At 48.3% G+C, this 144,179-nt stretch overlaps 1 protein-coding gene across 2 annotated transcripts; it reads left to right on the top strand.

The window, feature by feature from the left end:
• The first annotated feature begins 35,863 nt into the window (after positions 1-35,863).
• ST8SIA2 (ST8 alpha-N-acetyl-neuraminide alpha-2,8-sialyltransferase 2) lies at positions 35,864-112,698 on the top strand. Of its 2 annotated transcripts, XR_011250135.1 has the most exons (7): positions 35,864-40,309; positions 80,747-80,809; positions 83,031-83,159; positions 88,962-89,219; positions 92,773-93,066; positions 108,209-109,581; positions 110,425-112,698. XR_011250135.1 is itself a non-coding variant. In XM_069558679.1 (6 exons), the coding sequence occupies exons 1-6, from the start codon at positions 40,212-40,214 to the stop codon at positions 108,492-108,494; spliced, it is 1,128 nt and encodes a 375-aa protein (XP_069414780.1). In that variant the 5' UTR covers positions 35,864-40,211; the 3' UTR covers positions 108,495-112,698. The 2 variants fall into 2 exon arrangements, 1 of the variants encoding a protein (XP_069414780.1); XM_069558679.1 differs by having other exon boundaries at positions 108,209-112,698.
• Positions 112,699-144,179: the final 31,481 nt, after the last annotated feature.

Raw genomic sequence — 144,179 nt, 5'->3', positions numbered from 1 at the left:
GTTCTAACTATTGCTTCTTGACCTTCATACAAATTTCTCAGGAGGCAGGTAAGGTGGTCTGGTATTCACACCTCTTGAAGAATTTTCCACAGTTTGTTGTGATCCACAGTCAAAGGCTTTGGCATAGTCAATAAAGCAGAAGTAGATGTTTTTCTGGCATTCTCTTGCTTTTTTGATAATCCATAGGATGTTGGCAATTTGGTCTCTGGTTCTTCTGCCTTTTCTAAATCCAGCTTGAACATCTGGAAGTTCTCAGTTCATGTACTGTTGAAGCCTGGCTTGGAGAATTTTGAGCATTACTTTACTAGCATGTGCTGCTGCTGCTAAGTCACTTCAGTCGTGTCTGACTCTGCGTGACCCCATAGACAGGAGCCCACCAGGCTCCACTGTCCCTGAGATTCTCCAGGCAAGAACACTGGAGTGGGTTGCCATTGCCTTCTCTGTACTAGAGTGTGAGATGAGTGCAACTGTGTGGTAGTTTGAACATTCTTTGGCATTGCCTTTCTTTGGGATTGGAATGGAAACTACCTTTTATAGCTTATCCCTAAATTTATCTGATGGTTCTATTGAGTAGGCATCCCCTACTCAACTTGAGGGACAGTTCCTAAGGGCCCCACACCTATTTCTTCTCTTCTGATTATTCTCTCCTCACCTGAGTCTACAGAGTTGTTGTACAGTCTGTGTCTGGAGAAGAAACAGATGCTTGGCAAACGAACATCCTTCCAAAATTTTCCTGCCACCTCTGGGGCAGTGGCTTTTTAGCCTTTAAAGCCAAATATGTGATGTCTCTCCTGGGGTCATCACTTTGGGGTGAACCGGGCTTACATCTGACTGCTGGGGCTGAGGAGTGCAGAACTGGTGAGGAAGGGAGGAGAGAAAGCAAGCAGGATGTTTGGAGCAAGTGGAGAAATTTGGAGTGGAGAGGTACTCATCAGTTAAAACTCCAGAATTTTCTGTACCGCAAAAATACAAAAAATAAAACAAAACACAAACAAACAGGGGACTGCCTGGGTAATAATTTCAACAAACACCTCCTTCCTTTCCAGTAAAGAATCAAACCTCTTCCCAATATACCTACTATACCCACTGCCTTCAAGTCCACTGAGACATTGCCGTGGACTGTAGCAGTAGCACATAGGCATGGTGGCTGGAATTGCAACCCACCACGGACCCTGAGCATCACTGCTTGTTCTTGCTAAAGGCGCCAGGAGTGCAAGGCCCTGAGCGCTCTGACCTGGGTTACTTCCCAGCACAGTGCCTGCAGTCAGTAACCTGAAGGGATGAGGTAGCATCGCTCTCCCCAGACCCAGCTTCCTTCCCTTCCCGGTAAAAGGGACGAGTCCTCCAGGCACAAAGTGTAACATACTTCAGTGCCTGTGAAGCAGCCATTCAAGCCCACCTGTGGCACGTCCCCTTCCTTCCATGGGACTGCAGGTCACGGAGAACCAGTACAGACATGAAGCTCTGGCTACGGCTTTTGCTGAGTGATAAGGTCCTTTGTCTCTGACCCAGGAGTGTCATGCCTTCTGCCAGCATCCATGGAAACATGATATGTTAGCTTATAAGTAGTATAAAACCCCAGACCATTAGCAACTCTTTTCAGCGGTGGCCTTTCAATGCCTTGTCCCAAAGGGTACACAGATCACCTTGACCAGCATCTCTGCATCTCAGTGGGACCCTGCTAAGTGACATAAAGAAAGAGTGAAGCTGTTGATGATTTAAAAAAAAAAAAAAAGCCAGGGCGGAAATCTAGTGTCTACCCCCCACTGGCTGGGCTTGTCTGGCTTTCACACTTAACAACAAGGCACTATGATGGAGAGGGTGTTTGAGGGTGTCCTCCTGGCCCAGTCTGGCTGATCTAGGTGCCTTCTTGGTAGTTTTGGAAAGAGGGTATCTACCAATGCAGTCTGGCCTCTCAGCCTGCTGCTGGCAAATGCTTGCCATTCCCAGATTCCGAGCAGCCTTTCCAGACAAGATTTCAAACCTAATTAAGCTTAGCATTATCATTGTTTTTATCACATTAAGTTCCCGCCTGGCCCACAGCAGCAGAGACCACAAAGTCAGCCCTGCATCTTTAAACAGAAACAACAGATTTTGGTTCAATTAAAAATTCATTAAAATGCAAATGAGTTTGTAAATTTTTTTCCCTCCTTCTGATGATTCCTCAGCATGGTTTTTTAATCCTAGCTGGTGCTGAAGGAGAGGTGAACCCCTGGCTAGAAAGGAAAAGAGAGGGGGAGACAGAGCCCTGGACACTCACGGAGACGAAACGCTGCTTCCCCGAGAGCCGTACCCCTCTGCCCCCTGATTCCCCTCCGCCACCACTCTCCCCAGAGGGGACGAGTTTCGCGATTGCTCCCCAGCGCTAGTGTTTAGCTGATAAACCCCATCATTTTCCTGATCTCTATCTCACTGCATCTTAAGAGAAACTCCAGGATAAAATGAATAAGTAACCTTATCCACCTAAGGCTATGGTTTTTTCCAGTGGTCATGTATGGATGTGAGAGTTGGACTATAAAGAAAATTGAGCACTGAAGAATTGATGCTTTTGAACTGTAGTGTTAGAGAAGACTCTTGAGAGTCCCCTAGACTGCAAGGAGATCCAACCAGTGCATCCTAAAGGAGATCAGTCCTGCATTTTCATTGGAAGGACTGATGTTGAAGCTGAAACTCCAATACTTTGGCCACCTGATGTGAAGAGCTGACTCATTTGAAAAGACTCTGATGCTGGGAAAGATTGAGGGCAGGAGGAGAAGGGGACGACAGAGGATAAGATGGTTGGATAGCATCCCCGACTCAATGGACGTGGGTTCGGGTGGGCTCCGGGAGTTGGTGATGGACAGGGAGGCCTGGCGTGCTGCAGTTCATGGGGTAACAATGAGTCGGACACAACCGAGCAGCTGAACTGAACTTAGCTGAACTGAACTATCCACCTAAACCCCCCAGGGCTTCCCAGGTAGGGCTAGTGGTAAAGAACCCGCCTGCCAATGCAGGAGATGCTGGTTTGATCCCTGGTTCAGGAAGATCTCCTGGAGGAGGGCATGGCAACCCACTCCAGTATACTTGCCTGGAGAATCCCATGGACAGAGGAGTCTGGCAGGTGACATTCCAAGAGTTCCACAGAGTTGGACTGAAGCAACTTAGGACGCACCTACAGCCCCTAGCCATCCCATCATATTTTGATAATGTTTTTAGGGAGCTTTCTCCACTAACAGGACATTGAAATGTGACTAGGGGCTCCTGCAATAACTTAAAATGGTGATTAACCCCTCTCACGTGTTTGGCCAGGTAACCTCTTTGCCCAAATCCAACAAAACCACAGAGCCTACAGAAAGACATGTATGAACTAACAAAGTGTTTAGTGTATACAGGACCTGTAAGGCTTTGCCCTTACTCTCTGACCAGTCTACCTAGAAACCTTAGTAAGCTCCCTACTTTTATGGCTGGCATAGGAATGGGAAAACTGAGGAGCAGAGAGCTGGGGAGATACTTGCTATGATTTTTCCAGTAGTCATGTATGGATGTGAGAGTTGGACTATAAAGAAAGCTAAGCAGCCAAGAATTGATGCTTTTGAGCTGTGGTGTTGGAGAAGACTCTTGAGAGTCCCTTGGACAGCAAGGAGATCCAACCAGACTATCCGAAAGGAAATCAGTCCTGAATATTCATTGGAAGGATTGATGCTGAAGCTGAAACTCCAATACTTTGGCCACCTGATGCAAAGAACTGACTCATTGGAAAAGACCCTGATGCTGGGAAAGATTGAGGGCAGGAGGAGAAGGGGACGACAGAGGATGAGATGGTTGGATGGCATCACCAACTCAAGGGACATGAGTTTGAGCAAGCTTCAGGAATTGGTGATGGACAGGGAAGCCTGGTGTGCTGCAGTCCATGGGGTCACAAAATTGGACATGACTGAGTGACTGAACTGACTTGCCCAAAGTCACATTACTAGAAAGTAGTGGTCAAGACCTGAACCTGTATCCCTTGGATTCCAAAGCCAGTGTTCTTACCACATGAATTCCACAACTCTTTGTTTCCATGTTCACAGAGCTGCTCCAGCTTTTTGTTTCCACAATTGACCAGCTATTTCAACCACTGGATCCTAAAACAGCTTGGATGTATAGACTGATGCTAGCTTTTCAGAAAACGATGCCATGGTGCCTCAGACCCCAGGAGCAAAGCTGTCACGGTACTGCTGCCTGTGAGAAGCAGGCAGCTTCTGGAAGCTCATTAGACACCCCTAATTGCTGTGAACACATTCAGGAGGTATAGTAAATGCAACTTAATTGAGAACGAATTAACTTGTTATAGTTATCTCGTTACATGCCAATTAAATGTCTAGATATTCTTTTCTTCTCAGATAAAGGAATATAAAAAAGGAAAATCAGGGGTGAAACTGGATCTCCATTCAGGTACCAGGGCAGCAACAGGGGCCTTGGTCCTGCAGAAGGAGTCAAGCTCATTAACACTATGTTAAAGGAAGATGTTCAAAGGCGGTGGGCAGATCCTGACTTTCAGAAGAATTCTCCATTAAATCTGCTGTGAAATGGGATTTAGCCTCAAAGGCTCCAAAAGACAGGACCCGGCAAGGGCTGTTTCTCCCACCTGGCTTCTCTCTAGCTGTTTAAGGTTTGGGTTTCTTATCCCTTTGTTTGCTGACAATCTGCCCTTTTCTGTGAAAGGCCAAGGGGACTGTCCACGTAACCGTGTGCAGCTATCAAGAGCAGACTGCCAGGGCAGTGCTCGGCTGCAGCCCAGCTCTCATGTTATCATTCACTCTTAATCTGTTCTCAGCCACAATGTCGTTTAACCCTCTCCTCTGCTGAGTTTCCAGAGCTCAGAGTGTCCCCAGCCATGGGGGAGATAAGGGGTGCTTCTCTCGAGGAGCAGGAATGAAGGCAGAGCTGAAATAATAGATCCGTTCACGCCCCTTTACTTTCAGCCCTGATGTTTCTTGTTCAATTATGTCTGTTTAAATCACCGAGGAAAGCGAATCCTGTTTATTTCCATCAGAAACTCAAATCAATACCCAGTCCTGGCAGACAAGGGAGCTGGGTCCCCTTCTCACTGATTCGTAGCTGTTAGAACTTATGGGCCACCTTGCTGACAATGATTGGTATTACACAGGGAAAAGCCGTACCTGGCTTTCCATCTTCATGAAAGGCGGGCATGACTGCTTGGAAAAGCACTCCGGTTGACTTGCTCAACCTCTCCAGTTTGAGTACCCTCCCAGGTCTTTCTGGCTTCCTGTCTGACTGAAGCCAAACCCAACCACATTGTTCCTGGGACTTTAACATTCTTCTTTTGTCATAGCCACTGATTATCCTCTATTCTGGAAGCTGATGGTGCTAACATAACTCTCAGCATCCCAGAGAGAAGTCAGGATGCTGAGGGCCCATTCTCTAAGGGGAGCTATTTATGTGGTCTGCCCCCAGGCTGGACATCCAAACCCCTCTGTCCAGGTAGGTTTCTATAAAGAACCCATTGGGATTCCTTTGTCTGACCTTGGTGAAGACAGCAAAAGAATGGATGGAAAACTATGAGCCCACCTTGTAGAAAGAAAAATGATAAAGCACCTACTATACAGTCAGCATACAGCAAACTAAAGACACACAGTGAGATTCTGTAGGTTGTGGTTTAGGCACTAAGTTGTATCTGTCTCTTTTGTGACCTCATGGACTGTAGCCCGCCAGGCTCCTCTGTACCATGGGATTTCCCAGGCAAGAATACTGGAGTGGGTAGCCATTCCCTTCTCCAGGGGATCTTCCCAAACCAGGGGTGGAACCTGCGTCTCCTGCATTGGCAGGTGGATTCTTGACTACTGAGCCTCCAGGGAAGCCTGAGATTCTGAAAAGTGTTTATACTTTCTTCTCCCTACAAAACCAGTGCAACCCCTCTTTACCATCATTAAGAAGCCTGCCTGTCCTCTAATTTATCTGGGTGTTTTGAAGTTTATTTTAGCACCTAGGTTTGGCTACTTTGTTTCTGCCGAGTCTTCCTGTCTCACTTCAGCCTGTGCTGGGCCATGGCTTCTTTGCTTGCTTCTATTTGCAGAAAACATTCAATCTCTGCTTATGCATTTGTTCAAAGTTCACTTTAAGTACAGAGTATTTATCAGCTGGATTGCTCTGTGAAGCGCCTGCCGCCGGTTACTCATTTCGGGGAATGGCTTCCCTTCCCATTTCGCACCGCCCTGCAGCTTTCTGTGTGCGTTGCTGTCATTGGAGCGCTCCATTTTCCCTGGCCAGCTGCCTCTGTACTCAGCCAGCAACCTGATGACTGGGGGCATATTTCAAACCTCCTACTCCTTGCGGGTGGGGAAGGCAACAACTAGTTTGGGACTGACATTTAAAAGAGTTCTTGTATTGCTGGAGACATGGTTACTATGTTAAAATTCCCTAGAAGAAACCTGCGTCCTGATGAGGGGAAGGGGTGGTGGTGGTGGTGGTTAACCAAAGCTTCAGAGGATGGAGGTAGGGGTGGGGGCTACAATGTGGGTGGTTTCTGCCAGAGGTTGTCTCTCTCATCCGCAGCTGCCCTTTGGAGGCCCCTGGGGAGCGCTTGAAATTCTGACGCCTCTGTCCCACCCCAGAGATTCTGATTGAATTACTGGGGAGGAGGGAGCCTGAATCAAGGTTGTTTCCCAGGTATAACTGAGTACTGAGCTAGGCTAGAGGTTGGAGCCCAGTCAGAATATGCAAGAAAAACTCAGGGGAGAGCAATCTCAACTTCAAGTCCAAGGGACCTGATTGGCGTCCAGACTGGAAAGCCAAGAGTTCAAAGTGAGGCACGATGCGGGGAAGGGATAGTAGGGAGTCTGGGATTGATATGTACACACTGCTGTATTTAAAATGGATAACCACAGGGCCCCCTCCCAGACGAATTAAATAAAAGACTTCTGGGGTGGAGTATGCGAAAGGCAACACCTCTAAAACCTGCACTTAGGGTTGGGACACTTCCTTCAATAGGATGTCAGGTCCCCCCCAGCAGGGTGTGCAGGAGTTACAGCCCTCCATGCTTGGAATAAAACCTGAGAAATAGCTCCATGGCAATAGGATAATCAATTAATGATAGAGAAAATAACAAAAACAAAGCAAAGTACATTATGTGTTCACGTCAATCCTTCATATATTTGGACTCAGTTACCATGTTCTGCGAGCTTTCCTGGTGGCTCAGTGGTAAAGAGTCCGCCTGCCAATCCAGGAGACATGGGTTCGATCCCTGGATTTGGAAGGTCCCCTGGGGAAGAAAAGGGCAACCCACCCCAGTATTCTTGCCTGGGAAAGCCCGTGGACAGAGGAGCCTGGCGGTCTACCGTCGTGGGGTCACAAAGAGTTGGACACGACTTCGCAACTAAACAGCAACATCATTGTCATGTTCTGCACGGCCAGCTCCCAGCTCCTCTGAGCATCGCACTGACCCGCGCCCACGGGCCTGGCTGTCACCTCCAGTCGCCATCTGGTTTCCCTCTTTGATCACATTCTAGATATTTCAGATGTACTCCCACCCCCCCCCACCCCCCCACCCCCCCACCCCCCCACCCCCCCTCCCTTTACCATACGGACATTATAGCAGACTCCTGGACATTCCCAAACATACCGACTTCTTTCCCTCTTTCCAGCCTGGACTCCTGGGGCCACCACCACACCCTCAGGACAGGTGTCTACCTCACCAGCATCTTATCCCCACGCCCTGGGTTCTTTCTCTGATTGATGTCAGCACCATGCCCCCGTCTCCAAGCCTGGGTTTAGGGCAATCTCAGCCTGCTTTCAACAGAATCTATGCATCGCTCTCCCCTGACAAAAATAGGAGAAGAAATCCAGAAGATTTATTTCCTTCATACTCCAGGTTAAAAAATTGGAACAGCACAGTATGTGTATGCACCACGGGGCTCAGTTTAGACAAACTTACTGATTTAGGAGACTTATTTTCTCTTAAGGAGCTGTACAGTGGGTTAAAAAGTGTATGATCATAACTTTTGCATTCATTAGCATCGTTTCTATGCTGCCAAATGCATAATTCTGACTCCCAGTTCCCACTGAACTTATAAGCAAGAGGATTTATTTTATTGTTTCATTTTATTCATTGCTTTTTCTTCCCTCTCAGTACTTCCCTAGGGCTGTATCATGGGCAAAATTTCACCTGTGATCCGGTTACAGAGCTGGGAGCTGGGAATCGAGGTCCCAGTCTCTGGTTGGCTGGTACCTACACTTGGGTAGGATGATGTTTTTCTGGAGGGTTGTGGCCCCAGCCAAAATGATACTGGCCGGGACAAAGGAAGCCTGCTTTCTAGAAAAAGTCACACCGCTGATGCCAGTGTCTAAACCTTAGCCCCAAGGTATTGGGACCTCCTCCTTAATATTCTGATAGAAATTGAAATGAAATTTTAAAACTCTTGTTCCTTGGAAGGAAAGATATGACAAACCTAGACAATGTATTCCAAAGCAAAGACATCACCTTGCTGACAAAGGTATGTATAGCAAAGCTGTGATTTTCCCAGTAGTCATGTACAGATGTGAGAGTTGGTCCGTAAAGAAGGCTGAACGCTAAAAATTGATGCTTTCAAATTGTGATGCTGGAAAAGACTCTTGATAGCTCCTTAGATTGCAAGATCAAACGAGTCAATCCTAAAAGAAATCAGCCCTGAATATTCATTGGAAGGGCTGATGCTGAGGCTCCAATAGGTTGGCCACCTGAGGAGAAGGATCGACTCATTGGAAGAGACCCTGATCCTGGGAAAGATTGAAGACAAAAGGAGAAAGGGATGGAAGAGGATGAGATGGTTAGATAGCATCACCAGCTCAATGGATAGGAATCTGAGCAAACTCCAGGGAAGTAGTGGAGTACAGAGGAGCCTGATGCGCTGCAGTCCATAGCATTGCGAAGAGTTGGACACAACTTAGCAATTGAACAATAATAGTGACAAATTTGCCTGGTAGCTTGGACAGTGTGTTTTTCTTTTAAGATGACATCCCCAAATTCATAACTACTGCCAATCATGAGTAGGCAGTTCACAGAAGCAGCATACAAAAAGATATTCATTCTCACATACAATGAAATAATCTGCACTTAAAACAGCAAAATAAAAATTTTCACCTAGCAGTTGGCAAAGATCCACAAGTTTGATGCAACGCTGTATTGGCAGGTGTGGAGAACGTTTCGATGGGAGAGTATACTTGCATAGCTTTTGGCAATACCACCGCAAGGTAAAGTGTATATGATCCTTGATTTAGCAATTCTGCTCCTAGGACTCTCTCAGAACCACAGTGGCCCATGGAAACATTGCTGGAGAAAATTCCATGCTTATGCAGACTCGACTCACTAGATTCACCTCAAGTGTGGAGAAAAGGGAGCCTTCCTACACTGTTGTTGAGAATGCAGATTGGTGCAGCCACTATGGGAAACCGTACGGAAGTTCCTTAAAAAACTAAACATAGAGTCGCCATATGATCCCACAATCCCACTTCTGAGCATGTATCTGAAAAAGACAAAACCTCTTATTTGAAAAGATACAAGTACCCCAATGTTTATAGCAGCATTACTTACAATTGCCAGGATGTGGGAGCAAACCAAGTGGCCATCAACAAATGAATTGATAAAGATATAGATAGATAGATACAATGAAATATACATATATAGTATACAATGAAATACTACTCAACCATAAGAATGAAATAATGCCGTTTGCAGCAACATGGATGGGCCTCAAGATTACCATATGAGGTAAGACAGAGAAAGACAGAGATTGTATCTCCTATATGTGAACCTAAAAAATAATGTAAATGAAATTATTTACAAAACAGAAACAGATTCACAGATGTAGAAAACAAACTGGTGGTTACCAAAGGGGAAACGGGAGGGAGGGATAAATTAAGAGTTTGGGACTAACAGATACATACATATATAAGATGTATATAACAGATACATATACGCATATATATAAAGGAGAAAAACAATAAGGATTTACTGTATAGCACAGGGAGCTATATTCAGTGTCTTATAATAACCTATAGTGGAAACGACCAACACAATATTATAAATTAAATATAATTCAGTGAAAAATAAAAATTTAACCTCAGATCTGAAAATGTACCCCAAGCAGGCTTAACAATCCAACCACTCTTTCCTAGTGCAATGATGGCATCGTACAGGCCCCTCACTTCTTAAACCTCTGAATTCTTTCAGCTGGAGACCCTTCTTCTGTCTTCACGGAGAAAGAGATGCAGATACATACTGTTTCCCCAATCAAAAAACTGTGATCGGTCTACCATGGGCAGGGTGAGGAAGACAACATAGGCCCTGGCAACATCCTCAGAGGAAAATGGGCTCAAATGCCACATATCAGCATAAAACCTTGGTCAGCACAGTGAAAGTGAAGTCGCTCAGTCGTGTCCGACGCTTTGCAAGCCGTGGACTGTAGCCCACCAAGCTCCTCCATCTGTGGGATTCTCCAGGTAAGAGTACTGGAGTGGGTTGCCATTTCCTTCTCCAAAATTCAGGGTCTTCATCTTCATAACCAAGATCACGGCCATGGCCACGGAAGAGAGAGAGGAATCAATAATAACTCCCAGGTATTTGGCCTAAGCAATAGTACAGATGGTGGTACCATTAACTCAGGTAGCGAAGTTCAATGGTCCAAAGGTCAAAGGTTCTCCAAGTGGGCCGCTGGACCAGCAGCATGAGCATCGTCTCACTCCCACCCCCGACCTACTGAATCAGAAAGGCCGAATTGCTAGCTAGTGGGAAGCTGCTGTATGTCACAGGGAGCTCAACTCCGCGCTCTGTGATGACCTAGAGGGGGGAGATAGGGGGTGGGAGGAGGCTCAAGAGGAAGGGATAAATGTATACTGATCCACTCTGTTGTACAGCAGAAACTAAGGCAACATTGTAAAGCAATCGTACTCCAATAATTCTTTTTTAATCTTAATTAAAAAAAAAAAAAAAACAACTCTGTGATGGACCCACAAGTCTATTTTAACAAGATGTCCAGGTATTTCTGATGCATGTTAGTGTGTGAGGGCTGGTGATTCGGAGAACATACAAAAAATGAAAAAATGTAAGGTATTAAGCAGAAAAGGATGTAAGGTGGTTGGTACTTACAAAACCCTTGAAAGGGAGAAGGAACACAGATCTGGGAAGGGTGGTGTCCCTGGTAGCTCGGTTTACCTCCAGCTTACAGAGAGCCAGGAAGCTGTGGAAGTTCAGGAAACTTCTTGCAATCGTTTTAACTTCAGAAGTAGACGATTCACAGGAAAATGCTGGAGGCCACTGCAAAAACCTTTCATTTGCTAAAGTCCATGAGGAACAATTATTTGGTTTCTGCTTCTCCTCTTTCCTCCAAATCTCATACAAAGGCTTCCTGTTGGTGGAATCTAAACTGGAAACCCATTATCAGGGATTTGGGGAGATGGAGCTGCCAGATTCCCAGCCCCCGTGATGGGAGCAAAGCAAAAAGGGGAGGAAGATGTTGGGTTCCTCAGCAAGGTGGGGTAAAATAAGAATCTGTTGTAGATGCTGATGAGCCATCCAAAACTGGAGGCCGTTGTTGGTGAGGATGCTGAGAGTCACTTTAGCAGAATGGTGGGGCAGAGCATTTTGGGGAATTGGACGAAGAGAGAGAAAGCATAAAAGTAACAGAGACAGAGAATTGACAGCCCAGTCAAGGACATCTGCTATGAAAAGGGACAGAGAAATGGGCCACCAGCTTCTTGATTATTTACAAGAAGAAACTGAATTTCAGAGAGTTTATATGATTTGACCAAAGTCTCATACAGATGAGTGGTATTTAAACTTTGACCTCTGATGCTGACTGTCACTAAATCTTATGTTATTTTCCCTCGCCCAGACAGATCCTCCAATTTCTCAGGTTTTTTCCTCTGGGTTTGTTTTCCCATAGTTGCTGGAAAGAAACTAAATTCCCTACTTACTCGTCCAAGCCTCTTGTCAGGAGGTAACTTTTCTCATTAGAAAAGAAATCTTATTAGACAGAAGCAGGGATGAGGCCCCAGGCAGGTCTTCGCATCTTCAAAAGCAAAGGACTTCTACTAACTCACTCCCACAAGCACTTTCACAGATAGAGAACCTTCAAAGAGATAACGAGGAGAAGAAAGATAGACACTCCCTCCCTTTGCTTGTTTCAGGTTAATAAATCAGTATTTGTGCAAATGGATTGACTCTAATGGCCACATGAATCTAAGCCAGACTCAGATAAAAAGTCCCAAAATGAGTATACGTGGGAAAGTTAAAGCCAGGCAGGGTTGAGGTTATGGTCTACCTGTCACTCACCGTCTTCCCAAGGACATTCGATGGTATTACTTCCCAAGGCCTGGGCCATCCGGATGGCTGTGGGATCTGAATTCATTCTGTGTGGATGCCAAATGCCCTTTATGTAGGCCCAAGAGAGTCCAAGTGCCAGGGGTGGGTTCCACGAAGGTGTGAAAATTATCGACTGATCAACTGAATTTACCCCTTTCTAAGTAGATGTTTGGAATCGCGATCATGTATGCTACACTACACCCTAGAAATTATAATCAAATTGGTCAAAAAAATAAACCAGGAAAAGCTGATGTAAATGGAATCTCATCTTGAAATAAAAAATAAATGTTTTATTTTCTTTTTTATTAATTTAGTTAGAAAAATAATACATGAACATTGTAGGGGAATAAAATGAGGAATTACATTTTACCAGTGAGGTGGACATGGATGCTGGAGAAAGGGATTAAAAGTCCCAGTGAAGATTGAAGTCCAGAAGTTTCAACACATGTTTCAAGGAAGTCTCAGAAAAGATACCGTCTTCTAATGTCAGTGGTTGGAGAGTACCAGCAGCACTAACAAGTTCAGGGGTGGCTCTCTCCTGTAAGCCAGGGCTGGTGGTGGAGAGGCTGACACACAGCTAGGCACAACTGAGGGCAATGGGGATAAGGGGGCCCTGGGAAATAAAACCGGGTAGACACAGATATTGCGATGCCGACAGGGCTATTGCGATGCCGATAGGCTATTGCGATGCCGACAGGCTGTTGCGATGCCAACAGGCTATTGCAATGATGACACAGCTATTGCGATGCCGACAGGCTTTTGCAATGATGACAGGCTATTGCGATGATGACAGGCTATTGCGATGATGACACAGCTATTGGGATGATGACAGGGCTATTACAATGCCGACAGGGCTATTGCGATGCCGACAGGCTGTTGCGATGCCAACAGGCTATTGCGATGATGACACAGCTATTGCGATGCCGACAGGCTTTTGCAATGATGACAGGCTATTGCGATGATGACAGGCTATTGCGATGATGACACAGCTATTGGGATGATGACAGGGCTATTACAATGCCGACAGGGCTATTGCGATGCCGACAGGCTGTTGCGATGCCAACAGGCTATTGCGATGATGACACAGCTATTGCGATGCCGACAGGCTTTTGCAATGATGACAGGCTATTGCGATGATGACAGGCTATTGCGATGATGACACAGCTAGTGGGATGATGACAGGGCTATTACAATGCCGACAGGGCTATTACAATGCCGACAGGGCTATTGCGATGATGACACAGTTATTGTGAGGACGACAGGGCTGTTGCGATGATGACAGGGCTATTGCGATGACGACAGGGCTGTTGCGATGATGACAGGGCTATTGCGATGATGACAGGCTATTGTGATAGGAATGGCATCTAAGGGGACTAGACTCACAAAAAATTCCTGTTATGCAGACAACAGAATGGAATGTCACTAGAGGTGAGATGAATGGGCATCCAGCAATGGTCACTTCAGGCGTGTGCCACCAGAGGAAAGCAAGGACAGATGAGCAGGAGCTGAAGGCAGTCGCCCCAATAAAACAGCACACCCTCTTACCTGTAAGCTTGGTTTGAGCCAGTTTTCAGACTCAGACCAATCAACTGAAGAAGTGGTTTGCCTCCTCCTCCTCTCCTTCAGGAGGAAGGAGCCACCACCACCCTGGCAAATACACACAGTAATGACTCCCACAGTCCTTTCTCAAAGGGACCTACAGCCATTCTCTTGGGTAGCTATACACCAAGGGAGGGGGACAGTCAAACATCTGGATGACTGTTGGACACAAATCTGAGCTAACACTGATCTCAGAAACCTAAAGCATCACTACCCTTCCCTCTCTGTTAGAGTGGAGGGCACATGTGTTATTTGCTCGGTCGTGTCCTACTCTTTGCAACCACATGGACTGTAGCCCACCAGGCTCCTCTGTCCATGGGATTCTCCAGGTAAGAATACCAGAGTGGGTAGCCATTCCCTTCTCCAGGGGATCTTCCTGACTCAGGGGTCAAGCCTGGGTCTCCTGAATTGCAGGCAGATTCTTTACTATCTGAGCCACCAGGGAAGCCCAGAGGGGACATGGGGTCATGTAATAAGTGGAGTCCTGGCCAAGATCTGGCTTACACTGGATCCACTGCATCCATGGACCCACTTAGTGGTCACTTCTGGAGCTCTAAATGTACATTTGGGATTAATGTGTTTAGTAGTTGGTGCAACCCCCATACAGGAATCTTGACCAGTGGGGTGGGAACTATCATAAGAGGGAAGGCCAAGCGGAAGCCTAAGAACCGGATGCTTGTTTGGAGGTGATTGTCCACAATTATGGCATTTCTGCTCCTCTTCTGAGCCAAGCACCCTGCAAGACTGTTTCTATATCAGACAATCTTAGTAACTAGAAATAGTGTCTCCAAGATAGAGACCCTCAGTCATATTTCAGGATGATAAAATCTCTCTCCTCCCAGAAGATTTTATTACCTTCTAGAATAATAAGCTTAATCCATCTCTGAAGAGGAAGATGGATGTGTTAGCCAGAAGCCTCATATAGGATTTAGGGTCTCCTAAGCTCAGTGTTTGAGCATTCTTTGGCATTGCCTTTCTTTGGGATTGGAATGAAAACTGACTTTTCCAGTCTTGGGCCACTGCTGAGTTTTCCAAATTTGCTGGCCTATTGAGTGCAGCACTTTCACAGAACCATCTTTCAGGATTTGAAATAGCTCAACTGGAATTCCATCACCTCCACTAGCTTTGTTCATAGTGATGCTTTCTAAGGCCCACTTGACTTCACATTCTAGGATGTCTGGCTCTAGGTGAGTGATCAGTCATGTATGGATATGAGAGTTGGACTGTGAAGAAAGCTGAGTGCTGAAGAATTGATGCTTTTGAACTGTGGTGTTGGAGAAGACTCTTGAGAGTCCCTTGGACTGCAAGGAGATACAACCAGTCCATCGTAAAGGAGATCAGTCCTGGGATTTCTTTGGAAGGACTGATGCTAAAGCTGAAACTCCAGTACTTTGGCCACCTCATGCAAAGAGCTGACTTGTTGGAAGAGACTCTGATGCTGGGAGGAATTGGGGGCAGGAGGAGAAGGGGACGACAGAGGATGAGATGGCTGGATGGCATCACCGACTTGATGGACGTGAGTTTGAGTGAACTCCGGGAGTTGGTGATAGACAGGGAGGCCTGGCTTGCTGCAGTTCACGGGGTTGCAGAGTCGGACATGACTGAGCGACTGAACTGAACTGAAGCTCAGTGTTCATTGCCTATGACATAGACATGTGTGTGTAGCATCCACTAAGTCCACTCCTCATCACCCCATGGAGCTTGAGAATCCATGCAAACATTTTGTGCTACGACTTATAAATAGACTGTCTAAATACATTTTGCCCCATTGTCCTCTTACCAATCAAATGTATGGAAGTGCAGAACACAAACCTTATTAATTGGTTGCTTGGCCTGATACCCCCTCCCCCAGCTAAACAAGAGAACAAATCAAAAACATCCTGAAAAGGAGGGCAGGAATCGCTGCTACTGTTAAAGACCTAAAGCAGGAGTTGGTAAATTACAGCCCACATGCCAAATCTGGCCCACCAGTCTAAATAAAGTTTTATTGAAATACAGCCACTCACTTGTTTACATATTGTCGATGGCTGTCTTTGTACTACAGCAGCATAGTTGAGCAATTATAACAGAGACTGTATGGCCACAAAGCCTAAAATACTTACTATTTGGCCTTTTGCAGGAAAGGTTTGCTGACTCCTGATCTAAAGATGTCAGAGTATGCGATCTCCATAAATGACTCCGTCTGGTTTCCTGGAAGAAACCAGATGGATCCTGAAGCATGGCAATAAACCACCACAAACTCAACCAAGCAGTAGCCCCAGTTGCAGCTGTCATGCCAGAGGCATTGATTTTGTTAGTGGAAATTAACATGGCCTCAGGCACATGCTATGTCGCCATTGATTTGATAAATGAATTCCTTTATACTCCTACCAGAAAAGAGGATCTGAAACAGTTTGCACTCACATGGAACAGGCAATAATATGCATTCACAGCTTCGTCTCAGGGATGTATGAACCTACCCCCTCACACACAAAAGAGAACGTCCCATAGACCAGCACATTCAATCTTCCCTTGGCATTGATGATAGGTTGGGTTAGATAAAGAACTGGCTAGCACAGTGGATGCTTTGGTACGACACATATGCTCCTGAGGGTGAAAGGGAAAATCAGAGTTTGCCATATCGATACAAGTGTTAGGGGCATGCCAAGACATCTCCTCCCAAGCAAAAGGTAAACAACTGCATCTTACACCTCCTGCCATGGAGAAGGAAGGAAGCCCAGAGCCTGACAAAACACTGGTAGATTTTGTCAAGTTCCGGAAGCATCATGTTCCATGCTTTGCAGTAGTGTTCTAGCTCATAGACTGGATGAAATGAAGTACTGTGTATCTTGAGCAGAGACAGAGCCACGAAGGAGTCTGCAGCAAGTCCAGGGTGCAGAGCGAGCAGCCTTGACTCTTGTGTTGTGTGACCCAGCAGAATCTTTGTTATTGACTTGATGCTGGTGGTGGGCAAAGATGCTGTGTGAAGCAAATGGTAAAGAACAGGGCGATCACCACAAGGCCACAGCATCTGCAGTGGCGAAGGATAGACGTTTAGAAAACAGCCTCTGGTAGAGACGGAGCACCATGGAGCACCACGTGACCATGAATCCAGAATGTTCCATGATGGTCTTAGCCTGTCATCATGCCTGCAAGTTGGGCTGGCCCAGCAGCAGCCCGACACAAATGAGTGGGATGAGACTGAACAGCATTTAGCCCAAAGAATGCAAGCAGGCTGCATGAACAGATAGCCTCATGAATTCACCCTCAGCTCATCCAGTACAGGAGCCAGTATGACCAGCTGGAGGAAAAACCCGAGCTTGGTTTACAGATGGGTCGGTGCAACGGGCTGAATATGTATGTTCCCCCAGTTTCATACCCTGAAGTGCCCACCCTCAATGTGAGGATATTAGGAGAAGGGTCTTTGGGAGATGATGAGGTTTAGATTGGGTTCCCCGGTGTTTCAAACAGTAAAGAATCTGCCTGCAGTGCAGAGACCCAGGTTTGATCCCTGGGTCAGGAAGATCCCTTGGAGAAGGAAATAGCAACCCACTCCAGTGTTCTTGCCTGGAGAATCCCATGGACAGAGGAGTCTAGTAAGCTACAGTCCACGGGGTAGCAATGTTCATCTGCCGGCCCCAGAGACCACGCTGAGTGCTGATATAACAACATCCCTCAAAAATTACAACTGGCAGCTCAATCCTTCCATCCTGAAGAGCTAGAAATTCCTTGTAAGAATAGACATATTCCAATTATGGGTTTGACTTTCCTACCATAATTGAAGCTATGGCCTCAGTCTATCCAAGGACCTAATATGTTTGAGTCCTACCAACTTAATATGTCCCACCAACATGGACCTTACAGAACATTGTTATCATAGGGAACACATGAGCCATTGTTATTGTCACTGAGTCTTGTCCAACTCTTTGCAACCCAGTGGACTGTAGCCCACCAGGCTCCTCTGTCCAAGGATTTCCGAGGCAAGAATACTGAGGTGGGATGTCATTTCCTTCTTCAAGGAGTCTTCCCAATCTAGGGATCAACCCATGTCTCTTGCATTGCAGGCAGATTCTTTACCATCTGAACCACCAGGAAAGCCGTCATAGGAAACACATTCTGCAGCCAAGGAAGTGTAGAAGTTGGCCGACGTGGAACCACTTGGACATATCACATATGAAGCCCCTCAGGAGCTGCCAGCCTCATAGAGCGATGGAAGAGCTTTCTGAAGGCTCTGTTGAAGCGCCAACTTGAATGCAATACTCCATGAGGATGGGTGCTACACTCCAGGATGCAGTGACCCCATTGAGTTAAAGACCTTTGTACAGTATTGTCTGCCCAGTAGGAGTACTGCATAGGTCTAGGAGCCAAGAGGTAGAAACAGGAATGGCCGTATTTAACATCCCTCCCAGTGTCCCAGGGAAGAACACTGTGCTTCTCATCTCTCCAAAGCTGGATTTTCCAGAGCTACAGGTCCTGTTTGCCAGTGGGGGTACACTATTGCCAGAACCAAAGCAAGAGTCCCATTATACTAAAAGCTATGGCTGCTACCCGGTCTTGTCAAACTCTTTGGGTCCAGGGACCAGTGGGGAAGTGAGGGATCTGGATCTGGACAGCAGTACTTGTCCCTGAAACCCAGAAGACAGAGCTCCAGGTCTGTCTTTCGGTCCCTCCTGGCCAACTGTGAAGGTAAATAAATAAATGCAGCATCCCTGGGTATTTGAGCAGCTGAGCCCCTGAGACCAGCAGGAGTGTTTGCAGAGGGTGAGAGGAATCTAGGCGGGGTGGTGGTGCAGAGAACACGGAGCCCCCGGTGGGGACCCAAGACCAGCTGCTGTTCCTTGCTTCTCCCTTGGCTCTCCTAAGTTTCCCCCAGGAAGGTAGGAGCTCACGGGAATCTTGGGGAAGCTGCTGGAGAATGCGAATGAAGACGCGGCTCTGAGTGGCGCGAATAGCCGACTGCAGACACAGACGCCCACCGCAACGGCTGTGGAAGAAAGTCCTGCTCCCACGGGGCTGCCAGTGGGCAGCTCCCGGCTGTCAGCGCCGCAGGCTCGGCCTCAGCTGCAGGGTGACCTCGCCTGACGGCCTGCCCTTCCTAGGCGAACACATCTGACTGCCCACTGTGGGGAAGATAAATCTGGCCTTTTCCACCCAGTGGGGGTAACTCTGATGGGCAAGCATTCCCTGCGTGGTTGGGCAAGTGCTCCCTGCATGGTTGGGCAAGCGTTCCCTGAGTGGTTGGCCAAGCTTTGGGTAGGTCCCCATAGCAATCCCCCTCAGCCCAGCCTTGCTTTCCTTCCGTCTTCTCCGCGGTCCACGCAGGATGAGCTGCTCAAGAGGCCAGGAAGGAGGGCGTGCTATCCAGGGTGGGAGGTGCGGTCTGCAAGCTGTCTCTCCCTGCCAGCTCATCCCAGATTTGCGGGGGGAGTCAGAGGTCACGGCCTTCTTGGAGCAGCCTTCGTTCAGTGGCTGAGCAACAGCGCTACAGAGGTAGCCCTCCACAGAAGCTGCTCCACATTACCCTCCTATGAACAGTATTAATTCCCCGTATTTAGTATCTGTTAAGTGAGAAGGTGCTGACCCCTCCTCATTACACTGCACACATTCTGGGTTCTTTTCCAAACAATGATCTGAGTTTCACGTGGCTCCAGTTCTTAGCACAACCATTCTGACCCTATTCAAGACACATCTGATAGAAAATATTGGCTGCAAAGTTCCCCTCTGGGTGGATGAGTCTTTATCAGACCACATGGATGTTGATCCCTAACAAATACCTTGTAACCTAAGCTCTGTTTTAGTGCCTGCCCCCCGAGAACACAAATCGCAACAAACAAGAGGAAAATTAAGTGAATTTAAGTCACCCCAAGTCACACCCCCAGCATAAATAGAGACATAATGGTTCTGCCATAAGTATATGAAATCAGCCAAGTACACTGTAAAGTGTTAAGTCTCCCTTCTGTTTATTCAATGACAGTGGCAAAATCTCACATTTTTCATCAGAATAAAATATAAAAGGTTGTCAGGGTCACATCTAAGTGATTTGCAGCCCCCAAACATGTTAAGAATGCTATCTTTGTTATATTATGAAACATTTTTAATTAATCTCCATTCAATGGACTCCAGTTAACTAAAGGCCTTTATTCCTCTCTGTAAGTCATATGGCTGTGCGGAAGTCCTGCTCCTCCCGGTGGGCCTGCATACTTTCGTTCTCACGGACCATCAGCTCACCCTAGAGAACAGGTGTCCCGTAATACAGGGGTCCCTAGTCTCTGGGATCTACCACCTGATGATCTGAGGTGGAGCTGATGTACTAATAATAGAAATAAAGTGTCCAATAAATGCGATGCACTTGAATTATCCTGAAACCATCCCCTCCTTAGAAAACCTGTCTTCCACAAAACCAGTCCCGGCACCAAAAAGGTTGGGGACCGCTGCTAACCTGACTTCAATTATGTCACTAAATTGCCTTCCACAGAAGTTGCTCCAAATTACAGTGTATGGAATTAATTCCCTGTATTTAGTATCTGTTATGTGAGAAGGTACTGGCCCTTCCTCAATAAACTGCACACATTCTGGGTTATTTTCCAAACAACGATCTGAGTTTCACGTGGCTCCAGTTCTTAGATGACCCTGGAGTCAGGCACAGATCATACGTGTGTGAATCCAACTAGATGTTAAAACAACAGGCATGTTGAGGTTTGACAGAAAACAGCAAAATTCTGTAAAGCAACTATCCTTCAGTAAAAAATTAATTACTTAAAACAACAACAGCAGGCACTGGTAGAGCCTGTTGAGAGCTGAAAAGTCTGTGGCCCACTAAGGACATTTAGACTTTAAACACTTTTCTTCTGGCCCAAGAAAATATTTTTGTGACTCAGATTAAACATGGGCTGTGAGTTTATGATCCATGGTTTATACTTGAAAGATACTTGTTGAAAAATAATTATTGCCTCTGAATATGAAAAGAAGCATTCCCTAAGCAAAGCCAACTGCCTCATACAGCTGGCCCTACAGTCTTTACTCCAAAAATGTCAGATGAAATGGGCTGGCAGGAACTCCAAGATGGACAAAGGGCTCAAAAATTAATAAGCATTCTCTTCTTGGGAAGCAAAAGTAGGTGTCATATAAAGACATGAGTGAATGAGCAAATGGTGACTGCTTTTCTGTACTCCCTTCCTCCTTACCTGCTACAGGCATGGAGCTCTCTCACTTTCAGAGCCTGGGAGTGACGGCAGATGCATTTATAAATACACCCACACTTGTCGTGAATCTCAGCAGCTTCACTCCACATCCCTGGAGGACTGACTATAGGAATCCATTAAGTTAATGAGGGGTTGGGCGCAGCTATATCCATGCAACACGTGACAAGCAGCACCCCCTAATTGAATCAGGAACCTTCTGCAGAGACTCTGAGGGAAAAGTTCTGCTTTCCATTTCTTGAAAAGCAGAGCGCTGGGCACACAGCTGGGCATATAAGGGGAAGGTTTTACTAGGACCCAATGGCAGGTGTGTGAACTCTGAGGACACGAATACTGTATTCCCTTTTCCTCCTCCGTCAAGGAATCCGGTTTGCTGTTTCCCCTCCTTTTCTTTGGGGAGGGGAAGAGTTGTCAAGAGAAAGCCTCTGATTTCAGGTCTCATTGTATTGTCAGGGTATCTGGGGGATGTGGGGATAGTCCCCATTTTTGGCTTTTTTATTTAAAAAGCTAGCAAAGACATGTTTTCCTGTGGTTGTGCCCAAGTCAGGGAGAGGGTCAGGTGCTCACTGATTATTGATTTTCACTGAGGATGTAAGGTGTTGTTCCATTACCAATTTTTGTGTTATTTGATTCTTTGAAGAACTGCTCAAATTTAATTTCTTCGCCAGACCTAGAAGGGGCATTAAGAAAAGGACTCCTCTGAAGAAATAGCTCAGGATTTTCCAACCAGTTTTTGATGATCCATGTCCATCTCCCCTTGGTCCGTTTGCCTTGGAATACTGATTTCCAGAGATACTATTGTATCTACTTTTTCATCTCAATTTCAGTTCCATTGTTTCATTTGTTTGCTGGCTGCGCTGGGTCTTTGTTGCTACAAGGAGGCTTTCTCTGAGTGTGGTCAATGGGGGAGGGGACGGGGGGAGGGAACGGGGGCGGGGGGCTAAACTTCCCTGCCGTGCACAGGCTTCTCTTTGTAGTGGCTTCTCTCGCTGTGGGGCACAGGCTCTAGGTGCTGGTGCTCAGTAGTTGGGGGACAGGAGCTTAGTTGCCCCGGGGCATGCGGGATCCTAGTTGCCTGACCAGGGATTGAACCTGTGTCCTCTGTTTTGGCAGGTGGATTCTCAACTACTGGATCACCAGGGAAGTCCTGCAGTTAGCGCTGTGACTGAACCTAGCTACTGAGACAGCTCAGCAAGCAAGATGTAGGATTCTTGCTCCTTTGGGCGACTGTCTCCTGCTCGCTATATTCCTACGTTCCCATTCTCCCAGTTTCCCTCTTGGCTCTCCCAGGCCCTGGTACTGCCTCAGCTCAGAGATGCTGCTTCACTGGGCACCACTCCCCTGCAGTCTTGCATGTTCTTCAATCTTGAAGACTTGATGGTTTTGAGCTGCGGTGCTGGAGAAGACTCTTGAGAGTCCTTTGGACTGCAAGGAGATCCAACCAATCCATCCTAGAAGAAATCAGTCCTGAATATTCATTCATTGGAAGGACTGATGTTGAAGCTGAAACTCCAATACTTTGGCCACCTGATGTGAAGAACTTACTCATTTGAAAAGACCCTGATGCTGGGAAAGATTGAGGGCAGGAGGAGAAGGGAACGACAGAGGATGAGAGGGTTGGATGGCATCACCGACTCAATGGACATGAGTTTGAGTAAACTCTGGGAGTTGGCGATGGACAGGGAGGCCTGGCATGCTGCGGTTCATTGGGTCGCAAAGAATCGGATATGACTGAACGACTGAACTGAACTGAACCATCTTGCACAGTGCCACCTGGTGGTTGACAACAAAAGCCCAGAGGCCGGGGCACCTCATCAAATGAAAGGAAACAAAGCTTTGAGGACCATTGCATGAAAGAAATCAAATGACTGATAGAAAAAGATTCCTCCTTTTGTGGAATGGCCATAAATTCACGAAATTGTATGAATGCAGAGTAAGGATTGATTCTGCAGGGACTAGTTTACAAACATCAAAACTATATACCTATCCACATCTTTGAAAACACCTTTTATACTGTATTTTGTTAGTGAATGAGGGTGACTTTGGAGTGGTTAACCACTCTCTATGGAAGTCCTCTCTTTATAGGCTTCTGAAAGCAAAACTGTTAATGGTTTTCTATTATCTAGCAAATTATGATGAATCATCAATATTATTGACACTTAAGAGTTTATCCTTTCAAACAGCTGCAGTGACCTCAAAAAGAAAATTCCTGCTTCATACAAAGCATCTCCCTCTCACAATGGCTAGCTCAGTACTGTCGTCCTGGGTCCTGGCTGATATTTCGCCACGTGAAAGAAAAGAGAACTAAGTGGCAGTAAGCTTTTTAGCATTTATCTTTTTTTTCCCCACTTTAGCTGTGCTTTGGAAATAATTGAAAATGTTTGTCGGTGTGATTATAAAATTTCTCTATTTTAAAACATAGGTGCTGCTTAGTGATTTCTGCTTCATAGTTATTTGTGGTCAATGTCATTCTAGAAATGGAGGAAAAGAAGATCTTTAGCCACCAGCCTCATCTATCCCATTGATTTCCTCGCCCAACACAAGCCCCTAATGGAGCTTGAAATGAAGGCAGCTTTGCTTTTTTTCCTGCCTTTTTTGTTGGCACACCTCTGCTGCAGGCCAGCTGTGGTCTAAGCCTGGGGCACTCATTCTGCAAGAAGGCTATCTGCCCTTCCCAGTGCCTGACAAACAGAAGGTAAGGGGAAGGGGAGGGGAATGTCATTCCCTTGGCTAGGTCTGGAGCTGAACTACAGGGGGAAAAGCTTATAAAAGACACAGGAGCCAAGAAGTTACCAATTCAGGTAGAAAAGCAGGGTGACAGTGCTGGAATGTGGCGGTGGGAGGGCTGCTATGAAAGGCCAGAGGAACTCACTCGCGTCTGAAAAACTGCAAAATGAGACAGAGAGTCACAGATGTAGAAAATAAAATTTTGGTTACCAGGGGGTAAGGGAGGAACCCCATGAACAATATGAAAAGGCAAAATGATAGGATACTGAAAGAGGAACTCCCCAGGTGAGTAGGTGCCCAAAAAATAGAAAGTCAAGTAACAGGTAAATTTGGCCTTTTAATGCGGAATGAAGCAGGGCAGAGGCTAATAGAGTTTTGCCAAGAAAATGCACTGGTCATAGCAAACACCCTCTTCCAACAACACAAGAGAAGACTCTACACATGGACATCACCAGATGGTCATCACCAAAATCAGATTGATTATATTCTTTGCAGCCAAAGGTGGAGAAGCTCTATACAGTCAGCAAAAACAAGACTGGAAGCTGACTGTGGCTCAGATCATGAACTCCTTATTGCCAAATTCAGACTTAAATTGAAGAAAGTAGGGAAAACCACTAGACCATTCAGGTATGACTTAAATCAATCCCTTATGATTATACAGTGGAAGTGAGAAATAGATTCAAGGGCCTAGATCTGACAGATAGAGTGCCTGAAGAACTATGGAATGAGGTTCCTGACATTGTACAGGAGACAGGGATCAAGACCATCCCCATGGAAAAGAAATGCAAAAAAGCAAAATGGCTGTCTGGGGAGGGCTTACAAATAGCTGTGAAAAGAAGAGAAGTGAAAAGCAAAGGAGAAAAGGAAAGAGATAAGCATCTGAATGCAGAGTTCCAAAGAATAGCAAGGAGAGATAAGAAAGCCTTCTTCAGCGATCAATGCGAAGAAATTGAGGAAAACAACAGAATGGGAAAGACTCGAGATCTCTTCAAGAAAATTAGAGATACCAGGGGAACATTTCATGCAAAGATGGGCTCGATAAAGGACGGAAATGGTATGGACCTAACAGAAGCAGAAGATATTAAGACGAGGTGGCAACAATACACAGAAGAACAGGACAAAAAAGATCTTCACGACCCGGATAATCATGATGGTGTGATCACTCACCTAGAGCCAGACATCCTGAAATGTGAAGTCAAGTGGGCCTTAGAAAGCATCACTACGAACAAAGCTAATGGAGGTGATGGAATTCCAGTGGAGCTATTTCAAATCCTGAAAGATGATGCTGTGAAAGTGCTGCACTCAATATGCCATCAAATTTGGAAAACTCAGCAGTGGCCACAGGACTGGAAAAGGTCAGTTTTCATTCCAATCCCAAAGAAAAGCAATGCCAAAGAGTGCTCAAACTACCGCACAATGGCACTCATCTCACACTCTAGTAAAGTAATGCTCAAAATTCTCCAAGCCAGGCTTCAACAATACGTGAACCATGAACTTCCTGATGTTCAAGCTGGTTTGAGAAAAGGCAGAGGAACCAGAGATCAAATTGCCAACATCCGCTAGATCATCAAAAAAGCAAGAGAGTTCCAGAAAAACATCTATTTCTGCTTTATTGACTATGCCAATGTCTTTGACTGTGTGGATCACAATAAACTGTGGAAAATTCTGAGAGAGATGGGAATACCAGAGCACCTGACCTGCCTCTTGAGAAACCTATATGCAGGTCAGGAAGCAACAGTTAGAACTGGACATGGAACAACAGACTGGTTCCAAATAGGAAAAGGAGTATGTCAAGGCTGTATATTGTCACCGTGCTTATTTAACTTCTATGCAGAGTACATCATGAGAAACGCTGGGCTGGAAGAAGCACAAGCTGGAATCAAGATTGCCGGGAGAAATATCAATAACCGCAGATATGCAGATGACACCACCCTTATGGCAGAAAGTGAAGAGGAACTCAAAAGCCTCTTGATGAAAGTGAAAGAGGAGAGTGAAAAAGTTGGCTTAAAGCTCAACATTCAGAAAACGAAGATCATGGCATCTGGTCCCATCACTTCATGGTAAATAGATGGGGAAACAGTGGTAATAGTGTAGGTTTTTTGGGCTCCAAAATCACTGCAGATGGTGATTGCAGCCATGAAATTAAAAGACACTCCCTGGAAGGAAAGTTTTGACCAACCTAGATAGCACATTAAAAAGCAGAGATATTACTTTACCAACAAAGGTCCGTCTAGTCAAGGCTATGGTTTTTCCTGTGCTCATGTATGGATGTGGGAGTTGGACTGTGAAGAAGGCTGAGAGCCAAAGAATTGATGCTTTTGAACTGTGGTGTTGGAGAAGACTCTTGAGAGTCCCTTGGACTGCAAGGAGATACAACCAGTCCATCATAAAGGAGATCAGTCCTGGGATTTCTTTGGAAGGACTGATGCTAAAGCTGAAACTCCAGTACTTTGGCCACCTCATGCAAAGAGTTGACTTGTTGGAAGAGACTCTGATGCTGGGAGGGATTAGGGGCAGGAGGAAAAGGGGACGACAGAGGATGAGATGGCTGGATGGCATCACTGACTCTATGGATGTGAGTTTGAGTGAACTCGGGAGTTGGTGATGGACAGGGAGGCCTGGCGTGCTGCGATTCATGGTGTCAGAAAGAGTCGGACACGACTGAGCGACTGAACTGAACTGAAGGGAGGAAGGGATAAATTGGAAGATTGGCTTTGACAGATACACACTATTGTCTATAAAATAGATACCTAAGAAGGACCTACTGCATAGCACAGAGGACTCTACTCAGTTCTGTAACGGCCTCTATGGGAGAGGAATCTGAAAATAGAGTGGACATATGTATATGCATACGTATAGCTGAGTCACTTTGCTGTATAGCAGAAATAAATACAGCATCATAAATCAACTATACTCCAATAAAAATCATCTAGAAACACAAAGCAAGAATTACAAAACTCATCCCAAATGCCCCAAATGGGGATTATGCACACAAAGGAAAAGTGAAGGGGAAGGACATGTATAGAAGGTCTTCCCGAGTTCCCCAGCTGCCTTGGGACTCGCTCCCCTCCCTCCCCTCTCTCCTCTCCCTCTCCCTCCTTCCCTCCTCCCCTTCCTCCCCCTCCTCTCCTTCTGTCCTCCCCTTCCTCTTTCCTCCCCTCCCTCTCCCTCCTCCCCTTCCTCCCCTTCCTCTCCTTCTGTCCTCCCCTTCCTCTCTCCTCCCCTTCCTCGCCTCCCTCCCCTCCCTCCCCTCCCTCCCCTTCCTCTTTCCTCCCCTCCCTCCCCTCCCTCCCCTCCCTCCCCTCCCTCCCCTTCCTCTTTCCTCCCCTCCCTCCCCTCCCTCCCCTCCCTCTCCCTCTTCCTCTTCCTCCCCCTCCTCTCCTTCTGTCCTCCCCTTCCTCTTTCCTCCCCTTCCTCGCCTCCCTCCCCTCCCTCCCCTCCCTCCCCTTCCTATTTCCTCCTCTGTCTCCCCTTCCTCCCCTCCCTCCTCTCCCTCCCTCCCCTCCCGCCCCTCCTTCTCCCTCCCCTTCCTCTCCTTTCTCTCTCCTTCCCTTCCTCCTAGGCTCAGGAAGCAGGAGCCCCACAAACAGCTGAGTCAGTGACTGTGGCCGAGGACCTCATGGACCCTACCAGAGACAAAATAACCCACAACAGGCCCTTTGGATCTGAGATCCCAGTTTTTCCTTTTGGAAGAAAATTGAACGAGGAATTTTCCCTTCTTAATCTCTCCCAGACCCATGCACTGCTATATTGGGAAGACCATGCGGCATTTCTCCGACTTAGTGTGTGGGTAACTGAAGCGCTCGCTGAGGCGGCTGCTATGAGCCCAGTCTACTCTCAGTGATGTTAGGGGGCTGGGGGCTGGGGGCTTCTCCCAGGGCTGCTCGGAAAAGTTTAGGAAACGGCTTTCAGGCAGAAGAGTGACCCCACCCCGAGGAATTTCCAGAAACCCATGAATGGGCTATATTCCCCCACTGGCTTAAGATTACACCTGGGGTTCCGCTGCTGGACTTGTGCGTGCGTGTGTGTGTGTGTGTGTGTGTGTGTGTGTGTGTTAGTCACTCAGTCGTGTCTGACTCTCTACAACCCGATCGACTGTAGCCCGCCAGTCCCTCCTCTGTCCATGGAATTCTCCAGGCAAGAATACTGGAGTGGGTTCTCATTGCCTTCTCCAGGGGATGTTTCCAACCCAAGGTCAAAACCTGGATCTCCTGCATTGCAGGCAGATTCTTTACCATCTGAGCCACCTATCACCAGAAACATGTTGCTATAAAGGCAGGAACCTGCTACTCTCTATAATCCTTCTGAATTGTCAGAATTATGTCCCTCTCGGTAAACGTTTAGTCTAGGCTTCAATATATGTGGGATTGCAAAGTGCCATGAAGAATGTCTGTACCATAAATACACACAACTCTGCTTCGTGGTAGAGATCATCACAAACAATCATTCACCACATAAATGTTGAGCAGTAATAATGCCCTTTTAGAGTGTGGAAGAGTTTGAGACAATTTGGATTTAATAAATTTCTTTTAAAAAAAATGTCTGGGGAAATTTAAATTACTGCTTTCTTTTTCATATCAATAAATTTCCTCCTAGCAAAAAAATGGAAGCTATTTCAAAGTGTGTAGTCGTCACATAGGTGCATTTCAGATGAGGATTCTTCTCAAAGAGAGCAGTGCGCCACCGGATGCCCTGAAGACCTGGCCAAGAACTTTATTTGTGAAGATGGGAAAAGAAAGGATGCCTTTATGACCTCTGCGTTTCTTTCGCCCTCCACCCCTCATTTTAACAGATCAGCAGTACTGTTGCCAGCATCAGGCCATCCTCAGCAGAATCTGAGCAATGGTTGCAGGGAGGGGGCTTCCCAGGTGGCACTGATGGTAAGGAACCCGCCTGCCAACGCAGGAGACCGAAGAGACGCAGGTTTGTTCCCTGGGTCGGAAAGATCCCTGGAGGAGGGCAAGGCAACCCACTCCAGTATTCTTGCCTGGAGAATCCCATGGACGGAGGAGCTTGGCAGGCTATAGTCCATAGGGTCGAGAAGAGTTAGGCATAACTGAAGTGACTCAGCACGCACGCAGGCACAAGGCCAACGGGAAGTGGTCCCCTCGGCCCCTGGGAGTTACAAGATTTGTGGCACCCCCTCCTCTCCCTGCAAGTGGCTCTCTGAATCGCCCTTGTGCTCCAGAAGCTGCGGCTGGGCTGTGATACAAAACAATCAACAGAGAAGTCCAGGTTAAGGGATGATCAGGCAGAGAAGGCAATGGCACCCCACTCTAGTACTCTTGCCTGGAAAATCCCATGGATGGAGGAGCCTGGTAGCCTGCAGCCCATGGGGTCGCTAAAAGTCGGACACAACTGAGTGACTTCACTCTCGTTTCTCATTTTCATGCATTGGAGAAGGAAATGGCAACCCACTCCAGTGTTCTTGCCTGGAGAATCCCAGAGACGGGGGAGCCTGGCAGGCTGCCGTCTATGGGGTCGCACAGAGTCAGACATGACTGAAGCAACTTAGCAGCAGCAGCAGCAGCAGTGACATCAGGTGAGAGGACAGGAGTGAGAAGCGTCTCCAGGGCTCCCAGGATTAGTGGGGCAAGTTTTTGTAGGCTGTGCTTTCCTTCATTGGAAATTGCAACATGAATATTAGGTAGATGCTTGAAAAACATCAAAGAAAGACTGGAAATTATTTGCAAAACCAATTTTCTTTACTTAATATTTGTGTTTGTATTGGGTTATTGAGAAAGAATATTAAACTCTGGCAGGAAAAAAAAATTCAGTGCAGAGAAAATAGGCGCAACAAATTTTAATGACATTTTTCTTGATTATAGAGTCATTTATGATCATTGTAGAAAATTTATAAAACAGAAAAAATTATGTAGAAAAATACAAATCAACCTAAGTTTCACCATCCAGCGATAACCCCTCCTCACATGTTATATATATAGTCTTTCTTTTTTTGTATTATCCTAAGTGATAAATCAAAGTCCCTATGGGATGAGCACTTTAGGCCAGGAGTCCATGTACTTTAGATACATTATCTTAATTTGTTCTCACTGAAATTTGTGAGTTAAGTATTGCTATTTTCTTCATTTCATATTTAAGAGACTGAAACTTGAATTGAGATCACACAAAAAGGTGAGTTCTGAACAGTGATTCACTTTGCAATCAACTCTAAACCAGAACTCCTCAAAGTGTGGCCCATGGACCAGTGCCAGTATGTGGACTGTCTGTTACGCATCCCTGTCCAGACAAGTACAGAAAAGTAAAGACAAGCACTTAGTAACATCTGTAGCAATTTCATATTTGCAACATCAGGGGCTTCTCTGGATGAAGAGGTTTGGGGACCCGGGACACACACAGTGAGACATGGTGTGAACTGCATTCTAGTTACCCAGGAGGTCATGCACTGGTCTGCAATCAGTGAGAAATTCAAAATGAAATGAAATGAAAACCCTGGTCTTGCACCAAGAATACTTTGAGGAGCACTGCTCTAAACCACGTAAACCATGTTTTTAAATGCAGGTGTTATTATTTATTGTTCAGCTATGGAGAGCCAAATGGATCAGGAGGGCCACTGAAAACACAGTTTGTTCCTCACAGTTCCAAGAGGAGGGGCCACAACACACCCTGCAGGGCCACCGAGGGAGGCAACAGGGTCAGGCGGGAGGCAGAAGGCGTAGGAGGAAAACGTGGGCAAGAGTCGTTGTTGTGGTTTCCATGGAAAGGAACAGGTGAGGCAGGATAAGCACTTAGAATTCGCTGGTTTGCATAATTCCAGCCTCTCCAGGGTCAGGAAGAACTCAGATGTCAAAGTATTAAAATCAAAATATCTGCTTAAGACAAACAATTTGCGTTGCTGCCTTGGGTGATAACAATGAAATAAAGGTAGGAAAATTAGCTGCTAAGAGATAGAAAATGCAACAATATGAGACAGCTACAGAAACTCTCTGCTGCCCCCACACACATGGTCAGCAGCTTCTGGCAAGTCCTTGTTTCAGACAATCATTGAAGGCAGGCTGGATGAGGGCTTGGGTGCAAAGCTGGAGGTAGGAGAAAAAAGCCTGCCAAGGTCTTTTCCATCCCCGTTGCAGCAGAGCCTGCCCGTTGTCCCTCACATCTGTCCTTTCCTTCTCTCATGACACACTTCTCAGCTGAGCACACAGAAGGCCAGGATAAAGATTTGCTTCACGCTTCCCTTGCAGCTAGGTGTGGCCACATGACTGTATTCAGAAGAGAGTGGACAGTTGCAGAAGCCAGTTTTAGACAGACGCAGACAAACGTGGCCAGTTTTTAAAACTTTTTGTCCTTTTTTTTTTCCCTGTTGTTCTTCTTTAAAGGCGTAGTTTTATTTATTTATTTTTCTCCCACCATTTACTCTCTTTACTTCAGTAACCCAGAAAATATCCCCAGAGAAAAGCAGACCACAATATCCTAGAAATCAGTACTGACAGGGTGTACTCTCTTCCAGAAGTCCTGCCAGATTTGCTGCAAATCTTCACCTGTTCAGACCCACATTTTCAACTTTTTAAACTAATTTTTGTTGGAGTATAGTTGCTTTACAATGTTGCATTAGATACAGCAAAGTGAATCAGCTGCTCGTATACTATGTCCCCTTTTTTGGATTCTTCCCTGTTTAGGTCACCACAGAGCACTGAGGCGGGTTCCTTGTGCTGTACAGCAAGTTCTCACCAATTATCCATTTCACACATAATGTTAATAATGTACATATGTCAACCCCAGTCTCCCAGTTCCTCCCAGCACCCCTTTCCCCATCTTGGTATCCATACATTTGAAGAACTTTCTTTTTGTGTTCATCTCTTCCTCCACTTTATTGCCTGAAACCTGGGTGTGATGGATCATGAGGAAAGGGCCTCACTGTAGGGTGGGGGAGAGGAAAGGTGGGAGGACCCGAGTCCGTAAGAACCTCGGAGACTTTGTGGACAAACCAGCCCTGGCTATCTGCCTGGAGACTTACACATGAGAGAGGAGGGGCAGCGGGAACCTTGTTTTAAACAAGCCATTGGCATTTTGGGTTTACTGTTGTGTGCAGCTAAACTTCATCCAGACTCAGATATTCCCAAAAGCACTGGTCTCTTGATCCTTCTGAAACTTTCCCAATCTGCTTCATCAAGTCTGTCCTGGGGGGACTGCGAAGAGAAGGTGTCCAACCACGAAGAATACATTTGAGGAGAAGTGAAAGAGGACTTGGAGAAGGCGATGGCACCCCACTCCAGTACTCTTGCCTGGAAAATCCCATGGACAGAGGAGCCTAGTGGGCTGCAATCCATGAGATCGCTAAGAGTCAGGCACAACTGAGCGACTTCCCTTTCACTTTTCACTCTCATGCGTTGGAGAAGGAAAGGGCAACCCACTCTAGTGTTCTTGCCTGGAGAATCCCAGGGACTGGTGATCTGGTGGGCTTCCATCTATGGGGTCGCACAGAGTCGGACATGACTGAAGCGACTTAGCAGCAGCAGCAGCAGCAGAAGGGGACGCCTAATGGGATGCTGTACAAGAAACCCAGTTGGGGCCATGGGGCACTCCCCTTTAGCCAGGGCTTTGTGAGGAGATCTCAGCAGGTGGATATTACAATGAATGCTGCCACGGCTTTGGAGACTCTCATCTGCACTTCAGAACTGGTGTTTCACCAGCCTGCTCACCAGGTGGGTGTGACTGTGCAGCTTCCTGTTGCCACTGGTCACCGTATTGAGCTGGAAATTGCTGTTAAACAAGGCCATCATTAAACGCTGAAGTATATAAGGTGAAAGTCACTTAGATGTGTCCAAGTCTTTGCGACCCCATGGACTGTAAGCCACCAGGCTCCTCAGTCCATGGAATTCTCCAGGCAAGAATACTGGAGTGGGTTGCTATTGTCTTCTCCAGGGGATCTTCCTGACCCAGGGATTGAACCTGGGTCTCCCACATTGCAGGCAGATTCTTTATGACCTGAGCCACCAAGGAAGCTCCAAAAGTATATCAACTTGCATTAAATTAACTATATTAAAAACAAAGGCAATACATACTCGCAAGGCAGCACTTCCTAATTTTATTCTCCACCTTTTTCCTATGTTCTTGAGATTATTTCTTGTGTGGTCTCTACCTGATAGAAATACTACATCAACTCTTCTCAACCTTGCCTTCAGTGAGGTGATGGCTGTGGCTTGAGATTAGCCATGGCTGAGACAGGTATTGAGTTGGTTTCTGCTATGATGGATAACATGGGACCAGACGAGAAACAAAAATCCGTGGCCCGCGAGAATTTACAACCTCACTGAAATGTCATGAAAAACTACGTAGAATTGGTTACGTGCGGGAGAGCTAGCACTGAACTCAACTAGGAGACAGGGAGGCTGGATTCTGTTCCAGTTCTGAAATTAGCAGTGGGGCTGTGGTCAAGTCTCCTGGACTCTGGGTCCCAGGGTTTTCCAGCTGTAAATGGCCTTCTACTCAGGACTCCAAGCTGCACGAGATCAGAAACTGTGCCTACAGATCCCTACTACATCCCCAGGCAGAGGTCCAGACACATGGTGAGTGATGCAGTGATACTTGTTAGGTAAATAGACGGCCAGGCACTGCCTCTACCCGCTATTCCAGCTCTGAAAATATGCAGGCCCACGATCCAAACTGAGGCCAAGAGAAGTGACTCAAGACTGAAGGCCAGGGAGACTGACCCAGGCCAGTTTCCTGGACGACTCCAGGGGTGTCAGAGGTGAGAGGGCCACACCGGACTCTGAGCACAGAGAAAGCTGATTCTGTGACCTCGGTGATAATTTCGCTGAAGCACTGGTCAGAACAGAGAAAGGGCATTCTTTTGTTTTGACCCTGAGAAAATATTTTTAGCATGTGTGTCTGACAAAGGACTGTTCTCGTGGATGCCTTTATTCTTAATTGTATGATTTTTTTTTTTTGGTTAAACCTATTTTTATTGAAATAGTTGATTTACAAAGTTGTGTTAGTTTCAAATATACAGCAAAGTGAAGTCATCCTTTTGGTTTATCTTCTCCATCTGGTACCTGACTTCACGCTTTGGTTCAAAACCACCTTAATATTTTTGTGTATGTGTGTAATTTTACTAGAGCACTACTTAAAAACCAGAATAAAGATTTGTTTCACGCTTCCCTTGCAGCTAGGTGTGGCCACGTGACCATATTCAGAACAAAGTGGACAGATGCAGAAGCCAGTTTTAGACAGACGCAGACAGATGTGGCCAGTTTTAAAAACTTTCTTCTAGTCCTTTCTTTTCCCTGTTGTTTTTCTTTAAAAGAGTAGTGGCTACAAGAAGGGACACAGATTGAGGGCCAGGGGTGGCCGACTCAGGCCATAGTTGGCTTACAACGCTCTCTTAGTTTCCGGTGTACCACAAAGTGACTCGGTTATACACGGACTCATTCATTTTTAGATTCTTTTCTCATACAGGTTATCACCGAGTACTGAGTCGAGTTCTCTGTGCTACACAGCAGATCCTTATACATTATACATAGTAGTATATATTATATATAGTGTGTGTATATTCATCCCAAGCTCCTGATTTGCCCTCTTCCCACGTGTTTCCCTTTGGTAAACGTGTTTTTTTTTTTCTCAATATCATCAAGTCTATTTCTGTTTTGTAAATAAGTTCATTTGTATCATTTTCCAGAATTAGACTCCACACATGAGAAATATCATATATTTATCTTTCTCTGACTTACTTCACTTTAAGCATGACAATCTCTAGCTCCATCCATGTCACTGCAAGAGACATTCTTTCATTCTTTTTTATGATTGGGTAATATTCCATTGTATATATGCACCGTATTTTCTTTGGGTTTCCTACTGGTGCGAGTGTAAAGAACCCACATGCCAGGGCAGGAGACGGAAGAGATGTGGGTTGGATCCCTGAGTCAGGAAGATCCCCTGGAGGTGGGCACAGTCACCCAAACCATTTTCACCTGGAGAATCTCACGGACAGAGTAGCCTGGTGGGCTATGGTCCCTAGGGTGGCACGACTGAAGTGACTTAGCGCACGCACACACCGTATCCTCTTACCCGCTCCTCTGTGGATGCGCATTTACCCGCTCCTCTGTGGATGCGCATTTACCCGCTCCTCTGCGGATGCGCATTTACCCGCTCCTCTGTGGATGCGCATTTACCCGCTCCTCTGCAGATGGGCATGCACCCGCTCCTCCGCGGATGGGCATTTCAGTCGTTGCCATGTCTTAGTTGTCATGAATTCTGCTGTAGGGAACATCGGCGGGCACGTATCTTTTCAGATTCGGTTGTTAGTTTTATCTAGTTAGGAAATCATTTGCTTATTTCACAGGAACACATTGTCAAGAATTTAAGCCAGAGATGGTTTATGATAAGTAACTTTTATGATTCCTAGCCCCTAAATGTTTATAATATAATTTCAACATTTTTTCAGTAGTTGAATGGTTACAGATTTCTACACTGAAAGTCAGTCACCCAAAGCTTAAATGTTCCATTTCATTTTCTTCCAATATTAAAAGCTGCTAAAAATTCTGATACATGAGTTCTCTTGTCTTTCGTATAAGACAAAATCACCCTTAATACCATTTGAAGGATTAGAAAATTCCTAACAAAAATGAACCATTTCCCCACTTTCTGCTAGCATCTCCAGTTCCCTGGGGAGCAGTTCCCAAGGCCCTTGCAAGATCTCCTGCTGATAATCCCAGAAACAGTTAGAGCAATTGCCTGGACACATTTCCTTCCTTAGACTAATGTACAATGTTGCCATTTACAAAAGCCACAAGTGAAATGCAAATGTGCCCCCTTTCCTTTGTCTTGTTGTTGTGGTTGTGTGTGTGCACTCAGTGGTGTCCAACACTTTGTGAACCCACCGGACTATAGCCCGCCAGGCTCCTCTGTCTCGTCCATTGTCTGTTCTCACTATAATATTCCAGCTCTTTACACACACACACACACACACACACACACACACACACACACACACCCCTACCTCACTCTGCCTCAGGTATAGCTGTTCACAGCTTCTGCTTCAGAGATGACGAAGTCAGATCATTACCACCTGGCAGATTCTTTTTTTTTTTTTTTTCACTTTATTTTACTTTACAATACTGTATTGGTTTTGGCATACATTGACATGAATCCACCACGGCTGTACGTGAGCTCCCAAACATGAACCCCCCTCCCACCTCCCATCCCACATCATCCCTCCGGATCATCCCCGTGCACCAGCCCCAAGCATTCTGCATCCTGCATCGAACATAGACTGGCGATTCGTTTCTTACATGATAGTATACATGTTTTAATGCCACCTGGCAGATTCTTAACACTCTAAACTGCTTTCAGAGAGTTCAAAGCTGCTGGGTACCAGGTCGGAGTTTTGAATGGGAAAATCATCATATATCACTGAGTTATAAAAACAAGTTTGGACTGACTGAAAGGCCTACACTCTTCCATGTGGAAAGATGAAAATTGAGATTTATGATTATGGTGTTTCTACTGATGAAGAGTGTGCAGGGAGTGAAGATAAATTTGTTCCTTTTATCTTGACATCCCAGAACTAAGGGGATACGGCAAGACTCAAAGGCAATGCAGGCTTACAAATCCATTTAGTAATGCCCGGGTGCTAGAGGGGCCCTTGGCAATCATATCCCAGAAGTTGCTGAGGCTCAGGGGAGGTGGACTGAATTAAAAGTTCCTCTCTGCTGGGTGAATCATCATGGCAGTTTCACTCTTTTGAGCCTCAGATTCTTCAAATGTAGAAGGTAGGGACCCATGTGAAATGACTGCCAAGATTTCTGAGATCCTGAGAAGCAGTTCTGGGGAAAGTTTACATACATACCTTGCGGGGGGCGGGGGGGTGGGGAGGGTTAGTTAAATGTGTAAATGGTACTTGCAGTTTTGGATTTCCCTGAATTTCAGCTCTGGGTGCCAGGTCCCACTCCTGGTCCCCGAAAGGGGAGCCAAGCCCTTAGCCAGTGTCAGGATGAGAAGGAGCTGTCCCATGACTGGGTATAACTCTGTCCGACCCCTCTGGGACTCTGCTTCCTGCTTCTCTTTTCCTCCTGTTAAATATTCCTGGGGACCTGATGAGGTGCCTGAATAGCTAATAGATTTGATATGCATGAGTGGTCAGTCATTCAATCCCTTTGTGACCCCATGGACTGTAGGTCACCAGGCTCCTCTATCGATGGAATTTTCCAGACAAGAATACTGGAGTGGGTTGCCATTTCCTACTGCAGGGGATCTTCCCCACCCAGAGATCAAACCCCTGTCTCTTGCATTTTCTGCACTGGCAGGTGGATTCTTTACCTCTGGGCCTCCTGGGAAGCCCAAGAGACACTATTAATTTGAGCTAAAATGTTACTGGTTGGTAATGACTTTTGACTTGCTGCCACTCCCATAAACTCCTATATTTTAACCCAAACATTCAATGACTTAGCTTAAAGCCATGATTACTTTGGGAACTTCTAGTTTCTCCGACAAACCAAGGCAGGAAAAAGTAACGTGTAAACAGAGCGTTCAGAAAGAAAAGAGGCTAGCGCCAAGCATGTGCCCACTCACAGCTTACCCAGCACCAGCAGACTTGACAACTCCTATCCAATCATTCTTTCTCTTCCAGATCCCAGGAACACACTCAGTTTTCAGAGAGAGCTGCAAGGGGCAGTGAATGTACACAGATCACTGTAAAAGCAGCTGGTTCATGAGAATTCAAACCCAAGTGCTTAGGGACAGCATTCCAAGATCAACTATCATAAGGGTTCCCTGCAGCTCTCCGAGTGAAATCCCATCTCAATGACTCTCGGTGCAAACTCCCTGTTACAAAGCTAGTGCTACTTCCCAGCAGATATACTTGAAGAATGTTGCTCTGTGGGACTGGTTACAAGATTTCTCTATAAGAGAGCAGTGTTCAAACTGTCTGGCACCAAGAACCGGTTTTGTGGAAGACAGTTTTTCCAAGGACAGGGCAGCAGGGGTGGGGGGGGGGATGGTTTCAGGATGATTCAAGTGTATAACACTTATTATGTGCTTTATTTCTATTATTATTGCATCAGTTCCACCTCAGATCATCAGGCATTAGATCCCAGAGGCGGGGAACCCCTGCTATAAGGGATGGAACAGTTCACCAAGTTTCTGTTCCTCCTGGCCATTTATAATGACTCCTCAAGTGAGTCCAAAAAAGGAAGCTTCTGACGCTGGAATGGTAACACAGGTCACCTAATAGAAAATGAAAATAGACTGTCCTAGCAGTGCTTATAACAGTGACGTTTACCTGAACTGGGATGAATTAAGGATGGTAGCAACCTCTCCATGATGTTCAGCACAGTAAGAATGTAGTTGGTAGAGAAGCAGAGAGTAAAGGCCAGCCAGTTTCTTCTTGCTTTGGGGGGCGGGGGGGGGGAGGGGAAAGGGCTGATCCCATTGATCAATTGTAAGCCATTTAAGAGACCATAGCTATATTGAAGCTCACATCCCCTGTGTATGCGAACTAAGTTGCTTCAGTCATGTCTGACTCTCTATGACCCCATGGACTATAGCCGGCCAGACTCCTCTGTCCATGGGATTCTCCAGTAAGAATACTGGAGCGGGTCCCCATGCCCTTCTCCAAGGGATCTTCCCCACCCAGGGATGGATCCTGCCTCTCTCTGTAGTCTCCATTACTACAAATGTGCAGGTCTGTCTTCCTCCTGAACCGTGAACCACTAGAGGGCAGAAAACGTGTGCCTCTTTGTAGGCCATCTCTAGCTCCTAGCACAGAGCCTGGCACAGAGTAGGTGTTCAGTAAATATTGCCAGGTGATGGAGTGAATGGGGGAATGATTGAATCATGGAGCAGCATAGCAGTTGCCTCCCATCCTGCCTGCTCCTCTTCCAACATCCGAACCATTTATCTCAGAAAAAACAAGGTTAAATGATATCAAATGCAGCTCCTACACCCAAGGAGGCAGAAGGACTCAGCACAGCCAGTGCTTTGGAGGAGAAAATAAAGGTCAATTCGTACCACCCCAGGGCTCCTCCGAAGGGGCTCGCCGCAGTCACCTCTGCTCCAAGCCACTCTGGGACCTCGCTCCGTGTGGGGGAGCCGACCTGCCTCTCCCATTCATTCTCCAGTGCTTTCCAAAGAGGCCCTTGCATGTAACCTCCCTTTGCTAGCCAGCTGATCATTTCTGGGAAGTTTTCTGATTTCAGGATTGTTTACAATTAGCACAAGAAGAAGAAAAGTTGGGTAATTATCTAATTCCTGTAAAACTTAATGGGGCCCTTCCCACCCCAGGCTAATGGGTGATGCAAAATGTAATTTGAGTTACGCTGTCTAATGCTGGGGAAGTGTAAACTATTCAGCGGGAGAGGGGAGTATTAACCCTCGTGCGAGGCAAATTTTCTAGCAGACATTTAGATCAAGGTAGGATCCGCCCCCCACCCCGGGGGGTATTGATTTTGCCAGAAGAGGGCAAGAGCTGGGAAGATGAAACCCAGCTCAGAACTAGCACCCGGAGGGCCCAGGCAGGGTGAGCGCTGTGTCTGCCGCTGTGGACAGAGGAGCCACTCCGGCAGGACTCGGGCTTCTAGCCAAGGCTCCAATAAAGGAATTCAGCGAGCCCTCTCTGGACCCAGTCTCCTTGGGTCTGTCAATGGAGACCAAGAGGACCGCCTGGCGGGGCTGATCTCTCTCGGGGGTGGGGGACGAGCACCTCGCCCACAAATTGCAATCAGCGTCCCCGCCGAAGTTGGCCTGTCTCGGATGTCTTCTCCCCTCCCCTTCCCCCACCACCCCTCCTAATTCGTCAACTGCTGAAACATCTGCCTGGCTGAAACCAGCTCCTCGCCGCGCGTCGGGGGCTGTTCCCAGGTGTTGGTCTTTGTGTTGGAAAAACTTTGCGAGAAACCGAGGGCGCTGGACAAAGATTGAGAGAGGGAGGGCGTTTGCCAGGCGGCGGGGCACGCCGAGCGGTGCGCGCTCTTCCCTGGGGCTCCGCTTGGTGCCCGGACGCACACGGTGCCCTAAGCCCAGCCTCCCTAAGCGGGGAGTGGCTGGCTCCGGCCACATTCCAGCGCCCTCGGGAGCGAAAAGAAGGCAGGCGGGAGAAGCAAAGGCCGGAGGCTGGACACTAGAGTTGCCTAGAGTGGGAGGAGGAGAGCAGGGGCGCGGAGCGAAGCTGTCAAACTGCGCGCTGAGCCCCGCGCGGGGCGGGGGAAGGGAGGGGAGGGGAGTGGAGAGGAGGGGCGGACGCGAGCTGAGAGCGAGCGAGCGGGCTCGCCGCGCCTGAGCAACCCTTGTCTGCTGCCGCCGCCGCCGCTGGCCCGGACTCGCCCGGAGCGCAGCGTGTCTGCCCGGCTGCGCGCCGAGGCTCGGGCGCCTGCCGCTGCGCCCCCCAGCTCCAGCTCTTCTCGCCGGCCCTCGCGGGTCCCGGTGGGCGCGAACCCACCATGCAGCTGCAGTTCCGGAGCTGGATGCTGGCTGCGCTCACGCTGCTCGTGGTCTTCCTCATCTTCGCAGACATCTCGGAGATCGAAGAAGAAATCGGGTAAATAAATAGCTGCGCCGGGGCCCGTGCCGAGCCCGGGCGGGATTTCTTCCACACCCCTGCACTCCGTATCCACCCTTGCACCCGCTTTGTTTGCGCGCCGCGCCCCCCTATCGCTCGGCAGGAGAGGTGGGGAATGATTTGGACCCGGGGTGGCGGTGCCGGGGGCCCGGGACTGTCTGCGCAGCGGAGGGCGGGGGCGCGGCTGCCGCGGGAAGTGCCCGGGCCGGGAGGACTGGCAGCCTCCAGCTGGCCCGCGTAGGGAAGCAGACTCGCCCACCCTGCCTCCCTTCCTTGGCCTGTCCGCGCGCGTTGTCGTTGGGGTCGAGGAAGGGCCCGGGGGAGTGTCTGGGGCGGGCGGAGAGGCCGAGAGTGGAGGAGGTTGGAGTTTCTTTGTCTCCGGCTCGGCCGCTTTCTCGCCTTAGCAAAGTGGGCAGGGGGCGCACGGGGATCTCTGTGCTGGGGGAGGGGATCCCCGGGGCCAGGGCGCAGGGCGGGGGCTCTCCGCGGGCTCCCGGGAAGGCGAGGTTCCCCAGGACACCCAGATGGGCACACGCGCCTCCCGCCTGCCCGGGAGCCCAGCACCGGGGCGGGCCGGTAGCAGCGCGCAGGGGTTAGCTGACACCCTTCCCCACCCTCACCTGGTTTTGGACGTTCAGCTGATTCCGCCGCGCCCCCTGCTCCCTCGGGTTCTTCTGCTCCCTGGTCGCGGAGACGGAGACCTCTGGGCAAAGTCTGTACCGCCCCCCGCGTGTCCTGGCTGGGATTTGGGGCGGGGCGGGGGCGAGGGGTTCCCAGGCACACGGTCTAGCCCTCGCTTTTCTCCCATTCCCTGTAAGGGCGGGACCGCGAGCCCCAGTCCTGGCACAGGACTTCGAGGAGTGCGCACTCGCGGCGCGGGACGCACCCGCTGTGGGTCCCGGAGGCTGAGGCTCGCGCCCCGCCCCGCGGCCGCCCGCACGCTGGCCAGCCCTTTTCCACAAAGAACCTCCACCCCGTGGTGGGCAAGTGTGGGGAAGGGGCTATCCAGGGTTCTGAGAGGCCCTTTGGAGAGCCTCCTGGCCCAGGGCAGAGAGAAAGTGAGGTCGCAGAGTGGGCAGAAAGAGTGCCCTTCCTCCGTGGGGCTAGCTTCGGGCAGGCTCCCTCCCGCTGGTCCCGCGCCGCGCGCGCCCCTCCATTGTCCCGCTGGGTATTTCATTCACTCTCGGCGATAGTTGAGGGCCGGCTGCGCCCGACAGGTTCCTCCGAAGGGAAATGCCAGCCCTGGCCCAGAATGCCAAGGCACTAAGGTCTGAAACCCGGGCCGGGCTCCACTGCCTGTTCTCGCCTTTGCTCCTCGCCCCTGCCCGGGTTGGGAACCCCAGAATTTCTTCTGGGAACTCCACTGCTCTCTTCCTCTCCCTCCTCCTCCTCCTCGATTTCTCCAAGAGCTCAGAAAACTTTCACAAATACTGTTCACGTAATACACGACAGGCTCCCACGCGGAGATAAGAGAAACACTCCTTTCCGTAGCTGTTCGTCTCAAAACTGTGGATCGGCAAGGAAATCCGGCAGGACAAGTTTTGGGGTGACGGAGAACGCGGTGGGGAGGGCCTTCTCTCGGCTCCCCCCCCCCACCGACACACACACACACCCCCATTCTTCCCCAAGATGTGGGCTCTGCCTGGCCCAGGCCACTTGCTGACCTTGACCTGCGAGGGAAGGAACAGCGACTGCCCATTGTGCTAGGAGAACTTAAGAGCTGGGCGCTGTCAGGCCTTGCTCGCTTGTCCATCCACTGAACTTTTACCGAATTTTCTTCTAGAGGCCAGTGACTTTTTAATTTTTAAAACGCGATCAGGAAATTACTTTGCATATAATGCTCCGCTTTCCTGCCAAATACCTTGTAAACCCACTCCCCACCTTAGGTTTTTCAATAGGGTATCCAGAAATAAGCTCCAGCATGGGAGCTAAGAGGGGCATTTACCATATGCTTAAAAGCCAGGGCTCCTCTGCTGTGGGTGTGCTTCCTTAGATCTGTTTCACTGGGGCTGGGGAAGGGGCGCATTCCTGCTTGGGCCCACTGTGGGGAAAATTGTCAAACAAGTCAAATGTGTTACCTCCTGTGGCACTACCTGCCCCGCCCGGAAGCCCCGGTACCCCTGTCCTCAGGCTGACCCCTGGCTTCCTCCCCCTCAGCCCTCCTCCAGGGCCACCCCCAGTCTGTCCCACACATGGTTCACTCATCTGGAATCTGCCATGACTCGGGGGAGGAAGAACATGGAGCAGAGGACTGGAATCCAACCTTACAAGCCAAGTTGCAAGCTCAGTCACTTATTTAATCTTTGGGAGCACCCCAACTTTGGACAGCCAGTGGGGGCTCAGTGCAGTAAATCCTGTGGCACAGTAGCCAGTGAGGGGCGCCAGGCATCGACTCCTGTCTTCCTCAACCTATGCCCTGCCTTCCCGGGAGAGCCCCAATCCAACCTATGCCCTGCCTTCCCGGGAGAGCCGGAATCGAACTTCAGACCCTGGGGCTATGGCGCCAACCCTGCCTACCCTTCCCCAACTTTATGTTGACCTGTGCTCCGGAAGATTGCAAATCACCTGCCAGTGCTGGTCCCTGGGAGAAAATAGGGGTTCTGTTAAAGGATGACTGTTTCTGGAAGACAATAGTAGGACCCTGTGATCTGTTAAGAAGGAAGGAAGGGGAAAAAAATCTCTTTTTGGAGTAAATTTTCCAAGGATTAACAAATGAGAAGTAAAAGAGGAAAGACGATTTCATGTGTGTTATCTAGAGGAACAAAACTGAGGTACATTTTTGCTAAGCTCTTGATTCCTTTTAGTATTAAGCCTTTTGATGTGGTGTTCTCAGAAGTTCTGTCCTGCCCAAGGAATCGTCTAAGGGATTGCGAAGGGCACAGCTTTCTTCCAGGGGCTGCTTCCCTAGAGACACGTCTCTTGCTAAGTAATGATTTTCACAGTTCCATTTCTAACTTACTTGCTTGTGGAAGTGCCTCCCTGCAGTTGAATGGGAAAAGAAAATGTAAAAAGATTGGTTCTTTGCAAAGGTTTCAAAGAGTGAATTCAAATTCTCAATCAGAGATTGGGTGAAACTTTAGTAAAAGCTCCCATCAACTCATGCAGCACCCCCAAATTTTAGAGTCCACTGGACAAAGTCATAAGCCAAACTTTTTCTGATCATCCCCTGAGCTTTAGCCTTGAGTGTAACCTTCAAGAGAGAGTTGTGAGCATGGCTGTCCTGCCCACCATGGTGGGCTCAGAAGCTGACACAAAGAAGGCATTCAGTAAGCATCTGTTGGATAAATATCCCCCTGGGGTCTGGCCCAGTGATGGACATGCACGGCATCCTTAGGGAACTAACAACTCACAGTCTTGGAACAAGAAGGGCGTGCAGGGCTCCGCCTAAAAAACATCCTCTCTTTTTGTAATTGGGGTAAATTTGACCAGAGAAGTACCATCACTTATCCAAGATTACAACTGGCTGGTTAAGGACAGAGCAAGCCTGCTCGTTTGAGCTGGTCTCCTCACTTTTAAACCCATGCCCCAGTCCCCAAGTGAGTTCTCTAATCATAAAAGAATAACAGAACTCTAGACAAACAGGATGTGCACACATGCTAAGTTGCTTCAGTCGTGTCTGACTCTTTCCAACCCCAGATACTGTAGCCCACCCGGCTCCTCTGTCCATGGAGTTCTCCAGGCAAGAATACTGGAGTGGGTTGCCATGCCCTCCTCCAGGCGATCTTCCCGACCCAGGGATTGAACCCATGTCTCTTGATGTCTCCTGCGCTGGCAGGCGGGTTCTTTACCACTGGTGCCACCTGGGAAGCCCCAAAGAGGATGTAGCCAGTAGTAATAATAATAGAAAGCATGGCAATGGCAAAGATGAAGACAATGATGGTCATTAATGTTTATTGATTTATTGAGTGCTTGAAGCAAGAGCTATTCCAAGGTTTTGTAGATGTTAACACATGTCATCCTTGCGGAAACCCAGTGGTCCCCTACTAAGTGGCCCCAAGAGCTACTATTTGTTGAGCACAAATAGTGCCAGACACCATACTTACTGCTTTAAAGCACTAGTTCAGGGGACTTCCCTGTCGATTCAGTGGTTAAGACTCCGTGCTTCCACTGTAGAGGGTGAAGGTTTGATCCCTGGTTGGGGAACTAAGATCTCACATGCCCCCAGGATTATTTTTGGCATGATAAGATCAAAAACTAAGTTTAAAAAATGAAGTCAGTAAATGACTTTTAAAATAAATAAATGAAGCGCTAATTTACTCGGTCCTCACCACACTTCTTGGAACCAACTAGGTACTGTGGCTACCTTTAGGTCATCAGTAAAGACATTGAAGCTCTGAAAGACTGTATAACTCACTCATGATAAAGCCAGTGACCCTAATTCTATGAGAAGCCAAAGTCCCTGTCTTGATTGACACCCTAGACTGCCCTTTCTCTGAATTCTTTGCCCTCTGTAGTAGCATTACAGAATAGGTCTCAGATCTGGGCTTCCTGACTCATTCCCTTGTTTTCCAAAGGCCCAGTTTCCCTAAGGATGTGGTCTGACTTAGTAGTAACCACCCACACGCCAGCAGTTTAGAATGAGGGCAGGTGAGTGATGAAGACTGAGAAGGACTTGGGGCTCGTCTCCCAAAAGTGCCCCCGGTCCGGTCAGGTTCAGTGTGGCACTGTCCCCTGGTTAGCAGACAAGTCCGCTGGCCATGGGCTTGAGCCTCCCAGACTCTCGGGTGGGGCCTGGGACTAGAGCTTCTGAAGGAGGGAAAACTCCCATTCCATTGCAACTCTGATTCCAATGTCAGTTGAATGAACCTTCCTCACTTCTGCACACCATGCAATTGAGCATCCAGGCTCCTGGACTAGGGCTGACAGTAAAGATGCTTAACAACTGGTCCCTCTGGGGCTCCGCCCTCTTAGAACGGACATCTGATTGGTCAGAACTGATGCCGTCTAGAACATCATGGCCAGGGTCCTGGTGCACCCCAGGCAGACATCAGACGCTGTCTGGGAAGATAATGAATGAACCAGCTCTGATCATCAAACCCGTGAGCTGGCAACTACTGCCATCAGCCAAGGATGAGTGAGGTGCACCTTTTGGTGGATAAGTCCAGGTGGGGAATGAAAGGAAATGTCTTTGGACAGTTGCAGTCCAGGCACTCCGTAAGAAACACACATACCTGTACAAAACGAGGCAACGTTTTTTATTTTTTTAAAGCCCAATCTTCGCCCCAATCCTTGTGTACTTCGCTCAAGTATAAACATGATTGGAGGATAAAATAGGACAGAAAGAAAGTCTGGTTTTTAACTGACTTGCTCCAAGTCCTTCTTGCCAACTGTTCCTAGCATCAAATTTAAATTGTAAATAGATATCCTTCTTAGAAACCAATTCGCCACTCAGGGCCTCTTTCCCCTTGTAAAGCAGGGTTGCTAGGTTTTAAAATTGCTTAGGTTTTACAAATTGGGGACGTTGTAGATTACAAATTATAAATACTTCTCAGAGAGGATGGGATTCTATAAAGGCTCCCATTGCTTCTAGTGTGGCATACGAGATAATACGTGATCTGGCCCCTGCCTCTCTCCTCAGTCGCCCTGGGCTCCAGCCATTCTGCATTGCTCACAGTTCAGTGGAACGTACCGTGACTCAGGCAAGTGTGCCTTTGCACGCGCGCTTACTGCTTTCTGGAACAACCTTCTTGCACACACTGTTCTTCCTGACCCCACCCCATCCATCCTGCCTTCCTCTGACTCCTCCTTTAAGACTCAGAGCTAGTATCACCTCCTCTGCAAAGCATTACCGGACCCCAGACCTTCCTTGGACAGTCTGGTGTAGCTGATCCTCCTCTGTATACCCTTAGCATCCCAGTATCCTATGGAGATGGACTCATTGATTATGTTTTTCCCCCTTCTTATCACCGGCCCCTGGTGATAAGTATTGTCATTTGATTGCTAAGTCATGTCCAACTCTTTGCACCCCCCTGGACAGTAGCCCACCAGGCTCCTCTGCCCTTGAGATTCTCCAGGCAAGACTACTGGAGTGGGTTGCCATGCCCTCCTCCAGGGGATCTTCTCGACTCAGGGATCGAACCTGCATCTCATCGAACCTGCATCTCTTGCGTCTCCTGCATTGGCAGGCAGAGTCTTTACCACAGAGCCACCTGGTGATAAGTATATGGTTTAGTAAATAGAGCCCATAAAGTATTTTTAGAATGAACAAACTTGGGCCTCAGTTCAGTTCAGTTGCTCAGTCATGTCCAACTCTTTGCGACCCCATGGACTGTAGCCCACCAGGCTCCTCTGTTCATGGAATTCTCCAACCAAGAATACTGGAGTGGGTTGCCATGCCCTCCTCCAGGGGACTGTCCTGACCCAGGGGTCAAACCCACATCTCCTGCGCTGCAGGCAGAGTCTGCCATGAAGCCACCTGCCAATAAGTATATGGTTTAGTAAATGGAGCCCATAAAGTATTTTTGGAATGAACAAACTTGGGCCTCAGTTCAGAGTTGCTCAGTCATGTCCAACTCTTTGCAACCCCATGGACTGCAGCACACCAGGCTTTCCAGTCCATCACCAACTCCCAAAACTTGCTCAAACTCATGTCCATCCAGTCGGTGACTATCCAACCGTCTCCTCCTCTGTCGTCCCCTTCTCCTCCTGCCTTCAGTCTTTCTCAGCATCAGGGTCTTTTCCAATGAGTCAGTTCTTTGCATCACGTGGCCAAAATATTGGAGCTTCAGCTTCAGTATCGGTCCTTCCAATGGATATTTAGGACTGATTTCCTTTACGATTGACTGGTCTTGGGCCAAGCACATGGCAAATATAAGCATTCACCCTTCTGTTCCCAAAGGTCTGTGTGTGTTAGTTGCTCAGTTGTGTCTGACTCTTTGACACCCCATGGACTATAGCCCGCCAGGCTGCTCTATCCATGGAATTCTCCAGGCAAGAATATTGGAGTGGGTTGCTGTATCCTACTCCAGGGGATCTTCGCGACCCCAGGGATTGAATCTAGGTCTTCTGCATTGCAGACGAATTCTTTGCCATCTCAGCCACCAGGGAAGCTCTCCCCACCAAAGGTCTACACAATTGTAAAGCAGCTAAACACCCTCCACTTGCTCAGACAGCCCCTTGCTTTTCGCTACATGCGTATCCAACACTGAGGTTGCCGCCCAGTTGAGGGCTTTTGCCATCTCGGATGTTGGGGAGCAGGCCATGGGAATGAAAGGAACTTTCTAGTCTGTAAGAGAGGGGGACCCAGTGCTAAGGCTCCTGCTGCCAGTTCAGATAACAAAGCAAAGATGTGGAGCTCCACTTCCAAGACCCTGTCCAGTTCTTTTTCTCCAGAGAGCTCTTCCTAGCTCTGCCACTGCCTATAATGCCAGCGCCCCCACCATCCTCCTCTTGCCTGGAAAGGAAGTGCACGCTCTGCCCATCTTTATCACCTTAAGAGCCTCCACACTGGCAGTGAGAGTAGGCTTAACTTGAGGCCAGCTGTTTCCTTCCAAGGGCTGGTCCCCAGAAAGGATGCCGAACAGAAAGGATGTGCTGTGTGTTTGAAACGTTGAGGGAGAAAGAAATAAGAGGTCAGATGTGGACTGTAGGACACCAGGCTTCCCTGTCCCTCACCACCTCCTGGAGTTTGCCCAAGTTCATGGCCATTGATTGATATGCATCATCTCAAAGATTTTCTCTATGAAGCACCTTTAAGTGGTGTTTTGATAAACACTGGTCAAACCAGGGAATCATGATGGATCGGCCAAGACTTCTAAGCAGCTGCGAGGACCCTCAGTGGGGTTCAGGAGCCTGGCACCTTTCAGCTGCCTCAAGCAAAAATGACTTCATGAGGCAGGTGGAAGGATATAGTGAAGGGAGTTGGCGGGGGGGGGGGGGGTGCGGTGCCCTTCCCTGGTGAAGCAGTGGTTAGGTATCCCCCTGCCAATGCCGGGGATATGGGTTTGATCCCTGCTCAGGGAAGATCTCACATTCTGCGGGGCCAACTAAGCCCATGTGCCACAACTTTTGAAGTCTGTGCTCTGCAACCAGAGAAGCCGCTGCAATGAGAAGCCCATGCACCCCAACTAGAGAGTAGCCCAACTCGGCGCAACTAGAGAAAAGCCTGCACGGCACACAGCCAGTAAATAAATACAAAGAATAATAGGGATGGGCAGGAACATGAATGCCGGTGGGGGCGGAGGGAGGGGAGTTGGTCAGGAGGCAGCCTCCCACGAGGAGATGGGCACAGATCCATGTCTCCAGGAGAAGCCCCAGGGTGAGACCCTGGGGTGCCATGTGCAAGCAGGAAGCCATCCCCTGTGTCTGAGTGACTGCTGGTCTGGGGCTTGTCCTTAAAGTGTTGAGATTAGTCACTCTTCTGGGCGGCAGCTGGGCTGGTTTTAAATTCTCCCAGGTCTCCTGCAATTCGTCACTTGGCTAGGAAACTGCCCAGTGTCCTGACGGGACCTGTTTGTCCCAGCATTTTCTTAGCTTCAGCTGTCGCAGACTTTGCAGTGGCAAAGGGAACTGCTCCAGAGGTGTCTGTATTCCGTGGTGGCAGGGAGTGGCTCCTCCCGGACACTTCTAGCACTTGGAATCCTGGTTGGCTGCTGCTGGAAGCCCCGAGTCCCTGTGCGGGTGTGTGTTTGAGTTCCGAAATTGCTCTTTGAGAAAGAAGCTCTCTGCTCTTTCACAGAGTTCTCCAGCACTTGGCTATCATTACTGCAGGAGCACGGAGGCACACAGCTCTGGTTCCTGGTTCCCTTTCAAGGCTCAGGGCTACAGTTTCTCCTCGCCTCTTAGTTGATGGTGGGAGGCTGAAATGACCCTGAGGTCAGCGGTTCCCAATGCTGATCTGCAGATGGGTGGTGACACAGAAGGAAAGGAAAGAGAAAATAAGAGATACATTGTAGCCATGACAATTCTGTTAGTTTCACGTTTTCAACCTGTCTTTTTCTGAGAACTCTTCTATTTTCTGAGATGATTTTCTTTTGGGTGTTGATGTCCTTTCTTTCCTGAAAGAGGGTGATGGTAGATAGTAGTGTTACATTTTTCCTAAACTTAGCACCAACCTTTTTTTTTTTTTTGGTTGGGTGCAGTAGGGGATCTTAGTTCCCCACCCAGGGATCGAACACACGCCCCCTGTGCTGGAAACATGGTATCTTAACCGAGGGACCATCCCGGAAGTCCCTCAGCCCCAATTTTTTTGGAAATGTTATTGATGGCTGAAATCTATAGTCTGGGATCTGAGTTTACCTTGAAGAGTAAACAGAGGGCATTGCTTCTAGAAACAGGGGCTCACTCCTCACACATCTTTTCTCAGAGGAGGCTGATGGCAGCAAAGAATAACAACGGTCTTTTATTATTATTATTATATTTTGGCGTATCCGTTGTGTGCATATGACAGTCTAAGCACCTTAGCTCTGTTCGCACCTGAATATTCCCAACAGTCCTATAAGGTCCGTGTTGTTATTAGCTCTGTTAAACAGACGTGCAGCCTGAGGCACAGAACAGTTAAGCAACTTGACCAGAGTCACACAGCCAGTCAGTGGCAGAGCTGGGGTGTGCACCCAGGTTCCAGGAAATCAGAACGACCTATAACTGATGTATGAAGTGACATCCAATGAGGGAAATATGCATGCTCGTTCCCCCAAAGGATAAAGCTGGGACAGAGAGAGGTCTGCAGGAAAGAGAGAAGCCCAGGGAACAGCCACGCTCGAGGAGAGCTCCGGAGACAAGACGCTAGAGGCGGGGCTGTAATGGAATATGGCAGCCCAGGAGATGGAGGTGATTCAGGGTGGCCAGCTCCACGGCATCTTGTTTTGGATGGTGCTCCCCACGCCGCTTTCCCTCCTTCCCTCTCTCCCAGCCCCCTCCTTGCCCCCACCAGGTCTCATCAGAGTGGCTGTGGAGCATGTTTGTTTGATCAATTCACTATAGGAGACACACACACACACACACACACACACACAGATGGAAGAGAAAAAACAACACAAATGATTAAAGCCTGGAAGAACTTTTTTTCTGGGGAAAGACAGAAGGGCTAGGGTGGTCAGCTTCCTGGATCCTGGCAAGGAAGAAAGGAAGCAGGTGGGGAGGAGACTTCTGCAGGGAGGTTGTGGGGCCCAGGGAGCCTCTTTCCTAGGGGCTGATATTGTACTCGGAGCTGCCAAGTTGGTTCATCTATAGATGTACTTGGAGGCCCAGAGAGGGACCAAGTCTTGCTGAGGTCACACAGCCAGTGACAAGGAAATGAGGTGCCAACCAGCTTTGCCCAACTCCATCACATGCCTTTCGTAGTGACTTCTGTGTCCCAGAATCACCAGGCTGCCTGCGCCTGTTCCCCCTGCCTCCCGCCTCCCGCCCTGAGCCATTTCCTGTACCACAAAGACGGTTTGCAAAGGGAAACTGGAAACACTGGGACTTCAGCAAGGGCTCACGGCCGGTCAGATGAGCCTCCCGAACACCATGGCGACCCCGTACTTGGGTGCAGCACTTCAGCCCACGTTGAGAAGAGGCACACCCCCTTGGACAGTCCAGTGACGCGTGGGTGCTTGCCGTTAGGTTTCCCGTCTCCCGTTTCAAGCACAAGAATATTGGCTGCACTCGGAGGAGTGATCTGCAGGATTAATTCACATCTTCTTGCTTAGTAAATGCAGAGTGGGAGGCTAAGATACCTGGAGAAAATGAACTGGTAAACTGATCGGGCAGGTGACACGTTTACTCTTCTCCTATAAGCAGCAAGCTCTCCCCTACTGCACTCTGAGGCTCCTGAGGTTTGGGAGCTGACTCTTAGGTGGACTCTGCCTTATGTCCAAACTACACCCCAGTCCATAGGCTTTGTTTGAAGGAGAGGTAAAGAGAAGGGCGAGAGAGGAACCCGCAGTGGTGTGAGGGTCCTGGCTGGAGCTGGGAGCCTCTTCCACCGAAGCAGCAGAGCAGCAGCCCTCTGACAAGCAGCTCCTTAAAGAACAGCCAGCCTTGGGGATGGAGCCAGCCCAAGGTGTCACAGCCCCAGCCCCAGCCTACGGGTACCCAGGCCAAAGTTCTGCCCTCCAGCATCGTTAGAATATGACTCCCTCAGGTCTTCATTGTAAATCTCTCCCAGCTGCCAGCCTAGGACTTTCCTTTTCTCCCGGCTGTAAGAACTGGGGCTTCCCTGCCTGCAAGGCAGGAGGCCCGAGTTTGATCCCTGAGTCAGGAAGATCCCCTGGAGAAGGGAATAGCTACCCACTCCAGTTGTTCTTGCCTGGAGAATCCCATGGACAGAGGAGCCTGGTGGTCTACAGTCCAGGGGTTGTAAAGAGTCAACTGAGCGACTGACACCCACACAAGAACTGGCAAGTCTTCCCTACGAGCCAGACTCACTGTTCATGCTTTGAGACACTGGACCACACCTCTGGAGCCCCTGGGAGCTGCTATGGGAAGACTAAGGCACTGATCACTGATGCCATACTTATTACCTGTGTGACCTCAGGCAGGTGGCTTCACTTCTCTGAGCCTCGGTTTCCTAAACTTTCTAAAGGAGTTAATGGTATTCTATTCACAGTGTTCTGAGACATCAGTAAAATATAACTGATGGGAATGTGAAATGGTGCAGCTGCTGTGGAAAACAGTGGGGTGGTTCCTCATAAAATTAAAAATAGAATTACCATCTGACCCAGCAATTCCATGGCTGGGTACATACCGCAAAGAATCAAAACCAAGCATCTGAACAGGTATTTGTACATTTTTGTTTATAACACTATCATTTTCAGTAGCCAAAAAATGTCCATCAGTGGATGACTGGAGAAGCAAAATGTGGCATATACGTAAGAAAGGAATGTTGTTATTCAGTCACGAAGCCATGTCCACCTCTTTGCAACTTCATGAACTGTAGCACACCAAACTTCCCTGTCCTTCACTGTCTCTCTGAGTTTGCTCAGACTCATGTCCATCAAGTCGGTGATGCCATCCAGCCATCTCATCCTCTGTCATCCCCTTCTCATCTCTCTTTCAATCTTTCCCAGCATCAGGGTCTTTTCAAATGAGTCAGCTCTTCTCATCAGGTGGCCACAGTTTTGGAGCTCCAGCTTCAGCATCAGGCCTTCCAATGAATATTCAGGACTGATTTCCTTTAGAATTGACGTGATCTCCTTGCAGTCCAAGGGACTCTCAAGAGTCTTCTCCAGCACCACAGTTTGGAAGCAGCAATTCTTCGGCGCTCAGCCCTCTTTATGGTGCAGCTCTCACATCCATACATGACTACTAGAAAAACCATAGACTAGATGGACCTTGGTCAGCAAAGTGATGTCTCTGCTTTTTAATATGCTGTCTAGGCTTGTCATATCTTTTCTTCCATGGAGCAAGCGTCTTTTAATTCCATGGCTATTTAATTCATAACATAATGTCATACCAAAAAGCATAGTGGGGAAAGAGCAGAGGGAGAAGAAGAGGAAAGAACTGGTACTAAAATTAGCGAAACGTCAATGTGAACCATTACTTGGTTATGAGTATATTTGGATGCGCTTGCTAGAGGGGAAGGGCAAATTCCCAAGGCCTGGGATTTAGGACTGCGTATGTGCATGTAAGTGTATGTGCAAACATACACTTTTTGTGGACACTGTAAATACTCATTGGCCTGCCTTCCTGTCTAACTTTGGTGGAGGGACCCATATGGCCTAGTAAAAGTCCAAACTGCATGGAAGTCATGGAGTGGTGGGGAAGGGGAGCAGGGGGAAGGAAGGGGAGGCCAAGGGTGCAGACGACCCAGGTCACCCGCCCTCCCAGCCCAGGTTCCCAGAGGTCCTTTTCCTTACCACCTGTGTGTGAGAAGCTTTCGTCAGTGTCTGTGGCTCAGCGGTGAGTCTGAACAGAGAGACCCAGAATGCTCATCCCTAGAGATCTTCCTGCTGGGCTGGGGCTTGCTGAGAGGCAGCTGTCTGTCCCCTTTGAGGCTCAGGCCAGACAACGCCCATACGACCGCAGACCTGAGCTAGTGCTCCAGTTTCCAGGGGCACGAAGTGCCAGAGCTGGGGGCTGTTACAAACAGTGCTGGCCCCACCCTCGAGCTTCTGATTCAGCAGGTGAGGCCTGAGAACTGGCATCACTAACAAGTTGCAAGTGATGCTGATACCTTTGGCTCCTCCCTCCGGGAACCCCTACTGTGAGAACCATTGAGCCTTGTCAATCAAAGTGTTATTCTTGGCCCAGCAACAAGGGCCTCATCTGGGGGTTGGGTAGACAAGCAAAACCTCAGGCCTCACCCCGGAACCCACATCTGATTAAATTGAATCTGCATCGAACAAGACCCCAGGCAAATTGTATACACACTCCCTGCATTGGTGGGAATAATTGATCTCTTGGCCTTTCAGCAGAGCCCCAGCCCAAGGCAAAGACCTTGACCCGTCAAACCAGGGGAAAGTTGTCCGAGGATCCCTGTTGCCCATCAGAGTTGGCCTTCACCCTTAGATGGATGTCAGAAAAATCAATAGTGGTTATTATTACAGCCAGATGCCTGTGTGCACACCAGTTTTCATACGCTATTTCACACGTGTATTATAAAACCCTGGACAAGACTTCCCTGGTGGTTCAGAGGTTAAGACTCGAGCTTTCCATGCAGGGGGGCACAGGTATGATCCCTGGTTGAGAAACTCAGATCCCACCTGCCACATGGCAAGACCTAAAAAAGCATACACACATTAAAACCCTGGAAAGAAACCATTTTATGGATGAGTAAACTGAGACTTGCGTAAAGTAACTGCTTAATAAACACACACAAAAAAGAACTGAATTTCATCAAGGTCTAGCTGGTCGTTCCCAGAGTGCCAGTGTTTAGCCCTGTGGATTAACCTGCTTCTCTGTCTTTCCCCTCCCAAAGTGAGGGCCTGGCCATGAAGTAAGGCAAGGAGAAATCTTAAACAAGTGTTGAATTGACGTTTTAAGTGAGCTTAAGGAGGCTGCAATGCCTGTACCAGAATAACCATGATCCACGGCTGGGGCAAGTGATAGAAATTTCCAGAGAAAACTGCTCAGCCACCTGGCCTGTGTCATTAAGCCCTCTCATGCATTTGGCCTGATGTGATCATTCACACAGCTGACGGCCCCACTTCACAGTTGGCACGCGCAGTAACAGTTCCCTAGAGTTCTTGGGGTTCCTGAGTGGTTTTGGTGGCCTGCCCAGCCAGCAATCCAATTCCAAACTCCATTCTCAGTTATAAAAAGCAGAGGAATTGATGAGGGAGGCCTCTAGGGGTGATCGAAGGCCAGTAGAGGGGAGCCTTTTAAAACCAATCTGCTACTTCAGATAAAGACAGCCTCGAGACAGGCTGTAAGCCAGGACTTTAATTTTATTTATTTTTGCCGTTACCTTCTATTTAGGGCAAGGGATATTGGTATTCTATTTATGGCAGTGATATTAAGGGTTCCTTTGATGATAAACCCATTTATGTTTTTAAGTGAGTCAGCTTAAAGAAAATATTGTCAGTAGAGTGGGATCAGCGAAACACAGGGAGGTAGACCCCGAAATGACTGCAGTTGACGCCGTGACGCTGTGCTTGCTTGACTTCTCTTTGGGACCCTTATCTGCCCCCTTGGCAGCAGAGCCGTGACAAGTCCTTGTAGAACTTCTACAGAGAGTGAGTTAATCTTCCAGATTAACTAGTTCCAGATACAATGTCTCACTGTATCTGGGAAATTGCCCGGTGCACAAAAAAAGAATCCTCCAGTGAAACAATGTTGTGGACTACTCAAAAGGCATGGGCGGTTGAGCTCCTCCCCAGCCCCCAGCAGCACTACTAGGTGAGACCCCCTCCCAGCCCCCCAGGCTCCCAGCATCCTCTGCTGTTGCTGCTAGGTTGCTTGAGTCGTGTCCAGCTCTTTGTAGACCCCATGGACTGTAGCCCCCCAGGCCCTTCTGTCCATGGGACTTCCCAGGCAAGAATACTGGAGTGGGTTGCCGTTTCTTCCTCCAGGGGATCTTCCTGACCCAGGGATCGAGCCCACGTCCCTTATGCGTCCTGTATTGGCAAGTGGGTTCTTTACAGCTGGCACCTCCTGGGAAGCCCTGTTTTTCACAACTCACATTTCTTGCATGGTGCTTTTCCTGCCTGCCAGACTGTAGCTTTAGGAGGGCTAGGACCATTTCAGATCTGTGCTGCTTTGGTTCAGTACTTTCAGCCCCTTGCACAGTGCCTGGCAGAGAGTAAGTGCTGGTTTGGAGAACAAAGAAAGGAAAGGAGGGAGGGCAGGAAGGAGGGAGTCAGTTTCAGAGAAATGCTCAGAACAGCCCCTGCCACCTGCATTCCACAATCATTTATTTATTCCTTTCCATGGTCAAAGAGAAAATAGAGTGGGTTATATGGGCTCCCGTGTAACTGTCTGATTTGAGACCCGTTGAGGGCTGTCTGGTTTATAGAGGAAACCTACTTTTCCTTTTCCCTCGGTTCCATGACAGAGACCAGCTCACTGTTAAAGTTTTCCTAGCAGGGTAATTCATGGTGCTATACAAGCTCCATGGCCTGGTACGCAGAAGCCAGGGGGATGTGGATGTGGCCAGAATTGGGAACCTAGTAAGCTGGCTCCTGGCAGGCTGAGATCATGCTGATAACAAGGAGATTAATAAGGGTCTGCAACCTCCTGCATCCTGTAGTATCCAGGAGGGTTTTTCAATCAATGCTGGTCTAGCCGGCTTAATGGCACCTAATCTTAAACCTTCTGAAGCTGGAGCATTTGAGAGTTGAGATCAATTGAGATAAAATAAAGTAAAATGTGTTGAACTTTTTGGATTTGGGGTCTTCATCAGAGTTCCATTGTGCAGTGTTGTTTTTATTTTCTGTCTTGAAAATAGGCAGAGATTAGCCACTGGAGAGGGTTGTTCTGCCAGGATCAGATGATGATATATTTGCTTTTGTTCTTTTTTTTTTTCCTCTTGCACAAGATGATTGTTCATGAGGGAAAGATCCATTCCGTCCTGTTCATCTCCATATACCCAGGGCATGTCACCTCGTAAATGCTCAATGACTAAATCTCAAATACAGCGTTTCGGTGTAGCCAGCACACTCTGTGCCGTGAGCCACGTCTGCAGGAAGAGTCAGTCTTCCTGATTTGGTGCAGAAACAGCAGCCTTACAAGGCTTCCAAGGACCCTGGAGAAAACCTCAGGAAGGCTCACGGGTACGTGTTACCATGAGCCCTGTAGTCATCACAAAACATCTCATTTGTCACATGCAGGGCTCACAAACCCTGTGCAAGATGCTGGTGACACGCAAAGATGTTGTTCAGTCACTAAGTTGTGTCCAACTCTTCACGACCCCATGGACTGCAGCATGCCAGGCTCCCCTGTCCTTCGTCATCTGCCAGAGTTTGCTCAGATTCATGGCCACTGAGTCAGTGATGCCATCTCATCCTCTGTCATCCTCTTCTCCTTTTGCCTTCAATCGTTCCCAGCATCAGGGTCTTTTCCAATGAGTCGGCTCTTTGCATCCAGTGATCAAAGTATTGGAGCTTCATCATCAGTCCTTCCAAGGACTATTCAGGGTTGATTAGCAACATTTGTTGGATTGAAGAGAAAGCAAAGATGAACTCAGCACAGAAAAAGTGCTCGAGGAGTTTGTGATCTGATGGAGGAGAGAATTCTTGTGTGATGATGAGAAACATGTCGTCATCACAGGTGAGTAAGAGTTGGGAGAGCTGTCACCTCAAAGGCAGGCCCTGAGATCTGAGGACCTCGATTTCCCCATCTGTAAAGGAGGTTCCAGAAACCACAGATCTTCTCCAGCTCCCCAGCATCACCACTGGGTACCTTCCCTGTTGAGTGAGTTCAGACTCGCTGGAAACATCTAATCCTTTTGCTATGCCTCTAAATTCCTTGCCCTGAAATGCTAGAGCAGGATAATAAATAGGCGCTGAGCTATTTTCACCTACCACCTGCTCTACATTTAAAAGAAAGTCACTCTAAAGGAGGGAGGAAGGCAGACTTACACACTGAGGGGCTTCCACATGCCCAGCATCTCAGTAGGTGTTCTCACATCTCAGGGAAGCCTCTTGATGAGCAGGCAGGATGAACTCACAGCATCCTTATTCCCCACATCTCAGTACCACTTGGAGCATCATCCGGTCACAGCAGGACTGGTGTTCCAGATAAATCATGCTCAGTATACCATGCTTTCCTGATGGTAAAGAATCTGCCCCAATGCAAGAGACCTGTGTTTGATCCCTGGGTCAGGAAGATCCCATGGAGAAAGAAATGGTTACCCACTCCAGTACTTTTTAAAATATATTTATTTTTTAAATTGAAGGTCAATTGCTTTGCAGAATTTTCTTGTTTTTCTATCACAGATTGACAAGAATCGGCCATAGGTATGCCCATGTCTCCTCCTTCCTTAACCTCCCTCCCATTTCCCTCCCCATCCTACTGTTATAGACTGTTACAGAGCCCCTGTTTGAGTTTCCTGAGCCATACAGCAAATCCCCATTGGCTCTCTATTTTACATGTGGTCGTGTAAGTTTCCACGTTACTCGCGCCATACATCTCACCCTCTCCTCTGCTCTCCCCGTGTCCATACGTCTGTTCTCTAGTTTCTCCATCGCTGCCCTGTGAATAAATTCATCAGTACCATCTTTCTAGATTCCATATATAAGCATTAGTATATGGTACTTATCTTCCCCTTTCTGACTTACCTCACTCTGTATAATAGGCTTTAGGTTCATCCACCTCATTAGAACTGACTCAAATGTGTTCCTTTTTATGGCTGAGTAATATTCCATTGTATATACGTACCACGGCTTCTTTAGCCATTCATCAGTCAGTGGACATCTAGGTTGCTTCCATGTTCTAGCTGTTGTAAAGAGTGCTGCAATGCACATTGGGGTTCATGTGTCTTTTTCTTGCCTGGAGAATCCCATGGACAGAGGAGCCTGGCGGGCTACAGTCCATGGAGTCACAAAGAGTCAGACATAACTGAGCAACTAACTTTCACTTTCATACTAGATTTTAGAAAACACGTGGGTGTGTGTAATAAAATATAGAAAAGCCGGCATCACTCAGAGCCCAGCTGGACCATTTTGGAAGCCTTCTTCCTTCAGTCATAATCAGGAAGATTCATTTTTGCCAGCAAGCATCTCAGCCTAGTGACGGTCGCCGGCCTCAGGGTGAGCCTTGCCATGTCGTAGAAACAAAAATTGACCATATGGTGCTGATGGCTGAAGACTCAGACCTACAGGAGCGCCAAGGAGGAAGCCCACACAGGGCGGGGAGCAAGAGAGACCTCTTCTGGAGAAGGTGGGATTGGTGCAGGACTTGAAGGAATGGTCCAAGACTTAGCTGCAAGAAGAAAGAAGTTGATGATTCAGATGGGGAGAATGGCCTGAGCCAAAGAAGGTTCACGTGCTCATCAAGGAGCTGCTGCTACCTTTGGGGCTTGGCTGGAGTGGGGGCTTCAGGAGGATCTGAGGGTGGAGGAAAACAGGATGGAAAGGGGTTGCAGAGTTAAGTTGTCAGGGGCTCTGGAACTCAAAAAATGAGATTCTTTGAGGGGTTGCTTTAGTCTAAGCTGGGCTTGAAAGAACTCTAAAGAGCCTGTGATACATTTCAGGAGATCCATAGTCACTCAGTTGAGTCCGACTCTTTGTGATCCCATGGACTGTGGCCTGCCAGGCTCCCCTGTCCATGGGATTCTCCAGGCAAGAATACTGGAGTGGGTTGCCATTCCCTTCTCCAGGGGATCTTCCCGACCCAGGAATCGAACCCAGGTCTCCTGCATTGCAGGCAGATTCTTTACCATCTGAGCCACCAGGGAAGCCCATGGACCTCTTGACATTTTAGGCATTTTTCTGGACGGAGGATCCATACATTTTGAAGGATTCTCCAGGGAACCCACAAAGCTGAAGAGGAGCGAGCTGCTGTGAACAACTGGGACCCTTGAAATGTTTTGAATGTGCAGATTGTATGTTGCTGAAAGGGGCAGAATCTGTGGGGGACCACCTGGGTCATCTCTAGAAGCAGCATGACCTCTCTAGAGGGAGGGCAGGGGGCAGGGGGCTGCGAGTGGAAAGGAAGAGAGAACTAGGGAGTCTCGGTTACAGAGAAGAAATGACAGCACTCTGGGAACGTCCAGGATGGCTGAGCCCACTGTGTGTATCAGAATCCAGAGGGGTAGCTGTGCCTTAATGAGGAATTTAACTTTAAACATGATTTTAAGAGGACAGAGTTCATCTATGTGGGAATGAAGACATTTAAAAATCATTGAGTCACCAATTATTGGAGCTTAGGGACAAAAGCCAGCCAGCCCGATTCCCGGTATTTTCCAGGCATGACAATGACACTCCAAGATGGGGATGGACTTCTCTAAGGTCCCCTAGATGGTAGATCACCAATATGTAAGGAATAATATTTAGGGGAGAGGTCAGAGCTGAGATGGAGATTGCACGCCAGCTGGAGGGAGGGAGACAACTGAAGCCATGAGTGTAGCCACCTTTAACGTTGCTGAGATCCCAGGATTAAGCTACGAGAGTTGGAAGCAGGAACAAAGGAGAAAGGCCATAGTGAAGGACCAAGAAGCGCGAGAACCAAGAGGCCAAAGCAGTCGCCTGGGTGGTGCAGGGTGGGCACGAACAGCCCCTGCAGGAGCCTGGGATGAGGGTGCTCCAGGGCCACCAGCTGGGGCATCAGCAGGCTCCTGGCGCCAGGAGGAGAAGGGGACGACAGAGGATGAGATGGCTGGATGGCATCACCAACTCGATGGACATGAGTTTGAGCAAGCTCCAGGAGTTGCTGATGGCCAGGGAGGCCTGGCGTGCTGCAGTCCATCGAGTTGCAGAGTCGAAAATGACTGAGCGACTGAACTGAACTGGTGCCATGTGAGTGATTACTTTCCTCGCTGTGGTGAAGTGATGTGAAATTTCAGAGAGCTCCCTGATCAAAGCGGGCCGTGATTACAGTCCGGCCTTGCCAGAGGGTTGAGAAGCAAAGAGAAGCAGGTCAGGGGCAGACAAGAGTCAGAAGGAGAATGTTTTACAAATAAAAAAGCGTATTTGTAAACATAAGGTAAGGAAACAACGAGGGAAGAGAAGGAAAGCGGGAGGTTGTAGGAAAATGCCACAACCTTGAGGCAAGAGTAGGACCAATAAACAGGTGAGGGTGAAGATTCACAGGCCATCTTAGGGGGCGAGGAGGTCCCAGAAACAACATAAATTTTCAGTAGGGAAAACTGGGATCCATTAACACATCGGGCTCCTCTTGCTTTGGGACCCTGGCTTGTGCACACCCTTCTGCCTGATGCTCTTCCCATAGCCCTTCTGAGGCTGCCCCCTTGTATTTTAGGGTTCTGACAAAATGCCACCCCCCAAATCAGCCCTTCCCTGCCCACTCCCACATACACCCTCAGTCTCGAATCACCGCTTCTCCTGGCTCCTTCTTGGCCTCACTCCACATATGGCTGAGTGGCTATGATTCTGTTCCTTTGTTGGGGTGTTTCCTGTGTATGTGTATGTGTGTGCTTCTTGTCTCCAAATCTGTTTTAAGCACCTTCAGACTGGAGACTGTCTCCATCCCCCACGGGGAGCCCAGAGCCCAGCCTGGGGCCCATTACAAAGTGGGGGCTCCATGAACACACACTTATTGGAACAAAAAGAAGAGAAGTCCTCTTCTCAAAAAGGTTTACCAGGAACAACAATGAAAATTAAATAGAAACAGGATCTGCCAAGTTGTTTACACAGACTCCTCATCTCTTTTACTCTTCACCGCTTACTCATTTTAAGGGAAGAGGAAGCTCCATTTTAAAGAGTCCGCTACTGATGGGAGAGTCAGGGATCTCATCAAAGCCTGTGTTCTTTCTGGCAGCCTCATTTTCTGACAGTTTTGGGTCAAAGATGCATTTCCATCAAGAGAACTAGAGGCTAGATCTTGTTCTCTGGTCCCTGAGGCCAGGTGCTAGGGAGGCCTCATGCTCCGCTCCCCGTTCTCGCGGGCAGCATCACACAGTTCCGAATGTACCCATGCAAAGCGTTCACGTGCGGGTGTTTTACTAGGTAGAAAAAAAGCATTAAATTTCGCGTCCACTTGTCACTCCACTGCGGCCACTCCACTGGGAAGTCTGCAGGTAAAGAGTTCTCTTCGCATCTTTATTTACTTCCGGCCTCCCTGGGTCGTCGCCACCGCGCATGCGCTTTCGCCAGGTGCGGTGCCCAGGCCTCTGGGTGCAGCGGCTTCTCTTGTTGCGGAGCTCGGGCTCTAGAGTGCAGACTCAGTGGTTGGGCACACGGGCCCAGAGCCCTGCAGGTGGCATGGGGAATCCTCCAGGACCAGGGATCAAATTTGAGCCTCCTGCTTTGGCAGGCAGACTCTCAACCCCTGGACCACCAGGGAAGTCCCTTCTCTTTGCATCTTGATTATTCTAAGCCCCAGGGAGGGGCCAGGGTGTCCCCCCCCCATTCACCCTGGCCTTCTCCCCTGGCATTTCCTACAGGAATGTGATAGCAGGAGAAATGGGAAGAGGATGAGGCTCTGAGGGAGCCCCCAGATACCGAGCCCTCAGTGAGAAGTTGGGCCAGTGTCCCCTGGGCACCACCCAAAGCCCAGACCCTGGAGGTAGGGAGCCTGTATCTGTGATGCCACCTTGGGCCCCAGCCCACCCTGGCTCAGGGCAAGAAGAAAAGCAAAGGAGGCGGCACCCTGTTAACCCACCTTTGTTCCTCTCCCTTGCGCTTGTTTAGAACAGAAACCAGTTTCCCAGCCTTCTGCACAGCCTGGACATCCTGTCTGAAGCTGCTGGGAACATTCCAAGTATTAGGGCCAAAGTCTCCTGGAGTGAGGGGGTAGGAATCGAGTCGGATGGGATGACCCCAGGTCCCTTGCACACTCCCCGGGTGGCCTCACACCGCTTCCCCGTAGCTGTGGCAGGTGCTGGCAGGTGGCAGGGGATGTTGCAGGCAGGTGATGCTGCGAGCATTTCTGGAGTCAGGTATGGTGTCCCAGGTAGAAGGGCCGCCTGGCCCTGCTCTCTGGCTTCTCTGGTTTGCTCCTGTTACACTAAGCCTCAGTTGTGATTGAGCTCAGGCTTTCACCTCCACCCCGACTCCCACCTTTTGCAGTAGTTCCTGATTTGGCGATGATCCATCAGACAGAGTTAGGGTCAAATCCTGCAACTCTTGGATAGGATGCATAACATCTCTAAGCAAAGTAGGGGTCATAGAAAGGCCCACCTCTCAGGGCTGCAGTAGGGACAGAGGAGAAAAACCCACAATGAGAACTTGGTCCGTGTGTGCCCCGTGGTGAGTGCCCCGTGGTGAGTGCCCAGGCAGTGTTAACTCTGTGACGGTCACTCCTCCACTGTTCACCCAAGCAGAGTCCTCCTCAAGCCCCCATTCAGACACCTGGTTCAGCATCAGCCTGGGCACAGCCTTGGGTGCCACCATCTTCCCTGCGCCCACCTGCACCCACGCCCTACCTGCTACCAGATGCAGTGGTGTTTTTTTGGGTGAAGTCAGTTTCCCTGCCCTCAAGCACCAGGGCTGGCGTTCATTTTCTCCACCCTCAACTCTGGCCCTGGGCTTTGCTGTCTGAACTTTACTCCAAAGCAATCCGAAAGGAGCTCACAGAGAGGACCTGGAGGGCAGATTCCGTCCCCAGTTCCTGTCCAGAGCCGTGGAGTCCTGTAGAACACAGGGTGGGGGTGTGGGTGGAGACCACAGCTGAGCCCTGAGACTTCAGGGCTGAGGATCCTTCCAGACCCCAGGCCCGCTTCCTCTTACTTGTCTATCAGTCGGTGACTCAATCAGCGAGTCCCAGAAGGCAGCCTCGTGCCACTTCACAGAGCGGAAGGAGCTCCCAAATTTTCACCTCCAGAACGGAATATTGCCTGTGAGGTGGGGAGGGCAGTGCCCCTGGGTAGTCCTCTTCTGCTGTGATTGACTGTATCAATCAGCATCTTGTCAGCTGTCACTGAAAGAGAACTAGTAACTAACCCCCGCCACTTCCTGTTGGGCTTCCCTGGTGGCTCGATGGTGAAGAACCTGCCTGGCAGTGCAGGAGACGCAAGAGATGCAGGTTCGCTCCCTGAGTCAAGAAGATCCCCTGGAGGAGGGCATGGCAACCCACTCCAGTAGTCTTGCCTGGAGAATCCCAAGGGCAGAGGAGCCTGGTGGGCTACCATCCACGGGGTTGTAAAGAGTTGGACGTGACTGAGCGTGAACACATGCCACTTGCTATACACCCGCGGGTCCTGTAGGCTTGCTGTACCTGCCGTGAGACTTCTGGGTCAGGAAAGGTCATGAGGAAGGTGACATAAGCTGACTTTGCTACCTGAGTAGTAGTGGGTCTGGCGATCCCAAACTCAGATGCCTTCAAGGTCTAGGCAGGTCACATCAATAAGTGAAACAGCTCAGGGTAAGACAATAGGAAGTGGTGTGGACTCCCAGTGAGGCACAGCTCCACCAATTCATATGGGTCAGGGCTGCCAGTTCTTCTCATTGTTCAAAAGAAGCCAAAACTTGATACTGAGTTGGCCAAAAAATTCATCCGGATTTTTCCATACAGTGTAACAGTTCAGCACGGACATGCACACACTGCTGTATTTAAAATGGATAGCCGTCTATGGGGTCACACAGAGTTGGACACGACTGAAGTGACTTAGCAGCAGCAGCAGCAGCCAGCAAGGACCTACTGTATAGCCCAGGGAACTCTGCTCAGTGTTATCTACCACCCTGGATGGGAGAGGGGGTTTAGGGGAGAATGGATACATACATGTATGCCCGAGCCCCTTTACTTCTTACTTACAGCTAACACAACATGGTTCATCAGTTATACTCCAATGTAAAATTAAAAGTTTTTAAAACGAACAAAGTTTTTGGCCACCCCAATGTTTTATATGTTATAATGGCTATTCCCTTGAGTTTTTACCATTGGCATTTTAATTATAAAAGACTTAACATTATACAAGTCTCCCCCTACCCATCACCAAATACATATTTATGCCAGATACGACCTGGGGCTGGCAGGTCATAAATGCTGACTTAAGTAAACTTGGAAAACAGAATAAAGGATTCTAGGGAGAGAGGATAATGTTCAAAGGCACGATCTTGTGACCTGACACATTCCAGAAACTGCCCCTTGCTCCATGGAGGCAGCTGGTGGGCGTGTGAGAAGGTGAAGGTGAGGACCAAGAGGGCCAGCTTGGAAAGGGTCTCCTGTGCTGTGCTAAGGATCTGTGCTGACTCATTTTGAGAGCAGTGGGACTTGATGAGGGAACCCAGAAGAGTTTCGAGGAGGAAGCGCCGTGCATTTTGGAAATCTGGGTCCCACATGGGAGCAGTTGGCAAGGAGTGCTTCTCTGCAGACAGGGAGCTAAGACAGAAGCCACGGCAGAGGACCCAAGGGAATGGCACCTGCTGTCCTCGAGTGGGAGCGTCTGAAGGCTGGGTGATCTTGAGGGGAAGCCTGGGAAGAGAGGGTGCGGAGTGCCTGCAGCACCCTGATTCTGCATGACTGCCATTCCCTGAGAGAACGCTGGGAGAGAGCGAGTTGAGGTGTGAGTGACGGTCAGGTCTGAGGTCTGTGGGGGGGTGTCTGGGCTCTTCTGTTATTCTGGCGCCTGGAGCGCTCCATGCCTGAAGGTGCATTGGGAGTTCTGGGCATGTAGATGAACAATGGAAGGGGGCGCTTCCCAAGGCCTAAGGGTGGGCTCTGAGCAACTGGGATACGTAGGGGAGGGGCTGAGAAGGAAGGGCTGGGAGGAGCAGCTGAGAAGAGTATCAAAGAAAACCCGAAGGTGTTGACACGTGATGAAGGCGGAGGGGATCTAGGACCTAGGGGACGCTTCTGGGTCCATTCAGGAGAAATGATGTGTAGTCAACCCACCCAGGGGCCAGGCCATGCTCTGCGGGTCCCACAGGGGCTCCATCCAGCACAGCCTCGTGGCTCTTGGACAGGCCACACCCAGGCCTTGGCAGCATGACTGTCAGACATGCCTCCTGTGCTGTTTAGCTGAACACGTCTTGCTGAAGAAAAGAAAGGGCATTAATTTACTCCTGGGCAGGGCTCCCCTCTGGACGGCCTCAGAGCCATCAGACAGCGCAGCGGTAGCAGCGGGAATCATGGTTCTGCAGCCCGATTTCTTCCGTCCATACGTGCACGTGTGCTCAGTCGGAGCCAGGCTTCTCTGTCCATGGGATTCTCCAGGCAAGAATACTGGAGTGGGTTGCCATGTACAGTGGGCTGCCACGCCCTCCCCAAGGAGATCTTCCTGACCCAGGGATTGAACCCTGTATCTTATGTCTCCTGCATTGGCAGGGTGATTCTTTAACCACTAGCATCACCTGGGAAAACCTTTTCTTCCATCCACTGTGCTTTACTTCTCCCTAATGGACTGCCCTTGGTGGAAGACAACCTCCCTGAGGACAGCTGTTCCAAGGGGGTCAGTGGCCTGCGGCAGTGGTTTATTCTGATTCCCAAGGCAGCAGCCATCACCTTCAACAGCAATATTACAACTAACATTCATGTCTGCCCGGGGCTTCTCGCTGTGATCCCACCGTAGGACCCTGCTTTGCAGAGAAGGAAGGACGTCAAGACCTCAAGAGGCCAAGGACTGCAAAGCTAGAGCCTGATGGGAGTCAAAACTCCAGCCCCCTCCTTGATAGCCCCACTGTCCCCCTTCCCGATGACAGCACGTTTCCATGAGTGATGACTGCTGCTTGGGACCAGCAGAGTGGCGAAGGGGGTGCATCAAACATCTGGAAGGAAAGTGACTTTAAAGTCCTCCCCAACCCGGAGGCCCTCCAGGGATTTTCTCGGGGAAGGGCTGCAACTGTGTTAGTAGGGACACGGCCTCTGAATGCTGATCCATCAAGAAGTGAACAAAAGAGAGAGAACAAAGGCCGGCTTCAGACAGAGGCCTTTCAAGTCCCAGCGAGCTGGGTTCAAGAGCGCAGCATGTGGGATGGGCGTTCTGCTTCTCTTTAAAGAGCACGGATTTATCCACACCATGTGACATGAATGAAACGAGGAGTTTTCAGGGCTGCCAAACCTCTCCATGAAGGTTTTGCAGGAGGCAAGGCACTGTCCATAGTGGACACACACGGAAGTGCGGTGGCTTGAATGTTTTTGTCCCCACCAGATTCACACGTTGGAACCCTAATGCCCAGTGTGATGATTATTAGGAGAGGGGGCCTTTGAGGTAGTTAGGTCATGAGGGTGGGGCCCTCATGAATAGGGTTAGTGCCCTAATGGAAGAGGCTCCAAAGACCCCTCACCCCTTCTGCCTTGTGAGGATACAAGATGCCTGTGACCCAGGAGGGGCCCTCATTTGGGCACCCTGGCACCCTGATCTCAGACCTCTAGCCTCCAGAGTGCTGAGCAGTCAACCAGTGTTGTTTATAAGCCTCCCGGGCCATGGCATTATGTTCTGGCTGCCCAAATGGACGAAAATGCGGTTGAATGAATTTCATATAAAACTCCTCCTAAGCATAACTCTTCATGGCTAGATCATATTTCATCCTTATTGGTGTGGTCCCAGTGGAGAATCTGACTTGAATATTTTCCCGGTTAGCTCATCACATGTCTCGCAACTACTTACTGAATAACCTTTGCATGTGTGTGTGCTGGGTTGCTTCAGTTGTGCCGACTCTTTCGCGACCCCATGGACTGTAACCCACCAGGCTCCTTTGTCCATGGGATCCTCAAGGCAAGAATACTGGAGTGGGTTGCTATGCCTTCCTCCAGGGGATCTTCCCAACCCAGGGATTGAAGCTGTATCTCCTGTGGCTCCTACATTGCAGACAGATTCTTTACCACTGAGCACTGGGGAAGCCCTGAATAACCTTTGCTTCCTCTTAAGTCTCAAGCATCTCCCTGACTGTATATTAAATCCTTATGTGCAGTAGGTGAAGGGCAGGGTACAGGGGCCAGCGTTCTGCAGGCACACGTGGTTTGACCACATGCAACTCGAATCCCTGCTCTGCCAGTTTATTTGCTAGGGTTGACCCTGGGCAAATCACTTAACCTTTTTGAGCCTGTGTGTCCTATTTATAAAACCAAAATATGCAAATTAACATACCACTGGTACAGTGCCTGGCACAGGGTGAAGCTCAAGCAAAGGAAGTTATTCATCATCTTCACTGCTCTCTTGGAATCCACATCCCCATCCTAAGGATGGGTTTTGTTAACATGTCTGACTTGGAACACTGAAGCCATCGCTCTTGGGGAGTAAATTCTGGTGGAGAGGGGGCGAGGAAGCTGTTGAAAAAAAGTTCAACCATATTTAGTATTTGAAAATTTTGTAAAACTAATATATTTTGTAAGAAAAATATTTTCTGTATTTTGAAAGAAAGCAATGCTGGACACAATTTTGTTGGGTGTGAATAGAGAGAAAAATTGAGATTTTAATTGGGGAGGGTGCCCTCTGTCAAGGGAACAGAATCAAGGAGGAATTTCGTGTCATTATTAGTAGAACCTTAAAGTGTTTGAGAGGAGATGATTTAAAATAATGGATTTCCAGAGCCAGAAGGAATCTGAAAGATGCCCCGAGGGCTCTAACCTTTCTCTCCACTTGGAGCCATTTATCATGTCTCTTCCCAGTAGCTTATTTCCTCCAGGGGAAGAAGGTTTGTCCAGGCCCACTCTGTGGCCAGACCCAGGAAGCCCTGACTTTACTAATCCAGGAAGGGAGACATGCCACCATCATCAAAAGTTGACAGTGTTCAAATAAAATGGAGACAGACTTGCCCATCACAAGATGTTCATACAAGAGCACTTTTGATAGCGTGACGGGGACATGAACCAGAACGGAATGGGAGGGGAGATGGTGAAGCGAGGAGTCACTGGTAGTGCAGACGTCTGCAAATGCTGGCGAGAGACAGAGAAGCAGCGAGGGGTGTATGGAAGGAGGGTCGGGTCGTTTACTGGAGGTGAGACAAGCAAACGTACATAAATGCGAGTGGGGATGAGCCAGCTGCATGGCGACGCGACCAGGCACTGGTCTGAGCCAGCCTGCTGGGTTCAAACCGTGTCACCCCTGCTTGGGGGTTGTGTGGCCCCGGGCAGAATTTCCCCCCTTTCTGTGCCTCTGTTTGTTCTCATGTAGAAATGCATCATCATTTCTGCATCCTCAGGCTACCGTGAGGCTTACAGGAACTAATACAAAATTTGCAGACTGGAGTCTGACATACAAAGACCAAGAAAAAGACTAGAATTATCAGGCAGCTGGAAGGAAGCTGTAAAAAGATGAGGAAGAGAGAGGAAATAGTTGATAGAGTAATAATCACGGAAGACTGGAAAGGATGCATTTCAGAGCACAGGTGGAGGTATCGGGTTTGGGTAAGAGGACAGCTGCCTTCTCTGTCGTAACAAAGGATGGGAGGAGGCAGCTTCCTGCTATTTGTAAATATTCACAGACCTTTCATGATGTCCAGGCACTAGAGGCATAGCAGTCACTGAGACAGGCGCAGTACTTCTGTCGTGGAGCCTGCAGTCCTGTGGCAAAGGAAGACCATGCACGTAATACATGAAATAGTGATGAAAGTGTTAGTCACTCAGGCATGTCAACTCTCTGCGACAATATGGACTGTAGCCCGCCAGGCTCCTTTGTCCAAGGAATTTTCCAGGCAAGAATACTAGACTGGGGAGTCATTCCCTTCTCCTAGGGATCTTCCTGACCCAGGGATCGAACTTGGGTCTCCTGCATTGCAGGCAGATTCTTTACTCTCTGAGCCATCAAGGAAGCAGTCATTTATGGATGTGAAAGCTAGACCATAAAGAAGGCTGAGCACTGAAGAATTGATTCTTTTGAACTGTGGTGCTGGAGAAGACTCTTGAGAGTCCCTTGGACTGCAAGGGGATCAAACTAGGCAATCCTAAAGGAGATCAAACCTGAATATTCACTGGAAGGACTGATGCTGAAGCTCCAATACTTCAGCCACCTGATGCAAAGAACCAGCTCATTGGGAAAGACCTTGATGCTGGGAAAGATTGAAGGCAGGAGGAGAAGCGGATGACAGAGGATGAGATGGTTGGATGGCATCATCAACTCAATGGACATGAGTCTGAGAAAACTCCAGGAGATAGTGAAGGACAGGGAGGCCTGGCGTGCTGCAGTTCATGGGGTCACAAAGAGTTGAACATGACTGAGCGACTGAACAAGTGATGTAAAGATACAAGGAGATGGGAGAGAGGAGGACCTCCATGGAGGAGGAGGACAGCAGGTGCAGTGTTGAATGGGACGGGCAGGGAAGGCCACTCTGAGAAGGTCCGATGTGATCAAGACTTGAAAAAAGAGGAAAGGGAGGAGGGAGCCATGGAGTATCTGTTGGAAAAACTTTCCACGGAGGAGAACAGCCAGTGCAAAGGCCCTGGGTCTGGAGCACGCTTCGCAGCTGTGGTAGGTGGGCAGTGGGGGTGGGAGTGAGGCTGGGGTTTCCCTTCTTCCTCCCTGAGCCATGCTACCGGAGGGGCTGAACCCTTTTCTCTCCAGAGAAGGAATGGCCTCGGCTTTCTTGGCTCATTTATTCATCCAGTAGTCATCTTCTCCAGTATTCTTACCTGGAGAATCCCAGGGATGGGGGAGCCTGGTGGCCTGCCGTCTATGGGGTCGCACAGAGTCAGACACGACTGAAGCAGCTTAGCAGCAGCAGCAGCAGCAGCAGTCATCTTCAGAAGCACATTGAATCTGCAGGAGACACGTGACCTCCTCCGCTCCATGGCAATACAGAGATGAGCAGGACCTTGTCCCAGGCTTGCCCGCAGTCTAGGCAGTGAAGCCACATGCTAGGTGAAGCTGCAGGGGTAGCTGAGTATAGGAAAACCTTGCTATAGGTGTGACCACAATACCAGGACAGGTTAAGGGACCCTGACTCACTGTAGAGCAGTCTTCAGAATGGGTGGGAGGGACAAGGGACTCACAAAAGGCTCCACAGCCAAGAATTACTGGAGATCCACTGGAGAAGGAAATGGCAACCCACTCCAGTATTCTTGCCTAGAACATCCCATGAACAGAGGAGTCTGGCAGGCTACAGTTCAGGGGGTCACAAAAGAGTAGGACATGACTTAGGGACTAAATAGCAACAAATTACTGAAGAAATCTTCTTTAATGATAGCTTTCACCAGTTCCAACTGCATACATAGATACATATCCAGTTCAACCAACTACCTAGATATGTATCACCTCTGAGTTGTAACTGCCTTGGTTTCTAGGGTTTTGAATGATCTGGATTTGTGATGCAGCATTCTCTGAAAAATCTTTGTATCATAAAGTCTGTCTTCTTTATAAGATGAGTGTCAATTGGAGGGCCATTCCCACATGAACTGGTCATCTCAAGTCAGGCGTCCTTTCCTGCCTCAGTTGCGGTCTCGGTTTATTCCATAAGTGTTCTGGTCTGGAAGACACATTCTCTGGACTCTCTTCTGGTTGTTGGTGACAATTTCATGATGAGAAAGAGGAAAGATCAGGAGTAAGTGTTAGGGAAATGCTTGGCATCCCAGTGGCTTGTTTATTTTTCTGATGTGCAGATGACTAGCATAAGAGACTGGGGAAATTGGCTGGAATCAAAGCCTTCAGCTCTCACGGATGTTTTCTGAGGTTGAGCAGAGGGGAGAGCCAAGAGTGAGCCGGTATCTTTTTGTTCCAGCTGATGGAAGCTGATTCACAAACAAAAGTTTGCTGAAATCACATCCAGTGGATACATCAAACCATATTAAGCATGAAGGGAGAGGAGATGGCAGAAGGAGCTGAGTGTTCGGGAGGAGGGTGTAAGAAGACAGAAGCCCGTGAGCTTGCTGACATGACATCCCATTGGCACTTACAACACCCAGTAACCAGAGATCTCAGTCATCATGGAAACACCATTGTCAAGGATACCACTGGTTTCTTCAGAGCTCTGTGCCCAGTGGTGTTTCAGTATCTGTGAGGTCCAAGGGCTCTGGGGCAATGATCAGACCTGCTGAACAGCAAAAGGCCTCTCAGGGACTGTTGAGTGAGACTGTTAGACCTGAGAAGCTGGAAGTGGAGTAGATGGACCTGGAGGAAGGTGACCACATTGATGCCAGACACGGGTGGCACTGGGAATAACCCTAAATTTGGTGCAAGCATCATACTATCAGCAGTGTCCTTTGCTGGCTGTAAGGCTGAAGAGGAGAAGGGGACAACAGAGGAGGAGATGATTGAATGGCATCACCGACTCAATGGACATGAATTTGAGCAAACTCGAAGATAGTGAAGGACAGGGAAGCCTGGCGTGTGCAGTCCATGGGGTTGCAAAGAGTCAGACACAACTGAGTGACTGAACAACAGCAATAAGGCTGAAGCTGCTGAGAGGGAGCCCCCTATACCATCACGCAGGATCCTGGCTGGCAGTCCGAAAGTGCCTGGCCTGTTCCAGCTTTCACTGTGATCCACATAAGGAGCTGGCAGTGGAGGAGTTTGTGGTCCTCACTGTTGGAGCTGTGACTTCAGGAAAGCCTTCCTCTGGCAGTAGAAGCCTATCTCCACCAGAAGGATGTCATCAGGAGACATATGGCAAAGATGCTACGTGGAGGGGCATTTTGCTCCTAACATCCTAGAGAAGACTATTCAGGAAATCAGTCCTGAATATTCATTGGAAGGACTTACGCTGAAGCTGAAACTCCAATACTTGGGCCACCTGATACAAAGAACTGACTCATAGAAAAGACCCTGATGGTGGGAAATATTGAAGGTGGGAGGAGAAGGAGATGACAGAGGATGAGATGGTTGGATGGCATCACCGACTCGATGGACATGTGTTTGAGTAAGCTTCAGGAGTTGGTGACAGACAGGGAAGCCTGGAGTGCTGCAGTCCATGGGATGGCAGAAGTCGGACATGACTGAGCGACTGAACTGAACTGATCCTAGAGAACAAGTTAGGAAAGCGTAGCTCACAGGTCAGATCTGGGCGGCTACCTGTTATCATGTGCCTCTCAAGTCAAGATGATTTGACTTTTTCTAAGAACAAGTACTTATTTATTTACATATTTGGCTGTCCTGGGCCCCAGCTGCTGCATGTGGGATCCTCGATCTTCATTGCAGCGTGTGGGATCCCCAGCCGTGGGAGTTTTTAGCTGTGTCCTGGGGGATCTTTAGTTGCATGAGGGATCCCAACCAGGGATCAAATCCAGGCCCCCCCACCCCCACACTGAGAGTGCGGAGTCCCAGCCCCTGGACCACCAGGGAAGTTCCTGCATTTTTAAAAGGTTGCAAAAAGTCAAAATAAGGATAACATCAATATCAAGTTCCTTACGACGTGTCACGCACTGTTCTACATCTCTGCACTTATTAGCTCGTTAAATCTCTACAGTCACTCCATGAACAAACGTAAGCCTGGAGCAGTGGTCCAAGATCACACAGCTAATGATTAGCTCAGTTAGAATGGAGACCCTGGGAGTATTATCTCAGAGCTTGTACCCTTAACTTGCTTCCCCTTATGACAAGTTCTCCAGCACTGTTAGGGTGGACAGAGTATAAGTCTAGGAGAGAGATTCAGGTAACACAGTCTGGCAAGTTCACCAGAAAGAAGCAAGGGGACAGAGTTTCTGTTGGGAGGGATGAAAAAATCCTAGAGATGGTGATGGCTGCACGATCTTGTGAACAGAGTGGATGCCCCTGAATGGTACACTGAAAAAGGACAAAATGGACATTTTGTATTATGCATATTTTTCCACAAAAAGCCTTTGACTGTGTGGATCACAACCAACTGTGGAAAATTCTTAAAGAGATGAGAATACCAGACCACCTTACCTATCTCCAGAGAAACCTGTATGCAGGCCAAGAAGCAACAGTTAGTAGTAGACATGGAACAACAGACTGGTTCAAAACTGGGAAAAGAGTACATCGAGGCTGTATGTTGTCAACCTGCTTATTTAACTTCTATGCAGAGTGCATCGTGTGACATGCCCAGACTGGATGAAGCACGAGCTGGAATCAAGATTGCTGGGAGAAATATCAACAACCTTAGATATGCAGATGATACCACTCTAATGGTAGAAAAAGAGCCTCTTGGTGAGGATGAAAGAGGCGAGTGAAAAAGTTGGCTTAAAACTCAACGTTCAAAAAACTAAGATCATGGCATCTGGTCCCATCACCTCATGGCAAATAGATGGGGAAAAAGTGGAAACAGTGACAGATTTTATTTTCTTGGGTTCTGAAATCACTGTGGATGGTGACTGCAGCCACGAAATTAAAAGATGCTTGCTCCCTGGAAGGAAAGCTGTAACAAACCTAGGCAGCATATTAAAAAGCAGAGACATCACTTTGCTCACAAAGGTCCGTAGAGTCAAAGCTGTGGCTTTTCCATTAGTCATGTACAGATATGAGAGTTGAACCATAAAGAAGGCTGAGCGCCAAAGAATTGATGCTTTGGAATTGTGATGCTGGAGAAGACTCTTGAGAATCCCTTGGACAGCAAGGAGATCAAACCAGTCAATCCTAAAGGAAATCAACCCTGAATATTCATTGGAAGGATTGATGCTGAAGCTTAAGCCCCAATACTTTGTCTACCTGACGCAAAGAGCTGACTAATTGGAAAAAGACCCAGATGCTGGGAAAGATTGAAGGCAGGAGGAGAAGGGGGCGACAGAGGATGAGATGGTTGGACCTGACTGACCCTAGATCATCCTTTTCCTTGCTTTTTTCCTCACCATGTGTCCGGAGCACCACATACTTATGTGTCCTTGGATGGCATCACCAACTTAATGGACATGAGCTTGAGCAGACTCCAGAAGATAGTGAAAGACAGGGAAGCCTGGTGTGCTGCAGTTCATAAGGCTGCAAAGAGACAGACATGACTCAGAGACTGAACAGCAACCACCACAAAAAAAAAAAAGCCAGTTTAAAAACCACGCTCGGAGCCTGTTGGGAGCTCTCACTCTTCATGTGACTGATGCTAAATCATTCTTTCCCTTCCTCTCCCCTCACCACGTGTCCTTGGAGGAGCAGCAGGCAGGAACCCCAGTGGTTTCTGTGCACAGGCTGAACACACACACTCAGTATCCTCCCAAAACTGTGAAGGAAGAAGCAGTCACCTGCAAATTCATGACTTGTGCTTCAGTTTAATCTTCTATTCTCAGGACTAATCAGCTGCTTAAGTTGGGTCCAGACTCTTAATTAAAGCTGTCAGCTCTTGAAAGTTCATTTACCGAGCCTGACTCTCCAGTGAGAAACCAAGGATGTGGGAGATTCTAACACAGCTGTGAGACTCCAACACACTAGAACGTGACCTTACCTACAAACAGCTGGGCTTGGATGAAGAGGCTAAACAGAAACACAGTTTTCACCTTTGCTCATTGCTTTTCACTGAAAACAAATCCAACTGTGCATGTTATTCTCTTGTAACATGCTATTTTTATTTATTATCTTAGCTACTGGTTGGAAAGAGTATTATGTTTGTGGTGGAAAGGAGACTAACTTCTCAAAATGTAGCACTTTGGAGTAATCAACCTCCATCCTAACTATGACTGAGAATATTGGGCAGGTCACGTGGACATTGGTTGTTACGAACATTGCACCTTGTTTATAGAGTTCTTTATAGTGTGCAAAGTGCTTTCCCATATATTTTTTCACTTGGATGATCTAAGCATCTTTGTTTCTATGATTTCAGAAGTTGATTAATTATCTTTAGCAGATTTTTCTCACCAGATCATCTTCTTCTGTCACTCAACCAAGCAGGTCTCAGCATTCCCCTGTCACAAGGGATGCAGGCTTATTTTAATAACAATGGAGGCCAAACCTAATTAGACAAAAAAAAAAAATCCCTTGCCAATTCATGCAGTTCATTTTGAGCCAAACATCTGCAGCCTGAGTTTCTTTGAATGACAGTATGCCCCATTCTCTGGGTATCTGAGAGGTGAAACAGTGTCTTTCACAGGTATAAATAATATGTGGGAACACACTATGCAAGCTACTGGAAAGACTTAGGAAGAAAAGTCCCATTGAGTAACGTACTGTGCAAGGCTAAGGTGAACAAGATAAGGTCTCCCTGTTTTAAGTTTTATTATTTAATAATAATAGATAATAATATCTATTAATATGTTATATATTAATAGATATAATATCTATTTTAGATAATATCTATAATAATAGTTTATTGTTATTTGAAATAATAGGCCAACAGATCAGGAAATGGCTGCCATTGAAAGCGGTGTTTTTTGTACTCCCAGATCCCAAAAAAGGTGGCACGCCACATCATGCAGGGCTGAGGGAGTAGCCCCAGGTCCCTTAAGAGGCAGAGGGAGGGGAACTGTGGACAAGAACCTTTACTGTGGCTTGCAGAGGAAGCAAGGGTGAGGCTGGGTGAGCAGCTTAGGACTGGCTGTCTTGGATAACTTCAGCAGACTATGGGGCATAGGAGCTGACCCTGTGTGTCTGGGATGACTGTAATCCCTGGGTTTATTAAACAGTAGATGCATAGACGTCCAGTACCTAGCTCTGCGTTGATTATGGCAGGTGGGCGGTGACTCAGGGTGTAAGATCCCAACAAGGGAGGTGGTGGGACAGAGGAGGGGTTGGGCTCCAGATTGGTTGGTTTGCATTGGAAAGGTGCCCTCCCAGGCCGGTGGTTTACTGTCTCTAGGAATCTGCTAACCCTGAGAGAAGCTGCCCCTCCAAAGTCAGCAAGCCCCCAGATGTCAAAGCATCAGATAAAAGAAAAGGCATGGTTAGTGCACACCACCCGAGGGCCTCCACTCTAGTGTGGCCGGCAGCCAAGGAAGCTGAAGCCCGAACCAGATCTCGAGACCTTGGTTCCTTCAACTGTAAGAGGATGAGTTTGGACTAGGTGAATGACAGCTCTCCTTTCATGTCCCCTATCTGTGACCCCATGCAATAACTAAAGATGAAAAGGTGACCAATGCTGTAGCGAAACGCTATGGGAGGAGAAGGGAAAGGTGGCTGAGAAGTGAAAATTGGGTTTTGAGCGGAAGCATAGGTGTTGGGCTTGGAGTTTGGCATGGGGTTGGGCTTGGGAAGGTGATGGAACAGTTGGCTGGTGAGGGAAAACGGGGGCGGGGAGGCACCAGGTGGAAGACAAGAATCTGAGCAGAGGTTCTCAAGCGGAGGTAATTCTGCCTGCCTGCCCCAGGGGACACATGGAGGCATTTTTGGTTGTCACAGTTTGCGGGGTGTGGGGAGGGTTGCTCCTGCCTTAGAGCAGGTAGAGGCCAGGGCTGCAGTGCCCAGTTAGCTGCCCCGACACCCGACACCAACCTGAAACATCAGCAGAGCTGAGGTCGAGAAAGCCAGGGTTAAGGAAGTTTTAGAATGAAGCCCCGGGGAAGGGACAGGCTACCCACTCCAGTATTCTGGCCTGGAAAATCCCAGGGACTGTACAGTCCGTGGGGGGTCGCAAAGAGTCAGACAGAACTGAGCGACTTTCACTTACTTTCTTAGTATGAAAAAGTGCCTGGTTTGTGGCACCGCAGTCAGCAGGCCTGAGTGCTCCTCAGAACCCGGCCTGGAGGCAAGAGAAGAGAAAGATGGTAGGAGGCAGTTGTACTCAGCATCGCATCCTCTCCAAACCCCTGGTTACAGTAAACCAGATAGATACCCAAATGCAGGGTTCCCCTCACCTGGAGCCCTCTCATAGTCCAAGAAGGACACTGGAGAGAGTTTGTTGAGCTCTGCTGTTTGAATAAGCAGAATTTAAAATTTTTATGAAGTCAAATCTGTCTGCATTCCCTCTTAGGGTTTCTTCTTACACTTCTGAATTTTAGGAGTCCTTCAGATTCGCTCCTCATACCTCATCAGGATTTGATAAATATTCTCTTCCATCTTCATACCGATTTCATATGGGTTGCCTTCTTTAAATATTTAACTGTTTAATTCAGTCTTTTCCAGAGGTGCTACAAGGGTTCTTGGCGATAATGTCAGATGATTTTATGAATTCCATTGATAAATATTTTTGGGGGGTAATGGTTTTATGTTCTTTTCAAATGAATATATATTCATGATATGAAACCCATATTTTCACCGATGGTGTTGCTTAGGTTAAGAAGTTTTCAAAAGATGAGTCAATTTGAAAACTTAAGTATATAGTAGAATGGGTGATAAACAAAATATGGCAAACTGCTGATAGGAATAGGAGCATTATTATGGTCTGAGAAACACTAGGTAAATCCACTTGAAATTTATAAAAATCAGGAAACACTTAACCTGATTTCCCTCCAACTCACCTCCAGATTATTAATCAACTACTTCAAACCATTTATCCAATTTCTCATTGATAATTTTTAAAAGATAATACATCAGTTCTAGACAATCTTTTTGTTCCATTAACTTTTCATTAATCTTGAGCTATGACCACACTTTTAATTACTATTCTTGACTTAATATCTGGCCCAGCAACCCTTCCCTCCCGACAAGGAGTGCTGATTTTGAAAACAGGGGTCAGGGTCAGGGCATGGTGAAAGGTCAGTGACTTGTGGACAGCAGCATGCCCAGGAGAGCCCCTGGGCTCTGACCTAAGTATAATAGATTATGGTTACAAGCCGGAGCTGGCCGGGTAGTCCTAGACCCTTGAATTAGAAGTGTGAGTGCTCTGCCATCCCGAGGGGAAATGAAGAGAGACAAGAAAGAGATATTATGCATTGATTGCAATGTGAGGAACCAATGATACTCTATGCAATTAAAAACTAGACTGTGTGTGATGAAATCTGAGACCTGAAGAGATGCCTGCAAGGAGGCACAGGGTAAGTCATAGCACCCTTCCTGCTGCCGCTCATCTGGCTATGAGGCAGAATGATTCTTATTGCAAACAGTGTCGAAAAGACATTTCAGTCTATCAGGAGAACATAAACACACACACACTCACATACACACACACACAATGTTATATCTTCAAGTATGTGAATCCTAAAGAAATTTAGGATTTCTGGCTTCAAACTTAAAACCAGTGAGGCAATAGGCATTGGCTTCCCCCTCAGAGTTTCTATTAAATCACAAGGTTCTTTAAATACACAGTGATTTTGCAGTGATTTTAATTGTTTCTTTGAAGTATACCAGCACCTCGGCTGAAGGTCTAGATGGAACTTTTAAAAAATGAGAAGAGTATGAAAACCATCTCCTTAAACCACATACCCTACAAATCAGTGGGGAAAATTATTTAATTTAACCATTCGTCTTGATCTTGGGTGGCCTTGCTCTGCAACGGCTTGGGTTCCCAGCCAGAGATTGAGGCCAGGTCGTGGTGGTGAAGGAAATGACAACCCATTCCAGTAATCTTGCCTGGAGAATTCCATGGACAGAGGAGCCTGGCAGGCTACAGTCCATGGGGTTGCAAAGAGTCAGGCATGACTGAGCAACTGTCACTCACTCACTCATGACGGTGAAAGCACCAGATCCTAGCCACTAGACCAGTGGTCAGTGACCAGGGCCCTGGCCTTCAGCTTTGCAGAAAAGAATTCCCACGAAGATAAAAATAGTGAAGCAAGTCAAGTATTATATTAAGAAGACAAAGAGTTACAGTACATGCGGGCAGACACATGGGTGGACTCGGGGAGAAATAGAGTCGCTGAGCCACACCCTCGTGGCACTTTGAATTACTTCTGTGGGTCATTTCTTCTGGGTTTCCTTTGGCCAGTCATTATGATTTGCCTGGTTCTCAGTCTCTGTCTGACATACCTCAGGATCCTCCTGTGTGTGCGCATGCATCTCTTAGCCAAGATGGATTCTACCAAAAAGGCGTCTGGGTAGAACCTCCCTTACCGTGACTCCCCTTCGGCCTCCAAGGAGCCTTTTTTGTGCACGTGTGGTTGGGGAGGTCTCCTGACTTCAGGAATGAAACGTGTGGTCTGAGCAGGGCCCAGCCTCCTCCCTTAATTGTCCTGCTACACTCATCTTGGAGTTTCAGTCAATAGGGAATGAATCTCCAATAGCTTTGCCCTGGGTCGGGGAGGTCCATCTGCCTCCTGCCTCAGTCTCACATACAACTTTTAAAAACACACACAGAGCACAAAGTGGGCTGAATACCACGGCAGATAGACTCATCTCTCCCCTGACCCGGTGCAACTGGCAAAGTAGGGTGAAACTTCATGGCCCTATAGCCCCCACCCAGAACAGAGAATGTCACAGAACTGAAGACACGGTGGGACTGGAAAGGCCTTAAAGTGCTTTGACTCCCACAGCTTATCCTCCAGAGGAAGAAGCAAAGGACACTAATACTCACCCATCTCCTGCTCCCCTACAAAGTGACACTGCCATTATTTTTCCTGCCACCAAAAAGCAAATCATTTTCACCCTTGGTTGGAGGCACTGGTGGAATCAGTCTCGCTGCCTCTGTTGAACTTCTGAGATCTTAAGTTTGGAGACAATATGGTGGACAACAGCTCAGCACAAGTTGTTGTTGCTGTTGTTCAGTCGCTCAGCCGTGTCTGACTCTTTGTGACCCCATGGATTGCAGCACACCAGGCTTCCCTGTCCATCACCAACTCCTGGAGCATGCTCAGACTCACATCCATTGAGTCAGTGATGCCATCCAACCATCTCACCCTCTGTCGTCCTCTTCTCCCGCCTTCAATCTTTCCCAGCATCGGGTTCTTTTCCAGTGAGTCAGCTCTTTGCATCAGATGGCCAAAGTGTTGGAGCTTCAGCTTCAGCATCAGTCCTTCCAGTGAATATTCAGGGCATAATTCCTTTAGGATAGACTTGTTTGATCTCCTTGCTGTCCAAGGGAGTCTCAAGAGTCTTCTCCAACACCACAGCTCAAAAGCATCATTTCTTTGGCACTCAGCCTTCTTCATGATTCAATTCTCACATCTGTACATGACTGCTGGAAAAATCAGAGCCTTGACTATATGAACCTTTGTAGGCAAAGTGATGTCTCTGCTTTTTAATACAGGTTTTGTACAGGTTTTGTCATATCTTTTCCTCCAAGGAGCAAGAGTCTTTTAATTTCTTGGCTGAAGTCACTGTCCACAGTGATTTTAGAGCCCAAGAAAACAAGCTGCCACTATTTACACTTTTCCCCCATCTGTTTGCCATGAAGTGATGGGACTGGATGCCACGATCTTTGTTTTCAGGCCAACCTTTTCACTCTCGTCTTTCACTTTTATCAAGGTAAGTGAAAGCAAAAGACGAAGGGCAGATGCTGAGTCAGGCTAGAGTTAAGGCCGAGTCATGCTACAACAGGTGCTGAGTTGTGCTAAAGCATGCTAGCCTGTGGGGTTAACCAGAGGGGATGAATCCCAGAGGAGTCTGTCTCGAAGTCAGATAAAATTCTCAAGTGGAAACCTAGGTGGGAATTGAAACAGTGCTCAAGTGGGAGGCAGGAAAGGACCAGAGGTCAGCTTCCCCCTCAAAGACTTGGATTTGTGGCTAGATCAGGATGCTGTCCATTCTGGAGAAGCCGGGGCAATAATGCATCCTCCCTTTGTACTTCTCCAAGGTGGGCTGCAGGACTCTTGGCGACTGAAGAGGGCTTTGTAAAAAAGAGCTGGATTTATAAATAATGCATTTCCTTTGTCTTGCAGGAATTCTGGAGGCAGAGGTACAATCAGATCAGCTGTGAACAGCTTACATAGCAAATCTAATAGGTTTGTAAATTAGATTTTGTGTTCATTTGTTTTTGCTGTAAGGCAGCTATTAATCTGCTTCTCCTCTTTGCTGGATGGTGCCCTTCTTACTTAGCAAATAGATCTGTTTCGTTTCACTTTGGCTTTGCATTTCTCTAATCAGCGTGTGTGTGCGGGCGGGGGGAGGGGGCTGTTGATAGAAGAGCCCAGGAAATGGCCCCGGTCTAGAGGCTGGGAGATGGAAAATTCAAATGGGTAAGAGTCTTTCTGAAAAGGAGCCCACCCACTTGGAGGCACTTGAGCCACCAATGAGCTTATTCATAACTTGAATTTTTGCCAAATATTGGAGACTCTGAAAGGAATCAGGATTTTCACCCAATTTCATAGGGAGAGATAAAGATGGAAACTAGAGCACTCAGAAACTTTGTTGAGACCTCTTAAAAATATTTAGGAAGTCATCTCAGAACTGTTAACCTTGATTATTGAAAGTGCAGTGAAAGTCACTCAGTCATGTCTGACTGTTTGTGACCCCACAGACTATACAGTCCATGGAATTCTCCAGGCCAGAGTACTGGAGTGGGTAGCCTTTCCTTTCTCCAGGGGATCTTCCCAACCCAGGGATCGAACCCGGGTTTCCCACATTGCAGGTGGATTCTTTACCAGCTGAGCCACAAGGGAAGCCCATGATTACTGAAGGTGCACTCTAAATCTAAAAGAGTGTTTCCCCAAATGACAGTCTTTGGCCAGAGGACAGCTTGATGCTGGAGAGTGAGAAAATGCTTTACAAGCCAACAGACCCAGACTTGCCACTGGCTATGGTGGGACCATGCCTAGTCCCGATTCAGAGAATATCTTCCTCTTCCACACCCTCTTTCTGTAAATGGGGAAACTGAGGCTCAGAGTGATAAAGTAATTTGCCTGTAGTCTCACAGCTTGTGAAATCTCTCCACTACACCCTCTGCCTCTGTTCATGAAAAACAGCAAAAATTGCAAAGGGTCAGGTCTTCTGTTTCCTTTGATAGCTCCCTATAGGCCTGTCAGCTGGAGGAATACTCAAAACCCTTGAATTTTCCGTTCTCTGCCAAAGGTGCATATTTTTGAATCTCTGACAAGTAGTATCAGCCAGAGGAGTCAGAAGTTTGGGGAATGGAGGTATGTGGGGAGAAAGCAAGTCCCCCAAGTAAATTTCTTCTCTACCTACAAAAAGCAAAATAGAGCCCTGGGTTTAGACCTGTTAAAAGGATTTCATCTCTTTTAGCATGGCTGTTCCAAGGTAAATGCAGAGGACATAGATGTTTGGTTTGAATCCTTTCAAGCTCCAGACTTTGGCATCACAAATCCACTTGTCATTCTAACTGAGAGAATGTGCCGTCAGCACACACAAAAGGAACTTGCAATGTGACCCACAAGCACCACTGTGGTTCCTGTGCTGCCTTTAGAGATGTAATTGTAACCTGGTTTCTTAGAAACCCACTAGCATAGATTTCCAGCAGCTGAATTCAAGCAGGTCCTGTAATGCCTGAGTCAGGTGGGAAGATGATGGTACGCACCCAGAATTATGTATGAGTGGCCTCAGGCATTCAGAGCCAGCCAGCAACTTCATCCATCCAGGCTCCCCTAGGGTCAAATTCAAATTCAGCAAGCACTTATTTATTGAGCATCTGCTATGTTAGACCATTGGGGAATGCAGAAACGAGTGAGGAAGGTCCCCTGCTGCCAGTCTAGTGGGGAAGAGAAACAGAGCACGAATAACTCTGGAACAAGGCGGGTATTTGAAGAGGCATCTTACAAACAAGGGATAATGAGATAAGGCTACATCCCATTGCCCCAGTATGAGTTTTTGTTTTCCTCTTTATTAAGTTTGCAAACCATCTTATGATACGAAGTTGTTAATGCAAGTGCTCTGCAGAGTTTTGCAAAAGTGGCTTGAAGACGGATTACTATTCCGACAGTGACTGCTAAGCTTCACTCAGAGGAAACATTGTGGGTGGGAGAGGGGAGAAAGACAGTTTATCACCCCTTTCCTGTCTCCCAGAATATATGTAGGTTATACCTGAGGGAGAGAGTTGGTGCATTCTAGAAGATAAATAGACTTCCTTCCCTTCCCAGGTAATAACGGCAATTTTGCTCCTCCGAAGAAGTTTACATTCAAGCTCGTGCAAAAACAAACCTATTAGGCTTGTCATTGGCTTGCTAACAGATCATGTCTCCCCTCTTCCTCTTTTTTCCCCCCCACTTTCAGAGCTGAAGTTGTGATAAATGGCTCCTCATCGCCAGCTGTTGTTGACAGAAGTAATGAAACCATTAAGCACAACATCCAGCCAGCCTCGGCCAAATGGAGACACAACCAGACGCTCTCTCTGAGGATCAGGTAGTGGTAATTACCTCTAGGACAAGAGACAGACTTGGCCTTCTTCGGCACAAGCCAGCAAATTGCTGCTCTCCATCACCTAAGGAAGTCAGGATAGAAATAAAATGTTTACCTCCAGCTGAGGCAGGTTTCATCTCTAAGCGATCAATTGGAAATAAAAACCTAAGACAAGCCCGGCAGCCCAACATGTGTGTGCGGTGACTGGAGTGGGGAGGGGGCAGGAGCAGCCAGCTGAGGTCCTGGGTTTGGAAGGAGCGAGGCTCCGGATCAGTAGCAGAGAGAGCCTGGCAGGGGTAGGGGGGTGGGCATGGAGATCACAGATGGCTTCTTTCCAGAGGAGCCTGAAGCAGCAGTCCTTGCTGCTTCCATCCATCCCCAGCTTTCAGCGGTGAGGGTCTTCCCGTTCGCCTCTGGAGAGTTATCCCCTCCCGTGGTCCTTGGGTCAGCAAGCCCCTCCCTAATGACATGAAAATAAAAAGTCTCATCCTAGCAGCAGGTGACCCAGGAGCTGACGGGACGCCTAACCACAAAGGGAGGGTCTGTTTAACCAAAGACCAGCTCTTGTCTTGATCTTTAAAAAAAAAAAATGATTAATTTATTTATTTTTGGCTGTGCTGGGTCTTGCTCACTGCACAGAGCTTTTCTCCGGTCGCAGTGCGGGGGCTTCTCATTGCGGTCGATTCTCTTTCTCTCGTCGCGGAGCATGACCTCTAGGGCACGTGGGCTCAGTAGTCGCCGCGTGTGGGCTCAGTAGTCCCCGCGTGTGGGCTCAGTAGTCGTCCTGTGGGCTCAGTAGTGCCCGCGTGTGGGCTCAATGGTAGCCCCGTGTGGGCTCAGTAGTGCCCGCGTGCGGGCTCAGTAGTCGCCCTGTTTGGGCTCAGTAGTCCCCACGCGCGGGCTCAGTAGTCCCCACGCGCGGGCTCAGTAGTCCCCACGCGCGGGCTCAGTAGTCCCCATGCGCGGGCTCAGTAGTCCCCACGCGAGGGCTCAGTAGTCCCCACGCGCGGGCTCAGTAGTCCCCACGCGCGGGCTCAGTAGTCCCCATGCGCGGGCTCAGTAGTCCCCACGCACGGGCTCAGTAGTCGCCGTGTGTGGGCTCAGTAGTCGAGAGCCTGGGCTCAGTACTCGTGGTGCAGTCTCAGCTGCCCCTTGGCATGGGGAGTCATCCCGTATCTGGGATCAAACCCATGTCTCCTGTGGGTTCACCACCACTGGGCCCCCAGGGAAGCCCCTTTTGTCCTGACCTTTACAGAGTGATGTTTTCAGAGTGGTGTGGTCACCGTTGGGCGGTGGGAATGGGGAGCTGTGGCGGGGGGTTCCAGGGTCAGCACGGTGGCCACTTGGCTTTGACAGAGCCACAGTAGACCCGGCACAGACTGGTCAGTGTAGCCCAGCCATTCCCTTGCAGACGGTGTGCCGGGAGCTGACGTGAATCAGACATGCTCGCAGGAGACCCAAGCGTCACAGAGCTAGAGCGCGGCAGTGAGATGCTGGCAATGGGCAGTGTTACCTCATAGAAATAGGTGGGGAAAGCACTTCATTTTGCAAGGGGACTACGAGAGCCAGCCAGGAGAGAACTTGCCAGGAGCAGTGGGTTTTGAGGGATACTTGGCAGTTTGCCAGGCACGCCACGCTGCTGCCTAAAGTCTGGTGTCTGTGCTCAGCGTTGCTGGAGCACCCCTCAGGAGGAGGAGAGGAGGGGATGCTGGTGTGGGAGCCAGGACCAGGCAGGAAAGCTCTGACATCACGGGAAGAAGGCTGAGAACCGGGGGGTGGGGGCCTGGTAGTCAGCCTTGACCTTAGCCGCTGGAAGGGCCACCACGTGGAGTGGGGAGCTGCCGCCTTCAGGTGCCCCCACCCCCTGGTTCTTGAAGCTTGGCTTTGGGACCTGAGGAGGTGTGGGGAGTAGGAAGGATGAGCTGGGAGGGCTGGCAGCTGAGAAAGTGCCTGAAGGAGTGGACCCTTGTCACCTCCCTTCTGCCCCCCTCGTTCAGGGTCTCTTCTGAGGTCCCCGTGATGGGGGCCCCAGCCTTCATCTTACACCCCAACAGCTGCCAGCCTGCCCTTACTGACCCCTGGTCAGCAGTCCTGGGGAGCACTAGGCCTGAGGCTGCTGTAACAAATTTCCACCAACTTGATGCTTCAGAAAAAAGAAAATGCATTCTCTTACTGTTCTGGGGGCCCGAATTCTGAGCATGGCCTCTGAAGGCTCCAAAGGAGACTCTGTCTTCACCCCTTCCAGCTTCTGCTGAGTCCAGGTGCTCCCCATCGTGTGGCCGAGCCGCTCGTCTCTGCCCCGTCTTCACAGAGCCTTTCCCTCTGGGGCTGTGTGTCCCCTCTCCTGTCTCTGATAAGGGCACTTGCCATTGGATTTAGGCCCAGCGGGGTAATCAAGATGACCTCAAGATCCTTAATTTAATTACATTTGCAAAGATGCTATTTCCAAATATAGCACCTTGCCGTTCCCAAGGGTTAGGAAAGTGAAAGTGAAGTGAAAGTCGCTCAGTCGTGTCCGACTCTTTGTGGCCCCATGGACGATGCAATCCATAGAATTATTTAGACCAGAATACTGGAGTGGGTAGCTTTTCCCTTCTCCAGGGAATCTTCCCAACCCAGGATTGAACCCAGGTCTCCCACATGGCAGGTGGATTTTTTTGCCAGCTGAGCCACAAGGGAAGACCAAGAACACTGGAGTGGGTAGCCTAGCCCTTCTCTAGCAGATCTTTCCCACCTAGGAATCAAACCAGGGTCTCCTGCATTGCAGCCGGATTCTTTACAACTGAGCTAGTTAGGAGGTGGACATATATTTGGTCTGGGCTGTGTTGTGCTTAGTCATTCAGTTGTGTCTGACACTTTGCTGCCCCATGGACTGTAGCCTGCCAGGCTCCTCTGTCCATGGGGGTTTTCCAGGCAAGAATACTGGAGTGAGTTGTCATTTCCTTCTTCATGGGATCTTCCCAACCCAGGGATTGAACCCAGGTCTCCTGCATTGCAGGCGAATTTTTTGCCAGCTGAGCCACAAGGGAAGCCCAAGAATACTGGAGTGGGTAGCCTAGCCCTTCTCTAGCAGAACTTCCCAACCCAGGAATCGAACCAGGGTCTCCTGCATTGCAGGTGGATTCTTTACCAGCTGAACTACCCGGGAAGCCTCATATATTTGGGGGAGCTCCTATTCACCCCAGGCTTCCCTGGTGGCAGAATGATAAAGAATCTGCCTGCAGTTGAGGAGACCTGGATTCCAGTCCTGGGTGGGGAAGATCCCCTGGAGAAGGGAATGGCAATCCACTCCAGTATCCTTGCCTGGAAAATCTCATGGATAGGAGGCTGGTGAGCTACAGTCCATGAGGTCGCAGAGTCAGACATGACTGAGCAACTAATACTTTGACTTTCATTCATCCCAGTGTGGCTCAGTGGTAAAGAAACTGCCTGCCAATGCAATAAATGGAGGTTTGGTCCCTGGGTTGGGAAGATCCCCTGGAGTAGGAAGTGGCAACCCACTCCAGTATTCTTGCCTGGCAAATCCCATGGACAGAGGACCCTGGCAGGCTCCAGTCCACAGGGTCTCAAGAGTTGGGCACGACCGAGTGGCTGAGCAACATATGCGCAGCACCCGTGAATGAAAACTTTCTGCCAGAACAAGCCCACCTGTGATCCCCACTTGCCCTTTCTCCCACCACCGGGTAGAGAAAAGGATATCCCCACCCCTTTGGAGAAGAACAGACTGTGGCCTTCGTGGGGAGCCTGCAAGCACACAGCCACCTCAGCAGGAACAGCGTGCCTTCACCCAGCGGGGAAAAGGATCTCCTTCATCTTCCTTCAATTAGTCACCAACATTATTCATAATAAAGATTCTGTGAGTGATTTGGAATGCTGTTTAATAATTGGTAGTAATTTCTCATAATTAGTTAGAAATTAATTCAGGCACAGAGGAGTTTCTCTATGGGCTTTCTGGGGGCTCTTTGCTTTTAAATACTCTGGGGTAAGCAATTGCAAAGGTTTCAGCAATTTCCAAGCCGTATTAGTTTGTCAATTGCGTCATCTTTGGTAAAGGTTCAGTAAATAAAAACAATGCCTCTGTTTTCCATTAGGAGACAGAAATTATTCATCAAGGGTGGTTTTCCATGCATGAAAACACAAGATTCAGGTCATTAATAAGGCAAAACCAGTGGAAACAGAGCGTCATGCCCTGCCAAGCATTCTAGCCACCCTTGGACAATGCCAAAAGCTCCCAAACCTGGACCCACCTAAGAGTCCCCTGTGGAGCCTTTCAAAGCATGTTGAGACCCAGGCCATGCTGAGAATCAGGATTTCTCAGGCGTCAACCTGGACCTTCTGAATTCTTTATAGTTCCTCAAGGATTGAATGTGCACCTCACCAGGATACATCACAGGTTGTGACCATCTCAGAGCGCATAGACAGGGATCAGTGCTACCGTCTGTTCAATGGGGAAGCAACCTTGCAAATCCTTACATTTGCAAAATGTGATGGTCCTGTCCCTCTGGAGCTTGGTGGAAAAGAAGAACAGTCTCATCCTACCTGTTCTATATGGGGCTTGCTTGCTACAGGAAGTGAAGTTCATTCCAGCTGATCTGGGTACCAGGCTTCCTTCTCCTAATGACTTGAATCATTTCTAAAAACCTTTGAGGCAATGTATGTGTGTGTGTGTGAGTCACTCAGTCATGTCTGACTCTTTGCAACCCCATGGACTGTATAGCCTGCCAGGCTCCTCTGTCCATGGGATTCTCCAGGCAAGAATACTGGAGAGGGAAACCATTCCCTTCTCCAGGGCATCTTCCTGTCCCAGGGATGGAACCAAGGTCTCCTGCACTGCAGGTGGACTCTTTACCATCTGAGCCTCCAGGGAAGCCCTTGGGACATATACAGTTTTTACAACAAAATCTCCAGTTAGGATCCCCAGCCTCTTGGGATAAAATTCCCCAGGGGATTCTGAGAGGATTCCAGTCCCTTTTCAGACCGCATCCCATCCCATTTATGTGCTTTGCTAGATGATTCTGGAACTTTCCCCCAGAACTCACCCTGGAGCCAAGAGAGATGCCCTCTTGTTTTGTCTTCAACACAGAGCAGTGCTGCTCTGTGGGACCAGACCTCTCTGGGCTTCGCAAATCACAGTCAACAAACTCCAAGCTAATAGCGGCGAGGAGGGCCAGAAAGCGCACAACCCGGGAAGGACCAGCGCACAGGCTTCAGGCCGTGTTCTCGGGCCCACCGAGGGGGAGTGTTGACACACCACCACTGCACCCAAACAAGGCTGCCAGGGAGGAAAATGGGCTCTGAGGAAGAAGGGACAGGGGTCATCTCGGTTTCCTATTCCTAATTCAGGACTGCTTGTCAGATGGTGACCCTGAATCCCGCTCAGAGAAGGGCGTCTGACATAGGATGACTACAGTCTGGGTTTGCCCAAGATTCAGGGACACAGTTTGCCCCTGGGGCACAGAGCTTTCAGTCTAAGACCGTGCTTTCCTAGACAAACCAGCTCGATGGGTCACCCTTCCTTCCAGGTCCCTCCGTGATGAACTCGCATTGAGTCCTAAAGACGTCATTTCCCAGGGCAGGTGTCTTGTCTCTTAGAAAGGGGGTGTGAGCACAGCCACCAGATGGGCCTCTGGGCCATTTTGCCGGCCTCTGCCTGGAACCCATTCTCAGAGGGCATCTGACCTCTCACTTCACCTGGGTTCGGGTCTGCGGCAGTTCTGCAGAGTGACGGAGGAGAGGAAAAGCCAGGCGGGCAAAAGGCAGTTAGCAACAGCAGACTTTTTTCTCATGTGTGTTTGGCTTTTGCAGGAAGCAAATCTTAAAGTTCTTGGATGCTGAAAAGGACATTTCTGTCCTCAAGGGGACCCTGAAACCTGGAGACATTATTCATTACATCTTCGACCGAGACAGCACAATGAACGTGTCCCAGAACCTCTACGAGCTTCTCCCCAGAACGTCTCCACTGAAAAACAAGCACTTTGGGACGTGTGCCATCGTGGGCAACTCTGGGGTCTTGCTGAACAGCGGCTGCGGGCAGGAGATTGACACCCACAGCTTCGTCATCAGGTAATCGCAATAGCTACTCTGGATCCAGAGTGGCAGGCACTGCCAGTTATCCCAAGAGGCTGAAACAAGGCTGGGTGGCTTAGATCCCTGTGCATTAGAATTCCTCGGGTAGCCTTGAAAAGTCCCAAAGTCCAGGCTGTGCCCCAGACCATTTAAATCCATCTGAAGGGTCAGAGCCCAGGGAGCCTGAGGGCTTCTGACGTACAACCAAGATTGAGTATCGCTGATCTAGAACAGAAGCAGGCAGACTCTGTCCCACGGCCTGTTTTTATCAATAAAGTTTTATTGAAACAACAGCCAAGCTCATTCATTCTCGTATCCTCAATGGCTGCTTTCTCACGGCAGTGGATTAGTTGGGCAGAGTTGAAGAATCAAAACAGAGAGAGCATACAGCCCACAAGCCTAAAATAATATCTGGCCTTTTACAGAAAACTTTGCTGACCCCTGGATAGAACCCAGGACAAAAAGTCAGTTAAAAAAAATAGTCTCTTGGCCAGTTTTTGGTCCAAGATTATAAAACTCTTTTAAGGTGTATTCTGCTAGTGTCTTTATTACCCTGTAGACAAAACCTAGGGAGTGAGGGGGCAACAAGGCTGGGTGGCTTAGATCCCTGTGCATCAGAATTGCTCAGGTAGCCTTGACCATTCTTCTCTCCAAAGTGTCAGCTCTCATTTCCCAGTCACCTGGGGACACATTTGGCCCTGACATCTGACCCCCCACCCCAACCCAGACAGACTCAGAAACAAGGCCTTGCTGTCCCCTGATCAAAAGCAGGGCACACAGAGCCTCGAATTTCATCCCAAACACACCCCAGCCCTGGCGGAACCGCATCTCACGTTTCTATTGGGACCGTCTTGATGCAAAGAGAGCCTTGTCCTCGGCTTTGGGAAGCGGCCTTATCACAGAGCTCCCTGGACCTCAGGACGTGGGACTAGATGGTGTACTGACTCCTGTGTCCGCTGTGATGGACGAGCCTCCACAGCCCAGCAACCTCCCGTGTTTTAATTTGTTGTCCTCTGCCTGGTTCTGTCTGTGCCTGGTGTCCCCACTGGCTCAGTCTCTTTTTTTCAAAGCCCTGGAGTCTTAAGATTGGAGACAGAGGGGAGACGGGGAGGGAAGTGGCAGGTTTGTCTGATTAGAAGCCAGAGAAGAGGTGAGGGTAGGTGAAAGTGTTAGTCGCTCAGTTGTGTCCGACTCTTTTTTGACCCTGTATGGACTGTAGCCCGCCAGGCCCTTCTGTCCATGGGATTCTCCAGGCAAGAATACTGGAGTGGGTTGCCGTGCCCTCCTCCAGGGGATCTTCCCAACCCAGGGATTAAACCTGGGTCTCCTGCATTGCAGGCAGATTGTTTACCACCTGAGCCACCAGGGAAGGCCTTGGTAGGAAGAATATTAAAGATGCAAAGGGTCCAGTCACCTCCTGGGGACCAGGGCAGAGGTGGCTTGATTTTCATGGTGATCTTTCTTTGCTCCACCCAGCCTCACCCCAAGATTTCCAGAGGCCACGGCAGGTTCTAGTCAACATTTTGTTTGTTTATTTTGGACACTTGCACAGAGAGATGAGCAGCGTGGTGTCTGGAGTCTGGTCTTGGCTCTGCTATCCTTTTGTCGCTTGACTCAGAGTGTGTCACTCCCCTTTCTGGGCCTCAGTTTCATCATCTGTAAAATGGGTATTTGGGCTGGTGGTCTCTGAACTTCAACGAGCATATGAACCACCTGAGCTTATCAAGAGGCAGGGTCATCAGGGCTGGGGTGAGGCCTGACTAATGCCCTTGTGCTGATGCGTGGACCACACTTGGAGAGACTCGGCCACAGCCTGCTTTGCCTCTTCTGGGACCCACATCCACAGCAGTCTACACACACTTAGAAAAGAGGGAGCCACTTGGGGCAACGTGTGGTTGTCCTTTGACCTTGACTCCTTGGCTCTTGCAGATCTGTGTGTCTGTGGGGCAGACTTGTGAGATCTTTAGGGACAAAAGTCAGACGGCCCGGCTGTGTACACACCCCCATTTGATGCCAGATGCCAGTACCCCTGACATACAGGCCCTTTGCCATCTCACCCTGCTTGCTTCTCCAGCCTCACCCCCACTGCACAATATGCCCCTCTCAGACCAGATCACCAGCCCTCCCATACGTACCAGCACAGGTCCACACCTCTATGCCCCAGGAATACATTCACTGGGGCTAAAATGCCACAGTGTGATGTTTTCTAAGCTGCCCGGTTATAAGACTCAGCTGAAAAGCTTGTAAAAATAACTATCAATTCCTCAACTCGCCTGCTGAATCCAGATCTCCAGGTGAGGGACCTGGGGAGTCTGTATTTTTAACCAGTGCCTGAGGTGATTCTCCAGCTTTTGCAAGCTGGAGAAACACTCTCCTGAGGAGCCTCATCCACAAACGGGCTTCTTCTCTTCCATCCTCCTAGACTTCCCGCACGGTTACCCCCTCCAGAAGACCACCTGAAGCGCCTCCTCCCTGAGAGGATGCTGGTAACTGAACATGTACTGAGCTCTCCCTGTGGTCCAGCAGCTTTCTAAGTACTGTGGGTGTCTGGGGACTGCTTTCATCCCTGGGAGGGGGCCCTGCTGTGCTCTCCATCACAGAAGCTGTTGTGGCTGTTCCTTAGCCAGCGGGGAAGCTCTCAGAAAGCACAGAGAGGATGAACAGGTTACCTGGAGTCACACAGGTAGAACGCACTAAGTCGCTTCAGTTGTGCCTGACTCTGGGTGACTTTATGGACTGTAGGCTAGCCCACCAGGCTCCTCCATCCATAGGATTCTCCAGGCAAAAATACCAGAGTGGGTTGTCGTTTCCTCCTCCAGGGGATCTTCCCGACCCGGGGACTGAACCTGCATCTCTTACGTCTCCTGCCCTAGGAGGCAGGTTCTTTACGACTAGCGCCACCTGGGAAGCCCAGGTAGAAAGTGTCAGAGCTGAATTCTGAACCCAGGAGTGTGTCTTTGGAGCCCAGGCTCTGTCACCTGATGTGAGCTGGTCACACTTGCCTATAACATGGTCACCATGTGGGCTGAGGGCTCTTCTCCAAGATCCTGAGCACCAGAAGGCAGGCGCTATACCACTCCTGGGCCCAGCAAGTTTCTATGAATGTGCTAGAGAGAGAGCATGCTCAATCGTGTCTAACTCTTTGCGAGCCCATGGACTATAGCCCACCAGGCCCCTCTGTCTGTGGGATTCTCCAGACAAGAATACTGGAGTGGGTTGCCATTTCCTCCTCCAGGAGATCTTCCCAAACCAGGGATCAAACTCGCGTCTCCTGCGTCTCCTGCATTGGCAGGAGGACTCTTCCACTGCTGAGCCACCTGGGAAGCCCACGAGTATGCTAAGGACCCGATAAATATACGTAGCAGGAGATCTTCTTCATAGCAGGAACAGGAACGCCAGAAGGGACCAGGAAGTGCAGGAAGATGCCCTGGGTCTTTGTCTGGGGATGAGGAGGAAGCCAAGAGCGTGAAGGATGGATAAAGTGAAGGATACGCAGTGGTGCCTCAGCTTTCCGCGAAGGATCATTCATTGCCGCCTTTCTCTCCGGCAGGTGCAACCTGGCCCCCGTGCAGGAGTATGCCCGGGATGTGGGGCTCAAGACCGACCTGGTGACCATGAACCCCTCCGTCGTCCAGCGGGCCTTCGAGGACTTGGTCAACGCCACATGGCGGGAGAAGCTGCTGCAGCGGCTGCACAGCCTCAACGGCAGTATCCTGTGGATCCCCGCCTTCATGGCCAGGGGTGGCAAGCAGCGGGTCGAGTGGGTCAACGAGCTCATCTTGAAGCACCACGTCAACGTGCGGACTGCATACCCTTCTCTGCGCCTGCTGCACGCGGTCCGCGGGTGAGCGGCCCCGGGGTGCGGGAGGGGTGGGGGGGCGTATTCCTTTCCCAGCTGCGTCTGCAGCCCCCACTCACTAGTTGTCTAATTTCGGCAAGTTGCCTGGCCTCTCTGAGCCTCGTGCCCTGGAGAAGTGGGTCGGCAGATGGGCAGCATGTGGAATGCTGGTGTTGACCGAGGGGTATTGCTTGCCCAGAGCGCTGTGTGGAGAATGACCCTCCAACTGCTGTTGAGCGGGAAAGGAACCATAAGGGGGCAGGAACAGAAGCAGGACTATTTGTCAGGAATCTCTTGCAGGAGTCCAGGCTGGGACTTACCGTGGTTTAGACTGGGATGGTGGGCGTGAATGTGCCACAGTGTGGCCTGATTTGCTAGAACATTTGCAGTAGTATCTAAGTGTTAGTCGCTCAGTCATGTCCAACTCTTTTGAGAAAGCCACAGACTGTAGCCCGCCAGGCTCCTCTGTCCGTGGGATTTCCCAGGCAAGAATACTGGAGTGGGTTGCCATGCCCTTCTCCAGGGCATCTTCCCAACCCAGGGATAGAGCCTGGGTCTCCTGCATTGCAGGCAGATTCTTTGCTGTCTGAGCCACCCGGGAAGCCATTTGGGAGTAGACGCAGTAGGACTTGCCAATGGATTCTGTTTAAGGACCTCAAGGGGTAAGAGAAAGAGAAAAACCCAAGGCGACTTGTCAAGATTAGAGGTAGAGCAGATGCTTGGTCGATGGTGTCATTTTCTGTGATGGGAGAATTTGGGGGAAGTTTGTGTGTGTTTTGGCATGTTGAGAAACAGAGCTCTTTCTCAGACATGTTAAGTATGAGATGTCTGTTACAAATGTACCCCGCCACAGTCCTGCCCCCAATCTGGGTCCTGCATATAATGATTCGTCCAGTCCCCTGGCAGCTCGCAGTCTTCCTCTGGTGTGGTAAGACAGTTTCCAAGGGGTATAGGGATGATCTTCACTTGGGCCTTAGCCTCACTTGGTGTGACCTGGGAAGCCCTCTGAACCGCCCAGAAAGGACTCATGGTATTCTCATAAAGGTGACCCCTCGAGGCACCTGAGCCTGTGACCCACACTGGTCTCATTAGAGTAGGTATCAGTACAGAAATGCATTGCCCCAAGAAAGACCCAGAGAAACACGCAGTGAGAGACACTCGTGGCTGATGGAGCAGAGTGATACTTGCATGGACCAGGGCTCACTAGCCACGTCCCTCATCCTGGAGGCTGACCTGTCAAGCCTCCCTTTAGCGCCCACTTCACCCCCCTACAGGGAGCTGCCCTGGTGGCTCAGACAGGAAAGAGTCATCCTGCAATGCAGGAGGCCTAGGCTCAATCTCTGGGTCGGGAAGATCCCCTGGAGAAGGGAGTGGCAACCCACTCCAGTATTCTTCCCAGGAGAATTCCATGGACAGAGGAGCCTAGCGGGCTACAGTCCATGAGGTCACAAAGGGCCAGACACGACCGAGCAACTTTCAGCTCAGCTCATCCCCTCCCAGAGCGGGGCTGTTGCAGCATCCCGAACTCATCAGTTCAGTCTCCATGCCTTTAACATCATTTCTTCCTGGAAGGAGGTCTTTATGTGATTTGGAGGTCAGAGGATATAAGGGAAGGAGATGAACTGCCTTTTGGTAAAGAGAGAAAAAGTCCCTTGGCTGGGGAATGGGCAACCACCTGGAAGAAATGATGCAGCCAGAGCTATTTCCAGCTATAATTGACTCACTTTCACCTGTCAAAATAGCATTAAGAGCCAGTAATAAACCCTTTAAACAAACAGGCTGTTAATCCTGAGATTGCCACGTCTTCCTTTGCAGGAACTCCCAGGAGGAAATACTGCAGGAGACAAATGGGGAGGGCTTCTCCTTTTAGCAAGCGGAGGAGGTGGGGGATGAGGGCTCCAGGGGCTTGGGACTGATTTCTGCCAAGGACCCCCTCCCTCTGTGGGGACTCTGGGCCTTGTAGGGTTTGTGTCCAGGAGGGATCGTTGAGAAGATGAACAGTGTCTGTATTGAGAGGAAGGGCTTGCCTCTGTCTTGATGGGAGCTCATCTGGTGTTTACTGCAAGAAGCATGGGCTGATAAGGGGCACAGAACAAACGCGTCTGAGAAAAGACCAAGCGGTCATAGAGAAGAAGGCTGAGGAGAAAGCTGGCTAAGAGGCGATCTGGCCTAGCATCAGAACCGTGGGTTTGGGAGGTAGGGACACATGGGTTCACATCCCAGCTCGGTTACTCCCTTAGTTGTGTAACAAGCTCAGCCAGGTGGCTTGTCTCGCAAGCCCCGCTTTCTCTCTGTATCCACTGGCGAGCAGTGGCTGTGACAGAAGGTCCCGTCATCGGTACAGGGTGTCCTGTGCCGACACAGGGGAGACAGGCAGCCAGGCACGGCTGCTGTGACCCCAGCAGCTGCCTCCAACCGCCGGCCGAGGGAGTGGACTTGTTCTGTAGGCTCACGAGGTAGAATCAGGATCAGAGGGTGAAACCACAGAAAGGAAAGTACATTTAGGCTCTGTTTGATCAAGGTTTCTAAAGAACAATGGACCAAGTCAAATTCACCTGTCAGGAGCTCTTCACCTCAAAGTTCCAAGATGGACTATAGTTTGCAGAATAATCTCATTTCCTTATTAAAAGTCTATGAGGTTTTTAATCCAGTCTCACCCCTGTTTATGAGGTGGGACCGGATAAACACTATTTATTATGATAAAATATACACCACATGAAACTTAACCACTTTAACCATTTTTACAGTTACTGTAAAGTTCAGTACAGTTCAGTAGTGTCCAGCATATTAGATTGTTGTGAAACAGATCTCCAGAACTTTTTAATCTTTCAAATCCAAAATTCTGTACGCATTAAACATAAGTCCCCTTTTCCTCATAAATCCAAGCTCTGGTGACCACCATTCTACTTCAATGTCTATAAATTTGGCTAATTTAGATGCCTCATATGTGTAAGTTGCTCCGTTGTGTCTGACTCTTTGTGACCCTGTGAACTGTATCCACCAGGTTCCTCTGTCCATGGAATTCTCCAGGCTAGAATATTGGAGTGGGTAGCCACTTCCTTCTCTAGGGGATCTTCCCGACCCAGGGATCGAACCCGGGTCTCCTACATCGCAGGCAGATTCTTTACCATCTGAGCCACCAGGGAAGCCCATTAGTTCCCCTAAAAGATACTTCACATAAGTAAAGTAATAGAGTGTCTTCTTTGTGACTGGCTTGTTTTGTTTAATGTGATGTCCTCAGGGTCCATCCATGTTGCAGCATGTGTCAGAATTTCCTCAGTTTTGCAGGCTGAATAGCATTCTATTGTATACAGATGTCATGTTTGGTTTGCCCTTTCATCCATCAATGGACATTTAGATTGTTTTTACCTCTTGACTCTTGGGAATAGTGTTGCTATGAAGATGAGTGTGCAAATATCTCTTTGAGAACCTGCTTTCTGTTCTTTTGGATATACACTCAGAAATGGAATTCTTGGATTATGCAGTGGTTCTATTTTTTATTTTTTTAGGACCCTCTATAGTTTTCCACAGTGGCAGCACCATTTTACAGCCCACCAACAGTATACAAGAGTTCCAGTTTCTCCACATTCATACCAACATTTGCTGTTTGATTTCTCCACATCCTTACCAACATTTGTTATTTTGTTTTTTGAGAGTATCCCATTTTAACCATTTTAAAGTGTACAGTTCATTTAGAAGAAATTCACTATCACAGAAAAACATAGACGAATCTCTATAATCTTGGGTTTGGCAATGGTTTCCTAACTATGACTTGAAAAGAACAGGCAACAACAACAATAATACAATAAATAAAAATGGACTTTGTCAAAATTAAAACTCTGTGTGTGCCAGAAAAACAATACATCAAGAGAGTTAAAAGACAAACCATAGAATAAATATTTGCAAATCATGCATCTACCAAGGGATTAACATCCAGAATATATAGAGACCTCCAATAACTCAACAACAAAAAAACCAAACAACTCACTTCAACAATGGCCAAAGATTTGAATAGACATTTCTCCAAAGAAGATATACAAGGGACCAATAAGCACATGAAAAGGTGCTCAACATCACTAATCACTAGGGAAATATAAGTGAAAACCACAATGCCTTGCCACTTCACACCCACTAGGATAGCTGTTATCAAAGCAGTGGGAAATAACAAGTGCGAGGAAATTGGCATCCTCGTGCTTGCTGATGGGACTGTCAAGTGGGAATTGACTCTGAGACACCCTGTGCCTCTGTTTTACAAATGAGGAACCCGATGCCCAGACAAGCTTTGTGACTTGTATGAGGTCACCCAGCCAGTGAGAATCACAGCCCTGTGCTGAGCCACGGCTCACTTTAATGCAGTGTCCCAGGTGCAGCAGAGATTCACATCCACCCACTTCTGTATTGGGGTGCACTCTGAGTTCAGGGGGCTGGGAGCTGCTGCACTGCACAAGTGGTCTTCGCAAACCGCAGTGAGGAGCAGCGTATCAAGACTCCACATGCACAGCACCATTGTCCCAGACACAGGGCAGCTTCCCCACCAGGCAGAACAAACAGGAAGGTCAGCACACCTCGAAACAAACGCATGAGATAGAGTCTGTTTCCAGACCCGTTTTACTCATAAGGAAACAGGTTCAGGAATGCTATGAGAGAGAATCACCCGAGCTCACTCAGATGGGCAGGAAGGGGATCGATCAGAATCCACAATAGAGGTTAATGTTCTCTGCTCCTCCCACCGCCACCCTGTTCCCATGTCCTTGACATACAGACTGATCTCTGTCTGTTGACCACTGATGCCCCATGGTCACTGATTGACTACCAGCCTCCTGTCCTGCCAACTGTCCCATTTTTTTACCTGTGACTTGCATGAAGTCAGGGGCTTCCCAGGTGGTTCAGTGGTAAAGAATCCGCCTGCCAATGTGGGAGACGTAGGAGATGCAGGTTCAATCCCTGGGTCGGGAAGATCCCCTAGAGGAGGGCATGGAAACCCACCCACTCTGGTATTCTTGCCTGGAGAATTCCATGGACAGAGAGGAGCCTGGTGGGCTACAATCCACGGGGTTGCAAAGAGTCAAACAAGACCCAGCAACTAAACAACAGCACAGACGCACTTGAAGGCGTCAGTTGTCTGATTAGCAAATTCACAGGTGGTGTGACTTTGGGGGAATTCCCAATACATGGGTCCTCAGCATTGAATCCAAATTTCTCTTGTCAGGCTGAAGTGAAAGTGTCAGTCACTCAGTCATGTCCGACTCTTTGCAACCCCGTGGACTATAGCCCACCAGGTTCCTCTGTCAGTGAAAATCATCTCCAGGCAAGAACACTGGAGTAGGTAGCCATTCCCTTCTCCAGGGGATCTTCCCAATCCAGGGATCGAACTTGGGTCTCCCACATCTCAGGAGAATTCTTTCCCATCTGAGCCATGACGGAAACCCTTGTCAGGCTGAAACAATGAGCCAGTCTAAGAGGAAGACATTTCATATGAATGAATGAATTCAAGACTCTCTACTTGGGTTCCAAACGACTGTATGGGTACAGGGGGATTGGCAGTACAAACCATCGGCAGAGGTGTGGTCGCCCAAAGGGATAACATGATCTTAACAGTACATGTCCTTAGCAATGGATGGATGGAGAACATCTTTGACAGTCAGAGAGTTCAGTTACGGCTTGGCCAAATCCCACTCAGAGAACCTCATTCAGTTCTGGGTACCAGGCTGGAGAGGGGCCACAGTGGCAAAGAAATTCAAAAGGTGAAAGGATTTGGAAAGAGAAGTCTCCAAGGAACATGACAGCAGTTTTTCTTCATTCAGCAAATACTTACAGACACCTTGAGGGTTCCAGGCCTGTGCTGGGGAAACACAAAAATCATTAAATGAAGGCTCCTGCCTTGAAAGAGTCACTGATTTGGGCTGTGAGGCTGCAGGTGTACAGTGAGTTCTGGGAAAGAATCTATAGCAGCAGTCCCCAGCCCTTTTTGGTGTGCGTGCATGCTAAGTCACTTCAGTCGGGTCCGACTCTGTGTGACCTTATGGACTGTAGCCCGCCAGGTTCCTCTGTCCATGGGATTCTCCAGGCAAGAATACTGGAGTAGGTTGTTATGCCCTCCTCCAGGGGATCTTCCCGACCCAGGAATCAAACCCACGTATCTTATGTCTACCTGCATTGGCAGGCTGGTTATTCACCAAGCACTACCTGGGAAGCCCAACCTTTTCGGCACCAGGGACCAATTTCATGGAAGACAATATTTTTCACTGGCTAAGGGATGGTTTTATTCTAGCACATTACATTAATTGTGCACTTTAAGGCTGCCACTGATCTTACAGGAGGTACCAGTCCATGACCTAGAGGCTGGGGACCCCTGATCTAGAGTGAGTCCGGTTTCCTATGGACACTGGGAAGAACATTCCATCAAATACGATCATCTGAAATGATGGTTGCCTCTTAAGAACGGATGAATTCTGCATTCTTGGAGATGTCCAGTCTGCAAGGCCTGCCCCTTCCTGGGCTGTGGAAAGGGAAATCCATATTATACAGCGAGTGTGTTAATTTGCAAGGGCTCCTGTAACAGAGCACCACAGGGCAGGTGACCTAAAGAACAGAAATGTGTTGCCCTACAGTTTGGAAGCTAGAAATTCTTCTGGGGGCTTTGAGGGAAGACTCTGTCCCACGTGTCTCTCTGTGGCTTATAGATGGCTGTCTTCATCATCCTTCCTGTGTGTCTGTCTCCAGCTTTAAGGACATCAGTTGGATTAGATTAGAACTCAGTCTCATAACCTCACTCTAAGTTGGTTATCTCTGTAAAGACTTTTATCTCCAAAGGTCACATTCTGAAGTACTGGGAGATATCACTTCAGCATACGAGTTGTTTTTTTTTTTTTAATAGTTTTTTTTTTTAGATTTTTTTTTAATGTGGACCATTTTTAAAGTATTGAATTTGTTACAATACCGTTTCTGTTTTATGCTTTGCTTTCTTTGGCCACAAGGCATGTGGTAGTGGTTTGCCCCAGTCTCCTCCAGCGAACACGGATATGGAACGTGAAAGTGTGTTCCATGGTGGAAGTTTAGTCGCTAAGTTGTATCCAGCTCTTTACCACCCCTGTTTGGACTGTACCCTCCAGGCTTCTCTGTCCATAGGATTTCGCCAGGCAAGAATACTGGAGTGAGTTGCCATTTCCTTCTGTGGATCTTCCCAACCCAGCGATCAAACCTGGGTCTCCTGCATTACAGGCAGTTTCTTTACCAGCTGAGCCACCAGGGAAGCTCATGGTGGTGTCACCTAAAGAAAGGGAGGAAGGACTGGAGTGTTAAAGCACGATGGCATTTGGTCATTTTTAATGGATTGTCCCCATTTTTTTTTTTAATAGCAGGTACATAGTCCAAAGAAAAAGTCAAATAGTACAGAAGGATTTCAAGTGAAGAATGAGCCCTTCTCCACAGAGACAGCCTGTTAAACTGGTTTTTCTATGTGTAACCTTCCAGAGATATCCACTTTCACACCTTAGGGAGCATGTTTTAAGCACTGCATTTGCTAAATTCTGAAAATTATTCCATACCGACATGCACCACTTCATCCTGCTTCACAGCTGCCTAACAGTCCACCATATCTGGACCATAATATCTGTAAGCAGAATGCATCAGTGGGCATCACAGGCTTTTCCAGTCTTCTGCTGGTATCATCATTATTACAGAGATCATCCAAGTCTGAGATCTACACATATGTGTGTGTATGTAGGCTTGCTTTTCAGATGCGCTGTTGCTACAAAGAGATGGTTCTGCTACACACATTGTGAGTTTTCCTAGAGACTGCCAAATTGCCCAACCTGGAGGTAAGTACCAATTTACACTCCCACATATGATTGTTGAAAATACCTGTTTTCCCTTAACCTCGCCAACATGACATATTATTAATACCTGCTATCTCTGCCAATCTGGTGAAAAAATGACATCTGACTGTTGTGTGAAATTGGATTCCTTCCATTGTGAGTGAGGTTAAATATATAAATATATATTTTCTGTTTGGAGTGGCATCAGTTTAGATTCTTGGGAAGGCAATGGCACCCCACTCCAGTACTCTTGCCTGGAAAATCCCATGGACGGAGGAGCCTGGTAGGCTGCAGTCCATGGGGTCCCGAAGAGTCGGACATGACTGAGCGACTTCCCTTTCACTTTTCACTTTCATGCACTAGAGAAGGAAATGGCAACCCACGCCAGTGTTCTTGCCTGGAGAATCCCAGGGACGGGGGAGCCTGGTGGGCTGCCGTCTCTGGGGTCGCACAGAGTCGGACAACTGAAGCGACTCAGCAGCAGCAGCTTAGATGCTGGAATCTAGCCTGCAGGTGCCTTTTGTTTTGCTTGCTTTTGCTGTGCTGGGTCTGTGTCGCCACGTGGGCTTGTCTGTAGTTGCAGCGGGTGGGGCTGCTCCCTAGTTGTGGCGCGCGGGCTTCTCGTTGCAGTGTGGCCGAGCACGGGCTCCAGGGCGTGCGGGCTTCAGCAGTTGCAGCATCTGGGCTCAGTAGTCGCGGCTCATGGGCTCTAGAGCACAGGCTCAGCAGTCGTGGCACACGGGTATAGCTGTGAGATCCAAGGCCTGTGAGGTCTTCCCGGAACAGTAATCAAGCCCGTATCTCCTGCATTGGCAGGCTGATTCTTTACCACTGAGCCACCAGCAAAGCCTTAGCCAGAAGGTTTAAACCCCCAGGAAATGGTTTTGCCAGGTCCTTGCATGGCCCCTAGGACAGATGCAATATCTGTGCGAGAGTGGCTGTCTTTTGACTCCCTGAGCAGGGAGCTCCTCGACCCGGATGTAGCAGGAAGAACCCCTTAAGTAACCAGCATCTTGTTCTCCCTCCTTTCTTTGGGCAACATACTGTCTAGGATGCTATAAGCCTACCTTTCACATGTGAGGATCCAGTGTCTGCCTAGAAGGGTTTAGGGTAAGGCTGGACTCCTTCACCTCTCCTGCCAGTTCCCCCAAAGGCAGACACTAGCCTCTACTTGCTCATCTTCACTCATTGCTTCATTAAATAAAGATTGTGAAGCACCCACTTTGTAGATGAGCTATACTAAGATCTGGGGTAATATGGAAGCAGAAAGTCAACCTATTGTCATAGAAATTTAAATTGTAGGGGAGGAGAAAGACAAGTAAACAAGTCATTATAGCATGGTCAGTACTAGAATAGGAAAAGAACAGTGCACAGGACACAGAAGCACCCAGGCAGGTCCTGGAAGGCTTCCTGCAGGAAGTGGCATTGAAGCTGAGACTGTAAGAAGGAGTTGCCAGCCAGGAGAAGTAGGAGGTAGTGGTGTCCTGGAAGAAGCCGGAAGTCCCTGGTAATAGTGTGGCTGTGCACACCAGATGGTGGGAGGGATTTCAAGCCCAGATCTCAAGGACTTCACCAGTCGAGCTGAGGGTGCTAGCTGTCCTCCTGTGGGTCTCAGGAGTCACGGGGGCTCTATTGGTGGTATGGTCAGACTTGAGGCTAGCCTGGCTCACTGAGAGCACCAACTTGGGTAAGCATGGAGGCCTGGGGACCAGGCATCGGCCTCAAGAATCCCCAGGGCTTGCCCAGCTCTGCAGGTTTACCCCAGCCTCTGAAACAGACCTCCGATCTCCACTTCCACAAAGCTGGAAAGCCACATCCTGAGATCCCCCCAAGACGCCAGAGCTCTCATGTGCTCCCAAGGACAGTGATAGTCTGTGGGGTCCTTGGACCACCACTGGCTGCCGATGTAGATGACGAGAGACCAGGCTGTCTGAGAGCCCTGCTCCTGGCTTTGCTGCTGATCTGTGCAAAGCATCACCAAGAGTCCCTCAGCAACCACCTGTGACACATTGCTGTTCCTTGGGGATGATATGAGCCATATCCCACGAAGTGCTTTCAGCTTAGATAAAGCCCTCTTGGCCACTTTTTCCGAAAGTGGCAACCACCATGCTTGCCATGTGCTGAGCACGGGAATCCAGGGAGAAAGACAAAAAAGGCACTTTGGTGATGATTTTTGGCCCTCCTCATTTATTGCCGTCCACGCTCGTAAAACATGGCGCTTAATCGTCTTGGCAATTGGGGTAACCGCTTTGAAAAATAATTACTGCCTTCTTGGAGATTACTTTGCCTTCTAATTAAAACCTCCAGACTGGTATATTAAAGGTGCATTGTCAATGCAGCATCCCGGATACACCCAGCTAACCTCATTTGGGAAGGCAAAATTAATTAGTTTGTGTTTTAACACCCAGCTGTTATCCTAAGGAAAAGAAATCGTCTACAAGTCGGCCACGCACACTGTCTCTAAATTGGCCAGGGCGGCTGAGGAGAAATAAAGGAAATGGAGAGTGATTTGTTCCTGCATAACTCCGCCAGCTTCTAGAACACGCTGCTCGTTAGACGGCGGCCCCACGTCCCTGTCAGACCTCGCTCGGGAGTTCTTGTTTACCCAGAGAGGCAGAATCGGAAATGAGAGGGTCCCTCCTGCCGCTGAGCTCAGTTCACTCTGGAGCCTCTTTTGCTGCTGATACCTTTCACTGAGCGATCCTGGGCAGCAGATCTGAGAGGCTGGGCATTTCTTTTCCTGTCCCAGCCGGTCAGACTCACAAAGCTGCGTGCACTGCTAGCCGCCCCCCTCCTTTACTACTACCTCCCCGTTTGCAATTCCATTTAAGTCCAGCACTTGCCGAGCACCGTGGAAGCCAGGATAATCAATTCTAGTTTATGCTACAATGACAATCCCCGGAGCCCTTGTCATTTCGCACAACAGAAGTTTCTCATCCTTGCAAAATGTGATGTAGGTTGGCGGGGGCTCTCTTCCAACCAGCGATTCAAGGACTTAGGATATTTCTATCTTAGGCTGACATCTTTCCAGGAGTCACTGAGGTTATCCAATGCAGGGAAAAAAGCACTGGAAGAACCATTAGTCCCGCAGGGGGCATTTCCGGCTGCAGCCCATTGGCCAGAACTGGTCACGTGACCCCAGCTCTTTGACAGGGGATGTTGAGAGGTGTAGGTGAGCCCTCAGAGAACTGGTCGAGTGATGCTGTCTCTGCCACAGGGCCTTGGCTGCAGCACACACTGAGCTAGGGGCCTCTGATCGCCCCACAAAGGAGCGTAAGGCGTGGGGGAGATCACAGCGTAGTGGGAGTCCAACCCAGACAGTCATGAAGGATCAGCCCGGGTTGAGAAGCACAATAGGAAACGTGGAAACAAAACTCATGGTAATAACGGGGAGAATGACTAACTCAGTTTGAGCAGAGAAGAGAGGGGAACAAAGGGAGTGTTTCCAGGAAGACGTGATTCATGAGCTTAGTTTGGGGGCAGGGGGGTGGGTGGGGGGAAGAGTTCACCCAGAGGACATGTCGGGGACAGGCGTATCTATGAGGAGGGCACAGCACAGGTCTGGGTAACCTCAGACCCACCTAGGAGCTACTTGGATATTTCCCCACTGATTTCATTCTTCCCAGCCCCTCTCTGGTCAAAGCATCGATGGCCAGAAAAAAAAAAAAGTAATTTCTAAAGGCCTTACCCCGCTAAAGCCTTGCAATCAGAAAATAAACCGCAAATCCCAAATATGGCATGTGGCTGTTGTTAGGCTTGAATATCTCAGAAAGTGAGTAATCTGTGAGATGCTCCCATGCAGGGACACAGCCTGTGGTTCGTGTGTCTCTGGATACCATCAACAGTGGCTGCAGCTAGCTCATCTCAGCCCTGACACCCTCCCCTACAGAATCACCATGGAGCAGAAACAGCCCAGGAAACAGGAGTGGGGAAGCTGCATTTATCCGAGCTCTGTGTGGCCAGCTGCGTGAGAAGTTTGCCTCTTCTCGGGCAGGTCACCCTGGATTCTCATTTTTTCCTCTGTAAATTGAGAGACGGAAACGAGTTCGATCCAGGAGACCCGTGGATTACTCACAGATGTGGTCTATTAACTCACTCAAGAGGGACCCACGTGATTTATTTTTTAAATGTTTTAAATTAGTTGCCAACATTTAAAAATTTGGAGAATTTGCTTGAAAATCCAGATTTCGGATAGCTTTGAAAAAATTAGAAAATTTGACAGCACCACACAGGACAACCTTAAAACCAGGCGCCCTATTAGATGCCACAGGCCATGCTGCTCCCTGTTGCCTTGGCAACACAGAGGCCAGTGTCAGTCTTCCCTCCACACGTGTCCCAGCTCGTTCAGTTATATCCCCTTGCCAGGTTGCTACGCTGGATGAGCTCCCTAGACCCAGCTGTCTTTAAAGCTCTGTGACTACGCCTCATGCTTACTTTTAACCATCTCTTTTCTCTAAACAAGTCTCCTTCTTAGGTTCTTGTAGCAGAACTGCCTGCCAGTTAGAGCAGGAATTATTAGCCTTGGCTGTACAGTTGAATTTACTAGAGGAGGTTTTAAAAATCTCAGTGTCCAGGCAGCACCTGGATGGTGGGAGCCAGGCCTCGGTCCTCTCAAAGCTGCAGGCGATTCCAGTGGGCAGCCTAGGGTGAGAAGGGTTGAGTTACAGCTGAAAGTGCAGTGGACTAGCTCAGGAGGGGATGAGCTGCCCGTTGCTAGAGGTGGTTAAGCCAACGTAGATAAGCACTTCGCAGGGACCAGCTGCTCTCTTGTGGATTCTTCTCCTCCTTGCACTTTCCCTGCCTTCACCCCACAGGGTCCCCCCAGGCTCCGCTCAGTGCCACTGAGCATGCACATCACACTTAACAGGGCTTCGGGACATCCCTGACTGTCCAATAATTAAGACTTCCAGTGCAGGGGGCACAGGGTTGATACCTGACCAAGGAAGATCTGGCAGGCCGTGCGATGTGGCCAAAAAATATTTTTAAATCAAAAAGTGAAGGGGCTCAGCATAGGGTAAGTGGAAGGTTTTACTAGAGATAAAGAGGTTGGACCACACTCTCATTCTAAATCCAAGCAGAAGAAAAACCATGACGGGAAACAAGTGATGACAATGAGAATGGCTGTTTTCCCACTTCTGGATTATATGGAACTTGGAGGCTGTCTTTGTTGTTGTTGTTTAGTCACTCAGCTGTGTCTGACTCTTTGTGACCCCATGGACTGTAGCCCGCCAGGCTCCTCTGTCCGTGGGAGTCTCCAGGCAAGAACACTGGAGTGAGTTGCCATTTCCTTCTCCAGGGGATCTTCCCAACCCAGGGATCGAACCTGCGTCTCCTGCATTGGCAAGTGGGTTCTTTACCACTGAGCCACCTGGGAAGCCCCTGGAGGCTGTCTTGGTGATCCCTTGGTCTGTGCCCCATCATTGTATAAATGTGAAAAGTGGGTTCAGCTGGGAGAAGCGACTTGCTCAAGGACACACAGGTGGCTGTTGATAGAACTGTCGCTGAAGCTCCCTTTCAGCCTCTGGCGCTTAGTCGGTGAAATGGAGGTGGATTCTTCCTTACTGTTTTCTTGTGCAGGTAAACTGAGGCCCTCTATGTATGGAGGGAGCTCAGAGCCTCACTCACAGGAACCCCTTAGCCTAAGGCTCCACTCTTTCCCATACAGAAGATATGGGTTTGATCCCTGGGTCAGGAAGATCCCCTGGAGAAGCAAATGGCAACCGACCCCAGTATTCTTGCCTGAAAAATCACATGGACAGAGGAGCCTGGTGGGCTACAGTCCATGGAATTACAAAGAGCTGGGCATGAGTTAGAGACTAGACAACAACAAGCACTCTCCCCCACCCTGCCCTTGTCTCCTCTAACACTCCTGGCAGACTCCTTTGCGGGACCCAGCCATATTGGGCAGCCCACATCAGAGGGTTGCGGGGCCTGTGGACAGGGATGAGAAGGAAATCTGATGATGCTTAGGAGGCAAGGAAGTCAACCCCTGCCAAAGCCAGGCATGGTGCCAGGCAGTGGGCATCATGCAAGAGGCGGCCCCTTATCAGAGCTGTCCAGAGCACCAAGATCGGCCACACCTGTGTACATCGTCTGTGGCTGGTTAGTGCTAGGAGAGCAGAGGCCAGGAGTGTGGCCGCCACCTGGCCCTTTACAGAAAAGGTTTGCCAGCCCCTGCTTTAGGTTTCAACAGGCCTGGGCTTCCCTGGTGGCTCAGTGGTAAAGAATCTGGCTGCCAATGAAGGAGACACAAGACACTCAGGTTCAGTCCCTGGATCGGGAAGATCCCCTGGAGCAGGAAACGGCAGCCCACTCCAGGATTCTTGCGGGGAGAATCCCACGGACAGAGGAGGCTGGTGGGCTACAGGCCATGGGCTCGCAAAGAGTCGAACTCCACTGAGCACATGCGCACTGTTATGTACTGAGCTCGAGGCAAGGTCATTTTCTACCTCGGTGACCTTGGGCAAGCCACTTCCATCTCTGAACCTCGTGTCTGCATCTGCATGTATTCACAGGCTTGTGTTCTTTACATCCAATCCCATATATGAAAGCACAGAGCCTAAGGGCAGTTCCAGTACTTGATAAATGATGGCTGTCACTATTTACAATAGCTAGGGCATGGGAGGAACCTAGATGCCCATCGGCAGATGGATGGATAAGGAAGTTATGGTACATATACACAATGGAATATTACTCAGCTAATAAAAAGGAACACATTTGAGTTAGTTCTAATGAGGTGAATGAACCTAGAGCCTATTATTCAGAGTGAAGTAAATCAGAAAGAGAAAGACAAATACTATATATTAACACATATATATGGCATTTAGAAAGATAGTACCAACAATCCTACATACAGGGCGGCAAAGAAGACACAGATGGAAAGAGCAGACTTTTGGACTCTGTGGGAGAGGGTGGAATGATTTGAGAGAATAGCATTGAAATGTGTATATTACCATATATAAAACAGAGGACCCGTGCAAGTTTGATGCATAAAGCAGGACACCCAAACCCAGACGGATGGGATGGGGAGGCAGGGGAGAGGGGTTTCAGAATGGGGGGAACACATGTATACCTGTGGCCGATTCATGTTGATATATGGCAAAACCACTGCAATATTGTGATTAGCCTCCAATTAAAATAACTTGAATGGTGGCCATCAGTCCTCTGTGAAAGGACCTTGGAATCGGCCACTAGATTGGTATCCACAGATGCTGGAGTGGCAAGAGGCAGGCTGTGGAGCAAGAGAAAAGCTTCCCCCTTCCTGGAAAGGATAATTCATAAGCTCATGTTAATTTTTTGTGTTTCTTTTTTTTTCCACTTTTTTCCTCCAGATACTGGTTGACTAACAAAGTTCACATCAAAAGACCCACCACGGGCCTCCTGATGTACACCCTGGCCACGCGTTTCTGCAGCCAGATCTACCTCTACGGCTTCTGGCCCTTTCCGCTGGATCAGAACCAGAACCCTGTCAAGTACCACTACTACGACAGCCTCAAGTACGGCTACACCTCCCAGGCCAGCCCCCACACCATGCCCCTGGAGTTCAAGGCCCTGAAGAGCCTCCACGAGCAGGGGGCTTTGAAACTGACTGTCGGCCAGTGCGACGGGGCCACGTAAGGTGGGCGCCCGGTGGGACTCAGTGGCTCACATTTGCTGCCAGCTACACCACAGGCAGATGGGAGTCGGGGCGGCACAGACTCTAGAACAAGCAGGCTAGTGGTTTTCTTTGTTCAAGTGTAAAACAGTGACCAGAATATATATATCTATTCCTGCATATATATATTGACCTGAGTATTTATAACTGTGTGGTGTTCATCTAGCATTAGGCAGATAAGCCACAAGAAGAAGGTGTGGAGACCCCACCTGGACCAGATTGAGACTCGGTGCATCTTTGGGGGCAGAAGGACTCGACGTGAAAAGAAGCCAGTCCCACGACTTGGGATGACACGCTGCCTCCCGGATTGGAGAGGTCTTTGGGCTCATGGGTGATCGGAGAACCACCTGTGGACAGCTGCCCCGAGCCTCTGAGAAATGTGGATTCTGGGTGAGCCAAGACCCAGAGGGGACAACTGGACCCATGTCTAACATGGTGCTATTCTTAGAGAAGAGGGAGGTTGGAATGTTCACCCCAGCAAAGGAGCACATGGTCACCGAGGAGCAGAGGCCAAGTCAGAGCTGAGCACTTGGTTCCGTGAACTTAGAGTTGAACTGCCCACGGGATGAACCATGGTTGACCCGCCTGTCCCAGACTGGCCTCCATAAATCTGGGGAGAAGGCTGGAGAAGACACGGTGAACAGGTCATAGTCCAGCTTTGCAAGAACCCCCAGGAGCCTGGCACGGAGCAGGCAGATGACACCCAATTGCTAGGGTGTCCCAAAGCGTGTTTTTGAAAAATCACAACTTCCTATCAAGAGAGTTGGTGCTCTGACCCAGAATAAGGCAAAAGAGTGTCCCAAGTGTGGTGGTGGTTCTTTAAAATGACTTGAGTCCGTCATGGAGGAAGGGAGCCTGGGCTTTCATTCTCAGGGTTAGCCTTCTTCCTTGCCCTGTTAGAATGTCCCCAGAGGGACAGTCCTATTCCCTTCGGCCACCAGGGAAGCCGCCGCTAAAGCTTGAAAGGGCACAGCAAAGATAAATGTCATCCTTTTAAAATCGCCTTTCTGGTTGCCTCAGGAGCCCCAGAATGCGAGGCCGGGAAGAATGGTAAGCGTCGCGCTCCGTTTGCCTGCAGCCACTACTGTTTGTTTGCTTTCTGCAGGGGCCTCTGCAGCTAGACTTCTGTGTCAACGTCACTTTCTTGTTGCTTTCTTATCCTGATGGTCACACTAGCCAGCACTGAGCTCCAACACTGAGGTTTTCAGCTCTCTGGGGAGAGGCTTCAACGTCCATCCCCACCTCCCTGTTTTCACAGAGGCAGTGATTTTAGAATTTGGCACAAACCCTATGAAGATGAAGAGTTCAGACTTTTTTTTTAAACCAAGTATCCAAATGCAGTATCCAAATACTGGATATAATCTCCGTGGGGAATCCTGGGCTCCATGCAGATAACGTGGGGCTAGAATCACAGGTCACGTGTAGATGAGCGTTAGCCAGCTTGATTTGTTAGCTTCATTCTCTTGTCTGATAAATAAGTGTTTTAAAATCTATTTGAAAGATAAGTTTAAAAACAACAACATTGTCTTGAAGGTGAAGGGAGTTAAGAAAAGGGATCAAGATCTGCTTCCAAGCCTAGGAGGCCAGACATAATCAATGATGATTCAGAGCGGGACATATGCTCGAAATTAATGCCTGATGGGAAGCCAGTGGGGGCGGTGGAAGGATACTCGGAACCTCTTAACCCCACAGGCGGACACTCCAGCTCCGAACCACATCCGCATCTCTGTGTTGTTGCTGTTCTTGTTGACACTTGAAGTCTGAGATTTGGGATTTGCATTGTTAAGTGAATATTTTAAAAAGCAACAGCCCTCACAGCCTCTGTGGGAACAGAGTGGTTTGGACTTCTCACAAGAAGTGGAAATTAACGTCTCGTATTTTACACTTCTCCAGGGCCTTTCACCCTGAGGATCTCAGAGGCCCTGGAAGATGTTTCCTTGTGGAAGCCTCCAGCATCTTTGGGAACAGGCAGAATTTCCAGGCTCAGAGGATTAGCCAAGGCCTTGGGTTCCAGGAGGTTCCAGTGGCGAATGCAGAGAAGAGCCTCATGTCAGGTCCAGAGTCAGCCCTGCGTCCGTGTACCCATCAATGCCGCTCCCTGCAGGGGAATCAAGGGGCCAGAGCTCTTTTTAAAACATGGCTTTCTTTCTGTCTCTTCTTGGTCTTGGTTCCTTAAACTGAAACTACTAGAGTTGAAGGGGTAGGGACCATCTGCCTCTGGGCTCTCTCTAGAGAATGCTGGGGACCCAGGACAGCCCACCTGTCACCACTCCCAACCTGCAGGCCCTGTGCTGCCAAAACACTTTGGCTATGTGATGGCAGGGGCTCCAAGGCCTCGGCTTCCCCTCCGCAGCCACCCTTCTCCATCTGAGCACCACGATCAGGAGGCAGCCGTCTTCTCCTCCTACTTAGAGCTCAGTTTGCCTGAGAGTCCACTGTAGCGTCTGGCCCAGCCTGGCTAGCCTGCAGCCCCAAGGAGTCCCGGTCTGTGCCTGGTACCCGGTACCCTGATCTGCTGCCTTGTAACCACAGTGGCCACAGGCCTCCAGGAGCAGGTGCAGTCAGCAACCTCCCCCTGACTCTCAGCATTCCCAGTCCCCTCATCCTCACCCACCCTGAAGCCCCTCAGCCCTTCTGCATTCTCCTCAAGCCCCCAAATGAGCCCCACTCTCAGCCTCCTCCTTTGCTGCAGAGATGGAGCCATCTGAAACGCAGTGTCTCCTGTGGATCTCTTGACCTCTTTCCTCCCCTTTCACTGCCCTCCTCCCATTTCTGAGGGAACATCCATCCCCTTGCTGGTCCTTAGCCACTCTGCCCCCTCTGTGCTCTCTCTCCACCAACAGACACGCACCCACCTGTCCTGACCCCTGCGGCCTCATCCCTTCATCCCCAGGCCCAGGAGGGGCTCTCTGGTGCTGGTGCCACCTTTCCTCTCCACCCCCTCTTGGCCTCCACGCTCCTGGGGCCAGAGACTTCAGGTCAAAAGCCCCTTCTCATCACCAAGCTCTCTGCATTGCTCAGCTCCACGCCGACTCCTGGACGTTCCCTGTCCCCAAGGTGCCCGGAAGGCCACATTCTCATGATTTTCCTCCCCCTTCCCATTGCCCCTTCATTGTTAATTTATGTATTTATTTATTTATGTATTTATGACTTATTTATTGACACCCTCACCTTAATCTAGAGAGTAGCCGTGGTAGGCCTGACTGTTGTATCCCTCTCTCCTCCTTGGCCCACACTCAGACCTTCCCCACCGTGGCGTCCTCTCCTCGGGCCCCTTTCATCGCAGCCCTGCATGCTCTGTTAGCACCCCTCGCCTTCCTGTGAAGTCAGCCTCCACTTCCTGCAGCTCAGCACCTCCCTCGAGCTCCAGACTCGACTGTACACTGCTCGCTGGTCATTCACCCCATCTGCTCTGGTGGCACCAGAAACTCAACATCTCTGAAGCCAAATCCATCACTTCTGCCTCCTCTTCTTCCGAAGTCTCTCCACCCAGTTCTGAAACCCTGAAGTCATCTTGGTTTCTTCTCCATGCATCCCCTTGTTGCTCTTGCTCCATCCTTGCCTTCTGGTTGCTCCGGCAATTTCAACGTCGGTCTCCTCTCGCCGGATCCTCTGGGCCTGCTTGCACGTTCTCTGTCTATCCTAAACATTCATAGAGATTTATCTTTTTAGTCTCCAGCCATTCACAAACTCTTAAAATAACATGCAAGTCTTTGTCCTGACGTTACAGGCCATCCAGTAAGGCCCGATCCTTCCTTTACACCCTGCACTGGTCCATCTAGAATAGTCGTCGTTCCTCAAAAAGGTGCCCAGTCTTCCTGTCTCTGTGCCTTTGGTCTTGCTGTTCCCATCCCCTGGAACACTCTTCTGGTTCCTTCAAGGCCCGTGCAGAAACCACATCTTTCATGAAGCTCCCCAGATCGACCGGCCACTGGGATCTCTCCGTCCACTGAACCACCGTAGCACTTTATTTGTACCTTTCTCATGGCACTTACCATATTCTGCCTTGTATTATAGTTCTCGTGCACTTGTCTTATGACGTTCTTAGATTGTAAGCTCTCCAAGGGCAGGGACCGTGTTTTATTCATCTGTGTCCATCATGGCACTGGGGGTGGTGCATAGCACACAGCAGTTGCTCAATAAATGTTTGTTGGATTAACTCCTTAATGCCTATCAAGGGCTGTATAATTAAGAAAATCATTTTGCTTCATATGATGCCACAGGAACCTCCAAAGAATCAGTGAGTTGAAAAGATACAGATATCATTATCCCCACTGTGTAGATCATAAGACTGAGGCAAAAACCACAGGAAGCCATGTAGGTCACCAAGAGAATTTGCATCCAGGTCTTCTGGTTCCCACTCCAGGGCTTTTTCTATTAATCAGTGCAGCTGAGTCGCTGTAAACTGAAAACTGATCCGAGGCACAGTCCTGGCTCTCGTGAGTCTGGGCATCAGTCAGAGTCAGGCGAACCTCAGTGTGAACCGCCGCTTGTGTGCCCAGCAGCACAGGCGAAATCTCGCTCTGTTTTGGAGAGGATAAGAGCCCTTCGAGTTTTACCAGGCCCAGGGGGTGGAGCTGTGGGACCTCATAAATCATTCCCGCTGCTGTTGTCACAGGGCAGAAACTGGCCGTCCAGATGGCAAGAGAGACTACCAGCTGCAAGGGGGCTGCTGTTTGATAAATCTCGTCATGCCTAATTCAGGCTCCTCTTCCAGAATGATAGAACAGGAAGGGGAGTGAATGATGCCAGTCAGATGGGGCTCCAGACGCGCGTGCTGCCTCCTGAATGCCCTCACCGCATCCCCAGTGACGCTGGCGGCCTGCCCCAGCCCGCCCGGCTCTCTTCAGCACTGCGGGGTGTCATCAGCCCCTCCCATTTTATCCCCATCCTTTGGTTTTCTCCTCTCTGGGGCTCTTTCCCTTGGTACCCACCAAAATCTGGATGAACCTTGGAGAGCCAAGTTACAGCTCTTTTGGGAACCTGAGGCCTGGCCCGGAGCAATGGATCGAGGTGGCAGAGGGGCCCTCAATGCCCTTGAACAAGGAGCTGTTCTGGTGGTGGGAGCAGGGCATCCACAGCAATGGGAGGTCTCCATGGTTACTGTCGAGAAGCAATGTTTTCATTGCCCTTGAGCCTCATGATGAGGGTAGGAGTCTTATTTCCATCCTTGGGTGGTGGGGCCAGTTTCTACATACAGTGCATCAAGCTCGCCAACCTCATCATCCAGATCTGTAGGCAAAGTTCAACAGAACCAGCCAACAAAGACATTGAAGGCCCTTGGTGGCCTTTCTCGGTCTTCCTTGCCACTTCCCCAGCCATCCATCTCATGTCCCCCTTGAACCTGGGGTGGGAAATGGGGTTCCCAGTGGGTTCCAAGGAATGTGTCAAGAAAACCCCAAATACTGTAGCCATGAAGATGAATCCAGCATTAAATATGAAACATGCTTCTCTAAAACTGATCCAGCACCAGCTGTCCACAGCCAGACCTTGGGGAAGTAATAGATTATGAGGAGCTGGCAGCCAGGCTCTGGGGAGACAGCCCTGTGTCCTGTGTGGACCAGGCAGGGCAGGCCCGGCCAACGACGAGTGCAGATTCCAGGTGAGTCGGGGTGAGATTGATGCTGCAAAACATTTCTTCCTTTTAGTTCAAAGCACCGTCATTTTCTAGACTGAGGTGGTCACACTGGAGTTGCTGGGCCGCCTTTGAGATGGGATGGCTGACTCAGCACCTTTTGAAAGGAAGCTGGCTGTTGCAGAGAAGACCATCTGGGGGTGATCTGCTTCACGCAAGGAAAGCCAAGATTGTGCTTTCTCATCCTGATGGCCAGGGTTGGAGTGCGTGTAACTCAGTGTAGCAACTGTGGCAGCTCCTCATGCTCAGGAGTATCTCTGGGCAAGAACTCTGGGATGGGTACCAGAGGATCCAGTTCAAGAGCCCGGGGAACATGGATGAGCCACTCGACATTGGTGCCCTCTCAGGTGTAAAATGGAGAAGACATCTAACTACATCTAACTAGCTCCTTGCAGGAGTTATTGTGAAAATGCAGATAAAGGATGGGGCAGAGAGAGAAGTCTGGTGGGCGTAGGTGGGAGCAAATGCATGCAGCTCTGAGTTTCAGAATTCTGCTCACACAGTTGCCCTGTTTAAACTTGTCAGTGGCTTTCCTTCCCCCTGGGGAGAAAATTCAAAGCATCTTTTCATTGCTCATGTAGTCTTGAATGCTCCTCTCCCCTCTGGCTCACTACATCTCAGCTACACAGGCTATTTTGCTTCTAGAACTTGCCACACCACACTCATTCCAGCCTCAGGACCTTTGCACATTCTGTGTCCTCTGCCTGCAAAGCTTGTTCTCCAGATCCTTGCAGGACGCCTACCTCATCTTTCAAGTCTCAAATTGAATGTTACCTCCCAGAGCGTCCATCCCTGGTCTCTGAATCAATCACTCTCTATTACACACACATTGTCCTGCTAGGTGGTCCTTTTAAACCATCTGAATCATCTTGCTTATTTTGTAGTTCTCAACCCTGGGCAAGAGCTTCCCAGGTGGCGCTAGTGGTAAAGAACCTGCCTGCCAATGCAGGAGACAAGAGACTGGGTTCTATCCCTGGGTCGGGAAGATTCCCCCAGAGGAGGAAATGGCAATACTCCACTCCAGTATTCTTGCCTGAAGAATCCTGTGGACAGGGGACCTTGGCAGGCTACAGTCCATAGGATCTCAAAGAGTCAGACACCACTGAAACAACTTGGCAGGACGCATGCAACCCTGGATAAAATTCATAAAAGGCCCCCTTGCCAAGGCCACGGTGGGGACAATTTTAATCAGTATCTCTAGAAATGAATGAGGGGCTCAGTATTTTTAAAAAAAAAAAAAGTCTAGTGCACACCCAGGGTTGGGAAACCCTGACGTTTTTGCTATTTGCTCCCTTGTTTATTGTCTGCCTACCCTTCTAAAATGTTCAGTGGGCACTTGTTTTGCAGAGCAGTTTCTTGTACCCTGGGAAACGGAAGTGGCCCCCCTCCAGGGTTATGATGGATGCCCCTTCCTGGGGTGCTGGCAACAGATTACAATGTGACCGCTTTCCTGGCCCTCTGAGGGGGCACCGAGTAGCTCTGAATTCTGCTGGTGACACTTAGTCCCTGTGGTCCCCCAGGTGGATGGCCAGCATAAACCCTTCAGCTGAGCTCTAGCTGCTAGGTGTCCAGTCCACTCATATCCACCTCTACGTCTTCAACTTGTCTGTTCTCTGTGACAGCCTCTGCTACTGAGGGGAAGCAGAACTTGGAAAGAAGCCCCAGGCACTGAGTCCACATACCTTTGAAGGCAGCTCCCCTTTCCTCTACACACACACACACACACACACACACACACACACACACACACACACACATACACTCTGGCCCCTTCCCTCTCATATACCCGAAGATTGGTGACCATCCAGTCCTGGGGGAGCTGTTGGGTGTCGTCCAAATGCACCGTACCCCACCCCCAACAAAGGGCCAGTCAACAGGAACAGGTAAGGAGGTGCCAGTGTGCCCAAGGACATCTGCTTTCAGTCATTCAGTCAATTTCAGGGACACACTGAGCACCAGCAAGGACTTAGCCCTGTTCTGGGCATTGTGGGAGATCCAACCCCCGCCCCTGGAGGCTCAAGTCTAACGGAACAATTATGCACAACCAATGGGCTGCCTGCCTGCTAAGTCGCTTCAGTCGTGTCTGACTGTTTGCAACCCCATGGACTGTAGCCCAGAAGGCTCCTCTGTCCATGGGATCTCCCAGGCAAGAATACCAGAATGGGTTGCCGTGCCCTGCAGGGGATCTTCCCGACCCGGGGATCCAACCCATGTCTCTTCTGCCTCCTGCGCTGGCAGTCAGGTCCTTCACCACGAGCGCCGCCTGGGAAGCCCAGGCAACAGCGGAATGAGATAAAAGGGAGCCACCTATCCAAGCTGGGGGGATTTAAAGCAGCTTTCGCAGAGGCGATGGTGGATGAGCTGGGCCTTGAATGAGTGAATTTTTGAGAGATGGACAGACTCTAAGACTACCCACTCTAGGAAGTTTTCACCCTCCTTCGTGACAGCAAAGGACAGGGGATGACTCAAGCCGCCACCTGCCATATTGTTGCCAATTTCCGCCAGTTCACAGAAGCCACCGAAGGCATCAGCTGTGCCATCACTGGTCCAGCCACCCCTCTAGATCCAGATGCTGTCCCTGGAGAGACCGCCTGGCTCCATGAGATCCGCGATTTGTGTGTGGGTAATGGTCTCTGCCGAGCCAGGCAGAGGAAGGACAGGCAGCTGCCCTCTCCGTCGGCAGCTGAGGTCCTCAGAGTCAGCCTGTTTCTTGCAATCCAAGCCCGCTCTTCATGCCCTCATCCTCTTCCCATGGTGCCTTCCTCGGAGGTATGGCTACCTAGACCTCAGAGTTCCACTTCTAGTCACGGTTTCCTTGGCTGGTTTGCAGCTGTTCTCACTGTAAAACCTGTCACCCATCCAGTCCTTGAGGAAATGCTACAGCAGTTCCCAGAGTGGCAGTTAACCACAGAAAACACTGAAGCCCCATCTTCTCCGGGTCTTTCCTGGGGAGGATGGCAGTCCTTTGCTGCTCACCAATGGGCGTCAAGTGGATAAAAAGGAAGCACTAAGGACGCAAGTAGTGGCAGCTCTTGCATGAGCTGGGGGAGGGGGTGGGCACGACTCCATTCCGCCTTGCAGAAGACCCTCTAACTGGAGTGGGCTGGGGGGTAGGAGGGGAAGGGGGTGCTGCTGAGCGTGTTCCTGGCTGCACCCTCTGCTCTACCCAGGCAACAGTCAGGCTGGGCTCCTGACCTCCTCACTGTGGCGATGCACTGTGTGCCCTCCTCCTAATCTCGTCTTTCTCAGTCCCTGCTGTAGGGGATCTGCTCTCCTGATTTACTCAACACTTTTAATTCCACCCAGGTAACGGGCAGGATACATCCATGTATATATAAGGACAATCTTAAGTCTTTACAAACACCCTGAATAGTTTCTTAAGAAATTATCACCATGTTCAAGTATTATCAACATGTTCATTACCTATCCTAATATATGTGTGTCCTCCAAAGCAATAGATTATCTGACCACATCGACCCAATGGTAGAAAAAGTTGGAGTGAGAAGTAGCCAGACACCTTAATGTATTCTGGCATGGGAATTCAAAATTATACAAGAAAGATGCCCAACCCAGCAACCACAAGCTCCTCCGACTATGTCCAAATGAGCGCTGAGTCTGCCCCCCCTCACGTCCGGAGCCACTGGCGTCACTGTGCCCAGTCTCTAGCTACAGCATCTCCATTTCCCACTCCCTGTGGCCTTGACTAGCCTCATCCTCCCTAGTTCACGTCCATTCGTCATGGCTCTCTTCCGTCTGGCCGGGTACACTGAGTGGACCCCAGAATGACTGGGCACCCTGGCTCATCTCTGACTCTCTCCAAAGAGATTCCCCCTTGGGTGGCTTAAAGTGAAAGTTGCTCAGTCGTGTCCAAATCATTGTGACCCCAAGGACTGTATAGTCCATGGAATTCTCTAGGCCAGAATACTGGAGTGGGTAGCCTTTCCCTTCTCCAGGGGATCTTCCCAACCCAGGAATCAGGCCCAGGTCTCCCGCATTGCAGGCAGATTCTTTACCAGCTGAGCCACCAGGGAAGCATTGGGTGGGTTAGATGTGTAAAGATAGGAATTTCCTGGACCTTACCCTTAGGTACTCTACTCTCAGCCAATCAGATGTGAGCATTGGAGGAAATTTCACTCAAGCTGCAGAGGAAAATGGAAGCTCAGATCGAAGGAGCCACCCAGACAATTAAAAATACTGAAACTGTTCTCTCAACCCCAATCTGGCGTGGGGAGCCATGAACAAACCATGGAGGAGACACACTCCTGTTACTTCTTGAAGCCTCTCTTCATATTTGCTTCTTTATCTTAATTGATTTTTGTGTGTATGTGGAAAGTAAGATAACAGATTCAGAGTTTAAAATAAGGTTTTGTCTTAGGGAACCCTCCTACACCGTTGGTGGAAATGTAGGTTGGTGCAGCCACTGTGGAAAACAGTATGGAGATTCCTCAGAACAGTAAAAATAGAATCACCATATGATCCACTAATCCCACTCCTGGGCATAAATCCAGACAAAACTATCATTGAAAAAAGATGCATGCAACACTATGCTCATAACAGTACTATTTGCAACAACCAAGACATGGAAATAGCCAAAATGTCCGTTGACAGATGAATGGGTAAAGAATACATGGTACATATATGCAATAGAATATTACTCGGCCATAAAAAGAATGAAATAATGCCACTTTCAGCAACATGGGGGCAACCGGAGATTAGCATACTAAGTGAGGAAAGTCAGAAAAAGACAAATACCATATGGTTGCAATTATGTGCGGACTCTAACCTATGATGCCAATGAACCCACCTATGAAACAGAAACAGAATTGTGGGCAGAGAACAGATTGGTGGTTGCCAAGAGGGAGGTGGTTGAGGGGGTGATGGTGTGGGAGGCTGGGGTTAGCAGATGCAAGCTTTTATATATAGGATGGATAAACAACAAGATCCTCCTGTATAGCACAGAGAACTATATTCAGTATCCTATGATAAACCATAATGGAAAAGAATATTAAAAATGTATAACGGAATCACTTTGCTGTGCAGCAGTAATTAATACAGGATTGTAAATCAACGATACTTCAATTAAAAATAAGCCTTTGTCTTTACTGAAAAACTGCATGGAAGAAGAGGGAGAAGGAAATTCGCACAAGTCGAAGACTGACAACCGCAGGTTCACTGCTGAATGCATCAAAATTATAGGCTTTCTCTTCCACCAAGTCACAGGCTGAGATCCCCTCCGTGAAGTGCCCTGTGGTGTGTCTGGGAGGAAAGGCTCATGCTTTTCTTCAGATAATAGAAAGACAAATCTTATCATTTAGCAAACTCTGAAAGGGCTATTTGAATGGGGTGCAGACGACATTTATTTAAAGAGGGCCAGGAGGTTTGCCCAGTAAAACGTTAAAGAGATACCATTTCATTGCAATTATAGGTTTCTTCCTCCCACCACAGGTTACGTGGGTGCATCTCTGTCTATTATGGAGTAAATCTCTTTATTTCAGCCTCCCCTTCTCCACCTACAGTCTCATGTACATCAGTATTAGGAAGATTATTTTGCCACTTAGATTACATTTTTCTTTGTTCAATTCATTCTGCTTGAGATCATTCGGCTGTCAAGAATTCCCTGTCCAATGGCAGCAACAGAGAAATAATTTAAAATTTCACTTCTTACCCGGATGCCTGACTTCCCATCCTCTCTTCCTCAAGCTCTCCTGGCTAAATCTGAGCTAAGATTTCCCAAGTGTCTATCTTTCAGATTTTCAAATGTTCCTCTTTTTATTAGGAAAGCATAAGATCATTCATCCTGACCAATCTTTCTGTATTTTTCAAACTCAGATATGTTTGTACGATTCAGCCAGGAAAACAGAAACCTTTCTAGGTATTTTGAGCAGGAAGAGATTTAATGCAGGGAGTTAGAGGTTTGCAATACTATCGGACAAACAGAGATGATAAAGTCAGGGAAAACCAAAACTAACTTTCAGGAAATAAGAAAGTACAGAGATCCCTAAAATGGCCATGGGTGGTCATCGCCACAAAATACATCATCTTTAGGGGGTGGTCTAAGAAGACGCTGGCAAAAGCTCATGTCTACTGTCTTCTGAAGTCATGTGATTGTCCAAAAATAATGACTTCTGCTTTCTATTTTCTGCTTCTGAATCACACTGAATGCCTCCCATTATGAGTCTAAATCAGAATCCTGCTGATGAGGGATGCTGGGAAATGTAGTTCTCAAAATCCAACCCCACAAATATAGCAGAGACTTTATAAGGAAACAGGGATGAATGTTAGTTTCCCACAACAAACACACCAAGTGTCCACATTTTTCCAAGTACTCTGTTAGTGGAGATAGATATAGATAGAAAGATAGAGACCGCTATTCTACATTTTCCACATGAAGAAGTGGAGTTCAGATTTGTTAGGTAATTTGTCCAAGGACATACGACCAACAAGTGAGACCTGATCTCATTTCTGAGCCCACATTCTTTCTACAACCTTCTCCTGTCTCATATAATGTTTAGGACACAAACTTTCATAACCTATACTAGTCTCTTGCAGTGCATCTTCAGAGACTATCCAGGAATAAATTTTTCCTACTTCAGGAGCCAGTTTACATGTCTTATTTCACAGCATTTCCGTGCAGGTTTGTCTCCCTCTCTCCAGTGATATTCTGCCTCAGATGTCCTGAGGCTGGATGCCCACATCTCCTCTACCAGTTTCTTTTTTTAAGAATTAATTTATTTATTTTAATTGAAGGATAATTATTTTACAATTCTGTGATGGTTTTAGCCATATATCAACATGAATCAGCCATAGGTATACATGTGCCCCCCCATCCTGAACCCCACCTCTCTCAATTTCAGCTGATCCCTAGCTCACTTTCAACTTGATATTGTTAACTTCCAAGCTGGTACATAGAGGAGTCCCCACAAGCCCCTACTTCAGCTTCTAAGGCACCACTTCAAAAGGTCTGTGATGACCTCTGAAAATCTCTGAGTCTCCAGTACAGTCTTTCAGGAAATACTAGAGTTTCCCAAGATTGCTGTCAACGACATAGGCCATTCAGGTTCAACTTGGCTATCTCCTGATCTTTTTCAGAGATAATAGAAGTCCCCTGCCACCTGCTGCGGCTGCTGCTGCTGCTGCTAAGTCGCTTCAGTCATGCCCGACTCTCTGTCACCCCATAGACGGCAGCCCACCAGGCTCCCTTGTCCCTGGGATTCTCCAGGCAAGAACACTGGGGTGGGTTGCCGTTTCCTTCTCCAATGCAGGAAAGTGAAAAGTGAAAATGAAGTCGCTCAGTCGTGTCCGACTCTTAGCGACCCCATGGACTGCAGCCCACCAGGCTCCTCCATCCATGGGATTTTCCAGGCAAGAGTACTGGAGTGGGGTGCCATTGCCTTCTCCTGCCACCTTCTAATAGGATTCAAACTAGATAGAGAAGAGGAGTTGAGGGGGAAAGAAGTGGCAGCTCCATAAATTACTCAGCTGGGCTAGCAGGTGCCTATAATTTTCCTTCTGCCCTAGAGACAAAAAGACAATTCTTGGTGATGAGGAGCAGGGTCTCAGCACCTAATGATATCATCAGTCAGGATACCACTAAAATGAGTTTATCTCCAATTTCCCATCCTGAACAAAGGCATTTTTCCTACCCTGCCCATGGACATGAAGTATATACACTCTTAAATCCAAGCCCCCACCCCACTTACAAGAGGAAGAGATGAATGCACGAATTAATGCAGTTTGGTAAATAGTGGGGTGCTTCGCAATTTGCTTTCTCAGTTAAGAAGAAAAGCAGAAAAACTAACAGGAGTGTCTCCCCTGAATCATATCTAGAGATGAGGGTAGAGGACAGAAGAGAAGCCCATGCTACAAAGTGGTGGCTTTTCAAAGCTATTTAAGGTAACACCATAAGTCCCCTACATATAAACCTTCAAGTCTCAAACTTGCAAAGATGTGAACGTGCGTTCCATCAACGCCAGGTGTGTGTGAGTGAAATCACAGCTTGCCCTCTGTCTCCTGTCACTGACGACCCCTCATCTCTGCCATCTCCCACCTCCTCTCCCTCCTTCATCACCAACTCTTCTGGCCTGTTCACTCGATGCCAGCCCCTGCATGCCAGCTGTTGCGCTGTACTCCTGCACTTTCCAAGGGATTGTACTAACTTGCCAGGAGAAATAACAACTTCAGACATGCAGATGACACCACTCTAATGGCCGAAAGGGAAGAGGAACTAAAGAACCTCTTGATGAAGGTGAAAAAGGAGAGTGAAAAAGCTGGCTTAAAACTCAACATTCAAGAAACTAAGATCACAGCATCCAATCCCATCACTTCATGGCAAACAGAAGGGGGGGAAGGGGAAGCAGGGACAGGTTTTATTTTCTTGGGCTCCAAAGTCATCATGGATGGTGATTTCAGCCATAAAATTGAAAGACACTTGCTCCTTGGAAGGAAAGCTATGATAAACCTAGACAGCATATTAAAAAGCAAAGACATCACTTTGCCAACAAAGGTTCATATAGTCAAAGCTATGGTTTTTTCAGTAGCCATGTACAGATTGGATAGTTGGACCATAAAGAAGACTGAGCGCCTTCAAACTGTGGTGCTGGAGAAGATTCTTGAGAGTCCCTTGGATTGCAAGGAGATCCAACCAGTCCATCCTAAAGGAAATCAACCCTTAATATTCATTGGAAGGACTGATGCTGAAGCTGAAGCTCCAATACTTTGGCCACCTGATGTGAAAAGCCAACTCACTGGAAAAGACCCTGATGCTGGGAAAGGTTGATGGCAAAAGGAAAAGCAGGCAGTTGAGGATAGAGTGGTTAGATAGCATCACTGACTCAACAGACATGAATTTGAGCAAACTCCAGGAGATAGTGGAGGACAGGGAAGCCTGGTGTGCTGCAGTCCAGGGAGTTGCAAAGAATTGGACATGGCTTAGAGACTGAACAACAACAACTGTAAGAATAAAAATATTTTCTTTTTTTTTGTTGTTTTTTTTTAATGTATTATTTGTGTGAAAAGTATTATAAACCTATTACAGTACAGTCCTATATAGCCGATGGTGTTAGCTAGGTACCTAGGCTAACTTTGTTGGACTTAAGAACACACTTTCAGAACAGAATTCATTCATGTGTAGGGAATTTATTATAAACTGACAGGAAAATCAACAAGACTGATGAAAAGATGCTGGAAGAAGCAAGGTAAAATCGAGACACCAACTCCACTCCTGCCTATGCAAAATCACTTCACTCGTGTCGGACTCTGTGGGACTCCATAGACAGCAGCCCACCAGGCTCCCCCGTCCCTGGGATTCTCCAGGCAAGAACACTGGAGTGGGTTGCCATTTCCTTCTCCAATGCATGAAAGTGAAAAGTGAAAGTGAAGTCGCTCAGTCGTGTCTGACCCTTAGCGACCCCATGGACTGCAGCCTACCAGGTTCCTCTGTCCATGGGATTTTCCAGGCAAGAGTACTGGAGTGGGGTGCCATTGCCTTCTCCAACTCCTGCCTATACCAGCTGGTAAATCTCAACTAAGCCTATTTAAAAAGAACACACACAATGAGGGGGATCTAACCTTTTTCTAGAACAGGGGCACAAAGAAAAGCAGGCACTGTCTGTTTATGACTTATGCATCACCCTTGCCAACCCTGAGACTCTTAAGAGCAATGACTTCTATTATGGAATTACAATGAGGTATCCCAGGGAAACATTAAACCATAGGTTAGATTCCAACCAGACTTTTACTCCTGCATGTGCTAGAGGCAGAAGGCTGGCCTAGATGGTGTGGAGGATGTTGTTTCAGCCCCATAATTCCACCCCCTGGTTCCTATGCATTACATCAGGTGACTCCCATCAGAGCTCAACTCAGAAGGGCCTTAGCTCTACTCCAGGGAACAGGAAGATGTCAAACATTCGTATGTAAATCTGTTTATAAGGGCTAGACCCCAGATGACTTACCGGTACCCAGAGTTGGTTTAAAAGCAGTGTCAATTAACTGAGTCCTAATAATCTTGCAAGGACTTCCCTGGGGGCTCAGTGGTAAAGAATACACCTGCAATGCAGGAGATGTGGGTTGCATCCCTGGGTCAAGAATAAACCCCTGGAGAAGGGCATGGCAACCCACTCCAGCATTCTTGCCTGGAGAATCCCATGGACAGAGGAGCCTGATGGGCTACAGTCCATGGGGTCACAAAGGTCAGATACAACTCAGTGACTAAACCACCACCACCAGTAATCTTCCAAACCAGAGTTCAGAAGCCAATTTCCCAGCAAAAGCACTCGCTTGTCTTCCCTTTGGAAAGCACATATACTGGCTCATTTCTACTGGAGACGAAGCCCGTGAGAGCCCAGTCCAGGCCGTGGCTTCAACGTAGTATCCCTGTGTTCCACACACACCAGCCCTCCCCAGCGTCTGCCTCCACTCTGACATACCCCCCAAGAGAAAGGAAAGAACTGGCTAAGTTACAATGTGTGCCAGAAATCAGCTCCTTTATGACTCCCTATAAAGAGAACAAAGTGGGCTTTCATCAAGCTTTAAATAAACCATTAAATAAACTCTTAAAACCTTAAGAGACACTCTGCCTCTTCTATGTTGAAAAATTTTGTAATAAAGCCACACGGCGGTGGGAAATGGGAGGGAGGCTCAGGAGGGAGGGGACATACCTATACCTATGGCTGATTCATGTTGATATATGGCAGAAACTAACACAATATTGTAAGGCAATTATCCTCCAATTAAAAATAAATTTAAGAAATAAAATGAAAAGCACTTTAAAAAAGCCACGCGGTGCTTCTCCTTCATACTCTGCAGGTTTATATTGCCAGTTATAGCAGAAGCTATGTTTTAGGTCTTGAAGGCATATTGGGTGAATGAATTTGTGATCTGGACAATGAGAAAGGAAAAACCCTTGTCCACATATATTGACCCTACTCCACCAAGCTTCCTTAAATTAACTATGCTCTGTCATCTACAAAAAAGGTTACAGAAAGCTAAAAAAATCTGCTCATCACCCTTACTAAAGAGGAGAAAGACAGCGTGAGTAAAAATGCCCTTTTCTGCTTCCTGAATGATAGTCGGACAGAGCTGTCCCAAGTTCCAATAAAAACGATTTGAAGTAAGACGCATGCACAATTCTAGGTGTGGGCATCCCAGTTAGAAATGGAGCTTTTTGAAAACTATGAGAACAAGTCTGCATCAAGATGAGGATTTAAAGCATCCATGTACCTCTACCTGCTTCAATATTAAAATATTTTCAAAGGGATACAAATTCGTTGGCACCTACGGAATGGGAGAGAAAATGAGAGACTGGAAAGATGAGAAGCAGATGGGTGAATGGGAACTGACTTGGCTAAGCTGTAAGCTGGCAGCGGGAAAGGTGGTTACAGGTGGGCATAACTGGGGTATGAAGATGAGGCTAAAAACAGGAAAATTGGTTAAAAGACCATAAAGAAGTGACTGGGCCTCCCTAGTGGCTCAGACGGTAAAGAATCAGCCTGCTTTGCGGGAGACCCAGGTTTAATCCCTGGGCTGGGAAGATCCCCTGGAGAAGGGAAGGACTATGCACTCCAGTATTCTTGCCTGGAGAGTTCCATGGACAGAGGAGCCTGGTGGCCTACAGTCCGTGGGGTTGCAAAGATGGAGATGAGGCTAAAAACAGGAACATTTGTCTAAAGGCCTTAAAGAAGTGATTAGACCCTCTAATTCCCTCTCCCCTCTAAGAAACTGGGTGATGGCTCCACGCACACCTCAACTTAAAGCAGATGAAACCAAAGAGCAGGCACAGGACAGAGGGACCGAGTGACCCGATGCACACTCAGTACTGAGACTCCCCGCCCACTGTTCCAGCTCCTTCCAGAGATGGGCTACTATGCTTCACTCCCTCGGTGAAGGGGTAGAAGAGACTTCTTCTGGGACATGACCAACTCAAGAGAGAAAGACAGAAAGATGCTGAGGTCAGAGGTCAGTCAGATCTTGTACACTGAAGCTCACAATCCAAAAGCCTGTGGCACAGGGAACTCAGTGTTAGGTGGTAGCCTGGATAGGAGGGGAGTTTGGGGGAGAATGAATACATGTATATGTATGGCTGTGTCCCTTTGCTCTTCACCAGAAATTATCATGACATTGTTTGTTAACTGATTATACCCCAATACAAAATAAAAAAGTTTAAAGTTTGAAAAAAAAACAAAAGCCTGTGTCAAAGGCAGCAGTGAGCATTCCATTGGTCATCCCGGTGGTCAGTGAGCCCTCCGTCTGCCGTCCATGCTTTCCAGCCCGCTTGCATTCAGTGGTAACTGTAACTAGATCTGGCCAGCTGACTGTAGGCAGATGTGGCATGGTACTTCTGGAATGAAGCGTAAGAACCAGCACGCAACCCTCTGGCTGTCTGTTCCCCTACGAGGTGCACAAACAGGCCACAGGATCCAGATGAAACATCTCCAGGATAAGACACCCTCCGTCAGCCTGGGTCGCTGAGCGTGGAATAGAGTTCCATAGCAACCTTCACTGCCTGTGTTATGTGCGAAATTAACCTTCATTGTGTGAAGCCACTGGAGACTGTTTCAAAACACAAGTCTAGTCTCTCCTGACTAACACAAAGCCATGCTCACACACGCAGGGTATGCAAACACCATTTAGGTGTACAATGGCAAAATGCAAGCACTCAAGGATGCTCAGGTATCTGGTCCTTCAGCCTTCCAATTGTATCTCTTGCTGAAGCCCCTCTTAGGGAATCTCTAGAGAAATCTTTTTTGACTCCTGAGAAATATACCACACGGTCACCCAGCATCCCTGGTTCTCCCAACCTGGTGCCTTCATTTCTAACGCAGATATATATCAGGCCACAGAGCACTATGTTCCCCACTTCCAGGAAATAATAGCTCTCCAGGGGGTCCTCCAGATGGCTGTGCTCCCCTACAGAGTGTGGATTGGGGTGCAGAGCAGGTCATATCACATACCAACAATTCTCCCCACAAATACCCTCTCTTTCCAATTTCCAGTTTCAATTACTTTATACCTTTGAGATGGGTGACGGATGAAGGGTCAAGACACTGGTTTCTAGGTCACTGTCTTTGTAAACCCTGTTTAGATGTCTAAATCCAGGCTTTGGAATATGAAGGCACTTGTCTGCTTTTGTTTTGTTCTTGGCTTTCGGCATCTCAGCTAAAAGAAAGAAATTCAATGTGCTGTTACAGGTAATGGTTCAGGCAGCTTACTTGAAAGCCCATGCTACAGGGTCAGATAATGTCAGTGACCTCAGTTTGTACAGCTCCGTCTCCGAGGAACCAGAAAATAGACATCCGGTAACTCGAGAGCCATGATTACGGCTGATTGAAACTTGAAGAACAGTAAGAAGATGTGGGCCATATTTTAGCAATCTGAAACAAGATGAAATTCCATTATCTGCCTCTTGCTTCTGGTTTACAATCTCATTAAAATCAGAATTCCAGATTAGCTGCATCTGTGTTACCATGACATCAAATGGTTTGTTGTTAGAACTGTTCCCTTGCCAAGAAGTTAAACTTCATAGCAATGGGCCAATGGAAACAGAGTTGGCACAGAAGCTCTCCTGGGGTTAGAACATGTTTTGCAAACTGAAGTGTCCTTCTTCTGTGACTGGGAGGTTTCCCAACAATGCCCAGGCTTCTGAAGGTCAATTGTTGAACAAACTGAATCACAGTTACAAAGTGTTATTGCAGAATGGAACTTTGGAGACATTTGAAGCTGAATCAAGTGAGTTAAGAACACTCAGTCTTAGGTCCCAGGCTCATGGCAAACCATTAATTTATCTCACAACGTGGCAGCACCCACAAAACCCAGCCTCAATCAGTACCCATCAATGCAAGATGACATCAAAGATGAAACTGAATGGCCAGTTCTACCTGAGTCCCGGTTGTTCAGGTGAGGAACATTGTCCTATTACTTGTTCAAGGTCAAACGCAGAGAAAAGACAAGACTTCTCTATTCCATGTTCTTTCAATCACTCCACCCTGAATAAATGGGAAAACAAGCATTTCTCTCTTACATACCTGTGGTCCATTCTTCCCATCAAATCCCCCCAAACACTCAAGGCTAGTTGCAGATGTGACTCAGATGTCATACCTACCAGTCTCTTCTGAGCCACAGTACTTCTGCTTTTCCATTCTGGGGCTACCCACACCCCCGGTAAGAGGCATCAAAATAAGATCTAATACTTTTGAATGGGCCAGAACCACTAAATCCATTATTTCTAGAGCCTCCTGACCTTAACAGAAAGTCAATGTTATGCTTTCAAGTTAAAAGGCCCAACTTATTCCTGGAAAAGTAAAAATGGAATACTTCCAAGTGCCATATTATGGATGCACTAAGCTCTTGGAGCTAATTGCATTTGAGGTCTTGAGTCTAGAAGGGAACCAAAGAAAACAAAAATCATCCCTTCAGACTCTTAGCACCTTTCTGAATCTTTTCCAGATGACCTTGCCTACGTCGGTCCAGAATAGAAAGTAGTTGTAGGTTAGAGGTGAACCTGAAATGCAGACATAGACAAATAGTTCATTCTATTCTTGGATTGCATATTACTGCTCCATATGGGGGTGGGGTGGGGGTGAGCCAAAACATATGGTACTCCATCTGTAAGATGGAGCTGGCTGGGTCCCACGAATGGCTTTTAATGCAAGTAGATTCAGCCTGATTTGGTCTGCCTCCAAAGAAGGCGGAAATGCCAGTGATTCAAATATTGTGTAAAACCATTGAAATTAATGGCACAAAACAAGACTCATTTGTACTCTGCCTAATTTAAAAGATGTCTGCCTGGTGTAAAGTAATGAATTAGCTATGGGGGTGTTTGGACTGAGTGTTCAAAATCCTCTTGGAAGGAACAAAATGCCTTTCTTTTTCCTTCTTTCAAGCCATTCTCTGTTATTTTGTACCATTTCCCCCCAGGAAATCCACTAAGCATTTTGGCTTCTGTTGTGGGCTGAATTTCATGAAGTTCACAGCACTGGACATAGATGATTCTACTTTAACTACCCAAGGTCAAGTTGGGAGGGAGAATTCAAGAAGATGCTCTTTCAAAAGCTGCCTAGTGGAGCCATATTGTTCATGCTTTTCCAGAAAATCTCCAACAACTACTCATCATTAGCATACCCAGTGATTGTGAGATTGTGCCCTTCCTGAATGCAACAGGAGAGAACTTGAAGTTCATCCTTGGATGATTGCACTGGGCTTCCATGCCGCACGCTCCATGGGAATATCTCCAAAGGCTCACGTGTAGCCCCAGCCTCATTCAGTCAATAAACTAGCCATCCACTCTCAGGATGATGATGGTAATTAATTAATGCACGGGATTCATGCATGCTGAGATCCTGCTCTGTGCCAGTCATCACACTATGCATTCCATGTAATATACAATTCCATTCTTACAATAATATCATAAGATAGGCTCTGTCCTCCACACTTTTCAGATGAAGAGGCTGAAGTTTAAAAAGTCGCCAGAGTCAAAGAGATAGTGACTGGCAGATCAAGCACCCCGGTGTTTCTGCCCCAAAGACTATGCTGAGATCGAACAGGAAAATGTGGTGCAGGTGCCACTGTGGGGTTCACAGGTAACCCTGTGAGCACCCACCTAAGCTGATGCATCTCTCCATGCGACAGCTCGGCCTCTTCGCTGTTGTTGTTAAGTCTCTCAGACATGTTCAACTCTTTGCAACCCCGTGGACTGCAGGATGCAAGGCTTCCCTGTCCTTCACTGTCTCCTGGAATTTGTTCAAACTCATGCCCATTGAGTCGGTGATGCCATCCAACCATCTCATCCGCGGTTGCCCCCTTCTCCTCTTGCCCTCAATCTTTCCCAGCACAGGGTCTTTCTTCGCCAATGAGATGGCTCTTTGCATCAGGTAGCCAAAGTACTGGAGCTTCAGCATCAGTCCTTCCAATGAATATTCAGGATTGAATTCCTTTAGGATTGATTGGTTTGATATTGCAGTCCAAGGGACTCTCAAGAGTCTTTTCTCCAGCTCCACAATTCAAAAGTATCAATTTTTTGGCACTCAGTCTGCTTTATCATCCAGCTCTCACATCCATACATGCCTACTGGAAAAATCATTGCTTTGACTATACAGATCTTTGTCGGCAAAGGGATGTCTCTACTTTTTAATACAATGTGTAGGTTTGTCATAGCTTTCCTTCCAAGGAGCAAGCATCTTTTAATTTCATGGCTGCAGTCACCACCCACAGTGATTTCAGAACCCAAGAAAATAAAATTTGTCGCTGCTTCCACTTTTCCCCCATCTCTTTGCCTTGAAGTGATGGGACTGGAGGCCATAATCTTAGTTTTTTTAATGTTGAGTTCCAAACCAGCTTTTTCACTCCTATTTCATCCTCAAGAGGCTCTTTAGTTCCTCTTCACTTTCTGCCATTAGGGAGGTGTCATCTGCATATCTGAGGTTGTTGATATGTCTCCTGGCAGCCTTGATTCCAGCTTGTGATTCATCCACCCCAGCATTTCACATGATGTACTCTGCATATAAGTTAAATAAGCAGGGTGACAATACACAGCCTTGTCGTACTCTTTCCCAATTTTGAACCAGTGAGTTCCACTTAATTTAAAGTACTAGTTAACTCAAACTAGGAATGACAAGAAAAGCAAGCACTCTGTAGTCATAACCATCAGTCAAAGCAAGGCAGGGAAGAAGCCTGCACAAAATCTCCATGGCATCATTCCCACCTGGATGGGACTGGTTTCCTCAATACGGTATTATATAACTCAGATCAAGACCCCCTGATGAAGGCCAGAGTTCACCAGAAACCCCACACAGCCTATCTTTCCCTTTGAAGGGAAGACTCTGTAATTTGTGGTCCATTCTTGACTGCCCTAGTCAAGTAGTTTTCAAATCTATTTGGCAACAGAGACCTCACCTCCCCAAATGACACTGACAAATGGGAACCCTTCATCTTAAGAGGAAATAGATGGCTCTTAGCTTTCTGCTCCTCCAAAGGACAAACTCTAAAGATTCTAAGAAATTTCCAAATATCATCACCACTGGAAATCCAAAGTTTTAGACCCATTTTCCACCTCCCACCTGTAAGGATCCTGGCAGACCCAGAGTCATGGACATATCCCCAGTTCCTTGCTAGGAAGCAGAGTTCTTGTGGAAACCTATCAGACTTAGTGTTAACAAGAGCCATTTTTATAATTGCGCCCATTAAGCTAACTATACCACTTAGGTGATCACAAAAGGTGATGTTCAAGAGAGCCCAAGCCTGAATCATTTCCAGGAGGGAGTGTTAATAGAACCCTTTGGTCGGAAGCAGCCTTTCTTCTGCAGGAGGCACGGGGCACCTGCCTTGTATATTACTTGGTTTGAAGGAGGTCACTGCACCTGTTTATTTTGTATTAAATACCTTCTGGAGCTTTCAAGATGGAGATGAAAGTCATAAAGAAATTAAAAGAAAATGGTTTTAGAATCCTCAGCACCCATTCTAAAAAAAAAAATTATCCTAAAAGAATTAAATATGGATTTCTTGAAAAGGTGGATGAGCGATTTCCTTTGCTGGAAAATCAGAGTTTCTTTTCTTTCTTTCTTTCTTTTTTTTTTTTGTGGTCCCTTCTCTTCTGTCTTCATTTCGACACCCAGCATGAGGTTTAGCACAATTCATTTCAGTTTCCCTGTCACAGAGCACACCCACCAGAGTTCTTCTTGGAGAAGCTATTTGTCTGTGGCTGGCCCAGCAAGCGTCAATATCGGCGAGTTCCATGGGCATGGTTATAGAGGTTTACGAATGGTATGAGGACATGCTGAGCTGAGCTGAGCTGGAGCTTGGTCCCAAGGAGAGAGCCTGCCTGCCCAGGCTCAGGGCCATCTCCTGCTTCTAAAAGAAAGTGCCCTACTGGGCCCAGGTCCTGGAAAACTGATGCTATGCTGAGTCACTGGCCCTCTGCCAAGCTGCACCCCCGCAGCTGCACATACAAGCTGCACTCTGCTCCTGCGCATACAAGCCTGTGTGCCCTACTCCCCAGTTCAGGACCACCCTCCCTCCTTCTCCAACACTGAATCTATAAATAAGGCCAGAGCTCTGCCACCTGAAGAAAGGGCCCTTCAGTCTTGAAACATGCGTTGCAGACACGAATCGCAGTCCTGCATTCGGTGCACAGGTAATAAAACCTGCTTCATCTTTCTATAATTCAAGTTTATTTCTATTTTGAGCTATCACTCCACGAGGCTGGGAGAAACTCTAACTCAATCAATTCACTTCCCTGTGACTGTGCCTAAATCCTAGGGACTTACTTGGTGCACAACTTGGGGGCCGGGGTGCCATCTGGTCCTTGATGTCAACTGCCAGCTTGGGTACCCACCACCAGCACCTCCTTCATTTCTCTTCTCCACGTGCTCAGGCCAGCTCTCCACTGCTCCTCTGCCTGTGGAGGGTCCAGGAATGACTCTGCTCTTCTGGGACTTGGGGTGGGGCCTTGGCCTGAGGGTGGTCACCCAGCTTCCGGGTTCTACCCCTGATGTCTCCATAAACATGCTCACTCACCCTCCCTGAAACTCAGTCAACTGTGGACGCTGCTGGATTTGTTCAGTTTGGCATAACTTGTTGCCGCTATGACTGCAAGATAATCACAGTGGAATAGAGAAGACAAAGAGGAATTATCAAGGGACAAGAACGGTCAATGCTTTTAAAAATAGGACACCGCCTTCCAGGTGACCGCACAGCAGCAGCCCTGAGGTGTTCCGTTTGCCGCCCTTTTTATTCTTCTTTAATTTTTTAATTGGAGGATAACTGCTTTACAATGTTGGGTTGGTTTCTGCCATATGACATCACAAATCAGGCATGTCTGTGTGTGTGTGTGTGTGTGTGTGTGTACATACATACGCCTCTCTCTTAAGCCTCCCTCCTCCCCCCACCCCACCCCCCTGGGTTATCACAGAGCACCAGGCTCAGCTCCCCGTGTTATGCAGCAGCCTCCCACCGCTGTCTGTTTCACACGTGGTAGTGTATATACGCCAATGCTGTTTTCTCAACTTGTCCCACCCTCTCCTTCCCCCACTCTGTCCACAAGTCCATTCTGTGTCTGCATCTCTATTCTTTTCCTGCAAATAGGTTCATCAATGCAATTTTTCTAGATTCCGTATATAGGCATTAATGTATCCAAGCATGCTAAGTCTCTCGGTCATGCCCAACTTTGTGACCTCACGGACTGTAGCCCGCCAGGTCTTCTGTCCATGGGATTCTCCAGGCAAGGATACTGGAGTGGGTTGTCATTTCCTCCTCCAGGGGATCTGCCCCACCCAAGGATCGAAACCACATCTCTTATGTCTCCTGCATAAGGATTCTGGCCACAGAATCCTTATTGTTGTTATTGTTGTCCCCTTTATTGGCAGGTGGGTTCTTTACCAGTAGCACCACCTGGGAAGCCCATATGCGTTTATATGTAATATTTATTTTTCTCTTTCTGACTTCATTCTGTATGAAAGATTCTAGGTTCACCCACCTCAGTTCAATCGACTCACTACCTCCCTTTTTAGAAGGTGGTGTAAGAGAGGGTTGGAGACAAGGCAGCCTGTGGTCATGGTGGGGACAAACCCGTCTCTGGAAGACAGGGTGTGAGCTGGGAAGGACAGCAGGCTATTTTAGGAAAGAACATGCCCCCATGCAGACGGGCTGGCCCTCCCCAGAGCTCCTGGGCATTTACGTGGTGAGCTCGTAAGGCACTCGGATCTCCTTGCAGCTGACGCCTTCCTTCTGCCGATACAACACCCACCGCATGATCAGGACAGGCAACCCAAGGTTCCTGGGGTCCTCCCAACCATTCAGGGAGTGGAGCTTGTGGCTGCTACTGCAGTGAAGCCTTTCCTCCTTTAGCCTTCCCCTGCCAGGTATGAGTCTTCCAAACCCAAACAGGGCTGCTCTTCCTGCCGGGGGAGATAGTGGTGATTCTGTGGTCAGAATCCTTGAGATGGTGAGTTCTGGAGTCAAGAGACAGGTTCAGAATTCTTGCCATGACTCAACCTAGTAGTGTGATCAGGTCTCATAGAAGCTCCCCTTTATCTGTCTGTAAACTCAGAGTTCAGTTCAGTTTAGTTCAGTTGCTCAGTTGTGTCCAATTCTTTGTGACCCCATGGACTGCAGCACGCCAGGTCTCCTTGTCCATCACCAACTCTGAGTTTACTCAAACTCATGGCCATTGAGTCGGTGATGCCATCCAGCCATCTTGTCTTCTTGTCGCCCGCTTCTCCTCCCGCCTTCAATCTTTCCCAGCATCAGGCTCTTTTCCAATGAGTCAGCTCTTCACATTAGGTGGCCAAAGTACTAGAGCTTCAGCATCAGTCCTTCTAATGAATATTCAGGGTTGATTTCCTTTAGGATCGACTGGTTGGATCTCCTTGCTGTCCAAGGGACTCTCAGGAGTCTTCTGCAACACCACTGTTCAAAAGCATCAATTCTTCATCGCTCAGACATTTTTATGGTCCAACTCACACATCCATACCTGACTACTGGAAAAACCATAGCTTTGATTATAGGGACCATTGTTGGCAAAGTAACATCTCTGCTTTTTAATACTCTGCCCAGGTTTGTCATAGCTTTTCTTCCAAGGAGCAATCATCTTTTAATTTCATGGCAGCAGTCACCATTTGCAGTGATTTTGGAGCTCAAGAAAATCAAGTCTGTCACGGTTTCTATTGTTTCCTCATCTATTTGCCTTGAAGTGATGGGACAGGATGCCATGATCTTAGTTTTTTGAGCGTTGAGTTTTAAGCCAGTTTTTTCACTATCCTCTTTCACCTTTATCAAGAGGCTGTTTAGTTCCTCTTTGCTTTCTACCATTAGGGTCGTGTTGAGGTTTAAGCCAGCTTAAACTCACAGATGCCCGTGAGAATGGAACAAGGACATTTGTGTGGAATCCTTAGCATGGTGTCTGGCACATGGCAAGAGCTGATGACCCAGGAAGTCAGGTCATTCCATTACTACGACCACCAGCTTCACCCCAGTCCATCGCCTCACCCTTCTCCCTGGACAGGCAGATCTGGAGGCGGGGGGGGGGGGGGGGGGGCGGGGGGCCTCCAAACTCCTCTCCTCCCAGGACCGAGGCTTAGGCCTCTGCTGACCCATCCCCAGGGAAGCCCTGTCGTTGCAACTGGACCCAGGGGGCCCTGATTTTGTAGTGTGTTTATGGAGTGATGGGTTGACTACAGTTCGCTCTCTTCCTCCCCCTCCACTCAGCCTTAGCAGTCCTCACTCTGCCTGGGGGATGTGTTCTGAGTGGCCCAGTTAGCATCAGGAAGCCAAGACCCTGTCACTTCTGTGCCAGCCACTCCTCACCAGGCCATCTTACAGCCTTTGCTATAAACTGACCTTTCCTGGCCAACTAACTGAGCCCGAATGTCTGAGAGTGTCACCTCGGCCCCAGTTTATGGGTGATGAGGTCTGCAGAACAAGGATACCTGACCCCGAGTCCCAATATTTCTGAGGCTCAGGTGGCCAGAAGTCAGAGCCTGAGCGCTTATTTCTGGTGCTTTGGGGAAGAAGCTGTGGTTTTCCTTTGGGAGAGTCTCTCCCTGGTTCTGGGAACGACCATTCCGGTGCCTCTTTTACAGGGTATAGACACAAGTCCCACAAGTTAGTATCCAGATGAACAAATCTGGAAGCAATTTCTCCGACTGGATTATGGACCCCCAGTTTTGAAAATTTAGAAGACGATCTCTGCAGCAGTTGGGGATATCTCTCCAAAGATGATTTTGATGCTAGCTAATTTCTTTTCTTTTTAATTAATTTGTATTGGAGTATGTGCTGGGCCGTGCCGTGCTCAGTCATGTCTGACTCTTTGTGATCCTTTGGCCTGGAGCCTGCCAGGCTCCTTGGCCCATGGGATTTCCAAGGCAATAATACTGGAGTGGGTTCCCATGCCCTCCTTCAGGGGCTCTTCCTGACCCAGAGATCGAACCCAAGTCTCCTGTGTCTGCTGCCTCACAGGCTGATTCTTAATTGCTGAGCCGCTAGGGAAGCCCTATTGGAGTGCAGTTTGCTTTATGAAGTTGTGTTAGTTTCTTGCTGTACAGCACAGTGAATCAGGCAGATGTACACATATATTTGGTTTTGGGGATTTCTGTCCCATTTAGGCCACTGCAGCGCGCTGTACAGTAGTTTCTTGTTAGTTATTTATACATAGCAGACAACGTGTATCTCCCAGTTCATCCCACACTCCCTTCCCTGCTCGGTCGCCATGCATTTGTTCTTTACATCTGTGGCTCTATTTCTGCTTTACAAAGAAGTTCATCTATACTATTTTTCCAGATTCCACATATAAGCAACATTATACAGTATTTGCTTTTCTCTTTCTGACTTACTTCCCTCTGTATGACAGTCTTTAGGTCCATCCACGTCTCTGCAAACCACACAATTTCATTCCTTTTTACAGCTGAGTAATATCCCATTGTATATATGTACCATATCTTCTTTATCCATTCCTCTGTCATTGAACATTTAGGTTGCCTCCATGTCCTGGCTATTATAAATAGTGGGGTGGGATTGGGGATAAGGGGATGGGAACACCCTTATCTGACTGACTCGGGTGTGGAAGGAAACATCTCATGGTTTGGGCAGGCGTGGGACTAAGTGAAAAGGTCATTGTGGGGAGGGCAGTGGGGACAGAGACAGGAGTCCTGTGAGATCTTGGGGTGATGCCCTTTGCAGGAAACGAAACCCCAGAGCCAGTTTTAAGGTTTTATTTTCTTTCATGAAACTCCTTCAAGTCTCAGTGAACTTTGTAAACAGGTCAGTGTTTGGGTTGGTCCATTAGAAGATAAAGGGGGGAGTTAGTGTTTAAGTCTGGGGCCAAAGCAGACTGCAGGAGGGGGGGACCCTCCTTTAGAGAACCGGGGTGGATTTTCTGGATGTGTGTGGACGTGGACACTGCCTTGCCTAAAAAGCATCTGATGCTGTGGACATTTGTTTTTTTGATAGAGGGAGACATAAGAATGCATATGAATTCACTGACTCAGAATCTATTATTTTGTAACTTTTTAATTTATTTATTCTTACTTTTGGCTCTGCTGGGTCTTCGCTGCAGCCCAGGCTTCTCTCTAATTACGGTGAGTGGGGGCTGCTAGTGGTGGTGCAGGGGATTCTCGTCATGGTGCCTTCTCTTGTGGTGGAGCACGGGCTCTGGGGCTCACAGGGTTCCATGGCTGCAGCTCCCAGGCTCCAGAGCACAGGCTCAAGAGTTGTGGCCCACGGGCTTAGTTGCTCTGCGGCACGTAGGGTCTTCTCAGATCAGGGATAGAACCGGTGTCTTCTGCACTGGCATGTGGATTCCTTACCACTGAGCCAGCAGGGAAGACCCTCACAATTTATTTTTAAATACACAATGTATCACACTACATGACACATTGTGTGCCAGGCCCTGTGACGCACAGGTGGTCAGGATACACGGTGAAGTGACAGTGGTGGTTCTTGCCCGGATGGAGTATCTGTCACCAGGCATTGATGGACAACAACATGCTTATCCTACAGGCAATACATTGGGCTTCCCAGGTGGCACTAGTGGTAAAGAACATGCCCACCAATGCAGGAGGCGTAAGAGGCGCGGGTTCAGTTCCTGGGTCAGGAAGATCCCCTGGAGGAGGGCATGGAAAGCCACTCCAGTATTCTTGCCTGGAGAATCCCATGGACAGAGGAGCCTGGTGGGCTACAGCTCATAGGGTCACAAAGAGTCGGACATGACTGAAGAGACTTAGCATGCAAGCACACAGGCAATATATTGATTAGGGCTCTGCTGAAGGCAACAAAAGAGAAGAACAGAGGCCTGTGAGAGGATGCTACCGGCAATCTAATGTGCAACTTTGATTATTTTATTGAAACGTTATATTTTATTCTATTTTCAACAGAAGATCACTCTATTATTTAAACACCAAATTTTATTGGCATTTCATCATAAAACAGCAATTGAAATCTACTAAAAATGAAGTTCCAGACACTCTCCTGACTTGCTTGCTTCTGAGATACAATTCCAAAACAGAATTCTGACTGTTCCCTCCCAGCCACAAATACAGTGTGGGGGCAAGAGTGGCCCAGAAAAGAGGGCTGGTCAGCAACAGGTGGGTGTAATGGGCTGAACGAGGAACCATCAAGATTTACATGTGGAAGTCCAGAGCCCCAGAACCTCAGATACAACTGGTTTGGAGACAAAGCCTTAAAAGAGATAATTAAGCGAAAACGAATTCACTGGGGTGGGCCCAAACCCAACACGCCTGGTGTCCTTATAAGAAGAGGAGATTAGGGTACAGACACACAGAGGGAAGAAGAGTATGAAGACAACTGGGAGAAGACGGCCGTCTGCAAGCCAGGGAGAGAGGCCTCGGGAGAAAGCAACTCGGCCAACATCTTGATCTCAGACTTCCAGCCTCTATTTCTGTTGCTCACTCTGCTAATTTTGCTATGGCAGCTGTAGCAAAATAACACAGTGGGAAAAATCTTCCAGAAGGAGGCAGAGGAGCCATCTCTGCGTGCCCAGCATCCCGCGTCTCTTCTCTGTGTGCCGTGAGTCAGGCCTGCCCCCTCTCGGAGCAGATGTGGGGCCTCTGCTTCTACAGGCAGGGGCGGAGTTGGGGGGTGGGCAGGGCAGTCAGGGACCGAGGGCAGCCCTGCTCTTTCCTGGAGCCCCATTTATTTTCCCTGATGCCCACTCAGTCCTTTTGCCAGACTGACTGTCACCCCAAAACGGAGCGCCTGATTATCTTCCTGCAGACTCCGTGAATGTCACATGTTTCTCGCCTTCTCCCCTCTTCCTTCAACCACTGGGTGAATACGAAACAATCTCCTGAGAGCCCCCAGCAGCAATTGTCTCTCCCAGAGCGAGGGGCACGGAGCTCATAGTTTAAAGGAGATTACCTCCTCGGATTTAATGAGAGCCACTGTGAAAGCAGTGTCCCTGAGAAAAGGGGGAAAAAAAACACCATCAAAAAAGAAAAAAAGAATAGCCATCCAATTAGTGTCTCTAACATGGCCTCATTATAATCCACGTCTGACATTTGCCAGTGGTGTTAGATTCGAGCTGCAAAAAATGTCTTTTGAAAAGCAAATTGACATTTGCCATCACTCTCCCCAACCCGCTGGAGTCCTAAGACTTAAGCACTTACCGTGGCAGCTGAGATTAGGCAAAGAAGACAGAGGGACCACAGGTGAACTAACTCATGACAGGGAAGGACGAGATGCCTGATGGAGGAGGGGGAGAGGGCAGAGAACATCGGAGCTACACGTGAACGATCCTCACCTTCCATGCCTCTGTGTGATTTCCTTTTTAGGGAACATTTAATAAGAAACAGAAGCCAGATTTGGTTGAGCTGAATGCAGGATCGCCATGGCAACCTTCCTTTGGAGGTTATCCAAGTCAGGTAGTGACAGCAAAGCTGAGTTAAAGGTCATCCCTGCCGAGAAAGATGGGCATTGATAAAGTATTTTAACAAGACCCAGAGGAGCTGGTATTTGAAAGCAACCCACAGAGGACAAACTAGACCCTAGGAATGAGAGGCAAACAGCAGCAGGGTGAGAGGGGGCGTTCTGTGGGGGATTCCATCAGAGCCCCACGCTGGAGCTGTAAACACCTCGCCCTCCACGCAGAGAACTTGGGTCTCCACCAAAAGCTCAAACTTGACACAATTGTATTTGCTCAAAGGAAGGGTTAAAACCCATTGGCCTCTGGATGGTAAGGAAGTACATCTGTGCAATTCTGTGCCCAACACATTTTCAGGCATTCCTGAAAAGTTCTGAACGAGCCAAATTCTGGCAAATGGAACAGCGCTGACCTTCCTTATCACTCCCAGAGATGCTTTATTTAATCTCTTTTCTATTAGAACATCATTTTAAAATCTTGGAGTTAAAAACCCTTTTCTAGCACATCGCTGAAGCCAGAAAGCTCTGAGGAAACCACATAAATATGAATGTGTGGCTGGCCAGGAGGAGAAGATGTAAAATGAATTTTAAACATAAGAAAATGTGACAGAACTAAGATCCTACATGCTGCAGAGCAGCTAAGTCCATGCGCTGCAACTACCGAATCTACGCACAACTGGAGAGTCTGTGCTCCTCAGTGAAGTTCCCACGCGAGGCAAGGAGAATCCTGCATGCTGCAACTAACATCCAATGTAGCCAAACAAATTTTTTTTTAAAGGAAGAAAATAACAAAATAACCCGACATCCCTCATAAATAAGCAAGTTCAGTTCAGTTCAGTTCAGTCGCTCAGTCGTGTCCGACTCTTTGCGACCCCATGAATCACAGCACGCCAGGCCTCCCTGTCCATCACCAACCCCCGGAGTTCACTCAGAAGCAAATGCCTATTTAAATGATAGCAAATAAATATAGGTATGTGAAAACAATTGTATTTTACTATCACATAATCAAGGATCTAGCAGTGTGGTAATACTTAGCAGTTGATGGGGTGTGAGGAAACAAGCATTCTTACACACTCCTGGTAAGAGTGTAAATTGGTGCCCCTCGGTGGTAGACAGTTTGTATAAATCTATCAAAATTTAAAATGGACCTCCCTTTGAGATGGAAATTCCACTTCTGCATAGCTGCTCTCATGCAAAGATATATGGACACAGGTGTTCATTCATTGCAGCACTGTTTATACTAGCAACAGATGAGAAACAATGTGAAGGTCCCACAGGAGACAGAGGGAAGAAATTATGAAACATCCATAACATGGAATAATAGAAAGAATGAGACATGTATGGGTGTTGACATAAAATAACCTCCCTAATACATTACATGAAAAAAGCAAGTACAGAATTGTATCATATGCTCACCTGTACTTTTCCACAATTACAGAATTTCACTGTGTGCATATACTAATTAAATTTAAAATTTAGGCTTAAAATGTCATCTGGGATTTGAATTATGGACCATTTGTTCCACATGGTTGGAGCTTCCCTGGTGGCTCAGGTGATAAAGAATCTGTCGGCAATGCAGGAGACCTAGGTTCAATCTCTGGGTCAAGAAGATCCCCTGGGGAAGGGAATGACTACCCACTCCAGTATTCTTGCCTGGAGAAATCCATGTTGGTAACCCTAGCATCCATTTCTCCTTTCCTCCTTCACAGTGCCTCAGGACTCCATCCATCCCTCAAGTAGCCCATGAGATTCAAAGGACATAAACCTACCCAACTCCAGTGGGGGGCCCTGAGTCAGTGGGTTTCAGATTTCAGGAAGCATCAGAACCAGCTGGAGGGTTTATTAAACCAGAGAGTGTCTGACGCAGTAAATCTAGAGCGGGGCCCCGAGAAGTTTCATTCCAAAGAAGCACTGATATTGACGGTCTGGGGACCACACCTGCAGAACCCATGATTTAAACCAGAAAATCCTTCCTTTGTGTTAATGATGGCTTCAGAGCTACAGCAGCAACACCATCTGAGATATCCGATGTGAGTGTGATGGGATGTTTTGTGGAAGACCACTTCCTTCTCTTAACAGAGAAGCACAGAGTAAACCACACTTTCTTTCCTCTTCCCCCGAACGTGAATGGGACAGGGATGAAACCCTGATTGTTATTGGGAGGTATCTTATAACCACAAGAGAAATCAACCTTTAGATGCTCCTAATACTGTGAAAGGAGCAGAAAGATGAAAAGCTCGGAGTCCTGGATCTGAGGTCCATGCCACGGCTAGGTTCCCCTCCGTATGAGCCAATGCATTTGGTTACAGTTCAGGCCCCTGGATCTGAGATCCGTCCCACAGCTAGATTCCCCTCCGTATGAGCCAATGCATTTGATTGCAGTTCAGGCCCCTAGACGCTGTCTTCTGTTGCTGCTGTGGTTTAGCCCCTAAGTCGTGCTTGGCTCTTTTGTGACCCCATGGACTATAGCCCGCCAGGCTTCTCGGTCCATGGGATCCTCCAGGCAAGGACACTGGAGTGGGTTGCCATGCCCTCCTCTGTCGGGATCTTGCCAACTCAGGGGTTGAACCCACATCTCTTAAATCTCCTGCCTTGGCAGGGGAATTCTTCACTGCTGAGCCACCAAGGAAGCCCTTTGTCTTCTGTTACCTGTAGACAGTTTCCAACTGACACAAGCCTAGAAAAGACGTTATTTTAAAAAATATTTAAAGTTAAAACCATTTTCTTTATGGCAAAATGCCATAAACTTAGCATAGGCTAATAGCAGATTGGGGAAAACATTTGCAACACGTGCTTTCTGTGTCCCATCTCAGTTAATACTCTGATCAAGCAAGCCTTCCTGCTCTCTCTCAATCCAGTGCCACACAGAAGTAGGTAATGAAGAAATACAACTCTGAATCAAAGCTCAGGGAAAGAACATTATTTAATAAGTAGCTCTGCAGGGTCAAAGCCTACAAAGAGGTTGGAACACTCAGAAAAAGCATCCTTTATAAATGTTTATCCCATCTATCTTCTCTACAAGCCACAGAGCCTGGCAGCTACCTCCAATCTTCTCTGTCTCCATCCATCCTCCAAAACGTTGCCTGATTCTTCTCTTTATGATGCCTGCCCTCTCTAGATAAGTCACTATCGTGTAAAGTCATCCAGTCCTCTTGGCTACCACCAATACTGTCTTTCCATTTACTCCTGGTGCAGTTGAGGTGAGGGAGGGGTGAATGAGAGGAAAGCAGGGACATTTATGCCTGTAACTAATGCAGAGATATAAAAGTGACAAGGATATAGATATATACGAACCAATGTAGAGATGAAGAAGTGACAGCAGAATTTAAGTAACTTAGTCCAAAGTCACACCCGGAAAACCCAAGCTGTCAATCACTACACTAATCTGCCATCAGCAGAAGACTGAGAATATTAATACAAAAATCACTCTTACAAATCAAAGAGGAGGAAAACCATTCTAATGGAAACATTCTCAAAGAACATGCACAAGCAAATTAAAGAGAAACAAATTGAAAAAGAGGTTCAAGCTCACTAGTAATAAAATGAATGGAAATTAAAACAATATTTCAGCTAGCAGATGAGCGAAGATTTTTTAAAATTAATTATAATTCATGTTGGCTGGGGTATGGAGGAAAAGGCACTCCCACACTGTGCTCATGGGAGAGTGACTGAATAAAAATTAGGTAATACCTCCGCAAATTTAAAATCAGCATACATTTGACCCTGCAGTTGTGTTTCTAGTCATTTATCTTAATGAGTTCATCAGACAAGCAGAAAAGAAATATGTACAAGAATGTTTGCAAAGCCTGTGTTTTAGTAGTAAAATATGGAAAGAGCCCATCCATAGGGGATTAAACACTGTATAGGAGAGAAAGAAAAAAATAATGCTTGTTACAAACTCCCCAATACAGAACCCCACAACTGACTTCCTTGCCTACTTGATCTTAGGCCACACTGGACAAACACAGGCTCCATCAGCAGAACTCAATCTTATCTCTGTACAAGTCATAGCAGGGAACCCCAAGGCAGAATGGGGGATCTCAGCCTATCCCTGGGAGGTGGAGGGGCTGAGCCTCACAGACCTAGCTTCTTCTCCAAACCCCTTCTCTTTGGAGGATTAAGTAAGGCATTAGAGAAAGACTGAGGCATTATTCTAATAGAGGCCCTACTATCTGGAAACAGGAAGACAAGAGAAAAGGGGTTCCCCTTATCCCAACCTTACATAGGTTTCAATATTCACAGAAAAAATGTCTGGAGATGAATATCTATCAGAATAGTCTCAGTAGTGGAACTATTTCCTTTTCTTCTTTAATTCACTATTCTAGCATGTTTCATTAGTGACAGAAGCAGAGCCGGACATGTGGTTGCCTCCTGCAGAAAGAGAAGAAAAGGAAAATAGCTTTACATACCTAGTATGTGCTGGGCTGGGCAGCCTTTATCTGTGCTTTGCTGTGCTGTGTACACATTGGACCCTTTGAGGATGTTTCCCTAATGAGCAAGCAGCCAGAATTCTCACACTGCCTTACCCTGGGGAATTTAGGAAGTCGTAGAATGTTGCAAGGCAGCAGGCCCGCAGTGAGCCTGCCATGATGGGGGGCCACCATGGTTGGGGGCAAGGGGAGTCCATGGGCGGCAGAGGTTGCAGAGGGGATGG

This window comes from Ovis canadensis, chromosome 18 (genome assembly GCF_042477335.2).
Source record: "Ovis canadensis isolate MfBH-ARS-UI-01 breed Bighorn chromosome 18, ARS-UI_OviCan_v2, whole genome shotgun sequence".
Lineage (NCBI taxonomy): Eukaryota > Metazoa > Chordata > Mammalia > Artiodactyla > Bovidae > Ovis > Ovis canadensis.
The sequence above is the reverse complement of the archived record's forward strand: the minus strand, read 5'-3'. Positions and strand labels throughout refer to the sequence as shown.

Coding starts and splice junctions, on each gene's coding strand:
- ST8SIA2 (XM_069558679.1), top strand. CDS start 40,212: ATGCAGCTGCAGTTCCGGAGCTGGATGCTGGCTGCGCTCACGCTGCTC. Junction 83,160..88,961: donor ACGCTCTCTCTGAGGATCAG/GTAGTGGTAATT, acceptor TGGCTTTTGCAG/GAAGCAAATCTTAAAGTTCT. Junction 93,067..108,208: donor CTGCTGCACGCGGTCCGCGG/GTGAGCGGCCCC, acceptor TTTTTCCTCCAG/ATACTGGTTGACTAACAAAG.